This window comes from Heptranchias perlo, chromosome 34 (assembly GCF_035084215.1).
Source record: "Heptranchias perlo isolate sHepPer1 chromosome 34, sHepPer1.hap1, whole genome shotgun sequence".
In the NCBI taxonomy this organism is placed as follows: Eukaryota; Metazoa; Chordata; class Chondrichthyes; order Hexanchiformes; family Hexanchidae; genus Heptranchias; species Heptranchias perlo.
Window position 1 is genome coordinate 20,109,542 of NC_090358.1, and position 144,179 is coordinate 20,253,720.

The 144,179-nt window shown below is 41.5% G+C and overlaps 1 long non-coding RNA gene across 1 annotated transcript; it reads right to left on the minus strand.

Moving 5' to 3' along the window:
- Positions 1 to 124,158: 124,158 nt before the first annotated feature.
- On the minus strand, positions 124,159 to 125,989 carry LOC137301631 (uncharacterized). Its single transcript, XR_010958328.1, has 2 exons — positions 125,876 to 125,989; positions 124,159 to 125,465 (listed from the first exon to the last, which is right to left on the minus strand). It is a non-coding gene; the product is annotated as an uncharacterized lncRNA (long non-coding RNA).
- Between the last annotated feature and the right edge of the window lie 18,190 nt (positions 125,990 to 144,179).

The following is a 144,179-nucleotide window of genomic DNA, read 5'->3' on the forward strand; positions in this document are numbered from 1 at the left end:
TCTTGAGAGATAAGTGTGTGCCGTTTATTTTCTAGATGAAAACAGTCACTTATTCCGGAGGAAAGCTATGTGTTTCTTGTTCATTAAAATCTGTTCTGTAAGAAGGTGGTAATTATTGCAGCCACAATCTTCAGGTAAAGGTGTCACAATGATGTTTAGCCACGGTGCTAATGAGAGCATAAAGCAAGTACCAAGCACCTGCGATACACAAAACCACACTGTTAATTGATCACTTCAGTTCAACGAATACATTTTCTGTGGGTATCATTCACTGTTTTTTAATATATAAAAACATTATGGGCACTAAATAGAATACAACATTAGCAGCAATACATTACAATGGTGTTTCTTTTGGGAGAAGCGCCTCATAATAGATTTATTATATTGTCACCGATAAATATATGAAAGATTCACAATGTATGAAATAACTTCCATAATTTAAAGATCCCACTGGAATATTTACAGTGGAGTCACTACTCTGGGTTCCTAAGGATACATTGCTAACAGATTTTATGAATATCTTGTTTAACTCTTCACCCTCTGTACTGTGTAGCAAGCTGCCTTCAGGACGAACAGGATTCTAGTTCCAATGATAAGAGTGCTAGATTGCATTAGTGGAAACCTCAATTTGAATCCCTCGAGTTAAGTTCCAGATTATGCATACCTAGTGAGAAAATTGCACCAGTTCTTGTCTAGGCTGGTGCTTGTTTGGGGTTGGGGGGGGGGAAGGGTGGAGAGAGATACAGGGAGGAAAACATTGCAGGATGACCTTACCCATTTGAGAAAGTGCACCTTCTACCTTCTATCAGCCCAATGAGAATGCCACTGATGCTAGTCATTTACAAATCTCTTTAGCACCTTTGTGTTTGACATCAGCTTTATGCCAAGTAGAGAAAGCTTTTTTTTAAAAAGAGGTTACATTTTGAACTAAAACGTTGATATCCATGATAAATGCATCTTTTAGTACTTTGTTTCTGGGTTTTGGGAATAAAATCAGATGGGCAGATCATTAAATGTGCATTATTATGCTGCCTGTGTTAAGGAAGTCTAACTGCCTTTTTTTCTTCTGTCAGTTGTTAATCTCCCATAAAATGTTGCTGCAGGGCACAAGGTGGTATGAGCAAGTCAGACTAAGACATGCAGCAAAGTAGACAATGAGCAGCTGTTCCACTGTGCTAATTTAGACAGACTGTCATCAAAATATTAGCCTGTGCTAAGCAAAAACTCACAATATGAGAAGTGACCAGAGCAACTCGTTTATAATGAAATGTTTTGTATTGTGGACAAGTAAATAATACTTGAAGATAATAAGGGTAACAATCCTCCTATATGAATTGTAACTAATTAATCCTGTTGGCATTTTCTCCAGACCTCATGTTTTTTTACTATTTTCATGTTTTTTTACTATTGTCATGATGTTTTGTGCCCAGCATCTAACAGATCACAATTTGTCCCATAATCACAAAGATTGCCGTTTGAATGTATAATTCCATTCTCTTACAAGTGTATTAATTAGAGGGATTGGATGGTGCAGTGGACTAGGCCCTAGCCTTTCACCTCTCAGACCTAGGTACAAATCTCATCTAGGCTCTGGAATGAAAGTATCCTCTATCTGTTGGCTGTAAGGGCCTTGTGTAAAATAGGTTGGGGCAGTCTCAATTTAGCACCTAGGACACATGGGCCTACAGTATAAAACTGTTTCCAATTTGGCACTAATTGGCAATCTCAATCACAGGATGGCTGGTGTGGGAAGTATGCTGGTACAATAGGGGTGTGTTTCTGGGGTTGGAGCTGAGGCAAAGTAGAGAGAGTTTTTGTTTGCATCTGGCTATGGTCCACCTGACCTGGGAGAGCTTGATGCTGACACCAGGGTGCCTGAAATGGGAAGAATTCCATTCCCTAGCACTAACAACCCTCGCCTTGATTAGCACAAGAGAGACTGTATTAGATGTGCACTAATCTAGATTTACAAGATATAAAAACTTTGAGTTGATAAAGTACTAGTACAGTAATTTGTTTTCTGGAAAAGTTTAACCACTAGTATAAAAATATTAACATGTAAAAAGACAGGACAATAAATATGGTCTGATATCAAGGAGGCTATTTTGTAGTATGTTAGGCAACTAAAGTTTGGAAATGTAACTGTTAAGTCATTCACTAACCAGTTGTTATGTAAACACTCAGAGTATGACACTGTAGGGTGGATTGTCAAAGGTTTTGTGACATTACAAAATCACTTGCAACTCACCAATGTGTTGAACATCATCTCTGAGATGTTACCACATCTGTATCCTTTTTAAAGGTACAATCATAGAGACACAGTTGAGCAATGCGATTCAGAAAGTAGGATGGGGATGCATGAAAGTCTAGAATTTTAGAACCTTTACAAGTCTCCAGAACTGTCTATTCTGCAGCAAAATCCTAAAGACTGCCTAGGAGATTGAACAAAGGAAGAAAGAACTTGCATTTATATAGCGCCTTTCATGACCTCAGGGTGTCCGAAAGCACTTTACAGCAATTAAGTACTTTTGAAGGGTAGTCACTGTTGTAATGTAGGAAACGCGACAGCCAATTTGCACACAGCAAGATCTGACAAACAGCAATGAAACAAATGACCAGATCGTCTGTTTTAGGGTTGTTGGATGAGGGCTAAATATTGTCCAGGACACCAGGAGAAATCCCCTACTCTTCTTCAAATAGTGCCGTGGGATCTTTTACGTCCACCTGAGAGGGAAGACAAGGCCTCGGTTTAACGTCTCATTCAAAAATACGGCACCTCTGAAAGTGCAGCACTCCATCAGTACTGCACTGAAGTGTCAGCCTGGATTATGTGCTCAAGTCTCTGGAGTGGGCCTTGAAATCATGACCATCTGACTCACTGGGAAAAGTGCTACCTCTGAGCCACGGCTAACATCTGACAAGAAGGTAAACTTCTTTTTTAATCATTGTGTTTACCAATTTGTTGGGCGATCTCACTGGTGGTCTGTTCTGTTACATTATAGTCCCAATCTCGGAAGCAAGGTTTTTTCTAAGTAGTGCTTTGACATTCAATAAGACGCATCTTGCTGCCTTTCCATAACACCTTTCTTATGACTGTGGGAGAGTCTGAGGGGCTGAAATTGGTCTTGGGTGTAATAAACTGGATGGCCAAGTAATGAAGTATTGAACACAAGAGCCTGGTCTTCAGTTGCTTCCAAGCCTTTATTCACAGAGATCCACATTATCCACCCCACACTCTAGATAAGCTCTCATATAAATGGATACAAGAGAGTCCCTAATTGATACACACCACCTAAATATAATTGACACTAATTGATATAAATCATATGGATACAATTAACATTGGGCAGTAAAACAAAATAGGCGATGGTGCATCGGCAGCCCATTTTACACCTTGCCTAATTTTCTTTTTTATTGGCTTCAGTGTAAGAGAACATCGGGCGAGTGTAAAAGAGACTACCGATTAGCTATTGTCCAGTTTGCACTGCCTCCCAGGACCAATTTCACCCCCTGATACTTGCAAGGTTCCCAAGAGCTTCACACAATGCACTTTGTTTATATTCAAATTTTAACGTGCTGTATTTTCCTTTATTCTTTCTCCCCCTACCCTTTATCTCCTGATGGCAGGATTACCTGCTGGGGCTTGGCAGCACAGTGGTGGAGGCCCTCAAGTATAAATATGCTGTTTAAAATGGAAATAAGTCCCTTTGAGAAATAGTTAATAGAAGCTGATGTTTTGCATTAAAGGCAACTTGTAAGCAGTGTCAATCTCTGCAATACTCAAAAAATAAATAATTCCAACACAATCATCCATCAAAATCTTTAGATAGAGGCATGCTTTGAGCACAGCACACACTATGCAACAAATATTGGGTCATGAAATACATGTGGAATCATATATAAGAACTCTTTTCTCATGTGGTGCGAAACATTTTGATGTTACTTCACAGAACGGCTGAGTTAAGTAATAGATAAATACCGACACTTTCGCAAATTAAGTATTTTATGACTTGAACTGAAAGCTGAACTTGTTTCGATAACAATTGTGTCTTATTTTAAATTTAGTTCTTAAAAATATACATGTTTTAAAAGATATGAGCTGAGTTTGAGACTAATAAATAATATATATTTAATAATAATAAATTAATCAAAAATAAGGAAAAGCATATATATTGCATAGAACATAACAGCGAGTTGAAATATTGTCCTTTCTCTCGAGGGACTGGACTTTGAATTTAGTTTAGTTTATTGATAGTCTATTGTCTCTGTAAGGGTTGCTTCTAAGGATCTTACATGAAATGAGTTTGGACAGTCTCAACACGGTTAATAATGAGTGTTTGTCTACAGCACAAAAAGGCCTATAATTTGACACTAAATCAGTACTTATTCAGAGATACCACAAAGGTAACTGGAGTAGGAAACGGAACTGCCATGCTGATGCAGCTGGGAGCTTCTTTTCTTAGCCAGAGTCCAGGTGAGATGCTGGGGTAGAACGCAGGAAGCATTACCCTACATCTAACCTTGCTATATTTAATCCGCAGCGCTGCCAACCCTCATTATTCTCAAAGCGAGTCTAACACAGTATCGAGCCAGGAGTCTCAAGGTAGTGCGAAAGTAGACCCAAGGGGATACAGGAATCATAGAATCATAGAAGTTTACAACATGGAAACAGGCCCTTCGGCCCAACATGTCCATGTCGCCCAGTTTATACCACTAAGCTAGTCCCAGTTGCCTGCACTTGGCCCATATCCCTCTATACCCATCTTACCCATGTAACTGTCCAAATGCTTTTTAAAAGACAAAATTGTACCCGCCTCTACTACTGCCTCTGGCAGCTCGTTCCAGACACTCACCACCCTTTGAGTGAAAAAATTGCCCATCTGGACCCTTTTGTATCTCTCCCCTCTCACCTTAAATCTATGCCCCCTCGTTATAGACTCCTCTACCTTTGGGAAAAGATTTTGACTATCTACCTTATCTATGCCCCTCATTATTTTATAGACTTTTATAAGATCACCCCTAAACCTCCTACTCTCCAGGGAAAAAAGTCTCAGTCTATCAAACCTCTCCCTATAAGTCAAACCATCAAGTCCCGGTAGCATCCTAGTAAATCTTTTCTGCACTCTTTCTAGTTTAATAATATCCTTTCTATAATAGGGTGACCAGAACTGTACACAGAATGACCCCTCCGGGATTACCTTGAGACTCTTAGTTGGATGCTGCATCAGGACTTCTTTGAGAATCGTGAGTATTGGCAACACTGAATGGCTTGATATAGACACTGGGCAGAAAAGTTGAAATGTGTTGCATCCTACCTGATGAGCACACACAGTGTTCTTATGAAAAAAATGTTTTACATGGTGAAAGCAAGTTAAAAAGATACGGTGAAAACATGGCCAACAATTACCACAATGTTTACATTGATGCACTAGTCTTTGCATAGATTTTATTATTTGCAAAGCATTATGCGCATGGGTGTGTCTTGCAACTTTGTGCATACAGTGAAAAAATGGTCCAAGTACCTCTCACTTATTTAACACTTCATGTTCAACTCAATTTCTACAGGCTGGCTGGGTTTATTCACGTTATCTCACACAGTCAAATTGTAGCATTCCATATGTCAGCCAGAAATATAGTCAGGCAGTGAGAGTGAGACATTCAGAAAGAAAAGAAAGAAAGCCTTGCATTAATATAGCACCTTTCACGGCCTCAGGACATCCCAAAAACATTTTACAACTAATTAAGTACTTTTGAAATGTAGTCACTGTTGAAATGTAGGAAACGTGGCAGCCAATTTGTGCACAGCAAGCTCTCACAAACAGCAATGTGATAATGACCAGATAACCTGTTTTAGTGATGCTGGTTGAGGGATAAATATTGACCAGGACACCCGGGACAATTCCCTGCTCTTCTTCGAAATAGTGTGATGGGAACTTTTACGTCCATCCGAGAAGGCAGATGGGGCCTCCGTTTAACGTCTCATCCAAAAGACGGCACCTCCGACGGTGCAGCACTCCCTCAGTACTTCAATGGGTGTGTCAGCCAAGATTTTGAGCTCAAGTCTTGGGAGTGGGACTTAAATCCACAACCTTCTGTCTCAGAGGCAAGTTTGCTACCACTGAGCCATGGCTGAAACCACTGAGCCACAGCTTAGTGTGTGAATATGATTCTGTACTGAATTTGCATTTTCGTCTCAAAGAACATGCAATTGCAGCTGTAAATGCAATTTCAGATTCTGTGTCTGCCTTGGTACATATGTTGGATTTAAATTATACATAACAATAATGGCTTACATTTTATATGGCACCTTCCATATAACAAAGAAATCCCAGAGTGTTATACACAGTGAGTGGTGGACACCAAACAGCAAGGTGTTGCATTTCTAAGTACCGATATTTCAATATGTGGAGGTGACTGAAATCATAGTTGAAGAGGTAAGTTTTGAGGATGCTTTTGAATAAGAGAGAGAGATGGAAAGGCAAAGAAGCTCAAGGTGAGAGTATCCATGCACAGAACTCTTATCACTGATGGTATAGGATAAGGTAAACCACAAGACCAGAATTGGAATAGCAGAGATAAAAACAGAAAATGCTGGAAAACACTCAGCAGAATGGACAGCATGTGTGGAGAGAGAAACAAAGTTAATGTTTGAAGCCGATGATCTTTCATCAGAATAGCAGAGGTTGCATGTTGAGAATATTGCAGGTGGAAAAAGGCAATGGAAGGCATAGACACTGAGGACGAGAACTTTGAAGTTGTTTTGCTGAGGGAGACCAAGCCGGTGGAGACTGGCCAGGACATTGGAGATGGGTGGGTAGGATAGGAAAGGATGTGCTTGGCAGAGTTCTGAATGAGTTGGAATTTGTATTTCAGCGGAGCTGGGAAGGCAGGCTAGGAGAGTACTGGAGAAATCAATCTTTGAGGTCACGAAGGCATCCGTGAACATGGCCTTCAGTGCTGACCTCAAATCCACCATTTCTTCTGCAGCATCAGACAGAAATGACTGAGAACTATCCCAGTAAGTTAAAATGCCATTGCCCGCTCTTGTCTTTATGTTGTTTCATTACCTAACTTATTTGTCCTTCCATTGAACTGTGAATGAGGTCAAATGTGCATGGATACATAATTATGGATTAATGGTCTTGGGCATTGGGAACTGGTAAATGATTATCAAGAGACAATATAAATGAGGTGTGTGTGTGTCCTGATGTACAGTATGTTTTACAGCCATTGTCGGTGAAGATGAACAAATTGAACCCTTGATTAAAAAATTACCTTTTGTTTATTATCATACTATTACTAAGTATTCTTACAGGACACACTGCCCAGTTGAACTGGTCTTCTGATTTGGTTTATCATTTTTGGAATATTTTAGGAAATTAAAAATAGTAATACTGTTCCAAGAGCTACATTAACCTGAAAAATACAAAGCCATAGCAATTTTAAGATGTTGGCTTATTCGTATAAAAGTACACTTTTTAACTGATATTATTATCTATTTGACTTTATGGAAAGTTTGTTCTTTAGCAAGCAGATAAAAAGTCTGAGGCAGAAATTAGTATTATCTTAAAGGCTCAAGAAGACGTATCTGTCTGTGGTAGGTCCTGGTACAGACCCCCTTGTTAGCCCCTGAAAAACAGCCACAGTAAAATGATTAGAAAAATGGAAGCAAGGGTCTGTTCTATGTTAGGATATACAAGTGTGCAACCTTGGATGAACAGCCCAAACCCTTCCTTTTTAAATATGAGACCTTTTCTAATAGTTGGTGTACACTAACGCACTAAAAGTTACAAAAAAGGAAAATGGGGTCGCTGGAGTGACAGAGGAGATGAATGGGAAATCCCTGTTAACTGTGGCAGTTTTCCTGACATCTGTGATGTTTATAAGCAGCTGTCTCTGCTAATGACATACCGATAACTGACACTCCTCAGCACACTGAGGGAACTGGAGTCCCTCAAAGTTCTGCTAACTGTGTAAAGTTGGAATGTTTTGTTGGTTTGTGTGTGTTGTGATACCTTACAGCTTTCAAATTGGCCCTTCAGGAATTCTGCATGGGAAATGTATAGAGTATTTAATTCCTTGCAGTGTTCTGTAATTCTACGTGTAAAGAATCCTTTTCATTTTAGGGACCCACCAAAAGGTGAAAATGATCCAACGATTTTAACAAGCAAAGAAAGTCAACTTTAGAAAAGTGGAATTTATTAAGGAAACACTAAGGGCTGATGGGATTTTTCAGTTTCCATGGAATATTTTTTCCTCAATTGTTTGGATAACTAGGATATAACACATAGACACCTCTACAGCATACTCAAAAGTAAAAATGTAAATGTCTGGTGTTTTATTATTTCAAGATCATGCTTGAAAACACAAGAGTATAGCAATCAACAAAGGGTTGAAACACGAGACGAGGACTGGCAAAGCATTTATATCATTGATGCCAATTGGCATCACTACAGATCTTTGATAGTTAGTGCCATAGTTGCAAACTGTTGTCAAAGAGCATGCAAGTGGCACTAGTTCATCTCCAGGGCTACCAGAAAAAGTTATCCAGATGCTCCCTGAAGAAATCACATGGAATTCTTTTCAAAAGTTATACATAGTTTAATCTCCACAATGATGGACTTAAACCTCAAAATTTGATTAAAAAAGAACGAACGACTTATTAGCAGCTAAATAAATTTAGGATCAACTTGTTGCTTTGCACAGCATGGACTGGCAGTGGTCTAACAAAGCAGGTAAATACTACTGTCAAAAATATTTTACAGAATGTTTTGGCAAAATAGTCTTTCAATGTTTGATAGTTTAGATAGTTCTAAAATACAACCCTACCAAGACAAACACAGTGGCACTGCATCTTAAAGGTTACCTTTCTTAGCGCAGGCCTTTGAAACATCAGGAATTCATAGGGTAATCTTGGGCAAGTGGTGTTGTAATAGAGTGCTGGTATTATCGTTCAGAAGACTTAGTACGCTAAATTGGGCCATGTAGCGCCCATTGTTTCGGCGCTACACGGCCTCTCCAACATCCAAGATGGTGTCTTGGCTGCACACGCACGTTTCCAGCGTGACGTGCGCCAGACGTCGTCTTGGTATAGACGGTAGTGCATGCGCAAATACTGAATGCTGGAAGTGTGTAAAGCAGGGAGAAAATGCGTGCAATCAGTGTACAACGCTGATTTAAAGTGATAGACACCATTTTGGCACTTAACACTCAACTCAACGCACAGTCTTAACCCGACCACCTGAACGTGTCTTAGAGTGCCTGGAGGACCCCCCACCAGAGCTATTTAAAGGGACCATGCAGGTGTTGCAGGTCAGTTGCTTGATTATTGCTTCTGGCTGATGGTGGATTAGGAAGTGTTTTTTGAAGCTCCCTCTACTTGCTGAGAGTTCCGAGAGTACATTTGGGAGTGGTTTGGCAGGTCTGACTGCCATGGTGCCGCTGCCACTCTCCCAGGGCGGCGCCTCAGCAATCCTGGTGATCAGCTGGAGAACGGATTGCTGCAGTGCTGTGACACCCTGGAAACCCCGTTCCACAGTGGTCCCCACAGCCACGATAGCAGCAGACTAAGCTTCCATTGTAGCAGTCTGAGCTGTAACCATAGTTTGATGACATCGGTTTGTGCTACAATGGAAGCCCAGACATCGACCATCAGGTGCTGTGTCATGGTGGGTTCCACAGGTGTGCTGATGGAGGTGACCACCCGTTCCATGTTGGAATGGATGGGCTCGAAGCTCTGCGCAAAGCCCTGCGTCAAGTTGGAGCTGGACTCCTCCATGCCCCTTGTCATTGTGTACAGGCTTTCCGGCAGGAGTTCCAGTGCCCCAAGCATTTGGTGATGTACGTTCATCGGCTGTCTGCTGTAGCCTGGCCCATCGAAGTCCTCATCTAACTCCTCTGCAGCAGAACCAGTGAGTGACCTCACCCTCCTGCGAGCTGGCACATGTGGTATCCGTCCCCCCCCAGCCCCGGCTCCTACGCACTTGTGCTCAGTGTCTTACCACTTGCAGATCCCTCCTCTAACCTAACCTCTAAAGGACGCGCAGTGTCAGTCTCTGTGCTGGTGGAAGCAAGTGTCAGATCGAGTGGCGGTGTGGCTTCAGTGTCCCCCTCCTCCTCCTCGGACGGTGCCACCATGTGTTCTTGGGTATCTGCAATGACAAAAGAAAACAGATTGAGTTGTGGAGGGGGGAGAGGAGCAAGTAAGAGGTGCGTGACAACGGCATCTTGCAGCACGTGAGTCAAAAAAGATTATGGGAGGAGGGAGATGTGGGAAAGGAGAAGGAGCATTAGATATGCAGAGACCCCCTTCATCGGGACCTCTAGCATGGTATGTTGTCACGGCTGCAGCGATGGCCCGCCCAATGATCCAAAGCACTGTCTCCTCTAGGGGGGTGAGGATGTGTAAGCGTCCCGTCCACCCTCAGGTCCCTCCTGCTGCCGGCTGTTATGCGCCACCTTCTCCTGCAAGGCAGGGGACAGTGTGTCAGTGAGTATCTTGCAAGGTGTGTGGGTAATGTGCATGACATGGTCGAATAGCTGCCAGTGGTGGTTGTTTGGCCTGCAAGTGTAGTACTATGTGCGGTTGAGATGCAGCATGCCAAGTGCTGCATTGCGTATGGATGGGCAGTGTTTGTTGGTGGGTGGGTGATGGGGGGTGTGATGCATGGAGCAGTGGTGTTGTTGGTAGGATGTGCCACTTGACACTTGCATTCACTCACCTTGACCACTCGTGTCAAATGATTGAACTTCTTTCAGCACTGCACCGAAATGCGTGGTGCCATACTCCTGGCATTCACTTCCTGGGCCACAGCTTCCAAATGCCCGTGAAGCTGCATTCTGGAGGCTCTCCTGCGACCCTGAAGATACATGTTGGCCCTCCTTTCGTCCACCCCTTCCACCAGGGTCTCCAGTGCATTATCAGAGAAGCATGGGGCCCTCTCTCACGCCGGTCCTGTCACCCTTGCGGCCATCTTTCCCTCCTCTGACTGACCATGTGGCCCCATTTAAAATGTGCAACTGTACCTTTAAGAGGTGCAGGCTGCCAATGACGTGCGCTGAGCATGCCCCATTTCCGACTTCCTCATTCTCTGTGCAGCCTTTCATGGTAAGTAGCAGGCAGCTCGAAGTTCATGTGTTGCCTGCACAGGGGCCATCGGGCGCGGGGTAATAGCGGATCACGCTACCCAAGCCCGAAAACGGCCCTTATCGAATTTTGCCCCAAAGAGTTATAGTTCAGACAAGCAAGCTTCTCCCTGAAGTGTAAACAGCATGTGATGTGAAAAGTGCATGCCCAGAGTTTATATTAAAGTCTTCTGTTTCCAAAATGCTAAGGTACACATTTAATTGAATCTAGAAATTAATTAACTTGCTTTTCATTGATCAACATTAAAAAATATTGCAAGAAGATAAGCTATAATATTCCACACTTTTTTTTTACTAAAATGAACTTATTTCATAGTTAAATTGGAACTGTTGCTTTATTGGAGATTTGTTTTGGTTTGCATAGCAACAGCCTGTTTGACCATGTGGGTGTTAGGGTATGCCTTTGCTTTCCTCAGGTCTCAATGATGTACATTGTCTCTAAAAAAAATTCTAGCCTCTGAATGGAGGCCTCACCATGGAACTGAATGAAAAGCAGCTAAAAGCCATGGAAAACTAGGAGGATGATGGAACGCAGGAGCAGATCATCCACTGCTGGCTGGATAACGGGTGCACTGATCTCAGCGGAAAGTAAAATTGGGTAGGGTGTGAAACAAGCGGCCAATCCAATCCTGTCAGTTTCCCACCGGGTGGGTTAGGTTAAAGTTACCCCCAGTCTGTGTTGGTTGTGGATATGTCCTACAACTACATGCTTTCCTAGTTGAAGGAGTAGCACTGATGGATGGAATCATAACCAACCGTGGCACTCTAGGGGATGCAGAAGGCCCTAATGGACCAGCATCAGTGGACAGTGATTCAGTCATTGTGGGCAGTGCCTATTGTCACTTGTGCAGGGCTGCAATGATGGCACAGAACTGCCACGAATATGAGTGCCAACCGGCTGCTTTTCTACTACTCCACATATGCCACTCGTGGAGATCGTCTCCTTATGATCCACAATGATTGTGTGTGAGCATAGAATAGTGGGCACCATCAAACAAGAGGCCAAGTATTGGGCTGCTGACTCATGCCTGCACCTATCGGTTCCTTTCCCTTCATCCTGGCTTGCCACTTCTTAATCCTTTGTCCCTTCAGTCTTGTGCTTCCCTGTCATCAGTACCTTCTGCAGTATGTGTATTGGTGACTGTGCCTGTTTCAGTTCGGCGTAGTGATGTTTGATGCTTAGCTTTGTGGTGCTGTTTGAGTATGGGTGATGTTCCATAGGTTTCCCCTTACTCTGTGAAAAGTAAAAAATAGTTCTTTATAATGAACACAATTGAGTACAGGATTGTAGTGTGCACAGTCAGTACACATGGACACATTCATGTAAGATATTGTGCAAATCCTAGAATATTTGATGAACATGGTATGTATTCTAACCTTCACAGTCTTCCATGTGTCCTCCTAAATAATTCTACAAACTTCCATCATAAGAAATGAGTGCCTTCATGTTTCTGAGATCAGTACCTGTTAAGCAGTGTGCTCATCCATAATGTGCATTTTATTTCCCTTTAAACATAGAAGTGGGGATTGAGACATGGTGATTTTGCCAGTGGAAATATTTTCTGAACAACATTCACTGTTCTATCATGGCATGTGATTAATTTGTTATTGATTAACCCTGCAGTTTTCACTTCTAACATCTTACTTGCTATATTCTTGCTAACACTTCCCTGCACTGTTAGGTTTTCTGGGGTATCGCAGCCTGGAGTTTCCTCCGTGGGCGCAACCCAGAGGTTGCACCCAAAATTGTGCCCATTTTACCAATGTCGGAAAACATCCAAGTATACTCACAACCTCAATGGAATACTCCCGAACTCAAAATCGGCATGATTCAACAGAAACAATCGGGGCCCAAAGAAATGCTGAACTCATACCAGTATATTTCTTCTTTGAGTCTTAAAATTTAAGTTTCAACTCATGTAACTATCACTCATGCACTTAAGGCACAGCATGTTTAAGAACCTGCAATTGGGGTAGCTTTTCAATTTTTAATGTGACTTATACTTTGCCATAAAATCCATTCAAAAAAACAGATAATACAGAGTAGGTCTCAGTGAGGATAAATTTTAAAAAAACACTCAAAAAAAAGAATGCAATTAAAAGATCAGAAAAATTAATTTGTGCTCTGCTGCACTTGAAAATCTGGTCGCAATATGGAGAGACCCCCGAACAAGCGTAATTGGAGGATATGTCATGTTTGAGAGTTGGGGGCATGGCCAGTTTTGTGGGGGGGAGATTTGTTCAGATAGAGGGTTTGATGAATGGATGTAAACGATCGAGGGGACTTGGGCATATTGTAGTTACACGCGTAACTCACTTATGCCCAAAATTCCACAATCTTTTAGCAACATCATTTTTTTGCTCCCGGATTACTTGTGTATCTGGACCACAAATGCAGAGGAAATTCCAGGCCCTTATTTATTACGACAACCTTCCCTTATGTTTAGGTTACATTTGGGTGTTCAGTGTCATAAAAACATTGAAAATAGGAGCAAGAGTAGGCCATTCGCCCCTTCGGGCCTGCTCCGCCATTCAAAATGATCATAGCTGATCGTCTAACTCAGTACCCTGTTCCCGCTTTTTCCCCCATATCCCTTGATCCCTTTAGCATTAAGAATTATATCAATCTCCTTCTTGAATACATCTAATGACTTGGCCTCCACTGCCTTCTGTGGTAGAGAATTCCATAGGTTCACCACCCTCTGAATGTCCAGAGAATTATGATGTGGAGATGCCGGTGATGGACTGGGGTTGACAATTGTAAACACCAAGTTATAGTCCAACAAATTTATTTTAAATTCCACAAGCTTTCGGAGGCTTCCTCCTTCCTCACCGTTCACCTGAGGAAGGAGGAAGCCTCCGAAAGCTTGAGAATTTAAAATAAATTTGTTGGACTATAACTTCCAGAGAATTAGGCATCTATCAATACTGCCCAGTCACTGTTAATATATTCTATTTGGGTTCTTTGCCCACATTATTTACTCCTATTCATTCTGATGAGCTATATGCTAATGACGGCCTTTAGTAATACTGCCCAGTGATAATTCTGTCCATTAAAAGGGAATCTGCATAGGCAAGTCAAATTTAAAGGTACACGAGGGGCAGGAGTTTCTGCTTCAATTAGTGGTCAGAAAATCATGCTGCAGCTATGAAAATTCCTGATATGTTGCTCCCAGTGTGCCAAGGAATGCTGAATTGAAAAACCCAATTAGGCTTTTTCAGGTAAAATATTTTGGATGCTTTTTTCCTGAGTGGCAATTTTTTTATTGCCATTCAAAAATCATATTTGGGTGTAGGAATGATAGCCAGTGCCACTGTTTGTTAAAAGTGGTTGTAAATATGCTTTTCTCCTGGATTTTTTGTTCTTTATAGAGGAATCTCAGCACTCTAGACTCCAATGCAAAGGTACCAACACTATCTTTGCCCATGTGATGATCTGGAAATAGCTTTGCTAGATGTAATACTGTAAAGATCTGAGATACTTAAAATGCTGATATTAATAACCTGGTGTCAAGAGAAATCTCAGTGAAGGATGTTTATACCTGATCTCTTGGTTGTGGTGAGGAAAGCTGATATTGTGCTCCATAATCCCTAAACCTGTAATTTTAAACAAACAGAAGCAGCTTCCCAGACATTGGTAGTTAATGGGAAAGGTAATAGGTCCTAATTGGTAAGATTGCCAACCCATCCAGGAAAAGAGATGGTTGTGTAAAACATCTCCCTCCCTGAATCAAAAATGAAGAAGCTGTTGTTCCTCAGATCAGAACCATAATCCCCTAAAATGGAAGATAATCGTCCATTCTCATTTTGAACATTCCCTTTTCTTTTCTCAGTCCCACTCCAGAGACTTGAACACATAAACTAGGCTGACATTCGAGTGTAGTCCTGATGGAGTGCTGTATTGTCGGAGGTCCTGTCTTTTGGATCAGATGTTAAACTGATGTCCCCATTGCCCTCTCAGGTGGATGTAAAAAATCCCATGGGACAATGGGAAGAAGAGTAGACAAGTTCACCCGGTTTTCCTGACCAACACTTATCCCTCAACCAACATCATTGAAAAGCAGTTTACTTGTTCATTGCTGTTTGTGGGACCTTGCTGTGCGCAAATTTACTACCTCATTTCTCTACATTACAACAGTGACTACACTTCAAAAGCACTTCATTGGCTATGAAGCCCTTTGGATGTCCTGAGGTTATGAAAGGCGCTATATAAACACAAGTTCTTTTTATTCTCCCCTACCATTCCTCTCCATCGTCCTTCTCTTGTCTCTTCTTCAACTTTTATCTATGCTCAAATCCTCAGGCAGAATCCAAGCTTGAATATTCAAAGACGCTACCTGTTGTTGGCAAAACCAGCACATTCATGCCATGCCTGGTTTCACCGATAGAAAAGCACGCCCGCTGCTGCCAGCTTGTCTGCCTCCCACCGTCAGTGTGAGCAGTTTTAATGGCATTCGAATCAGTGTCACTTTCGTTTCATTGTATGGTGGAGTTGAAAAGAATGCACATCCACAAACATTAGCATAGCATGTAACACATCAGTGTACGGACATCTTGAGAAAAACCTTCAGTTGTTGTCAGTTCAATCTTATAGTAGGAAGAAGAGATTGATTCAAGGTATGTCCCATTAAAACTATGTATGGAGAGCAGGGGCAGCAATGGGAGGCTGGAGAAGGGTAGATTTTTTAATATGGCTGAGAACTGCACATTTAGAACATTCATGCAGAACAAATGAAACTCAAGGTGGGCTTCATTAATTCCAAATGGATTAAAATCACAATGGTTACAGTCATAAACATGAGCCGAAGTGTCCTCTTCCCCCCCCCACCCCATTCATCTCCGATTTCTAACTGCAAACATGATATGAACTGAATGTGATAATGTCAGGCCTAAGGGTTTGGGTGCAGGCTTGAGGATGTGAGTTGATGTGATCTGTGTAACTTCTGTAACAAAATAATATCTCTGCCAGGTAGTGTGGGATATATTGTGCGTGGAAAGGGAAATGGCTGCTAGATCATATTGCCGTGTGTAAAAATATATCAAAGTGAAATCTGATGAACGCGCCCTTTAAATGTGCTGTCATAAGGCTATGGGTGGCACTGTGAGTATGTGAATGGAGAGGAACAGAGTGATATGTGTGGTGTCAGCTGTGGCTTTGAGTCAGAAGGTTGTGGTTTCCAGTCTCACTCTGGACACTTGAACACAAAAATTTAGAAAGTGCTGAATATACCTCGAACCAAGCTTCTTACGTAAGATTGAACAGGAAACAAGTGAATGTTTTTTTCAAGATGTCCATACATTGGTATGAGTTTACTGAGGGAGTGCTGCACTGTCAGAGTTTCTGTCTTTCTGTCTTTCAGATGAGATGTTAAACCGAGGCCCCCTCTGCCCTCTCACGTGGATGTAAAAGATCTCATGGCACTATTTTGAACAAGAGCAGGGGAGTTCTCCCCGGTGTCCTGGCCAATATTTATCCCTCAATCAACATCACTAAAGCAGATTATCGGGTGATTATCACATTGCTGTTTGTGGGATCTTGCTGTGCAAAATTAGCTACTGCATTTCCTACATTGCAACAGTGACTACACTTCAAAAGTGCTTCATTGACAAGCACTTTGGGATGTCCTGAGGTCGAGAAAGGTGCTATATAAATGCAAGTCTTTCTTTTTTCTTTTATGGCTACAACTACAAACTAAAAACGTTTTTACATTATGCATCTACTGACATCCAGATCTTCTGCTGTCAACAGCACTCCAACAATAAATGTGTCCATCTCTCAAAGTACAGCAGCAGCAAAGACCCACGATTCTCGTGGTTTTCGCTTGTTCCGCCAGAACAGTTGAGCCCAAAATTGTGCTGTTAAATATGAGCCAGTGTATTTGTCTTTTAATGTAAAATTGTATCATTTGGGCAAACTCAACACCTGTTCACAGATCTGTGACCACAAACCCACAAAGTACCTTTCGCAGTGGTCTATGCTTCCAAATTTCTACAGGCCTGTTGGTGTCTGATTCCAAAAAATGAGGCTGGTCTCCAGGAGAGGAGAGGAAAGAAAGAAGGAATCTGCATTTATATAATGCCTTTCACATCCTTGGGATGTCCCAAAGCGCCAATTTATTTAACTTTGCAGTACATTCCCTCAGTGCTACACTGAAATATCAGCCTAGATTATGTGCTCAAGTTCGAGGAGATGAATTCCCTTGCCATTTTCAGCAGATTAACTGTATATAAATGGTGCAGGGAATTATATTTTGGTGGAAGTCGGTAAGATGTTTCAAGGTAGGGGATACCCCTTCCTCTGGCAGGTATTGTGCACCAATTTGTCCTGCAAGAGGTTAATGTAAACGATGGTAAGGCTAGCAGTTAAGGAGTGTGTGCCAACTGATATGGGCGAGCTAAAGTAACAGATGAGGAGGGTATCAACCTGTTAAAGTGGAGGATTTGGTTTTAGGGTTGTGCATGCAAGTAATTGCTGTTAGGGATGCTGAGTTAGAGCCGCCCTTAGTGCATTGTGAAGAATTAGTTTTGCAAGTGCTGCTTTAAGCAGGTGAAGAGTGTGCTGGTAACCAAGGAAGAAGAGGTAGAGTGACCAATGTGTTAACTTGCCTGTCCGGGTGAGACCGTTGAACTTTTTCCAGCATTGCTCTACAGTACTGGGAATGAAAGAGTTGGCACTCACTGGTAGTGCCAAAGAGCCTTGGGGCAACATGTAGGGCTGCGTTTTCCTTTTAAGGCAGCAGAATGGGACGTCTGCCCACACATCCAACTCTTCCCTGACCCCAACCCATTTTTCTGGGATGGGAGTCATTTGGGATTCACGGCAGGCTCCCAGTGGGATTCCAGCCACCAAAAGGGAACCCGCCACTGGCCCAGAGAGAAATGTCGGCAGTGCTGCACTGAAGGCCTTGGCCAAGTGCTGGGGGCAAAATGCAGAGGGATAGGAGGCCACTTCAAGAACCTCTCTCTCCGTCAGGAGGCTGCGGGGTCTTCCCGCTGCTACCCCAGGGATTACCTCCAGGCTTCACTTGGTGGTCCCAGGAAGCAGCAACAACAACGGCAGACAGCAGGAAAACCCACCAGGAATCTGGGCTCTGCCTTCCTGCCAGTATTTGCATATGGCAGGTGGGAAAGGAGTGGGCAGCAAAACATCTAGCGGGAGAGGGAAATTAAATTTAGGGCGGGCAGACAAAGGTAAGGCCTTGCCACCTGATTTTTGCTGCTATCTCCACCACTAGCCCCTCCGATTTGGGGTAGGATAAGGAAGGAAAATCCAGGCCATGTAGTTTAAAATCTATATTCCCATTAATTTCCATTGTTTCTTAGACTAACAGATCGTGGTGTTCTGATCTCAGATTTATCTGCCAATGAGGCAAAAGCACTAAGAAAAACTCTTTGCAAACCGCCAGGTCACAAAAGTCAAAAAGAACATTATCAGCCATTAAGAATTGGGTGCAAATACGACCATGTTGCCTGGGCTGGCAAGACCAAAATGTTGGGGGGGGCCGCAGTTTGGACACCCCAGCTTTAAGAGAGTCAATTATTAACCAGACGTATTTTTAAAATAAGATTTTATGGTTTTGTGTTAAAGGAAGACTGTCTGGCATATTTCCTATACATCACATCCTGTTGAAAATAAGACCATACTCTTTGTTCTTTATAAACCTACACCAGAGATAAGACAGTAATATCAAAAAATAAGTGCTAGTTGATGCCGGTTCAGTCTTGTTTATCACAACAGCAACAAGAAGCTTCCAACTGACATGAGTATGAGGAAATGGAGACTATTATGGTATAGTGCTATTCTGAACCTATCCTGTGCAGATTATGCAGTGACTGGACAGGGTGAGTAAACTATGCATGAACTGGCACAGCACAGCCATTCATCGAGTCACTCATTCACTTCTGATTCCACCTATGAAAACCTACAAAATACTTCTGCTGCAATCCGACAAGAGTAAACGACTCATTAATGTGCTGCTTTGCCATTGGGCTTTACAACGTCTGCCAGTTTCTCCCTGTGCTGGAATTCCATGTACAAATTGAACAGCCTCAGTTACAAACCAGACAGCTGTTCTAATCAGCTGTTAACCTTCAGGACACAAATTAAAGAGCGTTATGTAGAAATTGCTTTTGTTGCATTTCTGGGAATTTTTACCTAACAGTTGGGATTTTTTTTTTTAAGCACTGCGTTGCTGTTGTACACACTGCCTCCTGCACAGAAGTTGTATTTGCATTAACATTTGATTGAACTTTGGTGTAAAACATCTAATGCAAAGCCTCCTTTAGTAAAACTTCCACTCCAGCTGTTTCATCTTGGAGTGAATCCAAAGGCATTTCTTCTGAATTCACCTTTTGAAGTCCACAGCTTGCATCTGAGCAATAGGGATGGCACTTTGGTGGTGGCATTGCCACTGTGATGTGACTTGAGCACTACTGTTATGTATATATAAGGCTTTCAAGTAGCACATGCCCATTCTACTGTAAAAACAGTGTGCCAATGCAGAAGGTGCATCTCTAACCAAAATTAAATTAGGTGGTGTTGTTTTTTAATTCATTTTCTCTTATTTTATCATTTTAGGAATCTAGTTTATAAGGAGTCCAACAGCTCCATCACCAGTGTTGGGTTGGCGATCTGAAGGTGATTTACCTGGGGCGTTTCTGTGGCCCTCGGGCGCTGTTAAACTGCCATCAGGAAAAGGGAGGCACTTTTCGTAATGCAAGTTTACTCAGAGAGTGGTGAGAATGTGGAACTCGCTACCAGATGGAGTGGTTGAGGCGGTTAGCATAGATGCATTTATGAGGAAGCTATATAAGTACATGAGGGAGAAACAAATAGAAGGTTATGTTGATAGGGTGAGATGAAGTAAGGTGGTAGGAGGCTCGTATGGAGCATAAACACCGGCATAGAACTGTTGGGCCAAATGGCCTGTTTCTGTACTGTAAATTCTATACAATTCTATGTAAGTTCAGGGAGCTGACCCACGGACATCACTTTCCCATTATCTGAACATCAAAAGCACCATTCAGTCAAGAAATCAGCGTCCAACTTGCTAATAATCGAACGCTTCTCTCCTCGTATGAACGCAAGGTAGAAATGAGTAAAGATCCACTTACCCCTTTTAGTTCATTCAGATATTCAGATCTATGTACATTCAAGCATTTTTATCTCCTTTCGACATTGTCAAATCCATAATCCTCTTGCTTGTCGGTAAATCAGGAATCTGTCCATGGATGCTTCAATCTAGTGTATAGATTGTACCATGTGGCAGTCTATTCCATATGGTAACAAGACTTACGAGTGAAGTGTTTACTCCTGCAAATTGTGGTTCACTGTGGCCTCCTTATCTCGTAATCACAATGGCCCGTTCTCTTCTCGTTTAGCAAAAAGGAATATTCACATTGATTCCGATCATCATTTTCAGACCTTGGATCTTGACTCTCCTTTAGTCTTTTTTCCCCACTGAGCTCAATTTAACTCCCACTCTCTATAGCTCAGCAATTTAAGATCTTTCGTAATAAAACAAAATCCTGTTTTCAACAAGTTGGCTCAATTGTTTTCAGTTTGCTCATGAAATGGCACTTTTCTTTCAAAATGAATTGGTTAATACAAATATATCTCAGATATGAATGTAAAAAATAATTAAGACACACGCATCTGATTAAATGAGATTTCCTATATAAATGTAGTTGGCTTAATGTGAATATCTCTAATATTACAATGGCCAATTAAAAGGATTAGTTTTATTAATAATTTAGGAGGATTTTTAATGTAATAAAGGCCCAATAGACAGTCAAATGATGAACTTTGCACCTCCTTATACTTTTGTGCTGGATTTCACATGGCACTGTAGCTATTTCAAAGCTGAGCTGATATTAAATACATAAATTATATTTTACTTTGTTAGATAAGGCACTACTTGAGCAATCTTTCTTTTCATTCAGGTACTTGCAACAATCTACAGTATTTTCCCCACAGGAGGTGGGAGCCTTTCAGAAGTTACTTTGAGCTGAAGGCAGGGGAAGACAAAGCTAAATCGAGCCTTGTTAATGACCGTAAGAGTGGGAAGGAGCAGCCCCTTCCAACAGAGCAAGTAGTTGATGCCATCCGAAAAGGGCAGGGTCCAAAATTAAGCAGGCATGAAAACAGAAAATCACTTGCATATATAATGCTTGAGAGAAAACGATTCATGGGAAGCTTAAATCATCAGCACACCCCCAGGTGACATCAGCGATGTCAGGAATCATAAATAAAGATATGCAACACATTTTTGTCAGTTCTGACTTGTTCCTCTAGTTTTGCTTATTAAATACTTAATTCCAGTTCACTTTTCAAGAAGTCAGCTTAGCTGTGCAGGTTGTTTAAATTGCGGTCGATTTACAGCTGAGAGTGAACAGATTAAAGTTACAAATACAGCAATCCAACAATGGGGAAAAACAGAATGTAAAAATAATTCACAAAAATATATACATTTCCTCCTCACCTTTGAGGTGAATCTTCCTGCTATTAGCCCACAGTGAGTCAAGGCTCCAGCCATACTTGGCAGATGTTTAAAAACCTACCTTTTAAAAAAAACTCCATTATGGCGAGACTTCAGGACCTGTGGTTTGTATTATCATTCTTCTGATGTAAACGTGTGGAGGAATACTCAGCTCTGTGAAGTGAATCAGCCACGTAGCACCTTTAATGGACCGAGTGTAGTCTATGGCCCATACGTTATTTTCACACGTGCATAGTTATTTTCACTATCAATGTATCATAAATATATTGAGTGGGATTTCCTAGGTATTTATGACACTTGGGGAAGGAAGATTAACAGTTTTTCTGAGTCACCATTTCATCTTATTACAGGATGTTCTATTTAATTATGGCGCTGAGTTTTAATAATCAAGAACAATGATTTAGAGTGTGCTTGTGTAATGCTATAACATGACAATTATGACTAATACCTCAGACTACAGAACCCTCCCAACATAGTTAGATTGTTGGAAAAATTAAGAAGCGAGTTGCTAGGGTTGCTAAAGTCACTGTGGGTCTAATCTGATGTTTACACACTAAAGCTACTTTTGCCTTGAGATCACATTGAGGACAAAGGAATTTCATCTGGATGTGGTAATGTGTCCATTACAAATATTACACGGTGTGAGTTCAAGGCGTTTGACTGCTAACCTCTGTGATGGTTCTTTCTTTGTGGACGTCCTAAGAGAATCTGTGGCGTTCTTACCCCTTCCAAAGATGGCTCCTTGGCTGAGCCATGAAATTGCCTTTCAGCTAATACGCAGCACAATAGCAGACCTGCCATTTTTGCTTTGTAAATGCTGGTACTTTATTTTTGAAGTCTTTCAGCTATAGCTTTGCCACAGACTGAGAAGTTTCAGTGAGTTGTTACAGCATCATAAGCCCGTGGAAATTGGAGCTGGCAGATGTGCAGTGAGCCTAGCATTTATCCTAATTGTTGCAGTGCTCTCTCTATCTTGGAACCATCAGGCTGCACTTCACATTTTGAAAGCAGTATTTTCAGAATCTTTGACAGTGGTGGCAATGCTCAACTGGAGCAGAACTTGGATGCAAAGTTAGCCTTAGACATTGTTGTTCCAGTATAGAATATAATAGCTACTTGGGGCATGTATATTTACAAAGGATCCACAATTTACCATTGCCTTGTACCTCTACATGCAAGCTGCTGTTTATGCATCTGTCTCTGGATTTAAACTAAGGCTGGAAGTTTCCATGATTTGGTACAGGTTGAGCGGATCGTAGACATTGGCCTTCAGTCTGGACTTTTTGAGCGGTACCTTGTAAGTGTTTGACCACCACTTCTGGCGCTGGTGCCAACTAGGACTTCTAGTGGATGCAATATTATCCATTTAAGCTGGGTTGGATGTATTGGCTGCTCTGGTTCATTGAAAAGATGCAGTCAAAAGGTATGTGTTGCCATCATCTGAGTCATTGAGTTGGCCCTGATTTATAGAGTGCTGGATGGTCTTGTGCTTTTCTTTGGTTGGATGCCATTGTATCTTCAAACTTTTTCAGACTGGTTGACCTTCCAGCAATTCTGACAGAACGCACCCTTGGCGGGCATATAGAGGTGTGTGACTATTCACCAAGAAAGTTACAGTAAACGGTTTTAGACTTGGCAGTGGCAGTGAATCTGCACATCTGGTTTTGTTTTGATGTCTGTGGTTTATAGGACAGAGCAGGCTTCAACTGTGAAGCCAACAGTCCACAGCCTTGTATGAAACTCGCTTACACTTCCCTCAGTTTGTTGCCGCACCTGCCTGAATATATAGAATTCCATGTCAAAATTTTTCTTGGGGGAGTAAATGATTTGTAAATGCTGCTTTATTTTGGTTGTAGCTTAACCTTCCACTGCATCTGGATGTGTGTTAAAAGTATCCTGGTTTTGCTCACCTCTATAATGAAGTATCAAGGCCCGGTTTTCATCATTTCTTGCATCCATTATCCCTTAGTAGGTATTAAATCTCCTTATCCACCTTCCTCATCATGGTTTAAGTATGATGTATTAGAAAAGGAAAGAAGTGGATCAGAAAAAGGCACTGCAGCTTACCAGAGCAGACTGTCATGGATTAAGATCCATCTTCCTCTTATTTTTGTTTTCTATCTTTTCTTCATTCTCTGCTGGCTATATCTTATTGAAGGACCCCGAAGAGTTTGCGTTATTTCCCTTATGATGTTCTCTGAGCTGCTAAACTACAACATTTCAGGTTCCGATTCTCGTTGTCATCGCAATGTCCCTTCAGCTGCAGTTATACCACACTACCAGCCTATACAGGCATTTGTAGAGTGCGACAAGTTGTACTGTGGCCTGCAACTTACTCTTTGTTCACCAGGAGGCATCCACGTGTAGATGCTTAAATGCATTTTTTAAGGTGAGGAGAATGTGAGTGACAGCGTCTACTTTCTCATTCTATTAAAATACCTCATTACTAAGTTTATAAAACGCCCAGGAAATCCGATGGAGAGCATGATACAGTTTCAACCCGGTGCATACTGCACTGCAATGATAAGCATTTATAGAGTTTCCTTACTTTAGTAAGAATCCATATTTCACCTTAGTTTGAGTATATAAGTTGGAGACATTATATTAACAGTCAATATCTGGCAATGTTGCAATTAAGCAACCAATTTGAAGTAGTCTACATGAGGCAGAGTACAAGAAGATGAAGTTTGTTAACAGAGGCCGAGCTGCTGTTTATAATTTCTGCATTCGATGTTGGATTGCAAAGAGCTTTCAATAAAGTTGAAAATGAGGCTGTAGATATACTGGGCCAGGCGTGTCCAAACAGCGAGAAATGGCCTCCTGGAGGAGTTTCATTGCCTTTGGCTTTACCGTGCTCAGGAGCAAGTAACTTCCAAGTTATTTTGCTACTTTTGTGTCAATGCACACTCAAAACAGCCTTGCATCAATGCGAAGTTTTGTTGCAGTATAACTGCAGCCTTTGGGGTGCATATTCCGTACTAATAAAATAAATGACACAGACACTGCAGTTTGCATCCATCACTTCATGCTGCTGCACTAACATAGCTTCACTTCCCCCAAGCAACTATAAATGCCTGAACCAGGGGAGGAGTTCTCAACATTTCTAAGTAACAATATGCTCAACATTACACAAGAGAATCTATGGAGGTTTTTAAGTTCTACAGGAGATTTTGAATTCTACTGTGTATTCTTTTTCTCTAATCAAATGTTTCATGGTGAAAATGGGAACCAGAGAAGTTTACAGAACAGAAGGAGGCCATTCCTCCCATCATGTCTGTGCTGGCTCTTTGCTAAAGCAATCCAAAACTAAGTCCACTGCCCTACTCTTTCCACATAGCCTTGTATCATGCTCTGTTTCAAATATTAGCCTGATTTTCCTTTAAAAGATGCAATGGTCTCTGCCTTAACCACTCCCTGTTGCAAAGCTATAGTTATTTTGGTTTACGTTTGAACATTATTATGTTTCTTAATAGTTAGGTTGTTCATTTTTTTTAGGTTAATCTACGTATATCTGAGAATTTAAGGAGCTCTATTTAACATCTACTTTACAAACCGTATGTAAGAGGCCTCAGTTGGAGTGACTGTGCATTGGATTATTGGACTGATGTTTTAAAATCGGTTGTGTCTGATGTCCAGGAAATGTGTAGTGATTTGAGAGCCAAGGATATTTGTGCACCACATTTGTATGCTGGTCTAATCTGATGTATATCTTGCATTCTGTTTCCTCTATGTATATAGTTTGACAGCCGATACATAATGTTTTATATGCACAATTGCCTTTCAGTCTTTCATTGAATTTCTGATGGCTGATTATAATTTGTGTATGTGACCCAATTTTACAACTGTGTTCTCAATTTCCCCTTCGAGCCTTCGTTTTTCACTAGTTAGTTAATCCCTTGAATGAATAGAAAGATAAACATCAGGGATGAATAAAGTTCTGTATGTGATAATGTTAGCTTGATGCCTTTGAGGATCAAGAGAAAACCTGTAAAATTTCACCTCCCCTAGGAGATTAAATAAATTAGACAAGGCCAATTGTACATATTTTTTTGGAAGGTTGGCCTCGGTGATCTAAAAGAACTTTCTGAGCTTGGGATGCCGACAGGCAGTCTTGCCTGCTGGCCACGCATACTACAAAATTGTGGCTGAAAAATAGTGGGCAGTGTGCCAGTGATTTCTCGGTATGTGTGGTTGGCAGGCAAGGTTCTGTGCCAGCAATGTAAACTCAGAAAACGGTCCCTAATGTGCGAGTAGCCCGGAGAATACTGAAAGAGTTGCCTCTGCTTTGGGTGTTTCTTTTGCTATTTTTTTACAGGGGTGGGGATGGGTTGAAAACAAGGGTATATTTTTTGTCAGGAAATTGGATGTAATTTGTTTTATTGGACCAGATGTCAAGACGAACAAATTCAACAAGACTGCATACAATGCAAAAAAAAACCTTACTAGACTCCTTGGAGTTATAATTGTTTTTTTGTTTTACAGTATATTGATATTTCCATTCTCCTCATCACACACCAAAGGAAAGGAAGGTATCCACCTATTTCTTCCTCAGTTGTGAATTTTATTGTGAATCTGTCATCAGCGGTTCTGTGGAAGTGGCTAATATCATTAGGATGAATGACCAAATATGTGCCATCCTCATAGAACTTCCAGCTTTTTGCTTTAATCGGTTCAGTTTTCCTGATATTTTCAAAGTGCTGGAGACACAGTTGAGCTTGGCAAGCCCATCCATTAAGCATTACGTTTTTTCATAACTGTCATTGTTAAATGAGATGTGGTTAGTAGACAGGCGAAGGCATTACAGTGGCACTGAAAGGGAAGTGAACATTTGTTGTAAGTCCTGTGTCTGTTTTGCGTATTGCTTCTATCAATGGAATGGCTTCCTGCGCTGGATTGTTTACATACATGGATGTAATATCAAAAGAGATTATTGCTTCATCCTCTCCAATACTTAAGCTTGTGATGTGTTTAGCAAAGCGGGAGGAAACTGTGGCCATGCTTTTACTTCCTGACAATATGGTCTAAGAATCAATGCAAGACGCTTGGCAGTAATGCAGAAGGCTGTGCCAGCACATGAGATGATGGATCAAGCTGGAATAGTTTTTTTAAAATGCTACACTAACACAAAACTATCTGAAGCTAATATATATCTCAATTCTACTGCAATATAATTTACCCCTAAGACACACAAACTGCATCATGAAAAATACCAGTTTCAAACACTTGGAGCACAGCCAGGTAACAGCATGTGAGTGCATCCTTTTTATTTAGTGATAGCTCCAGACTTTAGAAAAGAGAACACAGTGGTCAGAAGTTGTAGCCATTTCTGCCAGTTCCAATTCCCATAGGTTGAGCGTGGTGCAACAATAACACTGAAAAGCCCCAGGGTTTGACAAAACTATTGTGTTTAATTGGAAAATAGAGTCTCAATAAGTTTTCAAATCTTGTTTGTTTTCCATTAACAACAACTGACATTTATGTACTGCTCCTTGCATGCAGAAGATGTCTCAGACCATTTGGCCACAAGGAGGAAAGGCACATATTGGACCCTGAGTATGAGGAAAGGAAAGGGAAAAGGAAATGTTAAGGTGGTGAATCGAAGGGATGATCTAAGATGAGGGTTCAAGGAGATTTATGAAAGCAGGGCTGTGACAAGGTGGAGCGAACTGGTAGAGAATTACAGGGAGCAGGAATGTAATGGCTGAATCCAGCAGTTGCTCTTAGTGGGGTGGAGGGAGCTAAGAATGAGGAGAAGTCCAGTGTTAGAGGAGCAGCAGAGATGAGCAAGGCTATGAGTAAGATAAGAAGAGATCACTAAGGTAGAGTGAAATAAGGCCAAAATGATTTGAAAATAAAAATGTTTGAAATTCAAAGACTAGGGCTTAGGGAGCCAATGGAGCTTGGAGAGGGCTCAAGTGAAGATGCAGACTGCATCATTTTGAATGAATTGAAGTTTGTGGAGGGTTAACATGAAGTAAGACAGGAGAGCACTGGACCCCAATATGAAATGAATGTGTGAGTAATATAAACTTTCCAAATATTGTGGTACCAATCTGACATCTTCCCACAAGGGCCTGGCATTTCATGCTAGTGTCCCCAGTGTAAATGTTTAGTTGGCAAAACCTCTACCAGTGTTTTGCTAGCCCGAGGATTCACTGATGTTATTGCACATTTGCTATATAACACACAATTAAACCATGGCTCCAGTCTCCAAAGATGTTTTTTTAAATAAATGCACCACCAAAATTCACAGAGTTCATGTGACAACAGAAGCACCACTTTGTTAATTATTCTGGTTCACTTATTGTATCTATGTTGCACTCACTGGGACCCTCCATAATATAGTCCATATGGAGCGTATTTCCAGTTAGTTAGATCAGCGCATGGAATATGAATATGAGGATTGGCAAATCAGGTAGGGGTTCCTTTTACCAGATCCCAGCAATGAACATTCAATCTTCTAGATTTAGGCCAGGCTAAAGTGCTCTGACACAAAGCGTGCAAGAGCTTCATTTAAATATAATGTATGGTAAAATATGTTAACGCTACCTAGTGTAATATCCCTTCTGTTCAGAACGAGATTGTGCTGAGCATTGCTTACCCATCTGGAGTGGCAGCAATGTGTAATGGATCTCTTAAAGGCACTTTTGTTTTTACTTTTTTTCCATTTTTCTAGTACCCTTTGGATCTTTTAAATTTTTTCTCAGTTTTTAACGTGTGAAATTTTTAAAATATAAATTTTATTATCAGAACATGTAAGGAATTTTTAAAGAGAAATGAAAATAGCTAAATACGGTCTGAAAAATGTCACTGGAAAGCCAATTATAATTGAAGCATTGACAAGAGTTCAAAGAAAGATGAAGGACACAAATAAGAGGGCACACACAATGCAAACTTTGACTGCAGGTCATGTGAGCAACAAGCCTTCTAATTGAAAGCCATTGACTCCTGTAGTTGTTCAGTGGTTAAAATTAATGGTAGGTGGAGTCTTCAAAGTGCCCCAAATAGGGATGGTTGAAGTGACACAAGATTTTATTTGTTCATGGGATGTGGGCGTCGCTGGCAAGGCCATCATTTATTGCCCATCTCTAATTGCCCTTGAGAAAGTGGTGGTGAGCCGCCTTCTTGAACCACTGCAATCCGTGTGGTGAAGGTTCTCCCACAGTGCTGTTAGGGAGGGAGTTCCAGGATTTTAACCCAGTGACGATGAAGGAACGGCGATATATTTCCAAGTCGGGATGGTGTGTATGAAAGAAGGATTACCAGGGAGAACTGCAGGCACCAGAAACAGACCACCTGCACTTATCATTATGCCACCAATCATATTTGCAGTCCCTAGCACATCAATCGGCTGATGACTGGGGACAAGTATTACCACAAGCTCCAGATCAGCATGGAGCCAGTTGCAGAACTCTACCCTCTTCTGCAAGGACACCTACAGCCAATCTGCACTATAGAGATAGAATTGACAATCGCATCGGTCGCCTGTGATACGCTCCGTCTGGTAATCAGGTCCACTGACTTCAATAAAACGGAATATCGGGTGAGTGATATTACGGGAGGCAAATACAATTCTGCCTGTTTTGCGTCTCTGCCTACCACTTCCCTTAACTTTTCTGCCCCTGCCTCTGGTTCCTTCCAGAAAGCATAGGATACATCTTCAGCACCAGTCGATGTGCTGTCCATGCTAGTATAAAACATTTAGTGTTTGGTATGATTGCATAGGTTCCTTACTGTCTGTTATAGGTTCCCAGGTCCTGTAGGTACTATAGACAAAATTAACCCTGGCTGCTACATCTGTCAGATATGCTACTTTGCTGTCTTCTCAGGAGGGTGCACTAGAGGGTGCACAGAACAACCATCTAGCGCTCACCTTCTGCAGCAGCCCTACTTCATCAGCCATCAAACAGGGGGTTCAAGTGCTGTGTTGCCCCATTACTTGCCCACAGACTGTATCCTGTCTTTACACTTATTTTGCCTTTGTCTGGCTTTTGTTCGCCTCTTCTTTTGCTTTACAGAGCCATTGGAAAGGCTTCCAAAATAGGTGGTACCTACATGCAACCACTTGCCTTTAAGTGGCCAGATCCCTTTAAATCTCAGCTGCAGCCCTGTAAGGGCTTCCAATGCTACCCACCCACTGCCGCATCCTTTAGCAGGCTCTCATTATGAGGCCCAGTCCATACCAGGAGCTCACCACGCTTATGAAATTAGGCCGAGCCAGAAGATTTGTCAGTAACTCTGTCTCTAATTTGCGTGAGTACAAAGCTAGCTGCACAATGGTCATGCAGCTCAAGTGCTAGGGACTGGAAAAGTCACCTTTAGAATTCATGGCACAGATCCCATGCATTGTCTCTTCCATAATTGCGCACAATCTCATCGGGAGAGAGGACTGCTCTGCTGCCAATGTAGCGTAAAAGCAGCTAAATTGATGGCCAGAGAGAAGTGAGCAATCTCACAGCAGCTACACAGTGTAGAAGAGATGAGTGTGACTTTCAGCCCCTTCCTAAGAGATAAAATAGGGTGCATCCCAAAACTTTAGCTCAAAGACACTTTTGCTTGTTCAATTAAATCGGGTTGAATAAAAAAATGACAACAGGTGACTGTCACTGTTATTTGCAAACTTGCAGAAAGTGCCTATGAATAATAAATTGACAGTTTTCGAGAAGAGATTTAAGAAAACTGTAGGAGGTTGAATCTAATGTTGTATAGATCTCATTGTAAATGTCATCTTGTTAAATATATTGCAAAAAGCTGACTTATCTGTTTAACAGTGGAGTTTGCAACTGAACAAGCTGTGTCTTGTCAACATGTCTACCTGTCAATGTTTCTTTAAACTGGCAGGAGTCCATATTGCTGTGTTCTCATCTTGTCCATTTTCTCTAGAGTTTGTAATTTAACAGCTGCGCTGTAATGAAAAAATAAACGAAAAAAAAGTTGAAAGTGGATAAATATGAGTTCAACTGCTGCATATGCCAACCTTCTCCCACTTGTACAATAAAACTTCAGAGTCCCAGGAGAGGGCTGAAGAGGTGGTGCAGAGGAAAGCCCAAGGCATGCACATCAGAGTGATGCAGAAAATTAGACAAATCTCCCAGCATGCCATGGGCCAGAGCCAGGACACAGTCTCCCAGATCTCCCCATTGTGACTCCAATAAACCTTTTGGACAAGATTTTAATGTATTCTCTATAGCAGAAGTACACTTGTTCTATATATATGTATATATATATGTATATATATATTCATTCTCAGGAAGTAGGTGAGGCTGGCAAGGCTGTTCGCATTGTTCTGAAAAGGTGGTGGTGGGTCCTCTTCTGCGCGATAACTGAGTGGTTTGATAGGTCACTTCAGGGAGCATTAAAAGGCAAGTACATAGTGTGGACTAAAGTCGTGTGTAGGCCAGACTGTGTAAGGGCAGCAAGACATTAGTGAACCAATTGGTGTTTTACAAAAGCAATCTTGGTTTTGATGACATTTCTGATGGCAGCATGGCTCTCGTTGTAGGCCACCTCTGGAACCGTGCTTGGGTTCCTGGCAGGAATCATGAGCCTTATCTAGCGGGGATACCCCTTATAACCCAGCAGCCAACCTGTGATCTGATGGCCTGGTTGGAATAACACCACAGAGGACTGGTTCAGGATGAATGAATTATGACTACTGCCAGGAAACTGGGCACAGACTTGCATGGTGTACTGCCTGTTGTCACCACCAAGCTGGTGTGTTCATTCAGGATGGTGATGGGGACCACACAAGGCAATGTGGGTGCAGCCTACGGCACCTTGTACCCTTGGGGAGCCTGCAAAGCATGCAAAGCCCAGTGGTCTCTCATCCAGCTTCGCTCTGTCCATTGGGAACGAGATTTAGGTGTTTCTCCTGGTGTAAAGTCCTGGTGGTGATCTCCCAGATACAACTGTGAACTGCAAACTGGGAGATGTCACTGATGTCACCTGCTGAATGGAGTCTATTGCACAAAAATTAAGGGCTATGGTGACATTGACAGCCAAAGGCAGTGCTGTCCATGCCCTGGTTCAAGACTTGAGTTATGTCTGCAGCAAATGACATAGCTCAGTGATGGCCTCCTTTGTGAAGCAAAGGCACCTGAGACATTGTTCCTCAGTGAAGTTGAGGTAGGAGAAGTGTTCCTTGATTACCCAATTGATTACCCCTGTTGTTGGTACGGCCACCTGCGCAGTGTCCTCCTCCTCCCTCTTTTCCCAGCTGCTTCTATTCTCTCCTGTCCTATTGGCTGCTCTTCCTCATCCTCCAGTCCCAAAGGCAGCCCTACATGACCACACATGACTGCAGTAAAACTATTTTGAAGGTAACCAGAAGCAGTCCAGAACCAACAAAAACTTCCTATCAGAAGTCCGAATTAAGTTGCAGAAATCCAAAATTAGGCCAAAAATGCCCAAGCAGTTAACCAGCAGCCTAAAAGGACAAACCAGCAACTAACCTGTATGTTGTGGAGGAGCCCTTTAAATAGCATTGCTGAAGGGTCCTTGCCACCTGTTGGCACCATGAGTTGCTGAGTCCGTTTATCATGTGTCGAGTCAGGCGCTGGGGCAGGCCAATTTCACAAAAGGATCCTACAACCAACATAGGACCCTTATTTAAATATGATAATGAGCTTCCTGAATATGGCCACCATATTGGTTGCTTTGGAGTCCATTTTACACCTGTAAAACGGGCGCAGCGCCAACAAATTTCTCGGCCAAGATGTTTTCAACTGTTGCTCTGGGCAATCACAATAAAGTTTAACAGAATCTGCCCAATTTTCCACATGACACTCATTGCTCTGTACTATGTGCCAAACGGCATTTATTTTGACAGTGTAACCCCATGTTTAACAATATATAATTTTCTTAACACAGAACTGGACAAAGATGCTTGAAAAATGAAAAAATTAAATTAAAAAAGGGGAGCAAGCAATTTTAATTCATTATTTTCTAATTGATGTCCTGCTTATTTTATTTTACATGTTTTGTTTGAACAGTGATGAATCCTGTCCACAAATACATGTAGCTATTTTCTTCTGTTTCTTGTCAAATATTTCATCAAATGTGTAAATTAGCACTGGAAGGGACATGCACTTTATGCCACACATGTTTTAAGAGCTTAATACAGTCTATACCCCGCCTGGATAGAAGCTATTTTATCTGATACAGGATCAGAAAGTTCCATACAAATAAAGTGTGAGGCCTTTGCATCATCAGTACCACTTCAATACTAGATAACAGACCATTAGAGTTCCTATATGATTGTTAGATCACAAAGCTGTTAGACAATATTGCAAGCTTGCAGCTGAAACATAATTGCGAACAAAATCCATTCACACTTACAATTATTAAAAGAGGTGTGAAATTATTCAAAATATTAGAAGAGATGTTTCAGCTTCCAGAGAATTATTTGTCCATTCTGACTAAATCGTGTGTGATATATTCCTAAACTGACTTAGAGAAAGATTTTCAAAAGTAGTCAGATGGCATCAGATTTGTCTAAATGTAACAAAGAAAACTGTTTGAAATTATCCCTAATAGGAAATGGAAAGTAGATGCAGATTGACTTGTTCTGTCTGTAGTAAAGTGATGGGACAACCCTTAGAATAACATTGCTGAACTAATTTTCTTCCATGCATGTAAGCGAGGGTAATTTTAACCTAATCCGACTGGTGGGAAATGAATGGGCTTGGGTCGGACACCCATTTTAACCCCGCTCAATTTTACTCTCAATTGACTTCAACGGATGTCCGACGGGTTAGGTTAAAATTACGCCCAATGATAATTTCGCTGCCCAGCTCATTAAGTCATTGAATGGTGAGCCTTATTTTGGAGTCTTTTAACATTTTACAAAAGGGAACAGGAAAGATCACACCATAATATCCTCCTCTCCACATCTCTCCTTCATGCCGTTGACCGCTGCCTTACTCTTTCTCCCGATGTCCCGTCTCATGCAATGTGACCTCATTGAGTAATTCCATTTGCTTTTGTTTTTCCAGCTGTCTGATGGCACTAACCTTCCATAAAACTAGAATCAATATACAAAAATGTCAAAAATCAAAGGCTATGGTGTAGTTAATGGTTTTGACACCTATACACAACAAATAGCGAACTGACGCCTCAGTCAATAGTTCAGTATTAAATCTTTCTCATAGACATTTATTATCATCTTCTTCTGAACTGCTTGCAAATACACAAGTGTTGGAATATAATAAATAGAAATTTCAACATTGTGTCACTGGTGCAACACCTTAGGTAAGATGTTATCCTTCCCATGAGACTACCAGAGAGCAACATGTTCACTGCTGTCACAAGGCCACATATCCTCAGTAGATTATTAGCGATTTTGCTTAGGGTAAATTTCAATAGTTTTCTTTCAATCAAGTCTCCTGCCAAGTGTAATAACGCATGGAGAGATATTTACATTTTCTTATAGCCAACATTCTGTGAGAAGTTATTCAATTCAGCTACTGAAGCAAAGATAGTAATGGTGATGCCACATTATCCAGAGTGCTTCAGAGAAGGGGAAGCAATGCTATCTCTCAGTGGCAAAGAAAAAACCCTTCATGTTACAAATCGAAATCCTTCACAGCACATGAATATGTCACAAGGTACTTTGTATGTTAATAATTGAAATGCATTTTTTAAAAATAGTATTGTGTCCCTATTAATTTTATATGATAAATGCTATATTTATTCTTTAGCTTTTGAATTAGAATTACGCTTTATGAACATACGAACATACGGAATTGATGGACAGGAAAAGACCAGTTGGTCCATCGAGCCTGCCCCACACCACGATGGCCAGACCATCATGGCTAAACACTTCTTCCCTCCTCCGACCTCCCCTCCTCAGACCCACCCCCGCGGCCATGCAATCTCCTGGGAGAGGCAAAAAATAGAAAAAACCCAGGGCCAATAAGGGAAAAAATACTCAGTAAAATTCCTCTCTGACTCCGTCAGGTGATCAAAACCAGTCCAGGAGATCACATGGAACAAATGTTATCAATGAAGACACTTACCTTCCATATGATGCGATCTCTGCCCCCAGTCAGGAACCGGTCCAGCTCCTCTTGAAGGCAGGCAGAGAGTCAGTACCCACTGCACCAGCCGACAATGTATTCCAGAGGCTCACAATTCTCTGGGAAAAGAAGAACCGCCTAACATCCAGTCTATTCCTACTCTTCCATTGTTTAAACTTGTGTCCCCTGGTCCTCCCCAATCTGTTAAACTGGAATAATCTATCAACGGGACACTATCCAGCCCTTTAATTATTTTATGGACCTTTATCAGGTCACCTCTAAGTCTACACTGCTCTAAAGCAAATAGACCAAGGTCCTTGAGCCAATCTGAGTAGCTGAGGTTATTTAAGCTAGGAATCATTCTTGTAGCTCTCCTCTGGACCTTTTCCAAGGCCGTTATATCACCCACCATGTGGGAGGACCAAAACTGGGCACAGTACTCTAGATGCAGTCTGACCAGCGACCTCCAGAGTGTCAAAATGGAGCCCTTTGATTTATACTGAATGGTTCTATTGATACAACCCAATACCTTGTTAGCTTTATCTACAGTTTCTCTACATTGTTCATAACCAAACATCATTCAATTCCCAGACTAAATATTGCTTCCCAACTAGAATCTGTAGTTCTTCTCCCTCTGGTTATCATTATCATGATTTTGTTCTCCTCCAATTTCATCCCTTTCTCTCCCGAAGACTCCTCACTGGGGTACAGTTCCATGGATGCCAACCACCATCTGGTACCTGGTCCGTGTGCCTATTATTCATGTGTGAGGCCTTGGCAGTAAGCATTGGCAGGCTCTTCTATTATAGGGATCATTGCCAAGCATGATCCTGTCTTTAACTGATCTCCACTTCAAGCAGGCTGGATAGCTATCAGGTGTGGAGCTCCTGCCAATCATTCCCCTCTCAGAGCCAATTGTAGTATCCTTACAGCTGCCTCAGCTGAGATCAACTAACTTAGTACTGAGCAGGTATTGAACCTGAGTTCCTTCCTGGTCTGTACAGCTCAGCTAATCATTGAGTTATTAGAGGAACGACCACGTACTGCTTTATAGTGTCAGCTTAATTGGTAAACGCCTGAAAATTGTAGGTTTAAGGCATAGAGCAAGCCTTGAGAGCATAATCTAGGCCGACACTTTGGTGTCGTACTGAGGAGTGCTGCATCATCAGAGGTGCCGTCCATCAGATGAAATGTTAAGCTGCGATCCCTTCGGCCTGTTCCAGTTGCTCAGGTAGGTGTTGCAGGATCACATGGCACTGCACAAGGAAGAGCAGGGCATTCCTCCCTCAATCTAGACCACCAGAAGCAGATTAGTCAGTCATCTCATTGCTTTTTGTGGGACATTGCTGGTGCACAAAGAAAGAAATAACTTGCATTTATATAGCGCCTTTTACAACCTCAGGACATCCCAAAGCGCTTTAGAGCCAATTAAGTACTTTTGAAATGCAGTCACTGTTGTAATGTATGCCATGTTTGCCCATATTACAACAGTCACTGTTGCTTTGGTGTAAGGAAAGTTCCCACTATGGTACCAACCTTTGAGAGACATTTTGGGGTCTAAGTTAATTTTTAGCTCAAGTAATTTACAGTAACAGCCATATTGGCTATGCAATGTTACTGTATCACACCATGCTACCCTGCTTAAAATACTATTAAAGTACTTGACAAGATATATTACCAAATGGCAATGCCCTTTTTAAGAGCTTGGATGATTGTTGCACTAATCAGATTTAACTATTAAGTGATTAACATTTGCAGTGTTGAAAATAGGACGAAGACCTGGAAATCATTGGGCACTCAAAAGAATGTTCACTACTTATAAATTGCATAATTGTGCAAAACAAAGGTTTCTTTTTTGGAAAACCACTTAAAAAGGTTCTGTGATGTTCTCAGAGAGTTTTGCTTGTAGGCTCAGTTCCTGAACAGTGAAGAAGAGTCTGCCTCACAAAGCTTTCATTTTACTCTGTGGAAGGAACCTCGCTGTAGCAGATGCTCCGTTTGTTCCAGCATAATCCTTTCCCAAGTGTTTTTTCTCCAAAATCTGTTTTCATCATAATTAGATTTTGAAAAATGATCCTCATTTGCACAGTTGGTGACACAATTACATCATTCCAGGCAGCCTGGCATGACCACGACATTTTAGCAAGATGACAGTGCCCCTTTAAGTCAACTGCAAGCTAAAAATAAACCAAATAAAAGTTTAATAACTCTCACGTAGTTATCGATAAAGTAGTCTGTTCTTTATACCTTCTACTTAGAAGCTTTTATCTCTTTATCGTTATTCTTAGTGATGACAACTAGTTAGTAAAATTAAGGTTCGTAATCATGATGGTGATGCTTTGAGGTCAGTCACATCTGTGCATTTCAGTCATCTTTATTCCTGGAACACAGCCTGATTAGTGTAATTACATTCTTTAGCTACTATTTTAACCACAAACAAGACTAAAGTTCATCCCTTCGCTGTTAACCAACGTGAAACTTTGCCAAAGCTTGAAGTAATCACTGAATTGGATTACTGATCGTGGGTGAAGAAAGCACCACATGTCAGGGCTAAAAGCTCCCAGCAGCCTGCAGCCCATACTGTTTGTGATGAACACTTAACAAATGATGTCACCCTGACTTCTTTCATCCAAAACCACAGGTTGAAAGAAAGCAATGAAGATTTCTGATTATGAAAAGGAACAGCACAGTCCGCAAATTGTCCAAAACAGAATATCATTTTCCGTGACTGCAACTAGTCACATTTGACTAATGTAGGCTTTAAGGTTTAATTAATATCCCAAAACTTCTTTGAATTACCTTTGGCATAAGAGCGTTTGCTGTTAGTTGTCTCCCTCCGAAGACAAGGAGATTGAGCAGAGATCATGACAGTTTAAACTGTATGTGGTCAATGGAACAGGCTTGCTAGGCAGAATAGTATTTTCTCTTTCCATACTTAGGCTTTTAGAGACCTCTTTTACATTTCAGTTCTGGATTTTGGAAATAAAACATTAAATGTGATACTTACTCCACAGCTAGTGGAGCATTCTATCTAAAATACTTTTCCACAACATACTGATTATTTCCCAGGCAGTAAGGGAATGGGACTATGTAGATAGCTCTTTAGAGTCTGTGCAGACATGATGGGTTGAAAGTCCTCCTTCTTGGCTGTAAAATTAAATGATTCTAGATTAAAATAAATGCTTCAGTAGTCCCTGAGTATTTGAAAATGTATTTTTATATTGTGAACATCAAACTGTGTGTTTACAATAGAAAGAGTCTATGAAGCCTGTAGAAAGGTATATATTATCAAATCTTAAAATGTGGACAATCTTAATCTGATTTTTAGCTGTATGATAATGTTAGTGCAATCTTCAAGGGTTTTCCTCTAACTGCACCATAGAGTTCTTCTTTGTAAGTGGCCATGTTTCTTCAACAATAGACAACCCAATTTTTCACAGGAGCTTTCACTAACTAATTAACTATTTGCTCATAAACACTTCCATGTTGAATCCTATTTTTAATAAAATATCGCTGAATTTTTTTACGTAAAGTATTTCTAGTCAATTTAATCACAGCTCAAACTTCTCCATAGATGGAAATAGTCATATTAAAAAGGAAAGTCTTCACTAAATAAATCTCCAGTTTTAACCTAATCAACAAATTAGGTCAATTTGGTGGACGAGTTTGTTTTACAACTAAGAATGATAACAATGACAACAATTTATATAGCAACTCTAACGTATAAAAATGCCCCATCGCGCTTCGTAGAGGCAAAGTCAAAAAATAATGCTTAGCCAAAGAAAGAGACATTGGGATGGGTGACCAAAAGCTTGGTCAAAGAGGTGGGGTTTTAGGCGGGTCTTAAAGGAGGAGAACGAGGAAGAGGGCGGAGGTGTTTAGGGAGGTAATTTCAGATTGTGGGACCTATGCGGCTGAAGCTGCCAGTTGTGCGGCAAATGGAAGGGAATGCAATAGAGGCCACAATCAGGCAATAGAAGCAAAGGAGAGTTTGTGAGGGAAGGGCATGTAGGGCTGGAGGAGGTTACAGACATGGAGAAGAGCGTGACCTTGAAGATATTTAAACATGAGGATGAGAATTTTCAATTTGAGGCATTGGGGGACGACAAGTCATTTCGGTCAGCGAGGACAGGGGTGGTGGGTGATTGGGACTTGGTGTGGGAAAAAGATTTGGGCAGCAGAGTTTTGGATGAGCTGAAGTTTACAGAGGGTAAAGGATGGGATGCTGGCCAGGAGACCACTGGAATAGTCGAATCTGGAGGTAACAAAGGCAGTTAATAAAAAAAATTAAGAAAAAAAATCACGGGGGTGAAATTGACTTTTGCCAATAACAAGAAATGGGCAATAGCGAATCGGCAGCCTGTTTTACAATTCGTCTGATATTCCTTTCCATTGAAGTTGATGGAAAAGAAATTTGGGCACGGTGTAAATGGGCTGCTGATTCGCTATTGCCTGTTTTGCACTACTGACGAAGGCCAGTTTCACCTCTCCTATCCTGGCCAGGGCAAGTAGCAGTGTGGGAGAATGGTGGAAAAACTTGATGATCGTGACAGTGTCAAAATGGCTGGGACATTTTCAGTGATTCAAAGCGGTACAGTTACTGAGGAATATTCAGACACATTGGGTTCTTGAAATAGCCAGGAAGAGACAGTCTGCGACCATGTCCAATAAACTGCAACATGATTTTTTTAATGTATGTTTCCCCTCTTTATTTTCAGCTGAAAGTCTTTTAGTTTGTTGGAACAAACATGTTTTTTGATATAATGACACCACATCATTCACTGCCCTTTACCAGACTTCAATGTCCCTTTAATTTTAATCTTTAAGGAGTTTTAAAAAAAACCCGCAACAGCTGCTCTGCTTGGACTACTGTAATAAAGCAATTAAGCCAGTCACCACACAAACATATCAACTTGCACTACTGTCATTAGTTTAAGGTATTTATACAGTACAGCCTTTTAAATCACACAGACTTATCTCCATTAGCGCTGTGCCACAGTTCTGGAAATGATGATGGAGAAACACTAACTCTGAGAAGAAGAATTTGGCTAAATAAAGGCCTTGGAAAGGAGTACTTTGGGACCGATTCCCTGCTGTCTCTGTTCATAGATCACACAGAGTAAGTTATGAATACCAGAAGAGGTGCGGGAAAGTCAATCTCTCACCACATGGATTCCTGCCAGCCTAATGTGCCATGTCTATAAGTAAGTTTAACTGTCATTGACTAATAGTTCAAGTGCAGATGTGAATATTGAGTGAAGCAACTCCCTCAATGTTACAAAGCTGTATCCTAGTTCAACAAAGACAACGGAATATCATTTTTGTTGATTTTTCCATTGTTTCTGGCAATGTCCCCTGATGTGATTGAGTTGACATCCTCTATGTCAGAAAGAACTGTCTGTTGCACATGGCCATTACGTGATTTGAACAGAACATCTCCTCCTCTCACTCTGCACCAGCCATGACTCATTCCCTTAAAGTGCAGATTTCCAATCCATACATCTGTATACTGAAGGCTGGCACTTCTCCAGAATAAGGTTGACCCAGCCGTTTCCAAAATATGACATCAATGACATTCAGTGCTTCCACACTCCTGGCAATGTCAGATACAGCAGATTAAGTGTATCCTTTATAGGAGTATTAGAATGTTAAACATAATATAAATAAAATTCTTTTCTAACTCTAGTGGCTGTTGCCTTATGCAATCAATTAATAGATTTATCAAATCAAGTTTTGCAATTTTAATCTCTATTCCTCCTGTGTACACTTAACTCTCTGAGTACCAAATTCTGTGATGTCGCTCCAAATGTTTCTCTGCTTTGGATTTTACACTTCAAAACATATATTGTAGTCTGTCACATTCACCTGACGAAGGAGGAAGCCTCCGAAAGCTTGTGATTTTCAAATAAAATTGTTGGACTATAACTTGGTGTTGTAAGATTGTTTACAGTAGTCTGTAAATATTGAATACAACAAGAGGCACGGGCTCGATGGGCCGAATGGCCTCCTTCTGTGCTGTAACCATTCTGTGATTCTAAGAATTTTTTTTTAAATGTTAGAACTGCAAGATATTTACTCTTTTACGAAGCAATATTGCTGAAGAGTGCAGGAAACTTGTAAACTGAGCAAGCTGTGAGTACAGTATGAACTGCACTGGAAAGAATCTGTTAAATATTTAGCACAGATCGTGTCACCATTACCAGTGTGAGAATATGGTCTAGAATGAAATGCAATATATTTTGAAGAGGATGTTGATTCATAGATCTTGATGGGAACCATGAGTTTTAAAAGCTTTAAAAAAATGTGTAAAGTTTTTTTTAATGTGGGTGCAAAAACATTACCTTAAACCTTAATAGTTCATAGTTTACAGATCTCTTTTGTTAGCTGACCTATGCTATATATATATTAAATGTTGGCTACAGGTAAGGGATGGATAAGTACCGACAGAATTTTCCACACAGCGCCAATTGATAAAGGTGCATTAACGGTATCAAAGCTATCTCCAAAACTGAGAAATAAGGGAGCAATTAAATCCACTAGATAAGAACTGCAGTGGGTTGCAACAACAACACCTTGTATTTATAGAGCGCCTTTAACTGTATAAGTGCAAGGCGCTTCACAGAATGGAAAAGAAAATCAGGTGGGGTGTAAAACATGCTGCCAATTCACTGCTGCCCAAGATGGATTTTGCCACCTGTGGATCTGCTATGCGTCAGCTGACGAAAGATGAATGCCAGGGATTTACCAAGTTCACCTCCTTGGTGAAGTAGCGGGGTTTATTTGCTCTTGTGCACAGCTGGGTCCTGAAAATCCTCAGGTCGCAATCCCGGCAGTACCTCTTGGATCGCACCCAACTCCTTCAGGAGTGACCCTTCCGGAGTTTGCAGAGTCAGTGGGATAGCACCTCATTTGCATGGGTCAGGTGAGCGCAGGCCCCACTTCCGATACACCTCTGGTGCCTTCCTGCCCATGGCTGCCGGAAACTGACACACGGGGCCTCCGCCCCAACCCTATAAATAGTCCTATTAGCCCCCAAGCAAGGAGACTTCAAAGGTCCTGGTCACTCGCCTCACTGGTGGGGCCTACATACGTCCTTGTGGAGATTTTTTTATTCGTTCATGGGATGTGGGCGTCGCTGGCAAGGCCAGCATTTATTGCCCATCCCTAATTGCCCGTGAGAAGGTGGTGGTGAGCCGCCTTCTTGAACTGCTGTAGTGCGTTTGGTGAAGGTTCTCCCACAGTGCTGTTAGGTAGGGAGTTCCAGGATTTTGACCCAGCGACGATGAAGGAACAGCGATGGATTTCCAAGTCGGGATGGTGTTTGACTTGGAGAGGAATGTGCAGGTGGTGTTGTTCCCATGTGCCTGCTGCCCTTGTCCTTCTAGGTGGTAGAGGTCGCGGGTTTGGGAGGTGCTGTTCAAGAAGCCTTGGCGAATTATTGCAGTGAATCCTGTGGATGGTACACACTGCAGCCACGGTGCGCCAGTGGTGAAGGGAGTGAATGTTTAGGGTGGTGGATGGTGTGCCAATCAAGCGGGCTGCTTTGTCCTGGATGGCGTCGAGCTTCTTGAGTATTGTTGGAGCTGCACTCATCCAGGCAAGTGGAGAATATTCCATCACACTCCTGACTCGTGCCTTGTAGATGGTGGAAAGGCTTTAGGTGGTCAGGAGGTGAGTCACTTGCCACAGAATACCCAGCCTCTGACCTGCTCTTGTAGCCACAGTATTTATGTGGCTGGTCCAGTTAAGTTTCTGGTCAATGGTGACCCCCAGGATGTTGTTGGTGGGGGATTCGGTGATGGTAATGCCGTCGAATGTCAAGGGGAGATGGTTAGACTCCCTCTTGTTGGAGATAGTCATCGCCCAACACTTGTCTGGCGCGAATGTTACTTGCCACTTATCAGCCCAAGCCTGGATATTGTCCAGGTCTTGCTGCTTATGGGCTCGGACTACTTCATTATCTGAGGGATTGCGAATGGGACTGAACACTGTGCAATCGTCAGCAAACATCCCCATTTCTGACCTTATGATGGAGGAAAGTTCATTGATGAAGCAGCTGAAGATGTTTGGGCCTAGGACACTGCCCTGAGGAACTCCTGCAGCAGTGTCCTGGGGCTGAGATGAATGACATCCAACAACCACTACCATCTTCCTTTGTGCTAGGTATGACTCGAGCCACTGGAGAGTTTTTCCTCTGATTCAAATTGACTTCAATTTTACTGGGGCTCCTTGGTGCCACATTCGGTCAAATACTGCCTTGATGTCAAGGGCAGTCACTCTCACCTCACCTCTGGAATTCAACTTTTTTGTCCTTGTTTGGACAAAGGCTATAATGAGGTCTGGGGCCGAGCGGCCCTAGCGGAACCCAAACTGAGCATCGGTGAGCTGGTTATTGGTCAGTAAGTGCCGCGAGATAGCAGTATCGACGACACTTTCCATCACTTTGCTGATGATTGAGAGTAGACTGATGGGGCGGTAATTGGCCGGATTGGATTTGTCCTGCTTTTTGTGGATAGGCCATATCTGGGCAATTTTCCAAATTGTTGGTTAGATGTCAGTTTTGTAGCTGTACTGGAACAGCTTGGCTAGAGGCGCTGCTTGTTCTGGAGCACAAGTCTTTAGCATTACAGCCGGGATGTTGTTGGGGCCCATAGCCTTTGCTGTATCCAGTGCACTCAGCCGTTTCTTGATATCACATGGAGCAAATCGAATTGGCTGAAGACTGGCTTCTGTGATGGTGGGGATATTGGGAGGTGGCTGAGATGGATCATCCACTCGGCACTTCTAGCTGAAGATGGTTGCAAACGCTTCAGCCTTGTCTTTTGCACTCACGTGCTTGACTCTGCCATCATTGAGGATGGGTATGTTCACTGAGCCTCCTCCTCCCATTAGTTGTTTAATTGTCCACCACCATTCACGACTGGATGTGGCAGGACTGCAGAGCTTTGATCTAATCCATTGGTTGTGGAATCGCTTAGTTCTGTCTATAGCATGTTGCTTCCGCTGTTTAGCATGCATGTAGTCCTGTGTTGTAGATTCACCAGGTTGGCACCTCATTTTTAGGTACGCCTGGTGCTGCTCCTGGCATGCTCTTCTACACTCCTCATTGTCTCCATGCACTCCGTGTACTGGTCACCACTGCTAGGTTGGGTCTCAACCAAGGCTCATGAATGTGAACTCCAGCTTAAGGAGTCTCCATCCCTCGTAAGGGGCTGGACAGAAGCTCTCCCCCTTGCAAGGAATCAAAGAAACTCCCATGAACAGTGGAGACTTGGTGCAACTAGATCTTTGCCATTTTCCTTGGGGTTCTGCCGGAATTATAGTAGGAGGCATTTCAGAGCCCAAGTGTTTAATTCCTTTCTGGTCTGAAAGAGGAGCCTTTCAGTTTTGCCCGACCTGTTTGTCTTGTGTTCATTCTCTGGATCTGTCTGTTTTTGGGGCATAGACAATTAATATTTCAAGCTACTTCCCTGTCTTACGCCCCTTTATCAGGATGGAGTGTCCATCTTCTGCTGGGATGGTGGTTTCCAGGTAAAGGGGAGATGTTTACTAATCATGATCACCACTCCTTTGCTCTTTCAGTGTAAGGCCACTAAGGTTTGACTCATGTGTCCCTCGTGTGTTGTGCAGGGATGAGGGGCATCTCTATCATAATTCATTGGCTTGTTAGATGAATCATACATGGGAGGCACACTGTGGTGCCACCTCATGGCACATCTCTCTGGCGCTGTAAGTGTGTGAGTTTTTTGGGCAGAGGCGGGATGCTTGTTCGTGCCTGAAGCATCTTTTTTTTTAATCCATTACTGTGTAATTACTGCAAAAATGTAACCAATTTCAGAGCAACAATTGTAAAAAAAAGCTGTTTTGTAGTATCTGACACATTCTTATCCTATAACTCAATCACCAAGTTACCTTAAACTTTTGGACATGTTGAGATATGTAAAGTGATTAATCGTTAGGTGTTAAACCCAGTCTACATACAGCAAAAAGTTCATTATTCCCAAAAATGGTGGAGACGATTTGGAGCTGAATACACTGAAAATTAAGTACAAGTAGGAACACAAATCATTTCTTCTTCGGTTTTTTTTCTTTGAGTTCACCAATTGCATTACTTTTATCAATAACGGTCTTTTCAGTGCTTTAATTTTCTATAATAGATATGCAACAGTAGAATGTTGGTATAATATTGCACTGTATCAAAAATAAACTAAAAAGCATTACAAAGCGGAAACAAAATGGATTTGCTTATGATCACACATTTTGATGTGGTAGATGTAGCTTCACAAGAGCTGACACCTTAAAAAAAAAGGCAGAGTTTTGTTTCAGAACAAATAGTAACCCAAAAGGAAACTAAAGTCAGTGAATTTAAACAGTGGGGGATGAGTCACACATGGGTTCTTTTAATCTGAACTAAAGGCAAATAATTCAAGTTTGTAACCTGGGAAAAATGTGTGTATTTCAAAGGGCCTTGCTCTCTATTGTTAGTGTCCTGAGCACTGAGACTAGCTTTTAACATCATAATGAAGGATGTTCCCTGATGGATTATCTGGAGATAGGATTAATTCCTTCACAGCTTCTCCGGAGGCCAGACATTTCAGTCCTGAGTACACAAGAAATGGCATTGCGAACACTTTATCTCATTTTCAAATGCTGGTCTGAATCAAATTCTTCTCCCCCCCTCAACCCCCGTATCTTCGTTTAGTTTTGAAATGAAATGCCATTCTAGCTACAAGCTGTAGCGATAAGTGAAGATCTCAGCCAGAAATCCAAATTGAGTCAATTTGGAGGATTTAAATTCAGGCCTAAACTGTGCTTTCCTCTTAAAAATGTCAAAGTTACAGAGGCTATACTTTTAAAGGGAAGCGGTGGTGGTTGGAGGGTGGGAGAGGGGAGAGGAGGGGGTAGTGTTATTGGGTCTGCCAAAGTCAAAATGTGCAAATTGTACTTCAATCAGGTAAGACCAGAGTCAGTGAACTGTATAACCTCATGCGATTGCCACAGGACTTTTACCCCCTGAAACGTTGTTTTTCATGTGCTTTGAGGATTGATGTATTACAATATATTTTATGGGAATTTCAGACATTTGTGTTACCAGATGACTTGTTGGCAAGTTTGATATCTCAATGACTCTGAGGCATGTTGTTTATTTTTGCAGTGATTCTAATAACATGCCAATTAGCTTAGCCCAACTCTCCCTTCATCTGCGAGTTAGGGCTTTTGGGTTATATTTTTCACCATTCAGCAATCTGTGCGATAAAGTGGGCAGGAGTAAAATAGGTTGCAATGCCAGTAGAAAGTGCTAACAGACCGTTCATCTATGTTTAGTGCTGATATTTTCCTGCCTAAAGATTGGATTTACAGAGACGTTAGCTAAAATATGATTAAAAAGGTAGTTTTTTTGGGGGGCAGTCGGGTCGCTAATGATGAATCTGTGCGCTATGTCTCCAGCTGCAAAATCAAATTGAAAAGTGGCTATTTTACTTTGGGTCAGATCCAGCCTTTAGTGAGTTTAATAAACGGAGTGAATATCGACATCGCTCTGTCAGCCAATGAGTTGGAGGTGGGGCAGGACTTGTGGTTTTAATTTCCAAAATGATTATTTCTCCTGGAAAATGCAGCGAGTGGAGGATAGTTACATAATACAAATTATATGCCTAAAATCAATTCCAGTTACTTACAGCACTGTGGGCTCCAGGCATGATTGACAGGGGAATTACCCAATCAATTCCATTCTGGCCGGGACTTGCGGTATCACCATATGTAGCATTCAATAAATAGGAAGATTTAGAAGGATAAAGTGAATAATATACAGAGATTTTTTTGCCTGATAGCAGGGCTACAGTGGCCATTGGTAGGTATATCGAAGTGGAGGAGGAGCGGAGAATGCCCAGGAGTGCAGAGAGCATAGAAGGTGCATAACTTGTAGCTGGTACTACAACAGGTAGGGAGTATGTTGCAACATAGGCAACTACCTGGGCATGGCAGAGAAGCAGGAAGTATATGCTCATCAAATCAGTTGTGACTGAGGTGTGCTGCCTGGCCCATGCAGGCCAGTAGTGATAGTAAACATGGCACTACCATTGACAGGAAAGGATATCTTTGTCCTGATGCTTTGGGGAAGGAAGGGCTCATTGGTCCTTTGAAAATGTAAATCTCCTTGTTTTCCCTTTCTTCAAGGTTTAAGGGGCAGAGTGGGGGGGGGGGGGTGGAATTCTCCTCCGTGATCATGCCCTAAAGATAATACCAACAATTCTTAAGAATACAATAAGCCGATTGAACATCCTTTACTTATGTCCAACACTTCTTCAGCCACTTGACTGTTGAAGATTCTCACAGTCTCAGAAATGTGCAGCAAGGAAAATCAAAATTCTTTCCCTATCTCTTCACTGCCAATTCTGCTCAGCTTGCCTTAAGTTGATTGTTCTGTCACAGGAACTGTGGAGTATCTTATTACTAGCGCAGTTGATACTAGACACTTCCAACCAAAGTACCATAACCACTACTATTGACTCCAGAATTGCCACCCCTGTAATTTTCACCAAGTTTCCAGTTAACCCTCGACACTACAGCAGTATCGGTTAGAATTGCCTGTCTATAGGGAATTCTCTGTATTGCAAAAAAACTAACAACCTCTCTTCTTTTAAAGCATGTTATTAGATATTCTGATGAAGAACTCAAAGCAATATTCATACATTTTAAACAAATTATTAGTCAAGCAGACACAAAGCTAATCCGTGAGCAAGTACACCAATATAACTCCTGAGACATTATTTGTCTGATTACACCTGGATTAATCAACTGTGCACTACAGAAAGGATAAAGACCTTTGAGCAGAGGGTCTGTTGAAAACTGACATTACTACCAGTGCTATCCTGAGTGAGATGATCTGGAGCCTGAAGGATGCAGAGGAGCCTCTTCGTTCTTAGTGTCAGGAGATGTTTTTAATAGTTTATTTTTGGTTTGTATCATAATATTTGCTACACAGAATGGTTTCAATGACACTAACGACCCTGGATAATTCCCCGATCCGGCACTCCCATAGGGGAAACTCACCCACAGGGAGCGCATCCTGGGAAATTGCGGGCATGCAGGACATGATAGCTCATCTATGAATTTCAATGGATGGAAACTCCTAAAGTGCACTCCCTGCAAATGCCTACTGTAGTGTCTAGTAGGAGATAGGGTCCATCACAATTAACCAAGTTCTACCACTCAAAGCTTGCTTGAACATCATACAATACCCATTGTACGATAAACTGCAAATATTGCAATACCTGTCGGCCAAGGACCTGCAGTCCTTCCTCTGCACTCATTTCTTGTACGATGCATCGCTTAACTATTTGGGGTTACTGAGGACATGTTCTGAAGACACGCCCCCGTCACTGCTTTTATTTAAACCTGATATGCTCCGTAACATTTTCTTTCAATCCAACCCATGCTTCGACTGTATTATCCTGAGTAAGTCTCACCAGTGACAAGGGCCTTGTCAATTATATACAAAGAGGCTGCAATTCTCTATAATCAGGGCCATTGGTTTGTGGTGATTGAATAGCTCATATTTGGTTTTTCTTTGTTACAGTCGATTCCAGGGGGAGTTTCTAGAGTTTTGGGGGAACCTATTCTGGAATTCCGTCCTTTTTTCCATGCCTATTGAAACCCAGTAGTTTTGCCAGTGATTATGGAGGATTCCATAATAGACATTGAGGTCAAAAAAAATCCCACGTGTAAACCACAGGATGCATGGTATAAATATTTATTACATAGGCATAAACAAAATGTACTGTACAGTCAGGAATGCAGGATAGTAGAGCCTTTTTTGATAAAAAAAATGTTTGACCTTTTTGTCCCGTGGTGCAATGAGTTAGTCCATTTAAATTGGGGTCAGCTAAGATAAGTGGCGAAAATATCACTGCATGCTTGTAATTTTACAAAACTGTTCTTTAAAACTGTTTGAGGCTGAGACTTGATTCTCTGTTTGTACACTATGTCCATTCAGAAAGGAAACAATGGATGCCTTCACCCATTCAAATACCGATTCTGAATCTGCCAATACTGCCAGAAGTTCTTAAGAACATAAGGACTTGATTTAACATTCTTAACTAATGCCTGTCACCTCTTCAGCCAATTCCACTGCTGAAGATTCTCACTGATTTCCAGATGTGTGCATTCTCAGACTGTTGCTCTTACAGCATATTTTCAACTCCACGAAAAAAGTAATAAGGCATATGTACCATAAAATGCAGTGCATATGTCACATCCTCATTTTTCTGTATACTGGTGTACATGTACATATCTTGTATCACTCCACCTGTGTCTGTCACAACTCACTTTGTAACGTGCACATTTCTGTGCCACATTCGATAGGGTGAAATTTCATATTCATAGAACAGTGACAAGTCACAACTAAACAAGTATGGAAATCACCAATCAACATTTAGCAACCAAAATGACCAAATCACAAATTCAAAAATTACCAATCCAGAATTGAGAGTTAACAAACAGCTGCCAATAACAAGAAGCAGAAGGGGACCAATAAAATTGCTCCCAAAATGTTTTGAAAATCGTTTGGCTGACATCTTTTTTGTTCAAAGGCGAGGGAAAGAACCTGCATTTATATTGTACCTTTCACATCCCCCGATTATCTCAAAGCAATTCACAGCCAATGATATACTTTTAAAGTATAGTCACTGTTGTTATGTAGGGAAACATAATTGGTAACTTGCACACAGCAAGGTCCAACAAACAGCAATTAAATAAATGACCAGATAATCTGTTTTGGTGATGTTGGTTGAGGGTTAAATGTTGGCCAGGATACTAGGAGAACTCATCTACTTGCCTTCAACTAGTGTCATGGGATCTTTTATGTCCACCTGGCAGACAGAACTTCAGTTTAACATCTCACCTGAAAGACAGCAACTCTGCCAGTGCAGCACTCCCTCAGCACTGCACTGAAAAACCTAGATTACGTGCTCAAGTCTCTGGAGTGGGGTTTGATCCCATGGTCTTCTGACTCACAAGTGAGAGTGGTCATCATTCATAGGGAAATGTGAGGAGTTAAATAAATAATCTATAGAGGTGGATTTGCAAAAACTGAATCTGGAGACAATCAGTCAGTTCCACCTGAGAGGACAAAATTCAGCCTCTCCCCCACTACTGTACATGCAAACTATGCTTTTGTGCATTTTAGATTTTGTTAATAATTGCAGTGTGGAATGGTTTTTATTTCCAGCACAAAAACAAAACCTTTTTTGACAGAGTCGAAAGAGCAATATAGGCCAGAAAGTACGGTGATAATAGCAAGCCAATGCTTAACACATTTCAATGCTATTTTAATGGAGGTCATTAGTCTATCTATTTTAAATAGGTTAACCCCACTGTTAAAATAATGGGCATTGGAATGTCATACAAGCATGTTAAGCATTCATCCACCACCATCACCACCAGTAATTTCCAGCCTCGTGTTAGAAAATGATTGAAATGCAGATTGAACTACATCTAAAAGAAGAAAAAACAGGTTACTGTCTGGTACGATCCTTCATCAGAACTTGGTGCTAAGGTTTTGTTTCAATGACACTGACTTATCTTTATTTCTCCTGAAGCTACTGAAAATTAAAAGTTGCCTATTTAAAATAGTTAAATTGGCATACTCTCAATTTGTGTAATCCCACCACCTGCCTCTGGGCTGCCAGTGGGGTCGAGGACAGGGACAGATGTGATAGTCAGCCAGTTTTGTTTTATGTGTGTAGAGTGCACTACTGCTGGGATTATTGTAGGCTTTCATTATAAAGTTTCCAGTTCCCAAATTAACACGATGGCCCCGAAAATCCACGCGGGTATGATCCTGGCAGTTACAGCGGGACCACGGCTGCTTCAGAACTCCTCCACCGACCCTGCTGAAGTTCACGGGGTCAGGAGGAGGGGTCTCCAGGAGAAGATTTTGTCAGCGTGGGGGCGTATATCTGTGACAGGCCCGTCAAAGACCCCGGAAACCCAGAAGGAAGCTCACTGGTTCGGGGGTCCCCCCCCCGCACTCTAGAAAGCGGAAGATCATGGTCTCAGATGCTCCCTGTGTCAGGAGAATTCTTTAACAATTTTGAGAAAAGCAACTTCCAAGCCTATCTTCAGGGGTCCAGACCCCAACGCTGGTCTGGATCCGCCCTTCAGGGGTCAATATGCTTCCATTCATGGACATACTGGCTTCCAAACTTATGCCGGTCCCACAGAGGTCAAGGGTGTAGGAACCCCCAGTGTGAGACACCCCCCAAAAAGTGGGGACCATGTTGAGGCAGATGGAGGTTCCATCCCAAGTAAGGCCCCCTGGAACTACCTGCCCAGGCTGCCACCAGATATATTGCAATCCCAACCTATTTCCCAAGCTTTCTGCTGTTCCCCTGCTGGAATTCCAGTGGGAGTGCACCAGAAGACTCAGCAAATTTTCATCACCAATGTACCTGGGGTCAGATTTGCTGGACCCTGTAGAGTTGTATTGAAGCACTTACAATCCCTTTTATTTTGATATTTAAAATAACTGTAACCATCCAGGAGAAATATTTTTTGGCTTGAAAGGCAGAATTATCAGTGGACTCCAAAGTGTTGCAAAATGAACTAAATAAAGTGTCAAAATCAAAATCTTCTGGGGATGTCCTCGGTCCCTATAGAAAATAAATCTCATGCCTTCAGCACTCAGATCTTCCTTCAGTCAGTTCTAAATCCACCACTGCTGCAAACTGCACTTCTATGTATTTTAGGTTTTTCTCTATCACAATTAAAGTGATGGAACGTTGGGTATACTTGTAGAGTAAGTTATGACAAGACTGTGTCCCGCTGCACTTTCAGTCTAACTCCTCATTTTTAAGTGTCAGTAGGCCTATATCCAGGACTGTTTATCTGTCAGCTTTTTAGTGCCGTGTCAGCTTTTTTGAAGCTGCCCATCAGCTTTGATCAGTTTTCTAGGTTGGCATGCATGGGTTTGACTCGCTGGATGGAAAACAGGATATTATTTGAATTACGCCCCCACACTAATTGTCTCATCGCCTGTGGAATTTTCTTGTGGGCACTGGAAAGCTTTGTCTGTCTTTTTGGCTTTTGGAACAAGAAGCATGTGGTGCTAACCATTTCCTTGTTCATATTTGATGTCTTGTGTAGGCTTTTGAATCATTTGAAATCGTTTGGCATTAATGACCGTTGCTTTGTTACCAGCTCTTACAGATTCTAAAGAAAAAAAATTAAAGAAAAATCTGTTGGCAGCATTAGCTAGACCATTTCTCAGTCCGCGGTGAGTTAAATATCCACTGTGCACCATGCACAACTTGTCACATGTCCATGAATCAGGGTGTTATGCTGTCCAATTCTGTCATGTGGACCTGTTCTCATCATAGTGTAAGACAGCTAACTTGCTAAAGACTCCGCTTACTTCTGCTCAGTTGCACAAATGGCCAAGTGTAACTGGAATTCCTCTTCTCCAGCAGAGATGTTTTGTCTCTTCAACTGTGCTTACAGTTCTCCAATCCCTTAATTTTCTTTCCCGTCTCCTGGTCAGCACATCTCCTCTGCCCTTTGCAAAACGCTCTGAGATGTTCTCTTACATTGACAGCTGGTGTATAAATGTAGGTTGTTGATTTTTTGGCACTACTCCCAATGGCAGTATGTTGAGATTATAAAATTACTCATGTGCATACTCAGTGTTGATCAATGGGTAAGGATCTTGCTTTGTCAGGATAAATGAAAAAAGCAACCCTGATTTGTTTCCCCAACATCCTTTTTTAAAATGTATATGTATGGGTTTGTTGGCATGGCTCTGCTTAAGGATTGAAGCAATTTATTTTGTCTTGATCCCTGACATTCAGCTGGGCGAGGGGAGAACAAAGAGACATGGAAAACTAGGTGTAGATATGAGTTCGTGAGGGTGGTGACATTAAGTGACCAATTAACTAGGGGAAGGTCCATCTAAGTGAATTTTGTTGCATTAAAGGTGGTGCTATATTGATTCTGGTTTTGAGGCAGGGATAAGTAACATCGGAATGGTATATGTGACTTTTGACAAGGTATTTATTAACTCCAAATGTGATTTCTTTCTACATGCCAGTTTATCCAAGTGGGAGCCTTTTCTTAATAAATTTCAATAAACACAATGCATCTATTTTTGAAGTGTCTGTAAATTATCCGCTCAACTTCTGCCAGATGGAAAATTGGAATTTTGGCAGAAAACTCTTTTGGCCAATTTTCTAACAGCTCGCAATTTCAATCTTTTTATTTTTCTGAGTGCGAAAAGTCCTCAGCATGGTGTCTAAAAGCAGACATTTGGCTTTAAACACAAGGGGGTTTAACTTACTCTTTGTGCACTGATTGGGGGTCATTTTAACTACCGGTGATGGTGTAAAACGGGCGATATCAGATCGGCCGCCCATTGTACATCCCATTCGATTTTCCTTATCATTGAAACTAATGGAAAGGAAAATCAAGGATGGTGGCCGATCCGATATCGACCATTTTGCACCATTGCTGAAATTTAAAATGACGCCCATTGTGTGTTAAATGAGAGTTCATTTTGTTCTCCCTCTTTCATGCACTCACAGAAACAAAGATGTTTCTTCAGCATGCTTGTTTGGAGGTTAGGTCCATTACAATGAGTGCACAACTGGCCAATGAATCGGTATGCATCTGTCCCTACCCGCCCCCCCCACCTCCATAGGCATGTGAATGCTATAAAGAATACCCATTGGATCAAGCCAGCTGTATAATGTGCAAACTTGGGTGCTCATGGAGGGAGCCAGGAGATCCCCAAAAGCCTGCTTCACAGATGAGGCCCTGCCATCAACTGTGGTCCATGTCAGGAAATAGCAAAATACCGTTTATGGTTCGAAGGAACTACATACTATTAAGCACAGAGTCCAGCAAGTTCAGCAGGCATTTGTGTAACGAGTAAATGTGGTATTCACAACCTGCCACACTTGGAAGGATGTGCAGAACAAGTTGTCCAATTTGAAGAAAAGGGGAGAAATCTGTTATCTCTGTGATGCAGTAGTGGAGATGGTATTTCTTAATCTAACTGCTGCTGTTTGGAAGGAGCAGTGGGATAGAATTTTATTGTGATAGTCACTCAGTGACAGTGCAGTCTAAATGTTGTTCTTTTGCTGCAGTTCTGGTTCCAGGAGCTGGCACAGTTCATAAATTGCATCTGTTTTCAAGGCGCCATCTTCTCATACACAGTTGCTTACTGAGGTTTAAGCAGGTAGCTTGTCGGTAGCATTTAGTGACGAGTCATGAGGTCCACATTCCATGCTTGTGGGTCTCCCAAGCCATCATCTCCTGGTCTTTGTGCTCTTCCTCCAAAGTTGCTGGCAAACCAAATTGTCATGTTACGCTCATGTTGTGGTGTTCCCCACATGACTCCTCTGGCTACTTCTCTTTTCAAATCTGCTACTTCTCTTTAGTGCTTTTACAACACCTCCAGCTGGGCAAAACTAACAACATATGCACGTCAAGTAAACCTGCACGTTTGCTGCTTAACAAGCACTTAACGGGCAAAGAATAAAAAATTACATTTGATTAGTTAATGCACATTATTGAGTAAATTCAGTGAGGCCACTCAGAGCCTCGTTTAATGGTAGTGTGGATGAGAGAAACGGCTGCAGAGGTCTAGGCACCCGATTTACAGTGCTTCATATTTTCTAGTGGTTAATTTATCTCTGATCTACACTCCTGTTGAGTGAGGCCGTGCAGGGAAGCATAACCTTGCTGAATTTACCCCTGCACCTGTTCATCCCCGGGGCAATGTTAGAAGTGTCTACAAATGTTGGTGCCCACTGTATTAATGCTAGCAAAATTGCTACACCTGAACCCGTAATTGGCACAAGTGTTAGCTGTAAGGCTCAGAGAAAATGAAACCCCCAGTAAGATCTTTGAATATGTCTACAGACTTGCGCCAGGTGCCAAATTAAAGCTCAATTAGACTGGGTCTGAAAATGCACAGTCTGTGAAACACTTTGAAAGTGAACGTTAGATTTATGATGCAAAACGCCAAATTATTTTTCCATTCTAAACAATCATAGTGAGAAACCAATCGCCCTTTCATACAATGCTGAGTGCTACAATTTCATAACATAAATCTTGTCAGTATAATTATATCACCACATTGGTTGGAATGAACATCAATGAAAAACAGGTACGTGGAAATTTACCAGTGGAATAAATAATTTATATTTGTGAAATGGTAAAACCCAGTTATGTTAATTGGGCTGCATATTGTGTTAATTCAGGCGGATAAAGGCAGGGGTAGAAATTAAACATAATTGTGTCCTTTTTACAGGCATAAAACATGCGCAACGAGGGCCAATTTCAGGCACCAACATCCTGCGCCCCATGGAGGCCTGAACGATGTCTGACTTGATATTGGGTCGGGCCATTTTACAGGTGTCCAGGAGACCACCTAAAACAGGCATTGGGCCCTATTGGCATATGCTAACGTATTTAAGATGATTAAAGGAAACGATAGGGTAAATAGAGAGAGACTATTTCCTCTGATGGGGGAGTCCTGAACCAGAGGACATAATCTTAAAATTAGAACTAGGCCATTCAGAGGTGATGTCAGGAAGCATTTCTTTACACAAAGGGTAATCTGGAACTCTCTCCCCAAAAAAGCTGTTGAGACTGGATCAATTGAAAATTTCAAAACTAAGATTGATAGATTTTTGATTGGTAAGGGTACTAAGGGATATGGAACCAAGGCAGCTAAATAGAGTTGTAATACAGATCAGCCATGATCTTATTGAATGGCGGAACAGGTTCAAGGGGCTGAATGGCATTCTCCTGTTCCTATGTTCCTAACGCCTGTTTTAGGATCTCTTGGGAAAATTGGGTTGCCCTGAGGGGAGGAGGCATCAGGCCTTCTCCACACAGGTTTTCCATGACGGGAATGCGGCCTAGCTCGCAGCTGCCACCAAAAAAGTTTCTTTTAGGTTTCACGTCAGGATGCACCTCCAGGCTCCACAGCACTCCCGAGGGCCTCTGCTGGCCCGTCATTGCCCCCAGGACTTACCTTCGAGCTGTTGCCGGCGATTCAAGTGCCTCCACACTGATCTTCATAAAAATGAGCGAGCTGCATATAGAGGCTTGACAGATGCTGCCAGCTTGCCCAAATAACGTTACTGAGGCCCAACTCCCAATTTTGGGACAACCTTGAACCTCCCAATTTGGTCTCACACTCCACGTGTGGCACCCATTTAAGGCCCGAAATAGAGCCTAAGGGAATTCCCACCCCGTAGTGTGGTTCAGAGAACCAGGTGCAGAGGATGACATGTACAGCAGGACAGTGGGACAGGTAATTTTAGAAACGGTACAATTCAAGGTACATTAAACCTTCATATAAAATGTAAAATAAATAAGCAAGATGATGTAAAAAAATACAAAGAAGTAATAGAAATGTCCCTTTTTATTTATGAAACATTATCAACAATATATAATTGCTAGAGGTGTCACGTTGAGATGGGGTGAAGTACAGAGTGGGGTACCCCAGGGATCAATGTTGGGTCCTGTAATGTTTCTAATTCAGATGAATGACTTGGCTTCAGAAATACAATGCAAACTGGCCAAATTTGCCAATGCTGCTAAATTAGGAGAGGCAGTAGATTTGGAGGAGGCAGCTCAGAAATCACCAAATGCGTTACAAAAATATGTAAGTGTATAACACAATTGTAGATGAAACTGTGCTATGGACAAGTGTAAAGTACTGCAGATAGGAAGATAAAATGGTCGCTGCATGAATGATGTTGAAACTGTTTCTCCTTATTTACTTTATCAAAACCCCTCATAATTTTGAACACCCCTATTAAATCTCCCCTTAACCTTCTCTGTTCTAAGGAAAACAATCCCAGCTTCTCTAGTCTCTTCACATATCTGAAGTCCCTCATCCCTGGTATCATTCTGGTGAATCTCCTTTGCACACTCTCCAAGGCCTTGATATCCTTCCTGAAGTGTGGTGCCCAGAATTGGACACAATACTCCAGCTGATGCCTAACCAGTAATTTATAAAGATTTAGCATAGCTTCCTTACTTTTGTGTTCTTTGCCTCTATTTATAAAGGGAGGGATCCCAATAGTTCTCAGTGGCAAATATTATTTCATACATTTTATTACTTTTGTTTCCAATCATTTTGTTGACTTATATTATAGAGATCTGGGTTGTTTTGTACCTGGAAAGGTATATTTTAATTTGTTGAATTGTTTCATCAATAATTTTAAATACTATACATTAAATACTATACATTAAATACTATACATTTTAGTTTCTATATATGTCTTGCTTCAGTTACATCTAATGTCTGTGTAGAATGTAAAAACTACCATTTGCAAAGGTTTATGTCCAGTGAGACTGTAAATTTGAATAAATACAAAAGAGTGCTGTGAGAATGTCTTATTTATCCTTCTTGCAGAATCTTCAATGTGATTTTCTGGGAAGAGTTATGAGATTTATTGTTCCTCACAGAGTATAAAATTGTTCAACTCAGCACCTCGAAAATAGTTTCCATCTTTATTCTATTATGTGACTACAGAGGCATCTGTACTTTGAAATGTTTGTGCATTCACCATTTTTCCTCTAACATAGTCTTCAGACTGAAACCAATGGCCCATTGAAACTCTTATCAGTCAAATGACTGAAAAATGTTCTCAATTATAACTAATTAAAAAAATAAACCTTTCTAGATAAGTGGGAATGAACTGGGCTGTTTTAATTACGATTTTTACCAACGCATGCAGCACGATTGTGTAACATTGTTGTCTCAAATATAATATTATACCATTGGTTGCAATTCAGCGGACTTCTACTTTGTTAAGATTAAATACTTTGTAGTCTACCCCAATTTTATGGAAACACTGGGCAGAGTCTATAGCTTCTTTAACTGATAATTGCCATTTTGAATTGATATTTCAGTAAAGATTTGATTAGTTATACATAATGAGATTACATGTTGCAGTGCTGTCCATTTTGTGTCAGTATTCCTTGCCCCCTTTCATGCCATCTCACCTTCTCTCTGAAGACAAATCATTCCCCTGATATGTTCCCCAGCATTCTTTCTGCGATGGTATTGCTGAATGTATATCTAAGTGGAAAGGGAAACCTTGGCTTCAAGGAACAGAGAATGACTCTGGAGCAGTTGTTAAACTGGGACAGAATGGTTTAATATGGTGTCCGGCCCTTAAAAAAACTTGATTCTCAATTAACCACCTCCCAAGTCCCAGCTCTGGTCACTCATCGTCATTGATTCTACTACTTCTGTATCATGGATTAAATGCAAGAACCATATCTAGTCATTGATCTCAAATTGTACTCCAAGGATTGGGTGACTACAGTGGGCATCAATCTACCAATTTTGTTTTTTTTTCTCAGGGCCTGTTAGCTCCTCTGCTGTTTGATTGATTATTGACCCTCTGGTGATAAAGATCTAGGCATTCATAGATTTGAAATTGCAATTGCTGACATGGAGTACAAGATCTCGCTGTATGCTGACAATACCCAACTGTACATTGCTGACTTGCTGAGCGCTCTTCCATAAGCGGTGCTAAGCATTCTACAACATGGTTTCTGTCAGGACACAGAATCATTTGGCTCGAGACAGAAGCTATGGCTTTGGGACCTTCCTGCTCTTCAAGAGCTACACCAGTACTTTTTCGTTTTAAGTGTGCAACTGAAAGCTTTTCCATCTATACTGTGAGCATTTTCTTTTGCTGAGGTGTCACTGTCAATGTTGGGTTTAATTAGCACGCTTCAACCAGCCCAGCTAACTGGACCACTAGTTAATGCAGCTAGAACCCTTTGTTTCTATATGTCTTGTCCCTACCAGCCAAGCCAAACTGCAGAGACCGAGACCAACTCTGACTGTACTTCTGTACATCTGCAGCTATGAAAACAAACCTAAAGTCCCCTTCTGAGACACCATGCAAAGCATACAATGCGAGAAAAATATGTATCTGTATGTAAACTCTTTAAAATTTAACTAAAAATAAATTCACGGCAAATAAAACAGAATCAGCGTACTTAAGTTGAATGCAACCTCACAGTTATTACATATATTTCAGATACTCTTAATTTATGTCATTTGAAGCACCTTCAAGGAAATTCGCCAATAGTTTGTCTGTTTTATGTGGAAGGATAGGATTTAAATATCTCCCTTTAATGCAGAGTTATTGAGCTCTACCATTCCTGTTGCTTAACCTTAATAAATCACCATTGAAAAACCTTGGAGTGGAAATCCTTATAATGCCACATGATGCCTCACAGCCTATGGAACAATCAAATGTTAGAAATCCACACTGGTTCATAGATGAAACCTTGAGCTGATGTACTGTTTCATTAAATACTGTAATTTTTAGGTTTTTTAGGCACACATATTTCATCCGAAATACACAACGGTTGCACTGCAAACTCAAATGTCTAAATAAGCTGCACCGACTGATTCAATCAACAATATTAACACATTTAATGAAGATTTGAATGCAGTTAATTTGATTTCTTTTGAAAACAAAGCTAGCACTTTTCTATCTGTTTTTGAAGAGTCTAGGATTTTATTCATACATTTTCCCTCTTAGAAGTCCTTTTGTGCAAAAAAGGATTGTTTGTTGTCTTATTCACTGTGATGTACACTCATTCAAAAATCCCCTCTCTGCTAAAGGAATTGGACAATGAACAAGAGAACAATATTCTTTAAGCCCTGTTTTGTCTGAAGGGATATGTTTGACATTTCTAGTGAGAGGTGTTTAGATTGGATTCATTAAGTCTCAGGGTCTCCTCTTTCCTGCCTTTTAAGTCTGTGTCAGTGTTATTGTGTGTACATTGGACAGAAGACAGTAAGATTCAGGGATGCCACTATTTGTAATTAGGTCCCCATATTCGCATGACAAAAGAGCAGTTGGGCGTTCAGTGGGCGGTGCTGGCATTCCTCTTCTCAGCAGGCCTAGCACGGGACCACAGGTTTGCCATGTCAGTCATCCTGGGCACACAAAGGAGGCAAAAAAAAAAGAGCCACAAAAGCAAAAGTACAAATCTATGTGGCAAATAACATCCCATTACCAGACATTGTACTTTATATCGGTCTTGTTTTGTTTATGTTGTAAACACTTCACTAATGATAATAAACACTAACACTAACTAGAACTTTCTCTTTTTTATTGATCTGGTAGCCAAACTCTGCCGAAGAAAGGTTAAGTTTTGATTTCCAGAAATGTTTGCAAATGGTATGATGATGAGTTTTCATTTCTTAATATACTGAAATTAGCATGCGACGATAATATGCTCCTTTTATTTGTTAATACAATGAAGTAAAATTACTAAGAGCATCCCAATAATACTTCGCTTTTTATAAGTGTTTCATGTGATGAGACAAAAGGCCATTTGACAGACGAGTCTTAATAAAACTTTTGATGAAAGCATCAAGATTCGTTAAATGTACTACTGCAGCCTTACGGTCTAGATGAAAATGATTTTGAGTTATTAGACACAAACATGATTTCTGTTGTTGCAGCTGTGATCCAGTTATTGTTGGGCAAACTGTACCATGTATATAGTTGAAGGTTCACTAACCAAAAATATATGCACATAAGTTAGCTACAATTACCAAGGCTTCTCGATGCTCAAACTTAACAAGCGGAAAATGACGTTGAATACCAGCTTAATGTAATGAGCGGTCCAGGCAATGAAAGACCACTTTACTTGATCTCAACACTTTTGTCCTCTGCTGATATCGTAACCAATTACCAAACTAGGGCAATTTTGAGGAAGTGAGGGATAGTCTGTAATGCTGTTAAAAAGCGCTCATTAATTTTTGACTAGCACAACCACTTTCAGTCCTCACTTAGCATAAATCTATACAGAGGAACAGGGAGTAGACCATTCATCCCCTCCAGCCTGTTCCACCATTCAATTCGATCATGGCTGATTTGTACCTTAACTCCATGTACCTGCCTTTGTTCCATATCACAAACAAGTAAATCACAAATGGTACAAATAAATACTGGAAATCTAAAGTTAAAACAGAAAATGCTTCAAATATGCAGCAGGTCAGCGAGCATCTGTAAAGAGAAAAGGCAGTTTAAATTTTTGAGTATATACAAATGTTAATCGGTCTTTTCTCTTTAGAGATGGTGGCTGACTTACAAATGGCTCGAGCCCTAGCCTTGATTGTCAGAAAGAAACAGCCTTGTTCCCTTTTTAGGGGGAAATTCAAAAATCTGATGTCTAAATTTATCTGAACACGCATCCCTGTCAGTTGGGAAAAATTACATTGACGTTCTTATACTGGAATTTTCTACGTGGGATATTTAAACTAATTGCTGGCCTATTTGCCATGCCTGCTCAAGTTGAATTAGAATGTGTTAAGCCTGCACCAATTTTTTTTTAGATTTTATTTGTACATAAAATTTAATATTTTTACCTCATAAAATTCGAGAAAATATGGCAGTCAGCCCTGGTTCTAACTGATATGTGTTCTCCCCTAGAAAGTGGTTATTTGGTGTATGTGTGTGCATATTTATATATATATATATATATATTTATAATTACATGTACGCACATATTAGAGATAGACTTCAATTGTATTTACCTCTTAATAATATTGAGGCAAATCCATCAGCTTAACAATTGCAAATGTATTAATGATGCCTTAATTAAGGCAACTGGAAAGAGTATCCAATTGCAAGACCCAATGAGCATTGGTACCGAGGAACCTTCCATTCCACTGGAGTCAGATTTTTAACAAAAGTGAAGCTGTTAGCGACTAATAAAGAACAGAAGAGGTGAGTTGTCAGCTCAACTTAGGCTTCAGGTATGGACCAGCCAAAATTCAGATTATCCAAATCTTAAGTCCAAAAACAAAATAATGATACAAAAGATCAATAGATCAACAGAAATGCCATAGCATACAAGGCTACGGACCAAATGCTGGAATACGGGATTAGATTAGACTGGGCTTGATGGCTGGCGCGGACACGATGGGCCGAAGGGCCTCTATCCGTGCTGTATAACTCTATGACTCTATGACTCTAAAAATCTCCATAAACTGCTCGAAAAAAATGGCTGAAACCCATAACCTCAATACCACAGACACAAAACACCTTAGATAGATAGTCAACATGACTGCCAGATTCTTTTTTTAGAGGAAATAGCCTTTCTACACTCCAGTTAATTTATTCATAGATTTGCTCAATCACCACAAATACATAAACAGATGCTTAAGACTGAGAGAGTCAAACTGGATCAGATGGATAAATCAGCACAAAATAAAATAACGAATCACTTGTTGACAGCCATTTCGTTCCAGCTTGTAAGACCAGGACCTACAAAACGGACCAGAGAAGCAGAATTGCAATTTTTTCAACTGCACAAGGATTTTCTTAAAGGGACAGGCGCATCTGATTAGTCTGAAATTCGGATTTTTCTTGAGAAATATTGGACTGGCTGAGTTCATATTGATCCCAATTCTGAATGTTACTTTTAGGTTATCCTAAATCGATACAATTTACTTGTAATATGCATTTGACATCAATGGAATGGTCACACTGAGTTAGCCAATATAATGCTAAGTTCAACTTGTGCCAATAAATATACTGAAAAAAACATGGCTTCCCTATTCAAATTCTGTCACAAGAAATTTTCTTTATGCTACGTAATAGTTAAACGGTCTTAATATGTTCAGAAAGATTAATGAATTTATTGTTTAAAAATTGGTCTTTTTGTTTTAATTTTGGAGGTGGCATCAAAAAATTACAAAATCTTGTCAGATATATTACCTTCTTTCTTATTTGGTTTGCTTACTTTCCTCCCTTCTATTTTAGGTTCCTCCGGTGAAATGTGGCAAACTCAGCTAAGAGGTCAGGGCTCTGCTAATGCCAGTCCTGAGCCTATCACTGGAAAGCATTGGAAAGTGCCCTGGGCTGAGTTACCTACGAACTCTGCCTTCCTCTCCGTGGGAACATGCCTAGCTCCACTCTGTTCCACATTACAGCCATTCATTACACTGTGAAAGGTCACTCCAGATGAGTCACTATTAACTATTAGCATGAAGCTAAGTGAGAACACATTAAAAACTCATCTGTCCTCTCTTTTCCTGATTCCAGATTTTTTTTCATTCATTCATGGGATTTGGGCGTCGCTGGCAAGGCCAGCATTTATTTCCCATCCCTAATTGCCCTTGAGAGGTGGTGGTGAGCCACCTCTTGAATCGCTGCAGTCCGTGTGGTGAAGGTTTGCCCACAGTGCTATCAGGTAGGGAGTTCCAGGATTTTGACCCAGCGACGATGAAGGAACGGCGATATATTTCCAAGTCGGGATGGTGTGTGACTTGGAGGGGAACGTGCAGGTGGTGTTGTTCCCATGTGCCTGCTGCCCTCGACCTTCTAGGTGGTAGAGGTCGTGGGTTTGGGAGGTGCTGTCGAAGAAGCCTTGGCAAGTTGCTGCAGTGCATCCCGTGGATGGTACACACTGCAGCCACAGTGCGGCGGTGGTGAAGGGAGTGAATGTTTAGGGTGGTGGATGAGGTGCCAATCAAGCGGGCTGCTTTGTCGTGGATGGTGTCGAGCTTCTTAAGTGTTGTTGGAGATGCACTCATCCAGGCAAGTGGAGAGTATTCCATCACACTCCTGACTTGTGCCTTGTAGATGGTGGAAAGGCTTTGGGGAGTCAGGAGGTGAGTCACTCACCGCAGAATACTCAGCCTCTGACCTGCTCTTGTAGCCACAATATTTAAGTGGCTGGTCCAGTTAAGTTTCTGGTCAATGGTGAGCCCCCAGGATGTTGATAGTGGGGGATTCAGTGATGGTAATGCCATTGAATGTCAAGGGGAGGTGGTTAGACACTCTCTTGCTGGAGATAGTCATTGCCTGGCACTTGTCTGGCGCAAATGTTACTTGCCACTTATCAGCCCAAGCCAGGATATTGTCCAGGTCTTGCTGCATTATCTGAGGGGTTGCGAATGGAACTGAACGCTGTGCAATCATCAGCGAACATCCCCATTTCTGACCTTATGATGGAGGGACGGTCATTGATGAAGCAGCTGAAGATGGTTGGGCCTAGGACACTGCCCTGAGGAACTCCTGCAGCAATGTCCTGGGGCTGAGATGATTGGCCTCCAACAACCACTACCATCTTCCTTTGCGCTATTTATGACTCGAGCCACTGGAGAGTTTTCCCCCTGATTCCCATTGACTTCAATTTTACTAGGGCTCCTTGGTGCCACACTTGGTCAAATGCTGCCTTGATGTCAAGGGCAGTCACTCTCACCTCACCTCTGGAATTCAAATCTTTTGTCCATGTTTGGACCAAGGCTGTAATGAGGTCTGGAGCCAAGTGGTCCTGGCAGAACCCAAACTGAGCATCAGTGAGCAGGTTATTGGTGAGTAAGTGCCGCTTGATAGCACTGTCAACAACACCTTCCATCACTTTGTTGATCATTGAGAGTAGACTGTTAGGGCGGTAATTGGCCGGATTGGATTTGTCCTGCTTTTTGTGGTCAGGGCATACCTATGCAATTTTCCACATTGTCGGGTAGATGCCAGTGTTGTAGCTGTACTGGAACAGCTTGGCTAGAGGCACGGCTAGTTCTGGAGCACAAGTCTTCAGCATTACAGCCGGGATGTTGTCGGGGCCCATTGCCTTTGCTGTATTCAGTGCACTCAGCCATTTCTTGATATCATGTGGAGTGAATCGAATTGGCTGAAGACTGGCTTCTGTGGTGGTGGGGATATCGGGATGAAGGCGAGATGGATCATCCACTTGACACTTCTGGCTGAAGATGGTTGCAAACGCTTCAGCCTTGTCTTTTGCACTCACATGCTGGACTCTGCCATCATTGAGGATGGGGATGTTCATGGAGCCTCCTCCTCCCGTTAGTTGTTTAATTGTCCACCACCATTCACGACTGGATGTGGCAGGACTGAGGGTAAGGAAATGAAAAGAAGGCATTCAAACACAGACAGATAGTAAACAAGCAATAGGGCCAGTATAACCTATAATTGTGTAAGCATTTTCCTACATCGATAATATTTTATTACCTAACAGTACATTCTGGCATTGATACTGCAGAATCAGCAGAACTAATTTTTCAACTCAAAACCCTTATTTTTGAGCTCAATCTTCCAATTCCTTTGAGTACCAAAAATAATAATAAAATGTTAAATATTTAATCTGCTTAAGTAATGATTCTATTTGATTCTGTACAACTTTGCCATTCATAAATGGTTTAAGATTGAAAGTATCTGTACGTTCTGAGAGTTTTAGTACTCAAAGAGTTAACCTATGTTTCACCGTCTCAGATGTTTAATGACATGAGCGATCAACATGGCTCATCTCAGTGAGCTGTTCCTGGTAAAACCTATTATAGATGCAATTAATTAAATATTGAATGTTGAATTACTGTTCTTCTATCTTTTTTATTAAAGCTGAACTCAGATGAAAGTCAGATTACATAAAAAAGAACCAGAACATGCTTTTCTGCAACTTCCAGATGTAGAAGTAAAGTAAAACAGCATGACTGAAATCTTATCGTGGCTGGATGACACTGTGCGATGATGTCACATATGTTGCTCTGTTTCTCAGATGCAGTTACTGCTGTGTGGTTTCACAGTGCACTGTTCTGCATTACAATACAATATATTCCCCTTTCTTCCAGTACTTGCATGGATTAAAATCTTTGTCAAAACTGATTAGTATTGCCTTCTACAACATCAACAAAGCTCCAGGACATAGCTTTATAAAATATATATACAAGGCACTTGATAACCCAGTGTCAAACTGTGAAATAAAACTTCAGTTTGAGTCATGCGGCATATCTGAGACTTGTAGTTTTCCCTGCCGATTCACTGTTGCCTCTTTTACATCCATTTGCCTCTCTCAAGTCATAAACGTATAAGGGACGATTTTGACCCTGCCCACAAGCCGTTAAAATGGCCGCTGCTACTTACCCACAATGATTCTGCTGCTTATCCCTGGCTTTCAATCTTAATCCGCTCTTCTGAGCAGGCAAGAGGGAAACCCACCGGAAACCAGCAGGGTCCTTCTTTAAATATACAGATCAGGCTCTGATGATGTCCTTAAGGCCCGACTGCAATATTAACCAGAGCCCTGCACGGGGAAGCCGTCTTGGCTACCCTGCCAGGCCAATCAAGCGGGAAGAGGAGCCGGGGCCAGAAACGGCTCAAAAATGTAAGTGAATTTTCTTTTTATTTACCTTCCTTGCAGGGGACAGGAGGAGCAAGAACGCTCTTCCAAGCCCCATGAAGAAAATTTAGGCCTCCGCTGCCCTGGTTCCCCCCACTCCGGCCACTTCCCCTCTCGAAACCCCTCTCAGCTACTTACCTTAGTTCCTTCGGGTCCGTAGTGACAATCTTCTGCTGCCCAACATTCCGCTTCCGCCTGCCTGCCAACGAGCAGCCCCTTCCCACCGCCTTCAGACAGGAGACTGACGGGGCCTATACAAATGAGACCTGGGAGTTAAAATCACCCAGGCCTCACGCTGTGGAGATCCAGGCGGTTTACAGTCCGCCTTCAGCGCCCACCCATACCACTCCTGCCCCGAGTTAAAATCGGGACTATAGTTTTAAAAGATTTTGCAGACTAGCATACAACGAATTGTCCTCAGCACTCTGGGCCTGAGAGAGAGAAAGATCTGTCAGGATTCCCACTCCTGGTTGTTATTGGGTGCTGAGAGGCCAATGGAGTAAGAAGGCAGCTAGTTTGGCATGAACTAACATTTGATACCAAAGTGTATTCGGCTTGAAACCGCTTTAAGTTTTTTGAGTTGCTGAGTCCATTTATTGTGGCAGGACATTGGAAACAAGTGATGTGCTGAAGGAACATGATGGAGGAATTTCTGGAAACTCTGGAGTAGATTTTCAACTTGCCATCCGCATGTGAAACTGACGTTGCAGATCGGTGACCCATTATAGAAACTGCCTAACTTTGAATATTGAAGTCAAGTGAAATGAAAACCGGATGGTTTCTATAACAGGCGGCCGATCACAAACCCCAGTTTTAACGCCTAAGTGGCAAGTTGAAATTCTACTCTGATGAACGTCCAGGACAACCACAAGTGTAAGAAATGTTTCAGGTGGACTTAGTTGAGCTCAATGCTACTGAGCTTGAGAAACAATAGGAGAAACTCTGCACTGTACACGAGGAGGAAGAGTTCTTAGAGTGTACATTGCAGGAGGTGGTGGCCGCACTGCTAAAAAGGAATAGTGTGGCACAGTAAAAGAGTTGAGTGACTGTCCCCCAGCAAGTGGCCACCCAAATGGCAAGAATTAAGTGCAGAATTGCTGTGGTAGTAGGAGTAGGCAGTCACTTCTATAACTGTAAACATGAGTCTCGAATGGTGTATTGTCTCTCAGGAGCCAGGGTAGGGGAGATAACAGAGCTGGTATAGAAGCTCCTACAAAGGGAGGGGATCAGTACTAACTGGATTAGGGAAGAGTAGGATTCAGGCCCTGCAGGAGTTAGGAAATAGCTTAAGAAGCAGGACCTTAAAGGACAATAAATATGGTAGTGCAAGTATATAAGGCCATAAAAAAGACAAACTGAATCCTTGGTTTCATATTTGGAGGTGCAGAATACAAAATCAAGGAGGTAACGATTAACTTCTACAAACCTTAGGTTGCAGTTGGAGTTTCACAAGTTTTGGGCACCCTAATTATAGATGGGCAATAAAAGCAATGGTAAAAAAAAAGAAAGACTTGCATTTATATAGCGCCTTTCATGACCTCAGGATGTCCCAAAGCTCTTCACAGCCAATGAAGTACTTTTGAAGTGTAATCACTGCTGTAATGTAGGGATGCAGCAGCCAATTTGTACACAGCAAGGTCCCACAAACACAATGTGATAATGACCAGATAATCTGGCCCCGATAATAGCGGGGAGGCGGGTTGGGAGCGGGGGGGCGATTGGGCGCATGGCAAACCCGCATGAGTCAAATTTACCGCTTCCGACATGATCGCATGTTGATTGCTGATGATTAACGTCCTCTCCGGGTTTCGCGCCCTGCAGCCAGCCTGACTGACAGGCTGGCTGCCGTCAGGAGCTGCAACGTGCTGGGGGGGGTGGGGGGGGCGGTGGGAAAAAGAGAGAGCCAGACGTCATCCAGCGCTGGACTTGAAGACCGGGTGGGTGAGGAGATTGGGGGAAGATCGGGGGGGGGAGATCGGGGGGAGGGGGGGAAGATCGAGGGGGGAGGGGAAGATCGGGGAGGAGGGGGAAGATCGGGGGGGGGGGAGGTCGGGGGGACATGGGGGGACATCGGGATGGTGAAGAGGGGGACATCGGAACTGGAGACATCGAACATCAGAGCAGGTTTCAAAGGTAGGTGCATTTAGTGTTTTAACATCATTACATGTTTTTTCATTTAATTTAATTAGTTTCTTGTTCCCTGATCTGGCCCTTCACACCTGGTTTCACCAAACGTGAATCAGAAGTGGTGGGCAAGCCGCCCAGGTAAGTTAAAAATCTTTCTAATCACTTCATCTGTCACAGGGTAAAGTGCCTTAAGTACCTCAATGAGGTACGTTTGGCTCTTTAACTGCTGGTGGGACTTCTGGGTCCGTGGGAAACTCGGAAGCCGACAGGTTGGAGCCGGCTTCCGAACCCGAATGGAATTTGCGCGATTTTCAGAACCCCCCCCCCTGCCCCCAACGCACCCGCACTTGCCTCCTAAAATCACCCGCCCTGTTTTTAGTTACGTTGCTTGAGGGTTAAATATTGGCCAGGACACCAGGGAGAACTCCTCTGCTCTTCTTTGAAATAGTGATATGGGATCTTGTACGTCCACCTGTGAGGGCAGACAGGGCCTCGGATTAACCTCTCATCTGAAAGATGGCGCCTCTGACAATGCCGCACTCCCTCAGTACGGCACTGAAGTGGCTGCCTAGTTTTTGTGCTCAAGTCTCTGGACCGGGACTTCAACCTTCTGACTCAGAGTGAGAGCGCTACTAACTGAGCCACAGCTGACACCACAAGGATGTCACCATGTATTAGGAGTTACAGTTTTGAAAAGAGACTTGAAAAGTTAGGGCTTTTCTCACTCGAGCTGAAAAGATTAAGAAGTAATCTAATAGATATTTTGTAGATTCTAAAGATTTTTTGATAGGGTAAGTAGTGATCAATTGTTTCCACTGGTCAGTGAGACAGTAATGCGATCGTGCAAATTTAAAGATAATCACAGAAAAAATGAATGGAGAGATTAAAAGAAAATTCTTCAGATCATAGGCTGATGAGAATGTGAAATTCTCTGCCACAAATCTTTGCTAAGGAAGAACCCTTATTTTTTTTCCAATGGAAATTAGTCAGTTGCTTGAAAAAGAGAACGAGTAAAAGGTACAGAAAGCAAGCAGGAGAGGAGGAGCAAACTTTGTGGCTAATATGGAGAAAAATACCAGCACAGACTTGATAGGGCAAATGACTTTGTTTTCAATGCTGTAATATTCTACTGTTATATCCAGTGGCCCGTACTGAGAATTCACATGCCTGTCAGGTGAGAAAAGGAATGTGCTTGCCTGTGATTTACAATAGCTTGCTGAAATTCAGTGGTCGAGTTTGCCCATAAAGAATGGCCCCTTGAGCAAGTTGCTGGAAGACTGCCAACTCCCATGGAATCATCGCCCGGCAAAAGTTAATGCAACCAGTAAAGGAATGGAAAAAAGAGAGAAATACAAAGATTGAGAGGCCCATAGGCCGTCTGCCAGTAGCAAGTGAAGGCTACCGGCTGCAAGCTAAGTCCGGGAGGTGGGTATTGCAAGGGTCCCACAGCTGTTCGCCCCTTTTACCACCGCTGCCTGGGACTGCCAAGAGAAGTCAAGCAGTAGTTACTGAGGCAGTGGCCGGAAGGCCCTGAAGTACCTTAATGGAGGGAGATGGTCTAGTGGCTGCTCCTCTCCTTCCATTTTGGCACAATCCCTTAACTTGCTGAAGGCCTCAGTCTCAGATGAGGCCTTTATTTAAAAAAAAATTGTCTTCTGATCCTTTAAGTGGTCACCTGCCTCATCTGGTGCTGCAGCAGCAGTCCCGCATCCATAACGATCCCTGAATCAGAAATATGGGTTGACCCATGATGGGGTCGGGGTGGCAGCTCGAAGTCCCACCTTGACCCTCTTTGGGTGAGAAGGGGAGAGTCCAGGCCTGAAAGTCATCGTGCTTTGATAATGGAATTCATTGACAGCTGACATCGGCAATAACAGTTGGTGCAAGCTGAACAACTGAAACCTTTCTCTCACAATATTTATAATATATATAAAATAAAATATAAGATATTTCAAAAATTAACATCATAGATTATAAAAAATAACAAATATCGAACAGTGACTACGTTCAGATTGTGGAATTCAGATGATTTTGTGACATTGTCTGAACCACTCAAATAAATCTTGCTGTCTTATAATCACTTCCAGACATCCATTATTCTCTGATAAGCACATTCCAAGGTCTCGATTAACTGCACGTAAAAAGTTGTGCAACAAAAAGTTCATGGAAATAGTTAACAGGTGTTCCTTCTTTGTATAAAGATTATATATTGCTCATTTTCATATTCCAGCTTTTAATCTCTGTCATACAATTCTAAAGAATAAGCCCAGTAACAAAGGGAGCTGTAATTGGAGAATTATTCATTTGTGTTTCAATTTTTTATTGAGTTATTAATAAACTCTGTCTTTTACTACGTGGAATAATCCTTTTTATTTCAACACAAATATTTACATGTTCATTCGACATCTCATTCTAAGATTTGCTTGCAAAACGTTGCCAGCCTTGGTTTTTGTGAAACAGTTTAATCAAATAAATATTCTACCAAACTGTCTAAATTGCATCAGCTTTGGGGTGGGCCTATATTTGAGACTATCCTTCTACAGTCGATTTGCTTGCCCCTCTAGAGCTACTTGTGGTTGAATTCGATTAACCAGTTTGCATAAACAAAACATTCCTCATGTAGTTTGGTGGGAAAAATACATTAAGGAAGGAATTTAGACAATGCATATGGTTTGAGCTGTTGTACGTGAAAAATAAGTGAAATCATGCAAATCTTGCATCATTTGCAAACACAATGGCCTTCATGACTATGTCATGATTCTGACATCAATATATTTAATGGGCCCTTTTTATCCTTTGCCATTTTTTTCCTTCTCCATCTCTCCTAAAGGTGCTGACTCCTTCCTGATCTACAATGTTATGGTGCCAGTACTTTGCCCAAGTGCATTATTCATTTGTGAGCCTTGACATTAGGTGTCAACCAACAATTTGATTGGAGTGGGGATGGGAGGGAGGGAAGGAGGGGGTGGGGGAAGGGATCCAAATCAAATTGAATCCAACTCTGTCCTCATCTGGCATCTACCAAGTGTACTTTCCAACAGGAGACACCAAATAGCAAACAGGAACCCTGGCTGATTTTCCTCTAGTCCAGGAGCACTATTGTCATTGCAGCTGAGGTCAACTAGTTCAGCCTAGTCTGGTGATTGAACAAAGAACTTCCCTAGTCTGTATGACTTATTTGTTCACAGGATAATTTTGGACGAGGAAGCTATTCAGCCCATCTTAATTCATCTATTACTGGATAATCTTGATGAGCCATTGGGGGAGTCACATAAATCATGGTTAGTTACATTTGTGAATATGTTGTACTTGTTCTCTACATACAGTAGTAATGATTCAGTTAAAATTGCCTAGTTTCAATTAACAAGCCTTATCACTTCATCATAATATGATACAATACATGTAAAAACTGTTGCAGTTTTACTTAATTTTCACTATTATGTGATCATTTCAGCACATGAAGGGTCAATGATAAGTTTTGTTTGAAGCCTTTTTCCTGCTTATCTTCACAAATGTTTACTTCTGAAACCTGCTGTCTGTTTTTGCCACCCAAATTGTACAAAGTTCAGCTGTTAGCTGTGAAATGTGTTTGGACTTTTTCACTCCGTTGAAGTCATGTCCCTAATTTGAACATCTGGTTGAACTGCAGAATGTCAGAAACTTTTACTGATATCAATTGGTAAAGGGGAGGACATTTAATAGCCATAGCAGCTAATGAATCAATATGGATTATGATCATCACAATAGGCAGTTCAGTCTTTGAGGCAGCACTGTGGCTGAGGATGTTACACAGTCCTTTATAGATATGTAACTACATAAATACTCATGATATGCAATGACTATTTTCCCATTATTTAAGCAGATTAAGGACGATGCACAGGATCACTGCATAAATGAGATAAAATTCACTTTTTGGACTAAAAATCGTCATTCAGGATAAGAACTCATTTGCTTAATCAAATGTTTTGAATGATATCAGAAATACCTTTGTATTTAATAACGGACTGCAACAACAACAGAATAAGTCACACTCTGCATATTTTAATGTGTTCTAAATGTAGAAAAGTAATGTATTGCTTTTTCCCATAGTCTCTAAGTATAAAATAAAGATCAGCTGATATTGGTTGATACTTAAGATAAAATTTGTCATTTGCACCACACATTAGTGTAGGTTTTAGAAAAGACAGCCTTTGTTTAGCTGTGCACCGACTTTAACACTTTGCTCACATTTTACATTGCTTCGCCCAGCTTTGTTTTGTACCATATGACAGCCCATGGTCATTTTACTATGCAGCATGGAAATGTGAACATTTCAACCTAGACCAATAGGTGCAAAGTCTCGTGCAAGTATGTGCCCCAGCATCAGATTGCTACTCTTATGCAGTCCTCCGATGCCCCACAAAGCACTGCAAACACTGCATGTACATTGTGTGTGAATGCAACTTATTTCACTCAGAAGAGGTCATTTTAACTTTGGGCGACAGTGCAAAACAGGCGCTATCAAATTAGCCGCCCATTATATATAATGCCTGATTTTCCTTTCTATTGAAATCAATGGTAGGAAAAATCAGATTGGGTGTATAATGGGCCGTCAATTCGATAGCGCCATTTTATACTATTGCCTAAAGTTAAAAGTGAAGATGAAAATATACCCAGGTGTATCAGTCTGTTTATTCCAATGCTTCGGGGCCAAAATAAACTTTAGTAGAGACAATATAAAACAGGTAGCCCAGGTATTACAGTATGGAAGGATGATTCTTTATTTAAGAAGTTCTGTGATCAGGACTCGTACTTGCCAAAACCTTGATTGAAGCCTAGACTGCTACACCTGGACTAGGAGTATATGCACTGAAAGTGGGTGCCATGAAGTACAGAAGTATTTCAATCTTCGGCATGGACTTACTTCGTCTTGATAGCCATTAAATATTAACTTCAAAGAAGCAGACAGTGACCCTTGTATTTACCATTTTTGCCGTTTATCCATGTCTACACATCCTTCCATACTGTAATACCTGGGCTACCTCTTTTATATTGCCTCCACTAAAGTTTATCTTGGTCCTGAAGCATTGAAAAAAACATACTGATACACCGGGGTACATTTTCACCTTCACTGCTTTGATGAAAATCAGGTAGAATGGATGGCCTACTTGTTATAGAACCCCCCCAATTTTCATTCCATTGATTTTGACGGAGTGAAAATCAGGCGGATTCTACAACGGGCAAGCGATCTGCTCCACCAGATTACCACCCAAGTGGTGAAGATGAAAATCTACCCCACCCTCTATTCTGGGGAGGAAAATCAAACTGCTGTTGAATGATGCTGATACAATGTTGATATTTCCATCTGTTCCAAACAAAAAAGAATAGAATATCACCAGAACAGGAGTAGAATTGGATCGAATGTATTTTTGTTGATGCAAATGATGAAAGAAGCAGATTTACACCTGCAAGAACTTGCACACACAAGGCAATGCTACAGCAAAAATGACAGATATCCACTAGAATCCTCTGTAGTTTAAACGATACAGGATACAGCACCAAGTGATGTTTCCCTTTGGTTTAGACTGAGGTTTGCTTAATTAAGATGACAAAGTGAGCAAAATAGAGACCTACCCTAGCTCAAATTGCCTGGTAAGATGAAGGCTAGACTATTGGACAGCAGCCACACGAAGGAGCTGAAAGCAGCAAGCATTTTTTTTTAAATAGGAAAAATGAATACCACCTTTAACTCATTTAGACAGAACACACTGCAGGAAATGTCATGAAGTGGCAATCTCATTAGTTGGCTTTATCCCACCTTCAGAATGTAAACAATGTTCCAGCCAGGGAGGTAACCTTGAGCTTTTTATCACAAAGTAGGACAAGCTCGCTGCAGCAAGGCGCCTCCCATATCGACTCCTAAGCCATGTAGTGATACCGAAATCAGTTTTACTTAGAGGGCTCACCAAGTTATATCTAAAATTAAGCTCAGTGTGCTTAAAGGCCTACGTGATTATTTAGTGTCTGACAAATGCGAGTCTTAGTCCATTATGTTGGTCTATTGAACACCAATGAAATATGATTGAATTGATGTGAACCATCATATTGACAGGCTTCAGCCTTTCTATATATCTCAAATTGCAGAATTTAATATATTTTATATCTCATTATCAGTGCCTCTGAAAACATTTGTTTTCATCACTAGGGGAGTACCATAAAGCATCTGAGATCTGTAGTTCATAAATAAAATAAATATGATCTTATGAACAAAAATTCAGATGGACATTTTAGCTCACACATATAAGCTGCCCACAGTCATGTCATCTCTCCCAGAATGCATTGCATGACAAAGCACCAATGGCATCACCTGGTGGTGAAAGATTTCAGCATTACAAGCTGTATTTTTCATTACATAGTAATATAAGATTCAGCTAGTTCCCTTTTAGCATAATGAGCAATGTAATTTGTTGCCGATTTTATTAAATTCTTTTCAGTATAGGGTAAAATGAACAATTAATCTGCTGAAAAGTGAAACAGATATTATTGATAATATCAATTGACAACTGACCTCCTTATTCTCTCTAAGGTCCTTGAATGTGTCATTACGGCACAGCTCTTGTCCATCTCTCCAGAAATTGCCTGTTTGAATCCCTTCAGTCCTTCCTCTGCCCTTCATACTGCATCAAAATGGTACCAGCCAAAGGCATGAAAGACATCCTCTGGGACTATGGTGCTTTATATCTCCTCATCTCCCTCAATCTCTCTGCCCTTACCTCAGCACCTCTGCCACTGAAACCCTTGTTCATGCCATTAGCACCTTCAGACTCAATTATTCCAATACTCTCCTTGCTGGTTCCCCATCCTCCACTCTTTAAAAATCCAAGTAGTCCAGAACTCTACATATCTGTCCCCACACTAAGTCCACTCATCCATCACCAGTGTCTTTACTGACCTAGAATGGCTCCCAATCACCCAATGTGTCACATTTAATATCCTTGTTTCCAAATCCTTCCACGAACTTGCCCCATCCTGTTCCTTCAATCGCCTCCAGCCTGATATCCCCTCCCTGCTCCCCGTTCCTTGGACTCTGGCCTTCTGGGCATCCCTTCCTCCCTGCTCTGCACCATTAGTCTCAGAGGGTTTATCCACCCTCAACCCTACTCTTTGGATGCCCCCCCCCACCTAAACCTATCTACTTCTTCACCTCTCTACCTTTAAAAACCTCCCCAAGATACTTCTCTTTGACCAAGCATTCAACCGCCCTCTTAATCTCTCCATTCCTGGCTTGGTCTCTGTTTTCTTTACATCTATTTGTCAACATCTTGGGATATTTTTAAGTCAGTCTTATTCCACTTCCTAATGAGTGTGGGCCCACAGCCACAAAACTGTCCCTAATTTGCATTAAATTGGCAATGTGACACAGCAAAACAGTAAGGATAGCTGATGTTGGAAATAGAAATATCACTCTGGTGGTTGAGGTTAAGGTACATTGATGGACATAGTCGGGGGGACTGTGCTGTACACAAGCCTGGAAAGCTAGATGTTGATTCTGGATAATTGGAATAGAACAATGACACCTTTGCCTTGATGAGCACAAAAGTTCATCCAAAAAAAAGGGAGGAACCTGATGTTATCATGATATCTATTCAGTACTGAATCTGTATTGCTTAATTTTCCCATACTTTTGTTTATTAATCTATTTTATTTCCTCCCTCTCTCTCTAAAGGTGCAGTTACACTGTAGCCATTGCTCTGAGACTGAGTTGTAGTTCAGATTCCAGCCAGAGAGAACACAGTTTTATTACTTGACTTCCACTGGCTGGAACTTTTAACTGTCCTGTTTAGGGAAGAACTCTGTACTTACCTGGGTGTGTGCAGTCACAGAGCTGTCTCTCAAGATGTAAACATTTAAATGCTTAGAGAATGAGGAGTGCAGAATTACTGCCCTCTGAATAATTAAATGAGGACCAGGTAGGTTTGAAAAATGTCCAAGGGTTTCATACTCCATGTGTGGTGAAACTGAAGTTGTGTGAAATTATTCTCCTGCAGAGAGTCTCACTCTGCTTTGCTCTGATGTCAAGTCAGGTCCTGACTTTTGATTTACACTGAACCAAAACTAAACCTGCAAAGTGAATGCACCCTAAGCCTTTATCTGGACATTATTTCCCAGCAAGAAAGGTGGGTAGGCAAATTGATCCATGCCTCTTTCAGTGCCTCATGGCACTATTCAAAGAGGAGCAGAATTTCCCCTGGTGATCTTGCCAACATTCTTGTCTCAACTAACCAAAAACAGATTAACTAGTCATTCATCTCATTGCTGCTTATGGGATCTTGCTGAATGCAAATTGACTGCCATTTTTGCCTACATAACAATAGTTACTGCACTTCAAAAGAAATTTGTGTGAAGCACTATGAAACTTTTCTCAGAAATGTGGTAAGGCACTATATATAGTCAAGTCTTTCTTTCAGCCTTGACGCATTGGCTGGCAAGGTGCATGGTGATTTACCTTTTGATTTTTACTTCCTATTGAAGCAGTGTCTGGTCACTACCATCCATTTCTCTCTGATAGTTGGAGGAACAGACTAGATTGAGAGCTCGTCAGTCATTATTGTGAACTCCATGTTCTACCAGGACATTAAAACACTAATTTACTGCACAGTGATACTGGGCCTAACCCTTAGCTTTAACACATTACAATGTGCCATGATCTCATATAGAACATGTACTATAAATGTATATTTCAGTATCAAAGATACTATGGGACTCTTATCTGTAGCATGGCCTATATTACAACATAATCTTTGTATCGCTCCCTAGGACGTTGTACCTTTTGTTCAATCTACACAATTTACAGTTCTTTTTAAAAAGAGTTTAAAGAAGTGAGCACATAAAATACAATTCAGTGAATAGATGTATCCCTCAGATCCATAAAAGGGCTGGCAGACCTGAGTAAGACGAGTTGAAATCCAGCTTGAGCTCATTATGTAATTTTTGCATACGATCCAGATGTGCGAGAACTTGCTATCAAACAAAGAGTTGCTTTCAGGTCTCACAGATACAGCGTTTCTTGGAAAACTAGAGATTTCCCAGCAAAAAAGAATTATGTGTATCGAACTCACTTAAGGACTTTAAAAGCAATTTAGTGAGAACATACAAAAGAAAATTTGGGTTTTAGACGTGTTTGTTGAATAAAATAATGATGATGGATTTGATGGATTTATGAGCTTAAATCTTTGGCTTGAGGAACATTGGCACATTCACAAAAATGTTTTAAAATCATATTAAATTTAATAATGAAAGATAGTGCTGTAGATTTAACAGATTATATATTCTAATTTATAGGCCTAAAGTGAAATTTTAAAAACACATGGAGGTAAAATTGGACATGGGCAGGGTACAAAATAGGCGGAATCGCATTTGCCGCCCGTTATACCACACACCATGATATTCAGTTCTATCGAAGTCAGTGGAACTGAATACCGGGCGGAGCCTATAACAGGCGACTGATGTGATACCACCTGTTTTGCGTCCCCACTCATGTCCAATCTCACCTCCATGGATCTTGAATTTATGTTGTGATTATATCAATGGACAAATGCTCAGTGTGTTTGTTTGAAATTCCTCTTCGCACTATTTTAGCAACGGCATTAACCTGTTTAAAATAATTGATCATTGCCTGTGCTAAAATAGCAAAGAGAAGAATTTCAGGTAAATGCATTAATCATTCATAATCCAGAATCCCATAATGATTATTCAAGGCCAATGTCTCAATTGCTTTTTCACCTCGATTGCCTGTCTTTAAAAATGTCCGTCTGATGCTCCTTCAATGTTTCAGGGACTTTATCCATTAAATATTTGAGCCAGACTGACCAGGATGATCTGAAGTTTGATTCCCGATCTGATCTGAGTTATCCAGTGATCCCAAAGAGTAGTAGAAGTCTGGAACTCTCTCCCACGAAAAGCTGTTGAGGCTAGGTCAATTGACAGTTTCAAAACTAAGATTGATAGATCTTTGTTTGGCAAGGGTATTAATGTATACGGAATCAAGGTGGGTAAATGGAGTTAAGATACAGATCAGCCATGATCTAATTGAATGGTGAAACAGGCCCGAGGGGCTGAATAGCCTACTTCGTATCCTATGTTCCTATGTTCCTATGTTCCTTGCTGGATCTGCGCTTATGTGGACATTGGAGGAGGACAGGATTAGGCTCATCTCATGGTCAAGTAGCCTGCTCGTACTCACTGTCAAAGTCGATGGGCGAGTTTGGATGAGGAACCAGAGAGGGGTTAAATTGAAGAATTGTACCCCAGGACGGCAGTAACCTTTTCAGGAGAGGAGCAAATTATTGGGAAAAACTGTGCAGAAATAGATTAAAAAATAACTTCCAAATTCAATGCTACAATAATTATATTTTTTGGCATCAGCCACAGGACGCAATGGGCGGAACTTTCCACTTTGCCAGGGGTGTAAAGCTGGCGGTATCAGATCGGCCGCCTGGGCTGTCTCTTATACAACCGCCCGGAAAGGAAAATTGGGCGGGATGTATAATGGACAGCCCATTCGACACCACCACACATTTACTCCCACTCCCCGCACCCCACCTTCACCGATGTTGAATGATTCAAAGTTAAAGAATGTGTAGTGCAGCAATAAACACAGAAGTGGCCCAAACTGCAAGTTAACTATTGCTGTAAAAAAAGGAAGCAAATTACTTGCCTCACCATATTTCTGCAATCGCCTCCAGCCTGATATCCCCTCCCCTACTCTCCGTTCCTTGGACTCTAGCCTTCTGGGCATCCCTTTCACCCTGCACCCCACCATTAGTCCCAGAGCGTTCATCAACCCTCAACCCTACTCTTTGGATCCCCCCACTTCATCTAAACCTATCTGTCCCTTCACCTCTCTGCCTTTAAAATCCTCCCCAAGATACTTCTCTTTGACCAAGTGTTCAATTGCCCTCCTAATCTCTCCCTTCCTGCTTTGGTCTCTGTTTTCCTTACACCTATTTGTCAGCCATCTTGGGATATGTCTAACATTAAAGGTGTTGTATAAATTCAAGTTGCCATTGTAATATGCATTATGAATCACCATTAATTCATTGTTCTTCTTTAATGCCAAGACTTCTTGCACCCTCTTCATTGTGTCTGCTGAAACCTTGCTGAGAATGTGCAGTGCAGCAATAAACACAGAAATAGCCCGAACTGCAAGTTAACTATTGCTATAAAAAAAAGAAAGCAAGTTACTTGGACAGAAAATGGAACTGTATTATATCACTCAGTTGCTGGTACTCAAATATGTAAGACTTTTTCAATTGTTATGACAACATGTGGCTGAGAGTCAATGAAGGATATTTGCAGTGAATATATTACACACAAAAGAGTCCCATTTACAGCACCTTCCTAGTTTCATTTCTTTTTTAAAAGGTGTTTGGTATGTGTAGGTTGTAGCTAGTACATTTTCCCTGATGGTGAGGAAATCATATTGTAATTTTCAATTAACAAGCTCACATTGTATGTCCTTTTGAACTAAACTAACTCCAGTATCTCTGCTGTAACAAAATGCTCTGTTGCAAAGTCTAATTGTGAGGTTCACAGAGGTCATTCCAGGGAATGTATATAAATACAGTTGAATAATACAGTGAATATGTAAAAATAGATACCATTCTAAATGAAGCACGTTTAAAAGTTGCCTGCAAGATTCTCTAATGGTAGAGATATGAATGACACAAGGTCAGAATAACCCAAACATAAAAAGGGCACAACAACTTTTTGTCAGATTCTTTTCTCCAAACAAAAGGCAAACAAGCAATTGACTTTTGACCTTCCCATGTTAGGCAACTGGTGTAAAACTGTTAAATGTTCGTCAGCATGCGCAGGTGAGGTCATCCAATCTAATTAGGCGGCATGGACTGTTTAGTGATGTTTATGACAGCCTGTTCTTGTCATCAACGACAATAAATAAATAACAATGGAAACACAGACCAGGAAACGAGGCAAGTCAAACAATTTTCTAGACGTTTCAGAACCCAAAGTTGTCTGGGAAAAGGTTAGCAATAGATGATGATATCTTTGCCTCTGTTTGGCACCAACCAAAGTTGCCTGCACTGGATTTCCAATCCCTAGAGTTTGGTCTCGAATTTCTAAATCTTTTCAGCTCCTAATTTTCATGCTTCCGTTAAATGTGATGGATTTGCAATTATAATGGACTTTTTTCCCTGAAAAGTTCTTCTTTAAATCATAGGCAAACATTATTTCCAACTTTTGCAACATTTTCCTTGTAAATCTGGTGTTTCTCTAATCTTCCTTTCCCCGCCTCCCTTCTGGCCTCTACCTCATGTGCTATATTTAAGCCGTTCCATCTTGCTGCAAGCCATAGAGGGAGGACAAAATGGGATAGATTTTGCTTCCTCCGCCAGCAGGAACATGCAGATGGGGGGGGGGGGGGTGGTCATGAAGTGTTCCCAATGCTTTTCCACCTTAACTTCACCTTAATTTACCTGAGAACAGGCACAGGAGGGTTGCCCACCCAGTCGTCCATCCCTGGCAAGCGGAAGCCTTCTTTACATTGGAAAGTTGCAGCCCAATGATGTCATTGGCGCTGCAACAGCATTTACCCACCTTAGCTCCATAAATAGAGTTGAAGTACAGATTAGCCATGATCAGATTGAATGCCAGAACGAGTTCAAGGGGTTGAATGGCCTCCCCCTGTCCTATGTTCCCTGAATAGTGTCAATTAATGCGATATTTTCCAACATTTTGTGGCAACATAGAGTGGCTGCTGTGGGAAATGAAATGTCATACTAGTACAGTAAAGAGGTCCTCTTCAGAAATTGGCTTAAAGTCACATTGTCATAGAAAACACAGAGAGCTTTATGCTGCATCTGAAGAGTCCAAAAAAGTTCAAAGGTATTGTGTTCCTGATCATTGACATTACTCACCTTGATGGTCAGTCCTCTCCTCCAGAGACAAAAAGAAAATGATAAGCACCATCACTGATTTCTAAAATGCCTAAGCTGTAATATCCTCTTGAAAGAAAGAACTTGCATTTATATAGTGCCTTTCATGTGCTAAGAATATTCCAAGGTCCTTCACAGCCAATGAATTACTTTTGAAATGCAGTGACTCTTGCTATGTAGGCAAACACAGCAGCCAATTTGCACACAGCAAGGTCCCACAGACAGCAGCGCGATGAATGAACAGTTAATCTATTTTGGTGGCGTTGGTTAAGTGAATGTTGGTGAGGAAAAGCTTCCTGCTATTCTTTGTAAAAGCACCACAGGATCTTAACGCCCACCTGAAAGAGCAGCTGGTGGCCTCGGTTTAACATCTTAGCCAAAAGACAGCACCATCGACAATGCAACTCCCTCAGCACTGCATTAAAGTGTCAGCCTAGCTTATGTGATTAGATTCTGAAGTGGGCCTTGAAGCCAGAACCTTTTGATTGAGAGGTAAGAAAGCTACCAACTGACCCAGCTAACACTTTGAGAACGTTGTTCCTATCTGTAGCGAAAATTAGGCCCATAATTTAATTTATATTAGATTTAACTTGAGGTGTAAAATAGCAATGTTTTATTTCTCAGTAAGACCTTCTCTTCCTGTCAGCTGACCCTTGCATACTACCTTACAATGTTGTAAAACAAGCTTTCCTCCAAGGAACATAGGAACAGGAGAAGGCCATTCAGCCCCTTGAGCCTGCTTCACATTCAATTAGATCATGGCTGATCTGTACCTCAACTCCATTTACCCTCCTTCGCCTTTGCTTCCTGACAAATGATATGCATTGGAAAAGACAATGGGGGAGATTTTTGTTTTAGCCATCTGGTGGTAATCTGGTATTTTCCAGGGAATAAAAATCAGACAGAGTCTTAGGTTACACAAGATTAGGGCTCATGGGATTGGGGGTAATATATTAGCATGGATTGAGGATTGGTTAACGGACAGAAAACAGAGAGTAGGAATAAACCGGTCATTTTCGGGTTGACAGGTTGTAACTAATGGGGTGCCGCAAGGATCGGTGCTTGGGCCTCAGCTATTTACAATATATATCAATGACTTAGATGAAGGGACCGGGTGTAATGTATCCAAGTTTGCTGACGATACAAAGCCTGATGGGGAAGTAAGCTGTGAGAAGGACAAAAAGAGTCTGCAAAGGGATATAGAGAAGTTAAGTGAGTGGGCAAGAAGGTGGCACATGGAGTATAATGTGAGGAAATGTGAAATTATCCACATTGGAAGGAAGAATAGAAAAGCAGGATATTTTTTAAAAGGTGAGAGACTAAGAAATGTTGGTGGGCAGAAGGATTTGGATGTCCTTATATATGAATCGCAGAAAGTTAACATGCAGGTACAGCAAGCAATTAGGAAGGTAAATGGTATGCGAGCCTTTATTTCAAGGGGGTTGGAGTATAAGAGTAAGGAGGTCTTGCTGCAATTGTATAGGGCACTGGTGAGGCCTCACCTGGAGTACTGTGTACAGTTTTGGTCTTTTTACCTAAGGAAGGAAATACTTGCCTTAAAGTCGGTGCAATGAAAGTTCACTAGATTGATTCCTGGGATGAAAGTGTTGTCCGATGAGGAGAGATTGAGTAGAATGGGCCTATATACTCTGGAGTTTCGAAGAATGAGAGGTGATCTCATTGAAACATATAAAATTCTTAGAGGGCTTGACAGGATAAATGCTGAGAGGCTGTTTCCCCTGGCTGGAGAGTCTAGAACTACGGGTCATAATCTCAAGATAAGGGGTCAGCCATTTAGGACCGAGATAACGAAAAAATTCTTCATTCAGAGGGTTATGAACCTTTGGATTCTCAGTTGTTGAGTATATTTAAGACTGAGATCAATAGATTTTTGGACACTAAGTGCTGTGAGGACAGGGCTGAAAAGTGGAGTTGAGGTAGAAGATCAGCCATGATCTTACTGAATGGCCTACTCCTGCTCCTATTTCTTATGTTCTTATGTTCTGTAAAGGGCACGCAATCCATCCTGTCAGATTGCTGCCCAGGTGGTGAAGATGAAAATCTACCCCAATGGGTATGATGGCAGCCATTAATGGCAATAAAAAAAGATTTAAATTTGGTGATTGTCCAAAAGGAAAAATCCAAAAAGACAAGCAGTACCAAGCTACATTACATTGAAAAAGAATGTTTTGGAAATGTGTTCAGGGTTAAAACTCTCCCAAGCTTCAGTTTCATTCTTGTACTTTCTCTTATCGGCAGAATCCTCAAAAGTGATCTATGGCCTTGTGACACACTCCCATCTATCTTTAATTCTGCAGATAATACAGAGTGGGCAATGGGCAGAGAATTTCAGGGCAATTAACGGCGGGTTTTTTCTCAAAATAAACTTGCAGTAATGGTATCACAGTTGTTAACCTTCTTCTGAGAACTTCAGTACAAATACAAAGCATGAATCACATTGACATTTGGCACTCACAGTAACCTCCATTGCTGCCATAAAAACTGTCCGGTACTTGACATTCACTAAGAAATTTAAAACAATATATACATATAAACATAATGATTTTTTTTTAAAATGGGGTAGATTATTCAATTGTGTAAAACAATTTGGCAGCCCGATTGACATCACTCCTGACTTTTTTTTCTGTTGATTTCAATGGAAATAAAAATCGGGATAGATATAAAACAAGCTGCCGACTCGCTATCACCTATTTTACACATTCTCACAAAGTCAAAGTCCACCCCAAGAGTTCAGGATGTGACCTCAAAACAGTCATCACGGGTTTCGAATGACTGTTAGGATGCATTTACACTGCAACTGTAGCTTTGGTGCAAAGTAGTGCAGTTACAGTGTTAATGCAGCATCAGGGCCCAACCAGATACCAGAACAAAGTGGAATAAGACTCCCTGGGGGAAAAGAGTCTCACTACTCTTCACTCCCGAGCCAGTTCATGCCTTAACACCCGATTTATACTTCGCAGTTTAATGTTGGCATGAAGCTGAAAGTGCTAAACTTGCAGACTCTGAGTTCCTGCAAGGGTTGTTCCAAACTCCTAGTGTCATTTCAGTGGGAGATTGGTAGAACCTCTGGAGAAAGAGGCATTTCCTGCTGATTGCACCATTTCTCCGGGGATTCTGCCTCACTCCCTTCGGAGAATCCCTGCAGAATTTCCAGGTGGCTGTGCAATTGCACCATTACATTCAACCTCAGCGCCAAATCTCATAGCCTTGTAGACACTTTCATGAATCCATCATTGACTATGTAATTTACATTGTGACCATTTTGATTGCGTCTCCCATTAGTTCTTGTTCCTGTTGAGAAGTCATTCTAGTTTGGAAGTTGACAGTGTTATAATTCTTGTCCTCACTGATGACCTTCCTCCTCAGAGTTACTGAGAAGATATGATAAATATGATAATCTTGAAGGTTTGGAAAGAGCTGGTTAAATCCTAAACCAGAATCTATTGGTATCAGTAACTTGAGATCTATGCATATTAATACGAATGACTGCTCAAACTTTATAGAGTAAATTCTCCCACTGCTCCCAATGGAGAGCGCAAGTCAAAGGTGGGGCTATAACACTGTAGTGTTAATTGTTGGAGATCACCACTTGTTTGGACTATGAGTCCCCACTGGAAGCACGAGACTGGTGAATTTACCTTTTTAAAATGGCCCTTGAAGTTCCATAATAATCATCTTTGTGGCCCACAAAGACAAAAAGGGTGGACATCCCTGGCATAAGAAAGCGAACTTTTGAAAATTGGGTACTTCCTCATCTCTGTTCTCTCCTCCTTTTTCTCCTTCTTCAAACACACAAACACAGCCTGTCAGACAGTGTAGATATAAGTGGCAATATTTTAAATCTTAGTTTTTAATCTTGGCATCTCTGCTAGATTTTTCTTTAAAAATAGCTGTCAGTGAAACAAACTTGTATGATATTAAATTAAAAGCTGCTTCTCTAAGGACCTAAATGGTGATATTGTAAATAGTGTTGCTAATAATATTACAACAATCCACAGATATATGAAAGGAACAGTAAACACTATTAATTCAGTTCCATTACAGCATTAATTCTAATGTGATAAAAACAATGTGATATATATCAGTAGTTTTAAATATTGGAATAAAACATTTGTCATTTGCATGAATTTTTAATTACCATTTAACTGGCATATTACAGCTTAAACCTTGTTGAGTGCAATGTTTCTGGGATCCTTTTTGTTAGAATAAGCTGTATTTCAAATGATTGAACATCTAATTGTTGCAGAATTTCTCTAAATACAATCGAAATCTCTTAAATCTAAGTTGCCTAATTCAAATTAAATGAAAGCTGAATTTTTTATCTCTAAATTTCCACTTTGTTGTGTTATATATGCTGCTTAATTCATATTATAGGATAATTCAATTTTTTATTCCAAAAAGTGACTTTGAGACTGCGATTTTCATTGGCTGGGGTAAAGTGCTTTGGGACGTCCTGAGGTCATGAAAGGCGCTATCTAAATGCAACTTCTCTCTGTAATGAGCTGATTAGTGTAAAAGTGGAAAAACCCTGACCTATGCATTAGTTTATTTAAGAATGTTCTTGGAAACTATAATTTTATACGTATCGATCTGAAGAATATAATTATGTAAAAATACAATATCCATGTGCATCGGAAAAGATTGCATCATCATGACCTCAAACTCATCAAAGTTGGGGGGGTTTTGTACAGTTTGCAGAGAGCTCTGCAAGGAGATTGACAGAACTATTCATTGAACAGAACTTCAGAAAGGTCATAGAATTCTTACTTTATTTTTAATACTGGCTTCTCAAGATGACTTATTACAGGGATTTTTTTTTCTTTCCATAAAATGTGAACAAAGCATGTTGGGATCAGGCTGCTCAAGCAGTTCAAAGTTTAATAAGAAACATTTTTGGCTGGACTTAAACATCCCAACACATGTTGTCATTTGCTGCCAAACTGTTCCTTAATTAAGAACAACACTAAATCTTAGCTGGCTGTGACCTCTACATCTCTTCAGTGCACTTTTTGATCAGATTTACATTAACTTGCATTTATCTTTTTGAATGTATTCATGCATCCTTTTTCCTGTCCCTGCTTCACATTTCCTTTGCTTTTTCCTAATCTATTTATCGCTTGTTTTTTTTGGCTGTCTATAACTTTCCATTTTTCATTCTTTTTTTTTAATGATTCTTTGTTTTCTCATCAGTCATGGCTGCCGTCCCACTAGCCCTCCTCTCAGCCGATGTTTCCCATTCTTGATGAAGCTGTAGTGCCCGGCCTCCCCTGAATTTATATCCAGCTGTTTCCTCTTTTACTGTAAACCCATTTTTACTCTGTTAGATTCCTACAAACGGCCTGTTTTCATATTGCGGATTATGTCCACAATAATCAATGACTTTCTGGTAAATTGTGAGGCACAAATCCAGCTGTGGCTCATCAACCAAGCTTCGTTGTACTTACTTCAGTTGCTAACCTTAACACCTTTTCCTTTTTTTTCAATCACCATGAAATACCTTGTGGTAGCTTTTTCTATCCTTCCACGCCCTAAAAAGGGTTTCACATTGCCAGGTCTGTGAGAGTGGATCATTCTGCTACCACCTTGAATCTCCATGACTTGTCAGTGAAAGCTTGCCAATACTAGGTGTTGCCTGCCAATTTAAGTCACTGTGTTACAAGCACAGAATGTGCAAGTAGGTCCTAATGCACATTTAATCATTAATGTGCCCTTGACATCATGGAAATGACTCATCGAGCTCCTGTCATCATTTTAAGGTTCCTTAACTGTTTAGTGATGGTTTCAGCACAAAGAAAACTTCCTGAGTTACTTTTTTGTGCTCCAGTTTCCGACATTTATTCCCATAATCCAGTAAGTACAGCATGTCCTATGTTCAACATCTGAGTAAAACATCCTAGACTGCTGCCAAAGTGCTATAAATTTTTGCACTCAAATGAAAGGTTTCCACTGGAACCTAAGAATTAGTTCCCAGAATGTCATTGTGTTTTTGTTTTATGTAGTTGTAGAATGGACAGCTCCTGAAGTGATGTGTGATGGATTTTGGAAGTACAATACATGAATTTTCAGTCTGCGGATCATTATAAAAATTAAGGTTAAAAGATTAATACAAGATTTGCACCCTCTTCTGCTGGCTCCTGCCAGTTCCGCTTTGATTACTGCTTTTCCTCTATCTTTCAGCCCTTCCATCAACATTGTCTGCTCTCACCATAATCTCTCCAATATATTTTTGTTTTGCCAGTCACTCAAATTATGCAACACACACTTGATCATTTCAAGCTCTTCACATAAGGATGAAGACCAGCTGCAATCTCTTGAATTCTTTTTTAATTTGTTCACAGGATGTGGATGACGCAGGCGAGACTCCAATTATTGCCCATCTCTATTTGCCCTGAGTAGAAGGTGGGCCTTCTACTGGAACTGCTGCAGTCCTTGTAGTGACCGAGCTCCCACAATGGTGTTAGTAGGGAATTCCAGGATTTTGATTGAGCGATGATGAACGAATAACGATATAGGTCCAAGCCAGGATGGTGTGTGACTTGGAGATGATCATGTTCCCCTGATATTGCTGCTCTTGTCCTTCTTGGCAGTTAAGTCGTGGGGCAGGGATGTGCTGCTGAAGTAAGCTTGATGTGTTACTGCATCCTGTAGGTTGTATATAAAGTAGCCTGGTAGAAGAAAGGTAGCATCGAGGGGAAAGATTCACTTCAAGGAGACTGGTAAACTAATCATTACATATATTTGATTTCAGGATTCCGAAAGAAAGGGAAAAACCACTTGGCAGTTGACTCATTTCCCCAGGGTCCCTACCCCAGTCCCTGCTCCTTGGTGGGATGAGGGGCGGTAATCATTGTCCCCTATGTCCCTCCTACAGTTCTCTACTCTTGCCCTGAGAAACCAAAACCACATGAGATTTTTGACATTCTGAGGAAATTAATCCTTAAAATTACAGCAAAAAATACTGGGTCCCTGGAAACGATATGTCGACTCAGGGTTTTATGAAGGTTTGTGCAATAACCGTTGAATCTAAAGAGCACTCTTCTGAGGCTGGGATAGAAGTAATTATCAGGAAAATGAAGATGGCACAGCTGCTGCCCTGTACCAAGCCTCATATCGTTGTATCAAGTATCGGCATTGGGTGCAAACTAAAAATGTTATCAACGTCATTCTAAAAAAAATTGTAGAGAATAATAAACAAGTATGTGGGAGATAGCACTAGATAGTAACACAATTGAAAGACTCCGATAACATTATAAATAAATACATGTCATTTGAATCCATAGATCACATTACTGTCTTAACTCGCTCCCCGTATCCAGAATAGAGGAATCCTCTTTACATCTGTTCGTGTTTACCATGGAATAAAGCTGATCTTAAAGAATTGTATTCTTTTTTAATTGACATAAGTGGTATAAAACTGGATCCTTATTTCTGTTTCAGAATTATCATTTGTTCATGGGTTTTATGCTTTAAAACTGCTGCACAGAGATAATTTGGGTACAGACCATGTGTAGAAAAATCCCTGGCAGTAACACCAGGAAATTGCACTCGAATTACATCATAAACGAGAATTGCTGCCAGAGCCCACTGTCTCCTGGGTGGCAGAAGAAAAAGCGATTGCAACATTTAGCATCAATCAAATAAATAAGGTCCTTTTTAAACAGCATTTGATCTTAATTGATCTTCTGAAGCTTTTGTAGCAAAACTGAATGAAAAGAGAAAAAAAAGCTGATTCCTGTATTCTCCCACTTAATGAAATTGATGGTATCTAAAGGGATGTGGACAAATTAAGCAGTTCGGCTAAGGATAGCAGATGGATATCAATCTGGATAAATGTAAGGTAATGCACATTGGTACTAGAAACATAAAACATGCGTACACAATGAATGGGTCATATTTTGTAGTAGGCTGGTAGAATGTGGAATTAGGCTAAACACAGCTCCATCTGGACACATCTCATGCCTTGGCTTACAGTAAAACCTCAGGTACATGTTGGTCCACCAAATTGGCTGGGTCCTATTTTGAAACTGGTGTGTGATTGTGGGATTAGCCCAACACCACTGGGATACATCGGGAAGGAGGGAGCCATGAAAAATTACGGCCATTAGCAAAAACGGAAACATCAAAAAATATACTTTATTCATAAAATTTGCAGCAGTACGTACAATGCAGTTGTCATATCACATTCCAAACGTACACAATACAGATTATGCAATTTGCAGGTTACATCAAGTACAGTTCAATGAAACACATTGGACATAATTACAGTTCATGACACTCTAGGGTGCCTCATTGCATCACAATCAATACAGGTGATTCATTACAGATACATTACAGATTTATTACAGTTACATTACATCAATTTGGATTTTACATTCTGCCCGAGGGGTTTTTTCCCTGTTTGCACCGGATTTAGGTGTGAATACATAGGAACAGGAGTTGGCCATTCAGACCCTCAAGCCTGTTCCGACATTCAGTTAGATGATGGCTGATCTGTACCTCAACCCTATTTACCCGCCTATGGTCTAGATTCCTTGATACCTTAACTAACCTCAGTCTTGAAAATTGCAATTGATCTAGCATCCGCAGCCTATTAGGGGGGAAACATTCTAGATTTCTCCTACCCTTTGTACTGAAAATTCCTTCCTGATTTGACTCCTGAATGATTATTAGTCATTCACAGAAAGTAGCTCGTGAATGTGAAGTTCTCAATAAGGCGAATCTAATGTTAAAATCCACCTTGAGCGCCATTTGATTATAAGTCAAAGCATTATTTCAACCATGTATAACTCATTGACAAAACCATTTTTCGAATATTGTGTGAAGTTCTGGACAGCCTACTTTCTAAAGGGCACTGGTGCCCTGAATTTACTAACAGGAAACAAAGAGGATTCCTGGAGGTAGAGCTCCAAGTGATAAAAAAATCACTTGCAGAAATCCAAAACAAATTAAGCAATGTGATTGCAATTTGTTTAAAAACCCACAGTGGGGAAAAAGAACTTTTGAATAGTGCCTCATAGGGGTATATTTTTCTCAATGGACTAAATGAGTATTTTATTTATTTCATTCATATTCCAAAAAATTGCCAACACTTATACCTTCATCTCCCATATGTATCAAGTCTCTCTGTGTTAAGAGTAATTCATTTGTCAGCTGTACATTCATTCAGTTTAATGTGTGAACTGCTGTTGGGAATTTGATTGGGTGATTGGATTGGGTGATTGGATTGGGTGAGGAGGAGTTGGCTTTGGTTATAAAGATTGACTTTTGCATTCATTTGAACTTTCAAAATTTTTGTTGTATCATGACTCATTATGCATCTGGATTTAAAGCATTTTTGATCAGATTTCCTGATTAAGTGCCAATTTAGGTGACTGAGATGTGTGGAAACAAGTCACAATTAGCTACTTTTCTGTTGTTACTGTTATTGAATTCATGTTTCACAAATTAGATACAAGGAAAATGTCTGCCAGCTGCTTTTTGGATTGGCAAGTATTAAAATATCAAAGTAATCACACATAAGAGGAAAATACATCCTAAAATCTTTAACACTTCCATTAATCTAAACAGTAGCAAAGAAGTAATTCACAATGAAATAAATACTTATGGTTCCAGAAAAGAAAAGTGTAAGAATTGAAGTGGGATTTACTCTTGCGAAATCAGTCTTTACCATGTTAAATTGTAGTACAGTGAACTGCAATATAGTTGTAATTGAATATTTCTGATGTTAAATTGGATTTACTGTTACTTTTCCATTTCCATTTTTGTAATGTACTGTGTGTACAGATTTCTGTTTATTTGTATTTGGAAATAAATTTCAGATGACTAAAGAACGGCCCCCAGTCCTTGCAGGATGTGAATGTGATGTAAAGAAGATAATATAAGGTGTCAGCCGTGGCTCAGTTGGTAGCAATCTTGCTACTGAGTTAGGAGGTTGTTGGTTCAAGTCCCACGTCAGGGGCTTAAGTACAAAATCTAGGTTAACACGTCAGGGGAGTGCTGCACTGTTAAGAGGTGCTGTCGCTCAGATGAGATGTTAACTCAAGGCCCTGCCTACCCTCTCAAGGTGGACATAAAAGATCCTGTAGCACTATTTCAAAGATAGAGCAGGGGAGTTTGCCCTGGTGTCCTGGCCAATATTCATCCCTCAACCAACACCTAAAAAAAAAGATTATCTCATTGCTCTTTGTGGGACCTTGCTGTGTGCAGATTGGCTTTTTTAAATTCATTCAATTGCCCTTGAGAAGGTGGTGGTGAGCCGCCTTCTTGAACTGCTGCAGTCCGTATGGTGAAGGTTCTCCCATAGTGCTGTTAGGTAGGGAGTTCCAGGATTTTGACCCAGCGACAATGAAGGAACGGCGATATATTTCCAAGTCAGGATGGTGTGTGACTTGGAGGGGAACGTGCAGGTGGTGTTTTTCCCATGTGCCCACTGCCCTTGTCCTTCTAGGTGGTAGAGGTCGCGGATTTGGGAAGTGCTGTCGAAGAAGCCTTGGCGAGTTGCTGCAGTGCATCCTGTAGATGGTACACACTGCAGCCACGGTGCGCCAGTGGTGAAGGGAGTGAATGTTTAGGGTGGTGGATGGGGTGCCAATCAAGCGGGCTGCTTTGTCGTGGATGGTGTCAAGCTTCTTGAATGTTGTTGGAGCTGCACTCATCCAGGCAAGTGGAGAGTATTCCATCACACTCCTGATTTGTGCCTTGTAGATCGTGGAAAGGCTTTGGGGAGTCAGGAGGTGAGTCACTCACCACAGAATATCCAGCCTCTGACCTGCTCTTGTAGCCACAGTATTTATGTGGCTGGTCCAGTTAAGTTTCTGGTCAATGGTGACCCCCAGGATGTTGATGGTGGGGGATTCAGCGATGGTAATGCCATTGAATGTCAAGGGGAGGTGGTTAGACTCTCTCTTGTTGGAGATGGTCATTGCCTGGCACTTGTCTGGCGTGAATGTTACTTGCCACTTCCCAGCCCAAGCCTGGATGTTGTCCAGGTCTTGCTGCTTGTGGGCTCGGACTGCTTCATTATCTGAGGGGTTGCGAATGGAACTGAACACTGTGCAATCATCAGCGAACATCCCCATTTCTGACCTTATGATAGAGGGAAGGTCATTGATGAAGCAGCTGAAGATGGTTGGGCCTAGGACACTGCCCTGAGGAACTCCTGCAGCAATGTCCTTGGGCTGAGATGATTGGCCTCCAACAACCACTACCATCTCCAGCCACTGTAGGGTTTTCCCCGATTCCCATTGACTTCAATTTTACTAGGACTCCTTAGTGCCACACTCGGTCAAATGCTGCCTTGATGTCAAGGGCAGTCGCTCTCAACTCACCTCTGGAATTCAGCTCTTTTGTCCATGTTTGGACTAAGGCTGTATTGAGGTCTGGAGCCGAGTGGTCCTGGTGAAACCGAAACTGAGCATCGGTGAGCAGGTTATTGGTGAGTAAGTGCTGCTTGATAGCACTGTTGATGACATCTTCCATCACTTTGCTGATGATTGAGAGTAGACTGATGGGGCAGTAAACTGCTGTGTTTCAAACATTACAACAGTGACTAAACTTCAAAAAGTACTTTGTTAGCTGTAAAGTGCTTTGGGATGTCCTGAGGTTGTGAAAGATTGCCACTTCCTTTCCCCATTCCCCTCATCACCCACTGTGACTTGAGAAAATAATGGCACGTCTGGGAAAGTGGCATCTCATTTTCAGGTACTCAAGAAATTAAATTGATTCCTTTTATGTCACAGAGGTCAAGGTTCAGTTCAACATTCTTCCCTAATAAACATTTAGGATTTATCCAACTGACTCTGAAACTTCTCTACTTTTCAGTGGCACTCAGTCTCACAATACCAGCTTTATTTTACAAACAAGCCACATAATTCCCTGAACAGTTTAAATGATTTTTTTCCTCCTAAAGATGCTGATAACAATGACATCACTAGGACTAAATGGAACTTATCTGCAGAGTAAACTTGTCATAGACAAAACTGCCATTGTGTAATCACTGAAAAAAATTGTGTTTTTTAAATGATGTTCAAGGTTCTTCCTTAATTGCTTGCCCCTGTTTGCATAGCTTACCTGTGAAAGATTAAACCGACCACTGGCAAACATGACTTGTTGTGAACTTTTTCTTTGGTCGGCTGGGTGTCTGACTTACAGAAACTCAACACCATGGCTGGGAATTTCCTTGGAACTGCTTCCACTCGCCGGGCCATAACTTGGTGAGAAGTGCCGCAGGTTCCCACCACACTTTCCAACAAAGTTACAGCAGCGGAGTGGGAGCAGCTTCGAGGGAATTCCCGACTCATGTTTAAGAATCTCCAAACCAAGCTACTAAAATCTCCACACAGTTGGATTTCTGGTTGCTCAATATGAAGTGCAAATTCTTTCCCCTTAGGAACGTACCCCACTTATTTAGGACCAGAGGACTTTGGTGCACATTGGTAGAGCTATGACTTAGTGACTTTCAAATGTGTTTATAGATAATGCTAAAAACAGGCTGCCCATTAGCACAGATAAGTTTCCTGCCACTTACCTAAACAGGACAACCCTACTCGTAAGGGCAGTGGCTTACGAGGTGATTAGGCGACAAGTTGAATGAAACCCAGCCCATGGCAGCGATGCTTCCTGGTTCCATTAGTAAGCCAGGCTGACTGGTCACTTAACAACTGTCACCTGGGAGATTGGATGATTCAGGTAGTGGATTACTGGGTCTGCCACAGAGCGTTGACTTGGGTCTATCGCTAGGAGTGTTATCTTGGAGCCACCTTGACCCAAAGAGATCCTGCTTACTTCTCCCCAAGGACAATAGTTATTAATTAGTCATTGGCAACTGAAAGAAATGGATGTGAGCCTTTGCTAGGTGGACATCCAGTACCAGGAGCTCCTCATGAGCAACATTGTCAGCAGCACAGCTCAACAAAAAATGGGTTAGTGCATTTACCACCATCCTCCTGACCATATCATGGACACACAACATTCACCAGCTGGAGATACAGAGCTCCATTAGCAGGTTGCTTGCCTCTCTGCAACCCAATCATAATCGACACTGAGCCCTGGTATATGTGACACCAGCCTCCAGATAACACTTTTCAGCAGCTGTTGTCCCTATTCTCAGTTTCTTTATCATCTGTCTTCAGAATGGTGGAAAAATCCATTCAAGGCAGTTTGGACATGCCAGTGCTTTGATGTTGATACATCCAAGTACCATCTACCAGCCTCACCCATCACCAACTATTTAATTCAAGTCCTCATCTGAGGGTCTTTGGCAAAAAGGCATGCCATCTGACTTCCCACCAGGATACTGAGTAATAAGTCAGTGAAGGCCAGAGTCCTCCCTTCCTGCAACTTTTTCTCTTTTTTTGCCCAAATCTACCTCATGAATGGGTTCTGGATCTCACAGATGGGTCAGAGGAAACCATCGCATTACATACCTAGGAGAACCATCAAAGAGAACTGTTTGAATATATCTTATATGTTACGAATTTAACTGACATTGGAACTTTGTTGTCATTGAAGAAAGAAGAGAAAGATGAAAGTGCCTTGTACACCTGCAGAGTGTTGTCCCAAAGAATTATGTCCAGACTGAAGTTGGTGTCCATTAGGACCCCCAGGTACTAAAATGAATCATTTTTTAGGAAAGATGGACCTTGTATCTTCCAATCAGTTCCTTTGAAATCCCCTCTTGAGATGTTCATAGCCCTAATTTTGTACTTGGGAACACTTGTCATCATATTCCACTGGTTAGCCCATTGTTCAGGACTGTGACTAATATGCATTAGATCTCCAGGTGATTCCACCTATGTTACAATGTCATCTGCTAAAAAAAAATACTTTTGGAAATATTTGAAACAACAATAACTTGCATTTATAAAGTGCCTTTAACGTAGTAAAACGTCCCAAGGTGGTCTGCAGGAGCGTTAACAAACAAAATTTGACACTGAGCCACATAAGGAGACATGAGAACAGGATCTAAGAGGTAGGTTTTAAGGAGCATCTTAAAGGAGGAGAGAGAGGTAAAGAGGCAAAGAGGTTTAAGAAGGGAATTCCATTGCTTCGGGCCTCGGCAGCTGAAGGCATGATGACATTTGGGGATGTGCAAGAGACCAGAATTGGAGGAGTGCAGAGATCTCGGAGGGTTGTAGGGCTGGAGGAGGTTACAGAGATAGGGAGGAGTGAGGCCATGGAAGGATTTGATAACAAGGATGTGAATTTTAAGATTGAGGCATTGCCGGACTGGGAGCCAATGTAGGTCAGCAAGCACAGGGGTGATGGGTGAACGGGACTTGGTGCGAGCTAGGATATGGGCAGCAGGGTTTTGGATGAACTCAAGTTTATGGTATGTAGGAAGCCGGCCAAGAGTGCATCGGAATAGTCAAGTCTAGAGATAACAAAGGCATGGATGAGGGTATCAGCAGCAGATGAGCTGAGGCAGGGGCGGAGACGGGCAATGTTACGGAGGTGGAAGTAGGCGGTCATGGCGATGGAGAGGATATTTAGGGTTCTCCGGACTCCAAAAGGAAATTTTGGTCTTCCCCTGCCCCGGATTTTCACCTCCCTTCTTGACCACAACCACTGCTAACTCCCCTTCCCTCCCCGGATCAACCTTCCTTAGTGTCAGGGACCATTCCTACAGGTCCGTGGCGGCGGTCACCTGCCCCATGTAATCCCGCTCCTGCCCACCCCCCAGATAGGGTTCAGGTGGGAGGTGGACAAACTCCATGTAAATGAGTCCCACCACTTAAAATCAGCCGGGCCTCAATTTGTTCCTGATTTCCAGGTGCACCCCCCCACTTTTGGCCCCTGCCCCTCACATTGATCCTGCCTCCCGTTAAAATCGACCCCATCGTGTTTTATAGAAGCTGGACGTAATCTGTAGCTGGGGACAGCCAGAGCAGACTCGAAGCACTGAATGGCTTACTCTTGTTCCCATAGCACTTTCTGGCTTCAATGGCACCTAATTTAAATGGACGACCACTGATTTTCTTTCTTGAGTACACTTACATTTCAGGGAGTGGAAGGACTGAATTGGATTGTACTAGGCAACGCGGATACTTCACCGCTGTGGAAAAAAAACAAAAGGAGAAAAACTGCAACCCTGTGTGCTGATAACGCAGGCGCATAATGGGCACTGGGAGAGGGCGGTGGTCAGAAACCTGGGCGCAGAAGACTTGCACCAGATATGAGCCATAAACAGGGTTTTCCATCTGGATAGCGCTCAGGGGTCGGGGGGGAAAGGCCTTAAATATATTCATCGGCGGTGCTTCCCAGACATGCAAATGCCACACATTCATGCCAACACCATGACATCACCACTGTGCACCTGTGCACAGCTCCCCACAGAAAGTTAAAAGCTGGCAGAAGGCACTTCCTGTTCTTAAAGCTGTGACGTTTTTGTATCGTTTTTCTAATTTCATTTTTTTTTGCCATTTTTGTGTTACTTGTGTGGCACGGTTTAAGTTGCATTGTTTTTTTTGTTTCTGTCTCTTTTTTATCACCTAAAATTCAAAGGAATTTTACTGAGATTGCCAACGCCCGCCCTCTGCGTAGTGGAGCATTCCGTTGGCAATTTCTCTTGCCCCCAAGGAGCTGGGGGTGAAGAGAAGCTCTACAGCCTTGAGCAGCTATAGGTTGGCCTTCATCGGAGGAGGGCTCTGCCAACCCCTGCTTACTGAAGGACACAGACCGTGCCACAGTTTTGGGCTCCACACTATAGGAAGGATACTAAGGGAATAGAGAGGGTACAGCACAGATTCACTTGGACTCTGCCTGGTATAAGGATATACAAAGGCAAAGAAAGACTTGAAATGTTGGGGATGTTTTCATTAGAACAGAGGAGTCAACCCTCCTTTATATCACCTCCCTGAGAATTACTTCCAGTGTCCCCTCCAAAAAGTGAGCTGTCTGGCCTTCTCTTTGGGTACTTGCAGGCTTCTGAGTCAGAAGGTTGTGGGTTCAAGTCCCACTCCGGAGATTTGAGCACAAAATCTAGGCTAACACCCCAGTGCAGTACTGAGGGAGTGCTGCACAGTCGGAGGTGCCATCTTTCAGATGAGATGTTAAACTGAGGCCCCGTCTGCCCTCTCAGCTGGACGTAAAAGATCCCACTATTTTGAAGAAAAGCAGGGGAGTTCTCCCGGTGTCCTGGCCAACATTTATCCCTCAACCAACACCTAAAAAAAACCAGATGATCTGGTCATTTATTTCATTACTATTTTTGGAACCTTGCTGTGCGTAAATTGGCTGCTGTGTTTCCTACTTGACAACAGTGACTACACATCAAAAGTACGTCATTGGCTGTAAACTGCTTTGGGATGTCCTGTGGTCGTGAAAGGCGCTATATAAATGCAAGTCTTTTTGCTTTCTTTCTGCTGATCCTCGAAAATATGCAACAACTAATAGAAGCAATAACACATTCTCCTCAAGAGGAAGGGCAGGCACCCCTTTAAGGAGCCAAACCTGCACTTATAAGTTAATGCACTCAACACTCACAGCAGGTGTCCCAAACTGTGCTTGGAGCATCCCTCCATTATGTAAATGAGGGGGTCCCAGAAAACATCGGAGGTCCACTCCCATGAACCCTTAACCTGAATGCACCTATGCACTATTGGCTGTGCCACTGCTGCAGCCCCAAGAGAATCTTTATCCTTCAAATCTTTCAATGCTTGACCCACTGGGTCATGGAGGAGTGAAATATCATGCAGAAGGACACCTGAACTGTCTTTAATGGAATAAAATCAGTTTGTGGTCACCGCATTAATCAGTATCCATCCCTTCATCAGCAGCATACTGACAGATGGAGAGGACGGGATAAATGCATCATGAAATGCAACACTGACAGCCTCAGAATAAATGCAATAAGTTCTTGCCCTTTGGGTTTTTTTTGCAATGCGATTACATTACAATATGTACACTTTATATATTCACTTTGTTCTGGCTATTGAACTGTTAAATATACTTCATATAACTTCAATTTGAATCATATGGTGTGCTACCACTACAGCCTAAGTCACCATGACATCCAGGAACTGATTTTCCTGACCTTTGCCCCTGGGGAAATGCCTACTTCCTAGGCAATAAGGTCAAGAAAAAGGAGGCGGAGACTTATCACACCAAGTCTCCACCCTCTTTACCCCTGACTACATTCTATCAATTGTAAACAATTTTACAACACCAAGTTATAGTCCAGCAATTTTATTTTAAATTCACAAGCTTTCGGAGGCTTCCTCCTTCCTCAGGTGAACGAAATGTTCACCTGAGGAAGGAGGAAGCCTCCGAAAGCTTGTGAATTTAAAATAAAATGGCTGGACTATAACTTGGTGTTGTAAAATTGTTTACAATTGTCAACCCCAGTCCATCACCGGCATCTCCACATACATTCTATCAGGATTTCCAGTGCTTCCCCCAGGGCAGATCAGGGAATGCAAATGAGGTGCCACAGAATGTTCCCAGTTTCTGGTCTCATTTTCCTTACCTTGCAGGCCAGGAGGCCACAGACACGAGCGCCAAGAAGTTGGTGGTAGTGGGATTTGTGGCAGGACCCTCTTCAAATCAAAGCGTCTGAGGGAGCTTGACAGCAAGATGAAGGGTAGCCTGCAGGTGCAGCTAATGACACTTTTAAGTGACCCTGCTGATCTTTGGGCCTCATGGCCTGCTGACTGCTGATCTCCAGCAACAGCCTGAAGGCCCTGAAACTGGCAACCAGGCAAGTTCCACTTTCCTACCCCATTTATCTGCACAAGTCCTGCTACTGTGGGGAGGAGGGGGGGAGGGGGAGGGAGGGGGAGAGGCCTGAGGCCTGAGGAGTCCAGGTGCACTGCACCAATCTAGTGCTGGGGCAGGAAGTGGGGGCCAAGAAAATTGGCCCAGTAGATTTTTTTCCCCAATCTATTACTGCTAAGCTCCATTACCTACTCTGTGTCCAAACTCCATCTCGGAAATCTTCAAATTATTTCCTATTGTGTGTATCATGAAGAATAAATGTAGGAATCTATTTCAGGACAGAGGTAAGATGACATGATAAACTGCTCAAGCTTTGCACTTATAATTTATATTATGGGAATCCCTCAATCTATTACTGCCTTGTAGCACACACTTATTTATTATCTTATATTTATAGACTAACTTCTAAACTGGGTACATTTCATAATATTGTCGTTTGCATTTATCAGTCAAATTTAAGCCAATATATTACAAATTGCTATCTTTGGAATATTAGTATTTTAATGCACACTATAGTATATTACTGGAGCCGTCTGCGCAACATAATCATTGGACATTTAAAAAAGGAAGATAAATATCAAAGAATTGAATCATTATCAATGTATGTATATCAATGTATGTATATCAATCTCGAGGGCAATTAGGGATGGGCAATAAATGCTGGCCTCGCCAGCGACGCCCACATCCCATGAATGAATAAAAAAAATATATATATTTATAAAATAATCAGTCAGTGGTTTCTTTTCTAGAGAATGCCCTTTTCTAAACTAACATGTTTCTGCCCAAATATCAGAATTAGGTTGTAACAAACTGCAGAAGCCATAAGGACAGCTAAATGAAAAGAATACAATGAGTTCATTTTCATCTTTAACCCAATGGAGCATTTTTCACGAAGTCATTCCTTTGCTAGTTTGTCTTTGCTGATAAATCCACATCAGTACCTTCCTGTGAGTGTCTCGTCTTTCCAGATGTCACATTCTGGACTCCACTCACGGCCGAGGATTGGCGACTGCTGGTCACGTGATTCAAGTAACAAATGAAACTGTCATTGGTCTGTTCTTCCTGTGCTTTGACCTCCTCGTGATGTTTTCCAGCTCCAGGCTGTTTAGAGAAATGATTGGGGGGAAAAGACACAGAGCTTTTTTTTTGGCAAGAGAAAAGATGACTTTCATGCTTTCTATTTTATATTTTATTTTCAATTTTTTGTTGCCATCCCTGTACTGGCACATTTGAGGGAATCTCACTATCAGCGTCCATCAGCTATAAAGATCACTTTTAAAGGTGTCACTTTGTTCTCTGTCAAAAAACTAGAGCTGGGATGCATTTATTAAAATCAAATACAATGATTATTTTCTATCTAACTACTTATTAAAGGAACAATATAACTCACAATGATTTGAATGAAATTATTCTATTAACCAATGTATTGTGTATGTCATGTGGTAGTGTAAAATTAGATAAAACTATTAACATTTATATTTGACATTTGTATTTCCGGAATGAATATCAACATGGTAGGTGGAGAGAATTAATATATGATTGTGTGCATGAACTTGAGGTGATTTGCAATGAAATGAATGCTTACTAAAAAAAAGAACTGGTAATAAGACAAAAAGGGTTCCGTTATATTTTTTGAACAAAATGTTCAATATCAAACATAGATACCAATTTCAAAATCTAACAGGAATTTTGGTAAAGGATGTGCTAGGAAATATGAATGTGTCTGAGATACAGAGAGACAGAGAGAGAGAGGATGAGAGGTTGGTCAAAAAGTAGTACATCACCAAAAATAGACCATATTGCTATTTACAGTTTTTGACAGATGCTCCAAATGAAAGAAAATTGGTCTCCTACATTCGCCCATAACAACCTTTGGCTTTATACGTGCGTGTCTCAGTGTGAGACCAGCAGTTATTTATCACTGGAGTTTCGTCGTATTTGACAATCGGTGGATGCAGTGACATTGTAATTGAGTCTAGTTGTCTTTTCTAGGACACAGAAAGATCTAACTAAGTCAAGACATCTCACTTCTACCCGAGATCTCTATAAATGATCTATCACTGAAAGGAGCAGAGCAAGTAATCAATCAATGCAGAAATACTGAAGCCCCTGTTTGTATCATCTAGGGCACCATACTTTTCAGTTCCTACTTTCTTTCAGATAGGCAGTTCAGATAGCAATAGAGCATTGATAAAAATGTTGACTTTTATGGGATGCCAGACTGGTACATGAGGGCCATCAGTCAGTAAACTGATATTAATGGTTAGCCGGATAACCGATAGATAAACAGGCCAGGTTAAAAATTAACTGAAACGTATAGTGTAAAGATACATATTACAAGATTTCAGCCTCTGTAAGGCTTTACTATGAGTGAGCACCTATTGGGAAATAAAAGAAAGATCAATTTGAATTGAGTTACAGAAACTAGATTTTGAAAACATTGTTCAGATCACTTATCCTGCACATACACATTCACTTTCAGTTAGATCTGGCTGAATTTCCCAGCGCTAGAACCTACATTCAGCAGTCTGATCTTCGATAAGCAGAAACTAGAATGCTTGGGTTCTCATGCAGCACATTGTGTTCAGCTGAGTTAACACTTCTGATATAGATCAATTCAGCTTTACTTAAAAAGAAAGTAGATTTTAAGAGAAATTGATATGAGGGATTGAATGCTTAGTATCAAAAACAGAATGGGAGATCTATACAGTCGGGCTCATTTCTAGTGGGAAGACGAGGCATTTCTAACTGCAATCTGTTACAGGCACAAACAGTGACGATCTTTTCCTTGTGTACTGTAGATGTGGTTTCTGATAAAAAAAGGTGTGAGAAACCTGTAAAGACTGGTAATGTGAGCTGAGGCCTTCCCTTCAGTGATAAACAGTAAGGATGTTTTAATTTTCCAAATTATCTGACAGTCTAATGACTTTCCTCTGCACTGGAATAACTTCAAACTCAGTCAAAGAGGCGGATGTAAAACATTTATTTAGCTAACGTTGTTGCTGAAGCTACATTCAGATTAGATCCAACTGCCATGTTGGAGCCAACAATACAAAGCAATTTTCACAGGAGGTAAATTGTCATTGTTAGTGTTTCTGATTTTGTTTTGTATTTTGATCTGGGACTATTGTACTTTCACGGATACAAGTTCATTTGTAATTGTTTACCTCCTTGGGAATTTATTAATGATTTAATATCTTAATAACGTGAGCTACACCATGAAGGTCTTGGTTTAAACTGTGTCAGCAAAAAAAAATCCCCTAGCATTCATGCAATAAATCTGAGAATAGCTATCTTGAGGACTAATTACAATGAGCTGCCCCCTTGAAAGGTACTAACTGCGTTAGTGTCCTAGTGTGTTTGCAGGCACTGACCTTGAACCTCAACGGTGCCTCTGCCAGGCATAAATAACCCCATGCTCAGGTGTTCTTGCTATGTGAAGAATTTGGGCCGAGATCCTAAGAATACACTCTGCAGATTCAACAGCAAGCCCTGCAGGCTCATTTGTACTGATACTGCAAAATTATGGCATTGTTTAGAAATGATGAGCTATGTCACTGCCTCAGGATAATCAACAGAAAAGGTGACAGTCAAGCCAACTAGACTTAAGTACATTTGATGTTTACACATATTAGCACCGCAATTACTCTATTGACTTCACTGAAACAGAAAGCAATGGAAGTGTTACTGAATCTTCTGTTTTATCTTCTGATCTTTCTGTTTCCTTTTTCATTGCATTATCCTCTTTCTGCCAAGAGGAAGGAGGAAGCCTCCGAAAGCTTGTGAATTTAAAATAAAATTGCTGGACTATAACTTGGTGTTGTAAAATTGTTTACAATTGTCAACCCCAGTCCATCACCGGCATCTCCACATCATGCCAAGAGGATGAGATAGTTTAGGGTATAGAGCTTGATTAGGTGAGAAAAGTCACCATGCTCATTTTCCTCTGCCCCATCCTGTTACCATCGCTATATGAGGCTCTTTGCTTCCAAGGGAACCATACGTTCCTCTGACTCTGGTTTACTTCTTGTTCCCCACTTCACTTTGGGAAACAATCCTTTAGTTGCTTCACCCCTGTTCATAGAATCGTAGAATCTTACAGCACAGAAGGACGCCATTTGAACAGTCCTGCCTGTGCCTGCTCTTTAAAAGAGCTATCAAATTAGTCCCACTCCCCTGCTCTTTCCTTGTGGCGCTGCAATTATTTTCCTTTTCAAGTATTTATCCAATTCCCTTTTGAAAGTTACTGTTGAATCTGCTTCCACCACCCTTTCAGGCAGTGCATTCCAGATCATAACAACTCACTGCGTAAAAAAATTCTCCTCATCTCCCCCCTGGTTCTTCTGCCAATTATCTTAAATCTGTGTCCTCTGGCCAGTGGAAACAGTTTCTCCCTATCTACTCTATCAAAACCGTTCATAATTTTGAACAACTCTATTAAATCTCCCCTTAACCTCCTCTGCTCTAAGGAGAACAATCCCAGCTTATCTAGTCTCTCCACATAACTGAAGTCCCTCCACATAACTGTTCTCTGGCATTCTCTGCCAGAACTACTTGATCAGCTGCTTTCCTTCCTGGCTTCATAATTTCTCTAACAAACCACCTCTTCCACCTTGCCTTCACTCCCCTCTCCCATGTCCTTTGCTGCTCAGTATGCATCTCTCCGTTTGTAAACTGCTCTGAGATATTTCTTGTTCATGAGCAGTGCTATAAAAATTCTAGCAGTAGTAGTTGTTATTCACCCATTAAGGGTAGACATTAAATTACATAGAATTTACAGCACAGAAACAGGCCACTAGGCCCAATTGGTCTATGCTGGTGTTTACGCTCCATACGAGCCTCCTCCCACCCTACTTTATCTAACCATATCAGCATAACTTTCTATTCCTTTCTCCCTCACGTACTGATCTATCTTCCCCTTAAATGCATCTATGCTATTCGCCTCAACTGCTCCTAGTGGTAGCAAGTTCCACATTCTAACCAATCTTTGGGTAATGAAGTTTCTTCTGAATTCCTTGTTGGATTTACTAGTGACTATGTAAAGATTGTACTTTGAATATCCTACCTTTATAGTGTACATTCCCAATGCTATGTGCGGGATGCTTCCCTCCATTAAAAAGGGGTGATTCCAAGATCCAGCACTCCCAGCACAGCTCGCATGGAGTGCATCACTGGAAGTTGTGGACACACAGCCGTGATCTTGTATCCTTTAAAATGAATGGATGAAAAACTACAGGCTGCCCACCTGTGATTTTCCGCAACATGAACATTGGTCCCTACAAGATCGTGGAATCACACCTTAAAATATTGTCATCTCAAAGACCACTATTTCAACTGTTGAGTGGTAGATATGTGAACTAGACCCCGTCAAAGGTAACTGTTGCTAGGCTGATTAACTCCCTTAGAAAGCAGCTGGATTGATATCTGATTAAGAGGTACTGAAGGCTGTGCGAGTAAGTACAGAAACAGATGATCAAAAACATTCTGATGGTCTATGGAATCTGCGTTATTCAGAACATAGAAGCCCTGTGGAATGGAATTGGTCAGGGCTGAATAAACATATTAAATCGATATCTTGCAGTTTCATTCAATGACCTTGGGAGCTGAAGAGAAATTTCACACAGCTTTATCATCGTGGAAGTTTTACCTGTGGTTAGTTACTTGCCTCAGGAGATCAAATAAGTAGGATGGAATCCAAACTGTACATAGTCTGTGGAAGGAACAAGTATGATGAGCCAATTAACCTTTTCTTGTTCCGTACCTGCCTATGTTCTTTCAATGGAACACCTCATTTTCCTTGGTGCGACATCTAGATGCCCAGCTGGGAACTGATAAAACTCAGCCAAATTAGGTAGGTGGATCCTAATGACAGGTACTTCAGTTCCTCGAAACCACAGCCTTCTTGTCAGGAGAGAAGCATTTGCTATTAGCAGAGCAAAGCCACCCACACCCTTTGTTAATATTTCTCTTTAAATATATTCATGGTATTTTTCATTTTCCTGGATACAGCACTGCTTTTGCTGGATCAGAGCTACTTCGCAAAGTTTGCATAAATTTTCGTTTTTTTGACATTTAAACTGACTTTATTTCCTTTAAAATGGTGTACAAAATCATCCTAAAGCAGCACGAGAATTTCTATAAAAGTAGCATTTTGTCTAGGTACATGGCAATGGATGGGAATGATAAACAGAGTGAGGTACATAGTAAGGAGTGGCTTTCTAACCTGACCTTTCTGCTATTAAGAAAAGACATCATGCGCTAGGCGTGACGTTATCCGTGTTCAATTTACATGAAGGTTTCACAGGTTCCAGGTCTGTGACATTTTAGGCTGGGTGTTTGGCAGTCCGGCAAACATTTACAAACCTTCAATGTTAACAGGTAAAACTATTAAATGGTTAAGGCTGAAGGCTCATGCTTGAGCAGCTGTGCTGATAAGTGATTAAAAAGGAGTAAAGGATTGCCAACTGGTTTTCATTAGGGTGATAAAATGGTTCTCTTTTCACTTGAAACGGTTTACTAGCCAGTTCATTACTGGGGTGCCTGCATGCTTTACTCCATCACAGGCAATTTGACCTAACATAAAAGGCTGAAAGGACCACGGATGGGTCTTAATCAAATGCTAATTGTAAGATATACTGGGGAGTGTTAACACCCTGAGTAGAGGGTTGTGCCTATTATGGATCATATCTATTATGGCATAAACCAGACATGAACATTAAATACAACACTGAGCCGATAGGGAAAGCTCTGTTGGGCTGTAGAGGGGAACTGTGGTTAAAACAATACTGCCTTTTCTACCACATGATATCGTTGGAGGTATTGCATTACACAAGCAAATATGTGACAATGTATCAATGGCACCTAACTTCACAGTATGTCAACTTCAGTGTTATCTTTATGATGCCACAGTCTGTTTCATTTCTTCAATAAAACTGCATCAAATCAAATTTTTTTCTGTAGATAATATGAAAGCAAATATTTTAAAAATATTTTCGAGAGGGTGGAATGGAAGTCCAGCTGCTCACAACATTAATGGTTTGGTCAAAGCAAGTCGAGCACTTTGCTGTTCTGATTCTATCAACTAAATAAGACTGGCTCTGCTGGAGGAGGGATAACAGGCATCATAAACTGATCAACAACAACAACAACTTGCATTTATATAGCACCTTTAACATAGTAAAATGGTCCAAGGCGCTTCACAGGAGCGATTATCAAACAAAATTTGACACCGGGCTGCATAAGGAGATATTAGGACAGCTAACCAAAAGCTTGGTCAAAGAGGTAGGTTTTAAGGAGCGTCTGTAAAGGAAGAGAGAGAGGTAGAGAGGCCAAGAGGTTTAGGGAGAGAATTCCAGAGCTTAGGGCCTGGGCAGCTGAAGGCTATACTTAGTGAGACACAAAGCCTATTTGTGTCGGGGAACTAGATTTGAGGTGGAATTAGTGGCCCAGCAATGGGTTAGTGTTGAGGCTTTTTAATATAGTTTAATTGCTTCAATATTTATCAGTAAGAAACTGTATGATTTCAGATTATTTTAGGTGATGCTGCAAGTGGGGAAGGTTTTTCAAGCCCTGTTCCAGCAATGAGTTTGTTTGGATCTATCTATAAACACGTGTGCCTAGTGTAATGCCTCTTTTATTTCTCTTGTATATTAGAACAAGGAAAGTTGCTCATGAAATGAAAGCAAGTTCCACCACAATTACTGCATCACTCTATCAGTTTATAATGCTCTGATTAAGGACAGTGGACACATGAAGTTATATGATGTCCCCACCTATTGCAGCCATTAAAACATCAGTTTCTGTTTTCCTGATGTGTCATAAAGCAGAGATTTTCCAACCTTGTATAGCAGTTCTGCACTGATCTAGACATTCCCCTGCTACACCATTTGTATTAGGATCACACAGCGCTGGTAGCTACAAGGCTGGACCCCTCAACCAGGGACCCAAGTTCAGATTCCAGTCTCGACTGACATTTGCACTTCGGCTTCCCATAGAGGGCGAGTTTGGCAGTTTCAGACAGTTGCGTGGGGGATGGAGGGATTCATTCCTGCACCACTCAACTGCACCTCCTGGCATCCCTAGAGATGTCAGTGGGCTGAACTGTCCCACCCTCTAGACTGTGGAGGTTATTGTGGATGAAGGGAATTAAGCAGGGGGGAGGGGAGAGAAGAGGGAAGAAATTAAGCTAACAGAATTGCAGCAACTGCTGATAGGCATCATTCTCTTAACTCTTAATTCCCAAGGAATCAGTAACCATCAGAATATCTGATTATTACCACAGACGAGACGGATCTCTTTTAAGTTTGCGCAGCCATATTAAATAACTATTAAGTTAAGATCCATAAATGTTTCTGCACAGAAAATCTTTCTGGCAAAACTTATTTTCTAAAGTTAAGCCAAAAGGACAGATATTGAAATATTATACTTGGATAGCAGACATTTTTGGAGCTGGCGAGAAGAAAAAAAATCTGTGTGTCTGGAAAACAATAAGTAGATGGGATTTTGATACAGCCAAATATAGCCTAAGAACTAAACACAATGATCTTTAAGTTTTAATGTTTAAAAGTCACCATGACTTTCATGACAGTAACATTGCACGTTATGGTACTGTTTGATAGCTGTAATGGATTTTAATGGATTATAGCCCTCTAACAAAAGCCTACTGAATAGCTGTTACATTTCTAATTGAAAGTTCCAGTCACTTTCATATAGTCTCTTGCCTACATGGAAAAGTTTTCTGTAGTGTTTAAAGCTGGTTGTTTCTTTGCACCCACATGTCTTGTCAGCAGTCTCTTTCATTGAGCTCGGCATCTGTGACAGTGAAATCATCTCACCCTCAAGTCTTTCATGCGTGTAATCACTTTGACTTGTGAAGCACAGTTTTTTTCTCAAAGAGAAGTTACTGGGTGGTTTCCGCTACAGACAGCTCCAACATTTTCTTTTCCTTTTGCCTGTGAAGATTTCCGCATTGGAAATATTTTTTAAACCCTCCACCTGGATGTCACCCTGAGCAACTAGGAAGTTGATGACTTAGCTGTGCGTCCTTTTAAATGTATGTTTTCGACACACATTGTGCAGGCTTTCACTAACCAGCTAAAAATCTGCAACTCTACTCCCAAGACAAAAGACACTGTATATTCCGACTGCGCACTCAGCACTCCTTTGACCATGTCTTACTTTGAATAATTATGAAGGGATTTATTTAAATTAAGACATACCAACTATTCAGGTTCAAACCTTGGCACAGGATGAGATAATCATGTCCATGAGTGTTGGATTAGCAGTATGAAGGCAAAGGGCTCCTATTCCTTGGGCACAAGAGCAATAGAGTCCCTGCCCCTCCTTTTTAAAGGCTTTATTTTAAGACCCATAATTGCCTCAAGTGTTCTCAAGAGTCCCTTAAGCCAGACACCAGTGTAAAAAAAGTCACGACAGAAAATTTTACTGTTGTATTAAGACAGATAGGGCCAGAGATCATCCCTTCCTCATTACTCAACTTTGCAGCAGACACTGTTTTAAATAATCAGAGATTTAATTAAACTAATTGATTCCCTTGCATTTTATTAGTCATTGTCATAACGAAAATTTGACCCTGTGGTTACTCACTTAGATTAGAGTCTATGAGGGATGTTCTCTGTGAAACAATGATGAAAATTGGGGTGGGGCTTATGTGTTCGTTCAGTGTTAAGGACCTTGTATTGTTCCACAGGTTGGCTTTGAAGTAGGAACAACCTATCCCTTTCGTTTGCTGATGGCAGCCGTACAATGAACAATAGTAAAAAGAATCTGCTATAATCTTTAAAATAAAGCTTTTTTTTAAGACTTCCAAAAGTGCAATCTTCATATAAAACCCTTTGAAGATACATTGTAAGGTAGTGCTCTTCTAACATGCCAAGACTTGCAAAGAACGCCAAGACACCAAGACCGCCTACTTCCACTTCCGTAACATCGCCTGTCTCCGCCCCTGCCTCAGCTCATCTGCTGCTGAAACCCTCATCCATGCCTTTTTACCTCCAGACTGGACTGTTCCAATGGTCTCCTGGCTGACCTTCCACCATCCGTAACTCTGCTGCCCGTATCCTAACTCGTACCAAGTCCCGTTCCCCTATCGCCCCAGTGCTTGCTGACCTACAGTGGCTCCCGGTCCAGGAACATCTCGATTTTAATATTCTCATCCTTGTTTTCAAATCCCTCCATGGCCTTGCCTCTCCCTATCTCTGTAACCTCCTCCAGCCCTTCAATCCTCCAAGATCTTTGCGCTCCTCCATTTCTTGCCTCTTGCGCATCCCCGATTTTAATCGCTCCACCTTTGGCGGTCGTGCCTTCAGCTGCCTAGGCCCTAAGCTCTGGAATTCCTTTCCTAAACCTCTCTGCCTCTCTACCTCTCTCTCCTTTTTTAAGATGCTCCTTAAAACCTACCTCTTTGACCAAGCTTTTGGTCATCTATCCTTATGTGGCTCAGTGTGAAATTTTGTTTGGTAACTCTCCTGTGAAGCACCTTTGGACTTTTTACAATATTAAAGGTGCTATATGCATGTTGTTGTCAAAAATGCAAATACTAGAAAAATTCTGAGAGAGATTTTTATCTCTGCCTTTTACAATTAACAGATGTAATTTCCAGATTTAGGACAGGCACCAGGAAATGCTTCTTTCCACAAAGGGTGATCAAGGACCGGAACAGGTTGCCAGGAATGGGAGTTATGGCCAGGACATTGGACTCATTTAAGAAAGAACTAGATGGTATAATGATAAGATGTAGGGTTGGTATAATTTCCACTTTTTGGTTCTGAGTGATTACAAACAGATATTTCTCCTGGGTGAAAAAGTTTGCCCTCTTTGGAGAAAATCGTTAATGCTAGAAATCAGGCCAATCCCAATTGACCTGCAATTGTGCCAGTCTTCCATTTCTGTTAAGCCACTTGATTAGGAAAGCTAATGCCAAAGGGCCAGCTTGGATCAGGGAACAGATAATTTGCAGTTAGCACTTTGGCTGGCTGAAAAGAATGTAAAGCCTAGGCGTGGCAACATTTGGATGTTCATGGGAGTCCATTGTTTAAAAGTCAGATGACTGGCATGTCTGAAAGTATGCCAGGGCATCAGGACAAAAGGGCAAGGTTCAAGATTGTAGAGGGCAGATTTAGGACAGGCATCAGGAAATGCTTCTTTCCACAGAGGGTGATCAAGGACTGGAACAGGTTGCCAGGAAGGGTAGTTGAGACCAGGACACTGGGGTCATTTAAGAAAGAACTAAATGCTATAATGATGAGATGCAGGACTGGTATTCTAGACGGAGGAAACGAAATGGGCTTAAGGGCTTTCTTCATCTGAAGCTAACTTGTGATCTTGTGAATAGCCTGCCAATAATCGTTGTCAAGGGTCACACATGAATAATAGCCAACTGGACAAGAGTACTCATGGAACGATACTCTACCCAGCAGCCACCATCTTTAGGAGAGGAAAAAGGGAAGAAAATAGATGGATAAAAGAGAGGGTAAAAGGTGACCAAATTGGGTTTGAACTAATGGGTTCAGTTGGCCCAAGTGATCCAAACTGATTTTATTATCAATGTACAATGCAGTACAAGATAAATATAAAGAATATTGCAGCTGGAAATGTTTATCCTTATCCCATCAAGGGGGCATCACAGCTGAGCTCAATCCTGTTCTCACTCAACATCCACACTTCTTGTAGGATCACTAAATAGAGATTAGGAGTGGCTGATTTTCCCCTTCCTAACTGAGTAAAGCTGAATGAAACTTGTAGTCCTACTGACTGAGATCAGCTAATGCAACATAGACTGCAGAGCTAGTCTGGGACTTCCTAAACTGTATAGCTTTAACTAACTGAGTCAATGGGGCAGCCACTGGTGCTAGTCCCAGAACTTGACCATATCTTCTTATCACAAAAGGTGTTCAAACTGATTGATTTCAATTAACAATAATGTTAACAATAATGGAAACCTCCCCCACTCCCTGCCAGTGCATAATGGAAGCAAACAGATCATTATTTAGATGTTACACGTACAGTATACCAAAGCCTAAGCATGAAAATGAAGAGCAGTACAACACACATAACATTAATTGAGTTTAACACTTTTTAGGCTGTGAGTTTGATTTCTTTTCATCCATGAGAATTTTGATGTTAGTGGACTGTGGAATGAGTCACCATCTTGTGCAATACTTTGTCCAGTGGAAATCCTGGCGAATAATTGAGAAGGTGGATAATGCAGAATACAATAAAGCAAGTTCCACTGTATAATTCATTTCATTATTCTAGTGATTTTATAACAAATTCCAACTTGGTTGTAAAATGGATTTTTTTATTATTACTTGCCTGTTGTTTTAGTTTACTTACTGCAGTTGTTATACAGTTTCTCAATTAAACTCAAGTAGCCTTTTGTCTCAGGGTGATAACTAATAATGTCGGGGGAAAACTCACTGTACCTTTTAAGTTGTAATTTACTGTTGATTTATCATGATTCCTCCAGTTATTGTGATAGCACAATAATGGTTATCACCATTATCAGGATCTATTGTTATATTGAAATACAGCAACCCAATGCCCGAATTTCTCTTAGAAGGCTTGAATTGAGCATTTAGACTGAGAATGATCCTCGCACTGCTCAGAATGCAGCAGTCTAGGGAAGAGACACGTGTTACTACATATTTAATGCAATAATATGAATATTTCATGGCCCATAGAAGATGAGCCTAATCCATATTCGTATTTCCCGATTATGTTATTTCTGATACACCCATTGCTTCATACAATATTGGTGAGCACATATTTTGCATTCCCTGCAGTATTAAGTCACTTTGCTGACCTGAGCACTTGACTTTAATATTTATGCCAGTTTTCACTGTAATAAAGCTGAATATATGTGGATCTCTATTTAACACTCCAGATTAAAATCCTCTTATGACAAGGTGACCTGGTAACCCGAGCAGTAAAGCACTGGACTCTGATTCTGAAGCCTTAGGCCTTAGCTCACATTTGAACTTTGTTATTACAGAAGAGTTTTTTTTTCAGATCTTGGCCAGGATCCTAGATTAGATCCCTTAGGAGGAGCAGAAATTGCCAAGAAGATCAAACCTACCAAACAAAGCCTAGCTCCTAGCAGCTGATATGAGGATATCCACAGCTCATGCCACCTCACCCTCTTCTTAAGTTTTGGCTGATGAAGACAATGGTGAAGGCAGGAAAGCAAAGAATGAAGATAAAAAATTGTTGTAATAACAGTAACATATTGTAGCAATTATTTTATTCTTTTTAAAGTCCATATACTTCATAGTCTATGTGTTATATTGAGTGTCTACCAGAAATCCTCTAATTAGATCACCTAACTACAAATTGATTAGATCGGCCATTTTCAATTCACAGTTATTTATAATGAAGCGTATAGACAGATAATTGTTTAATATTTACAGACCTTATTTCGGAAAATAATCTTCCTTCGGAATTTCAAAATTAAAATTTTCCTTAAACATCATAGTCTTCCATTCAGGGAACTGGCTTTAAAGTCCGACCTCTACTGCTACTTAAACTCAGATATGGAGGGTCTTGGGTTTGGCCAGTGTCATTTTTTTTAGAATAGAGTTCCACGAATCTTCTTGAAAGCTGCTAAAGATGTTTAAGAGAGGTATCTTTCTATTTTGATTTGTTTTCAAATATAGACTGTCAGTTAGATCAAAAGGAAAACCTGCCACTTTAACTCTGCAGAATAGCAGCTCTCTCTTGCAGCTTTATTACCAGTTGTAACTAATAACTGAAGGCAGTTATCTCAGCTGTTAAAAAGGGTGTGTACATCTGTTGGCTACAGTTTAGTACGTTAATAAAAAGGTCACAAAGTAAAAACCTAATGGTTGTCTTTTTTTTTCCCTTTTCAGATTATGGCTCTCATCATGCTGTTCTTACATAGATGCTGTTTCATATAACCTTGGGTGATTAAATACAGAATAAAACTAGACCTCAGAGGGAGCTATTACAGCCCTCTACAGGCGTGATGTAAGCCCGGCCACCTGCAACTTTAAGCATCCCCTTCTAGCCATAAAAAGGGGCATCTGTTTGAGAGATGTGTTATCACTTTATCCTTGCTGCTATCTGTGCGCTCTATTCAACAGCCCCACTTGATGTGAATTACTGTCAAATATTTTACAAACAGCTCATACAGGAAGTTCATGGTTATCAGCCTCTGTACAAAGGGCAGAGCAGAGAGTTTCAGCAAACCTTTGACACTGTGAAAGACACGTTGCTGGGCTCTAGTTGACCTCCGAGTTAATGAGAAGTTGAGTAAGTTTTTCCCTTTGCAGTTAGCCCATTTAGTGTGGGGATTATTTTGGCCCTTTTAGGTCATTGCGATTTTCTGTGTCTATTTGTGGTGCTGCATTTTAAAATATTTTTGTAATAAACATACAAACATCAGTAGTCACATACCTCCCATCCATCATCAGCTAATTTGGATTTTGCTAAATAGTATTCAGTCCAAATCCAGAAGGCATGATAAAACGTGTCTTGTAAAAATACAGCTTGTTTCTGACCAGCATTATTAAAGTCACAGGATCTTTCTTCCTGGCCTATTTAAAGTTCTATATTAACATTTATATAACAAAGTGCTGGAAGTATGGTCAGTTGAACAAGTTTTACTCTCTGGTGGGTTTGTGTTGTTAAGCAGTTTTCATGTATTTCATGATACATGTATTTAATATCAAACCTGAAATCTTTAGTGTCGGCCTTGGCTCAGTGGTAGCAGTCTTGCTGCTGAGTTAGAAGGTTGTGAGTTCAAGCACCACTCCAGAGATTTGAGCCCATAATCTAGGCTGATACTTCAGTGCAGTACTGAGAGAGGGCTGCACTATTGGAGGTACTGTTTTTTGGATGAGACATAAAAACATAAGAAATAGTAGCAGGAATAGGCCACATGGCCCCTCGAGCCTGCTCGGCCATTCAATAAGATCATGGCTGATCTTTGGCCTCAACTCCACTTTCCCGCCGGAATCCCATATCCCTTGATTCCCCTTGAGTCCAAAAATCTATCTATCTCAGCCTTGAACATATTCAACGACTCAGCATCCACAGCCCTCTGGGGTAGAGAATTCCAAAGATTCACAACCCTCTGAGTGAAGTAATTCCTCCTCATCTCAGTCGTAAATGGCTGACTATGCCCCCTAGATCTAGGCTCGCCAGCCAGGGGAAACAACCTCTCAGTATCTACTCTGTCAAAACCCCTCAGAATCTTATATGTTTCAAGGAGATCACCTCTCATTCTTCTAAACTCCAGAGAGTATAGGCCCATTCTACTCAACTTCTCCTCATAGGACAACCCTCTCATCCCAGGAATTAATCTAGTGAACCTTTGTTGCACCGCCTCCAAGGCAAGTAAATCCTTCCTTAGATAAGGAGACCAAAACTGTACACAGTACTCCAGGTGTGGTCTCACCAAAGCACTGTACAATTGTAGCAAGACTTCCTTACTTTTGTACTCCAACCCCCTTGCAATAAAGGCCAACATGCCATTTGCCTTCCTAATTGCTTGCTGTACCTGCATGTTAACTTTCTGTGTTTCTTGAGGACACCCAGATCTCTCTGAACACCAACATTTAATAGTTTCTCACCATTTAAAAAATATTCTGCTTTTCTATTCTTCCTACCAAAGTGAATAACCTCACATTTCCCCACATTATGTTCCATCTGCCACCTTCTTGCCCATGCACTTAAACTGCAGCTCTGTCTGCCCTCTCAGGTAGATGTAAAAGATCCCATGGCCTCATTTGAAGAAAAGCAGGGGAGTACTCATGGTGTCCTGGCCAATATTTATATTTCAGCCACCATTACTAACACAAATTATCTGGGCATTAATCGCATTGCTGTTTGTGGGATTTAAACTTCAAAAGTACTTAATTGGCTGTGAAATGCTTTGTGATGTTCTGAGTTCATGAAAGGTGCTATATCAATGCAATTCTTTGTTTTAGAGTAAACCCCTTAAAGCTCTAAGACTCCTGCATCCAGAAAGGTTAATAGCAGCCACTACATATTTTTTGAACACATTGCATACAGCAGTTAGCAGCAAGCTTTTTTTTTCCAATTTTGATAAACATTTATATTGCAGTTTCAACTATGTTGCTGGAAAATACATTACAGTTATTAATTAAAAGGAAGGCATTTTGGGATCCCTATTAGCTGTTGACATTGATGTAGGACTGCATTGGTCTCAACTGCGTTATGAGAATCAGCAAAAGCCATTTTGGCAAAACTCTAGTTAGGAAGATTAAAGCTATTGTGGTAAACCTTGTTTATGTTGAGTCTTGGTGCCTTAATCTAGGCTCAGTGTGTGACTCTGTAGTGGAGGATTCAGTGCAGCTGACCCATTTACACTGCTGCTTCTTCATGGGGCATCTCCACAGGTGTAATTGTTCTTTATCATGTTCATACATGCATCATGCTGGGTACATGTACACATCAGGAACCGCCTGAACACGTCAAATGCTGTATGTGCGCAAATGTATCTCTGTCCCTCTTTACTATACATGATAAGCAGAATGAATAGACCAGATGTTACAGGCAGATCCTGTGGGCACAGATGTAGACACAAATCCCGCAAACCTCAGTAGTAATCTGCCTCAGAATGGGCCTTACACTAGAGGAGGATTAACTTCATTGCTGAGATTGATTTGGAGTACAGAATTCGATGAAGTTACAGCCAGGTTGTTGGAGTCAGGCAGATGCTCAGTCTTCTTCAATGCCTGATTCTCTGTGTAAATGGAATGTGAAATTACATTAATATATCACGCTCATCTTTCTTTCATTGAAGCTCATTACGGATACAGTTCAAATGTCTGTATTAGTGAAAGAGTAAACCTGAACAGTTAAGTACTTGGGTGGATTTTGAATTTGTGCGATTGTGTAAAACAGGTGATAGTGAATTGGCAGCCCCTTTTACATCTCTCCCAATTTTTATTTCCATTGGATTCCATTGCTATCAACCATTTTACACTACTGTACAAAGTCAAAGTCCTACCCCCTTATGTGCTGCCACTGGTATGTTAATGGAAAAGGAATAGAGACAAATGGCTGTGTATGTAAGTTAAGGAGCCGTTCTCCTGCTATTGATACCAGACTAATTACTTAGAACAATTTAATAAATGAAAGAAATATCTTCTGGACTCCTTTTTTGGGAACTGGAGTCCTTGCATTGGTTGTTTTTCCTGGTATTATAAGTGGAATTTGATGAATGAGTCTATTATGCTACCATCATGATGGTCTTACCACAACTGGTGCAAAGATACAGCTCACTGGAGTTCCAACAAACTGTGGCGTAGAATGATAGAGCTGGGTTTCTCCCTTACTCTTTATGCAATGACGTCTTGATCTAAACAAGCGCAAACTAAATGCTTCTTGGCAAGAAAGGTAAATTAAAGGGTGAGTCCCTCTTAACTTCATTTACAGGTCTTTTTGCAGCTGGTTATACAGCTCCATTGGTGGAGGCCTGAGAGCAGAGTGCCTATTCTCGATTTGTATAATCTGAAAGAGGGAGAGGGGAGACAAAGAAAAATAACTTAGAAAATGGCTGAGTTGCAACTCATACAATGTTAATGGACAATGTTGGGGCAAATTAACATGTCACAAAATCATGGTTTCTCTGTCCACAACCCTCCACAGGGAAAACAAATCAACTGCTAACTGAATGGGGCAGGAGAAACAGAATCTCATTCTGGTAGAAGTTTGGAACTATCTTCCGCAAATAGCTGTTGATGATAATTCAATTGTTAATTTTAAATCTGAGTTTGATAGATTTTTGTTAACCAAAGGTATTAAGGGATATGGGGCTAAGGCGGGTATTTGGAGTTAGGTCACAGATCAGCCATGACCTCATTGAATGGCGGAACAGGTTTGAGGGGCTAAATGGCTTACTCCTGTTCCTATGTTCCTATTTTCCTATTCTTGCCACTATTCGTTCCATAACCTCCCCTTTCTATTTGTCACCTCCACTATGAAGAATCATAAACCAAAGCAGAAGGACTAGGTTTTGTTGAAGCTTACCTTTGCCTATATGGTTTTGCAAGAAGTGTAAAGGTCCTTTCATCTTCAACTTGCTCCTGGCTGAGTACCAAAACTCTCTCTTCCTTGCCAGGACTCGGATACATGACAGCGATCTCCTTTGGGTTTCTACCAACTGACTTTTTTTGCAGGGTAAAATTCCCTTATCCCAGCATTTTAGATAATTCCACCACTTCCAATGCACTTTCTGTTTTTGCTTCAAACATGAGTTGGTGTTTATTTGTTCAACAGCATTTTGGAAGATATATAATAACATGTGAGAGGAGTCATACCTTCTGAATAATAAATTTGACCTCTAGGTCACTGAAAGTCTCTTTTGTGGACTTCCCAGTTACAGAACTTTCTGTTAATGTCATAGTTTTTGTCATAGTTTCATGGCATAGATATAACTCCACCATTTATAGAGTATGCATCATTTAGTTTAATTATACATTCAGTTTATGTTTATTAACAAGATGCATGTGATTGGCTAGTGCACCAATGTGCCAGATGTAAAATAGAATACCAACGATTGCTGTGATGCCACTCCAATTGGCACCTGTGCTCAAATATTTGCCATCCACCATCGTTGCATTGGCATAAATTGTGAAAATTGGAATTAGCTTTAGAGGCTCTGTTTCATTGTATGGTAATGTTCGCACTGAGTTTGGCACAATATCAAGTGACTCTACATGCCATTTGCACCCTGCAGCAAAGATTAGTATTTTGCTTCGTTCCGGGCACTAATAGTAGCAATACAACAGCACAGGCCGATGAGCAAACATGCAAAAATTTAATGATAGTCATAATGTAAGCTGTCTCTAATTGGTAGTCTTAATCAGAGAGGCCATGAGGATGGCTGGTGGAGCAAGTATGAACATTACATCAGTGCAGTAGGGAGCAGATTATTGGGGCAGAGTAGATGGAGCTTTACTTTGCACATTATGCCAAACATCTTACATTAAATATAACAAATATACAAATAAGGCACAAGTGTCAATATTTGTCAAGCTCAAAATGCTTGCTACTTCAATGGATAGCAGGCAACCAAAGCCAAAGGCACCTGTAACATTTGACAGTGGGCACCAGGGCCTAGAAATTGTTTCTCATCGGCAGGCCAGCACGAACTGGCCACAGGAAAAAAATCACTGCGCCGGAACGGGTAGGAATGAGGCCCATCCGACAATGGGCCTTGAGCCTCAATTGCATGAGGCCAGCAAGCTACAGATGCATCTCCAGGCAGCTTGCCAGGGAAGACGATTTACATTTTGGGCCAGAGTGAAGCCGGCAGCAGCCCTTAGGTAGAAAGATGGGGGGGAAGCAATAGGGAGGGAGGAAGGGGGTGATTGTGAGATGGGGGGGGGGAAGTGATTGGTAGGGAGTGGGGGAGACCTGGGGAGGACTGTACTGTAATACACCCCTGGTTCAGAACGTGCACTTGAAGCATTATTTGTGCATGCCCTGATATGCTCCATCAGAATCCTTGTCATAGCATGAGGTTTATTGTACCTGTGCTCTGCTTCTGTCCATGGTTGGTACAAAGCTGGCATAAGCCAGGGCTGTAAGGGGTAGCCCTGGTCTCCGAGCCACAACCTTCCACTTTCCCTTGCCCACAAACAGCAAAATGAGATGAATGATCAATTAATCTCATGTCGTGTTAACATTGGAACTTCAGCCCAGATACCAGGAGAAACCCTCTGCTCTTCTTCAAGAAGTGCCAGGGGATTTTTTACATCCAACTGAACAAGCAGAGGGAATCTCACTTTAATATCTTTAATAATGCAGCACTCGGTACTTCAGTGAAGTGTACAGTCTGGATTATGCGATTAAATCCCAAAGTGAGATTTTGAACCCACAACTCCCTGACTCAGAGGAAGAGTGCTACCATCTAAGTTAAGCTGATACCTACAGAACCAATCCCTTTCCCAGCTATAGAAGTTTAGGGCCGTAGTGACTTCCACAACCACTGGAGGTGCAGTACAGATGATAAACGTGGTCTGCAGGTGTTAATTGAGCAAGTAGTGCTTCCTAGCTTAAGCTCATTCTCATAAAACAATGTTTAACTGACATCCAATACCTGGGACAGTATATCAACTTTGCTTAGGACGACACTACATGCCCTTATGCACTATGCCATCACAGGCTGCTCTTTCCTGTTCTTCTTCTTCCTCCTCTACAAAGAGCAGGACAACATTTTTAACAAAAATGAAAGCACATGGAATTGGAGGCAACCTACTGGCTTGAATAGGGAATTGGTTAGAAGGTAGGAAACAGAGTAGATAATGGATATGTACTCAAATTAGCAGAATGTGACTAGTGGTGCCCCCAATTGATCTGTACTCGGGCCGTAGCTTTTCATTATATTTATAAATGACTTGGATGAAGGAATAGATAACCATGTATCTAAATTTGCTGATGACACTAAGTTGGGTGGCACAGTAAATAATGCAGATGGAAGCAGAAAGGTGCAAAGGGGCATTAATAGATTAAGTGAGTGGGCAAAACTGTGGTAGATGGAGTTCAATGCGGGAATGTGTAAGGTCATCCACTTTGGACCTAAGATAGATTTTCTAAATGGCGAGAAGCTAGGAACTGTGGATGAGCAGAGAGGCTTCGGGGTCCAAGTACAGACATCACTAAAAGCAAGTGAATAGGTAAAAAAAAAATTTGAAAAAGCTAATGGAATGTTGGCCTTTATCTTAAGAGGGCTGGAATACAAAGGGATGGAAGTTACGTTACAGCTGTACAGAGCTCTGATTCAACCCCATCTGGAGTACTGTAATTAGTTCTTGGCACCGTACCTCAGGAAGGATATATTGACCTTGGAGGGTGTGCTCTCGTGAGAGGGTCCAGAACAAGGGGGCATAACCTTAAAATTTGAGCTAGGCCATTCAGAGATGATGACAGAAAGCACTTCTTCACACAAAGGGTAGTGGAAATCTGGAACTCTCTCCCAAAAAAACCTGTTGAGACTAGGCCAATTGAAAATTTCAAAACTGAGATTGATAGGTTTTTGTTAGGCAAGGGTATGTAGGGTTACGGAACCAAGGTGGGTAGATGGAGTTAAAGTACAAAGCAGCCATAATGTAATTAAATGGCAGAACAGGCTCGAGGGGCTGAGTGGCCTACTCCTGTTCCTATGTACCTATTCCTATATTCCTAAGACAAACCCATTTCATATTCTCAATATTTTGTGAGTTCAAACTATCTTGAACCTCACTTTGCAGCTGATCACCTAGCACTGAAGCTAAGTAGTCTGCATGGATTACCCAGCATCCATTTCAAATAGGAGTTATCCATGTAGTTCACATACAAAATGGGATTCTGGATAATGTGGAACTGGTGCTTCAACAAGCAATTAGCCCTCCTTCGACTGCTTTAATTGACGTAGTGCCTGATTTTTGCTGTAACACAGCAGTTATGTGCTCCTACCTGCAGTTTTGATGTAGTCCCAAAGAAGTAACCAATCATGCACTATGGCACTCAGCGAAAATTACTGGCCATTAGCTCACAAATAGAAAGTGTCTTAACACTAAAGTGCACAGTCATTTAAACCCTACAGGGTTCTGATCGGGGGCAGTGGTAATGCAGACGCTCATCAGGCAAGAATGAGGGATCAGAAAGATTCGGTGAGTAGGCCAGACACCTGCTTCTCGCCCAATTTGTAAGGTGCATGACTTCCCATTGGTAGAAGAAGCATGGAAGAACCTCATTAAGGCCCCAAATTGAATTCAAATTTATGTAAAAAACTGTCAGTCGCAATTTCTTGTGCTATTCGCTACGAATGCACTGATTGCTTTGCAAGCCCATAGGAAATGGAAGTTGAAAGGAAGACATGTTCTGGCCTTTAAGAATTAAATTTTTAAAGGTGTACTCTAGTGTTTACTGTTGGAGTTGAAATTTGTTTATTAGGGATTTTTGGATTCCTTTCACTCAATTTTTATTGTGGCATTACTTGTGTGTTTTTGGTTAACTGTTCTTATTAGCATTTAAAAAGAAAAATTTCCTGGTATTCCACCATAATATTGCTGCCAGCACCAATTTTAGTTGCAGCAACTAAATATCTGAGGGATGAAATTCCTCAGGATATTCCTCTTTCACTCAGAGATTTGGAGGAAGAACAGGAGTTTCTGGAGAGGGATAAGAGGCAGGAGGGATCACACCATAAACATTCTGCCTGCATCCCGCTTCGATCAAGAAATGAGTCTATAGACCTATTGTAAACAATTTTACAACACCAAGTTATAGTCCAACAATTTTATTTGAAATTCACAAGCTTTCGGAGGCTTCCTCCTTCCTCAGGTGAATGTTGTGGAAATGAAATCCTCGAACCCTTCGCATTTATAAATCACAGAACAATACTTGGTGATTATGAAAGTCTTTCCAACTGCCCGTTGTCAAGGCAATCACAGTGTGCAGACAGAGAGGTGTTACCTACAAGGCCACCGAATATACAAACCACCAAAAAAAAAGAGAGAGAGAGGCAGAAACATAGAAAAGACAGCAAATGACCTGTTATATTAAAAACAGATAACATTTGTTCGCTGGTGGGGTTACGTGTAGCGTGACATGAATCCAAGATCCCGGTTGAGGCCGTCCTCATGGGTGCGGAACTTGGCTATCAATTTCTGCTCGACGATTTTGCATTGTCATGTGTCTCGAAGGCCGCCTTGGAGTACGCTTACCCAAAGGTTGGTGGCTGAATGTCCTTGACTGCTGAAGTGTTCCCCGACTGGGAGGGAACCCTCCTGTCTGGCGATTGTTGCGCGGTGTCCGTTCATCTGTTGTCACAGCGTCTGCATGGTCTCGCCAATGTACCATGCTCTGGGGCATCCTTTCCTGCAACGTATGAGGTAGACAACGTTGGCCGAGTCACAGGAGTATGAACCATGCACCTGGTGGGTGGTGTCCTCTCGTGTGATGGTGGTATCTGTGTCGATGATCTGGCATGTCTTGCAGAGGTTACCGTGGCAGGGTTGTGTGGTGTCGTGGACGCTGTTCTCCTGAAAGCTGGGTAATTTGCTGCGAACGATGGTCTGTTTGAGGTTGGGTGGCTGTTTAAAGGCGAGTAGTGGAGGTGTGGGGATGGCCATAGCGAGGTGTTCGTCGTCATTGATGACATGTTGAAGACTGCGGAGAACATGGCGTAGTTTCTCCGCTCCGGGGAAGTACTGGACGACGAAGGGTACTCTGTTGGTTGCGTCCCGTGTTAGTCTTCTGAGGAGGTCTATGCGATTTTTCGCTGTGGCCCGTCGGAACTGTCGATCGATGAGTCGAGCGTCATATCCCGTTCTTACTAGGGCGTCTTTCAGCGTCTGTAGGTGTCCATCGCGTTCCTCCTCGTCTGAGCAGACCCTGTGTATTCGCAGGGCCTGTCCATAGGGGATGGCCTCTTTGACGTGGTTAGGGTGGAAGCTGGAAAAGTGGAGCATCGTGAGGTTGTCCGTGGGCTTGCGGTGCTGAGGTGCCCATCTTTGATGGAGATTCGTGTGTCCAAGAAAGAAACTGATTCTGAGGAGTAGTCCATGGTGAGCTTGATGGTGGGATGGAACTTATTGATGTTATCGTGTAGTCTCTTTAGGGATTCCTCGCCGTGGGTCCATAGAAAGAAAATGTCGTCGATGTATCTGGTGTATAGTGTTGGTTGGAGGTCCTGTGCAGTGAAGAAGTCCTGCTCGAACTTGTGCATGAAAATGTTGGCGTATTGGGGTGCGAATTTGGTCCCCATGGCTGTTCCGTGTGTTTGGGTAAAGAACTGGTTATCGAAGGTGAAGACATTGTGATCCAGGATGAAGCGGATGAGTTGTAGGATGGCGTCTGGAGATTGGCTGTTGTTGGTGTTGAGTATTGATGCTGTCGCAGCGATGCCGTCATTGTGGGGGATACTGGTGTAGAGTGCCGAGACGTCCATCGTGGTGAGAAGTGTTCCTGGTTCAACTGGTCCGTGGGTACTGAGTTAGACCTAAGCAGAGCTACATTTATTTGTCAGAAGAGACCTACATTCAGCATCTATTCATCACGAGGGAGGCAGTGACTGAGTTATGTCATATCCTGGAGTCCAGAGCTTCACACAACATCTACCACAGGGATGGCTCTGCTGGTGGCCGTGAAGATGGTGACATCACTTAATTTCTGCATTACCAGATGTTCGTAGTAACCCCCACTGATATCTGTCAAATAAGTCAGTCTTTCCATGGCCTCCAACCCCATGGTTTGGAGGACAGTCTCCTCGAATCAAGTCAGGCTGATAGTTGGTACCCCAGTACAACTTCACCCCATCTGTCATGTGCAGTCTTTTCTGGGACGTTTAACAGGTGGCCGATCCGATACCCCCCGTTTTACGCTCCTGTCCGAGACGAATTTCACCCCCAGTGACACTCAAGTGCACAGCCTACATACACTTGGTGCGAGTCCATGAAAATACAGCGTGCCATCAGGTTGTGTTTTGGTGGTGGACTTGCAAGATTTATGTGTGACATTAGAGGCATATTTCACTACTATCAAAAAAGTTGATGCTGCATCAATATGGGCATGGACATACATTGGTGAAAAAGCTGAAAGGTTGCCTGGGTGCTTTGTATCTTACTTCAGTGACACTGAAAGTAAACATATTTTGGCATACATCCTATGGCCATATACTTTGAGTAAGCACATTCAGGGTAATGTGACCATGGCAACCTACCTGAGCGCTCAGGACATTTGGCTTATGGATGTGAGATGCCATGTTCATTGACTCAGCCAGCTCCGCCCAGGCATTTTGAATATTGGGCTTGATAGGATGGTACCCTTTCAGCTTTGAAGGACAACTTCCACTGCTCATTAGACAAATTTCGAATTTGCTACCATTTACTGCAGCTCCCATTTAAATGCGAGCAGCAGCCCTTTAAGAGCTGGTGCTGTGTTGGCTAACCCACCCTCCCAAATCAGCCAGCTCCTTGCAATTGGGGTAATCTCAAATTATGCTAATGAGACCACTTTACAAAATCATGTAAGATCAGCTCTCCAGGTAAAAAGCGTTCACTGATCCAATCCTAGCAGCACTGTGTTTGGTCTGAAAAAGGGTACTCTGTCAAGCAGAGTCCTGAATTGTACAGCGGTCTATAATTGTAACACTCAATTTTGTAGCAAGCTAACTTGTTCATTCAAGTAAAATTATTTTGTGCTGGTATATGATTTATTGCCTGGATCGACATTATAGGCTAATTTGGGGAAGGGAATGAGTTGAAAGTTTATGTGTTTTTGATTTTCATTTTTTTAAATGATAGGAAAAAGTACATATTACTTTTGAATTAATATTTTTACAAAGATGGCCTCTTCTTCTACACAGCAAAGTCATGTCCTCAACAGGATGTTTTTTTAATCAAAGCCAGCTTGCTGTTTTCTACTGAACCAGATGTTTCTTCCACCCCTATCTACCATAGAGCAAAATAGCTGCCTTGACAACATGTGCATTGAACACACACAATGGAACACTATGGCTTACCTTTAATGTTTAACAATTCATATTGTTTACAACGACACAGTAATATCACACAGCACACTTGTAAAGTGGATTATTGTGGTTTGAAAGTTAAGCCGTTAACTCTGCAGATAGGCCCTGAGTTTCCATGGGGTTTTCCCAATCTCCAGCCATAACATAGGTGGAAGATCAGGGGAATTCCTGGAATGATGACGGAGAAGCAGATTTTAGCCACCTACGATGTTTCCCTGGAGGTTTCACTGGTCTCCCGCTGGTGACTCCCTCTCTCCCCCTCCCCCCACCCCTCGCAGAAATTCGAGGCGAGTGTTTTCAAAAGACGCCGTATGAAAAAAGTTAGGTAAACGCTTTTCCTGTGTTTCCCAAACATTATAATTTAAATACAAATCACATTGAAAGACATCATGATGTCACTTAAATGCCAAACATGACATGCGATATCACTGCAAAGAAAATGATGTACAGCTGTTCCATTCTTCCCTCTCCTCAATGAACCATAGTTCACTGTTCAAAATTTGAGTCAGGACACAATAAGGTTTCTGTATAGGATGAAGGCGCAGGCATCATTCTTTTCTATGTTCATGGAAGATGGCGGAGGGTCTACGTCACCACAAGGCTCAAACCATCTCCTCACCCAGAAACCGCATTAAGTACAACTGATGCTCCCAACATCGCAAAGAATTTGAGAGACGCCTCTGCCAATAGTCATGGGGTCTTTTTGTGCCTTCAGCAACAGAAAAATCCCCACCTTCAGAATCAGATGAGTAGTGTTCTGCATCTCTCCTACCTTTCTATTTTCCCTAAACTTCCAAAGGAATAGCGCTATTGTCTACGTAGGAATAAGTGCCTTTGACATCAGGAAGCTCAGCCTAATGATCCCTTTGCGCATCATTTTCTTGGAGCTTCGGATCCTGAAGGTTTGACAGGACTTGTACCCATCTGGAGAGTTTAGGCAATAAGGTGGATGAACTGTCCCAGCATGCATCTGCCTTGGTGTAGAACCGCTGCGACAGATCCATTCCACCTTGGCTTCTAATTCCCTTGTTGGCCACACAAATGTTGCCTGTCAAGCCTTCTCCTGATGATATTCTGAGTTCCACTGTATAAGAGGGATCATCAGCTCAGGCTCTCTCTGCTCCTCTGCTGCCCCGGTGCCTCCCAGTGATATTCTGTCATGGTCTGTCTGTCTGCCAGCCAGCAGAAACTCCAGCACAAGAGAATTCTTCCTCAGGCAGGCTGACAGCAGAGACTGGTGGACGTCCTTGCCAGAGGAAGTGGGGCTGATGCAGCTGCCCCCCTCCCAAATCATCAAGAGAAAGGAAAAGAACCGTAAGATAAAAAACAATAAAGCAGGCATACAACTATTTCAAGCATAAATATATATTTGTGTTTTTTTTATTGTTGTGGGAGTTGAATAATTGCAAGATTACAAGGGTAAAATCAGGAAAGAAAGAAATCAGAGGAATTCTAATGGAACCAAGTCACGTGATATTAAACCAGGGAAATTAAAGATTAACTTTCCTTCTAAAAAATGCAACAAATAATATTTGCCAGTAAACAACATACCTCACTAACTCCGCGCTGGCCTGAACTGGTACAACCAACATTAACATTTTTGACTTTGGTTTAATTAAATAAAGGTGGTATCGATTTCAAACCCTAAAATAATAGGTTTCATGTAAGACGATTAATATTATTCACACTTACATGTCTGAGTGTGCTGCTCGATGATCCTGACCCTTATAACCTTGGCCTTTTCAGAGGCTTGCCCTGCTCCTGCCTGCATGTCTGTCCATGGCATGTTATTGACATAAACAGAATTTAATCTGTCTCCGGCAAGTGTGAGCCATACACCACGTCAGGTGACAAGGCTGTGCGCCACATAACAAGCCACAGAACAATGCCAAGTGCCTTTCGAACTATCTCTGCAGTCAGAAATATAAAAAAACAGCAATTGAAATACAAGCCGAGCATGTACCTCACTGTATTTCTAATCGCCAGAAGTGATTGGATTTAAATGAGATTCAATTACTCGGATATCTGACCACAAATAGTGTCAGCTAAAAAATAAAAAACACGGAAAGCAAGAGAGTCGGGAATGAAATAAATATCAATGCAAGACACATGAATAACACACTGGTCTTTGAAACTGTGCCAATGATAATGAAACAGAGGCTTAGGCCTGGATTTTAACTGCCAGCATGTTTCCAGTGGGAAATCATGCCGGAGAGATAATTTCTCGCCCTCCCACGGCAGAATGAGATCAGGCCGATTTTAAATGCCGCGCCTCATTTAAATCCCGTTCTGGGTGGGAAGCGGTGAAAATCGTGCAGCCTCCAGTCCGCTTGCCGACAGCTGTTAAGTAGTGGGATCGACTGCCGGGCCGTTCCGCGGGAGCCTGCAATCGGGGTTGTGGCAGGGGGGTGAGATTGCAGCAGGGGAAGGCTAAGTTTCCTTGTGGGGCCCTGGTTTGAACTCCTGCTCCTCCAGACCCCACAAGGAAAGTAAAAGAAAATGAAAAACCTACCCCTTTTGGGCCTCACCCGGCGCCCGATCCACTTCCAAGCTGGGTTGGCCGAGCAGGAAACACACTGATGATTCCCGATCAGACCACATTGTAAAAATTGCAGTCAGTGTCCCGATGATATCATTGGGACGCAACATTCATATGTAAAAAAAGGGCCCCGCCAGCTTTGGATCGGGCAGTTCCCGGGGACTTCTGGACAGGCAAGTAACTAGGACGATTTTAACTGCCCACCTGCACAGTTTCCACCAGGTGGGTAGGGTTAAAATAACCCCATTTGTTATTACCTCTAGAAATTTTTATATTGTTGTCATATTCAACTTTAATCGGTATTATTTTAAGGTGTGAGATAGTTTTAAGACCATTTCAATGTTTTAAAATATAATCAATGTTATAACGTTGGCCCAAATTTTCATGGGGACTTACAATGGTGCATCTGCAGCATAAAGACTTAGAATGGCACAAAAGAAAGAGGAAATTATGGAGTAAGTGACTTATGCCATTAATTATGCCATTCTATATTTTCCTAGGACTTTTATGTCGCCCCCATTGAAAACAGTTAGAAGCTAATTATCAAGCTCCGCCCCCAATTAAATGAATAGCAATCGGGATTTTCCTGTTCAGCCAGTTTTGACTCGACTGCCACTTAATCTGAAAAATAATGGTAAGCGGTGTGATTTATTGATTTTATAATGCTTTCACTGATTGCTTTTAGACAATGCGCTAAATGCATTTGCCGATTGGGACTAGTTATTACTGACCAGTTACAGGAGATATTTTACACCTACAGGCAGCCCTAACTTGCCTTCATTAATAATTCAAAGTCTTGATTTATCAATGAGAAAGTTGTTCCCAGCGACAAAACTTGAGTATGACTTTTATGGCTTACTTACATTTGATTTTATAGCAGAATTGGAAGATCCCCATCCTTTCCTCATCCTGATGGACTGGAAAATAATGATGCTGGTGGCCTAGCAGCGGTGTGATTTATTGATCGGTGTCAATTTTTGTCTGATGACACTCCTGTGAAGCGCTTTGGGACGTTTTGCTGTGTTAAAGGCGCTATATAAATGTAAGTTGTTGTTGTTTTAGCAAACATTATCGAAGGTTTCACAAAATGGGGCAAAAGACAACTGAATATACTTCCGAACACTAATGATTATTACCAAGATTGAACTTTCATCTAATTCTAGTTCTCGAGCAGCTGGTGTGAAAGAACCCTTTATCGCGTCTGATTGCCTGGTTTGGATGCAAACCCTCTTTAGCGAGGCAATTTAATAGGATGTCGAAATTGGGAAAGAAGTCTAAATTTGGGCAAATGGCAGCTGATGCACCTGGGAATTTTAGTGTTGGCACCGAGGAACTTGCAATTGAGAAAGATCTGGCAACTGAGCCACTAATTGGGAAGGATCTACTCACCGGGCCACTAACCAAGAAGGATTCACTCGCTGAGCCACTAACCAGGAAGGATCCACTCATTGAGCCACTAACTGCGAAGCATCCACACACTGAGCCACTAACTGGGAAAGATCCACGCATTGAGCCACTAACCAGAAAGGATCCACACATTGAGCCACTAACCAGAAAGGATCCACTTGCTGAGCTACTAACTGGGAAGGATCCACTCAATGAGCCACTAACTGGGAAGGATCCACTCACTGAGCCACTTACTGGGAAGGATCTACTTGCTGAGCCACTAACTGGGAAGCATCCACTCATTGAGCCACTAACTGGGAAGGATCCACTCATTGAGCCACTAAGTGGGAAGGATCTACTTGCTGAGCCACTAACTGGGAAGCATCCACTCATTGAGCCACTAACTGGGAAGGATCCACTCATTGAGCCACTAACTGGGAAGGATCTACTTGCTGAGCCACTAACTGGGAAGCATCCACTCATTGAGCCACTAACTGGGAAGCATCCACTCATTGAGCCACTAACTGTGAAGGATCCACTCATTGAGCCACTAACTGGGAAGGATCTACTTGCTGAGCCACTAACTGGGAAGCATCCACTCATTGAGCCACTAACTGGGAAGCATCCACTCACTGAGTCACTAGCTGGGAAGGATCCACTCACTGAGCCACTAGCTGGGAAGGATCTACTCACTGAGTCACCAACTGGGAAAGATCTACTTGATGAGCTACTAACTGGGAAGGATCCACTCATTGAGTCACTAACTGGGAAGGATCCACTCATTGAGCCACTAACTAGAAAGGATCTACTTGCTGAGCCACTAACTGGGAAGGATCCACTCATTCAGCCACTAACTGGGAAGGATCCACTCATTGAGTCACTAACTGGGAAAGATCTACCTGCTGAGCTACTAACTGGGAAGGATTCATTCATTGAGTCACTAACTAGGAAGTATCCACTCATTGAGCCACTAACTGGGAAGGATCTACTTGCTGAGCCACTAGCCGGGAAGGAACTACTCGCTAAGCCACTGACCAAGCAGGATCCACTGACAAAGTTAATTTACAATTACACGTGTGGAAATGTAGTTTACATCAGCATCTAGGTTACAAGGAGGCAGTGGTAATGCTGTATTGCTGTTCAACTCAGTGCTTCAAGTACCAGCATAACAAAAGAATCACACCATCAGTGGCAGGATCATTACATTGGCCATTGGCTGTGCCATTTCTGATTGGCTGCTATGCCCGTTGCAACGCATCCTAATTAGCAATGCAGAAAAATATAGCGTAAGTTATCGACGGTGAGATTGGCATGCTGGATGGCAAAAGTTATGGTGCACTTCACCGATCTCACCATTGCGGAAAGCTCTGGCCCATTATTGTAATGCAGAATGATAAATTTACCTTTAAAATCACTGGCTTCATGAGTGTGTACTTGGCAAAACCTTTTGTTCATTTGTTTACAAAAAAGTAAGGGACAGCCACATGAGTACCGTGCACAGGAAGCTCAGAGAGAGAAAGAGAGAGAGTGGAGATGAGATCACAGGAAGTGATGTTCCAGGGTCATATTGAAACCCATCATTGCTTAACTTGATGGTAAAATTGTTGTGATTGAAATAATACACAACTCTTTTCTGACCTGCTTGCTCCCCAAAAAAAGAGGTTTGCCAAGCAATTTTACATGAAATCAGTGCCCCTTTAAGACTATAGAGCCCTGGAACATTGTTTCCTGGGACATAAGAACATAAGAACGTAAGAAATAGGAGCAGGAGTAGGCCGTACGGCCCCTCAAGCCTGCTCCACCATTCAATCAGATCATGACTGATCTTCAACCTCAACTTCACTTTCCTGCCCAATCCCCATATCTGTTGATTCCCCTAGAGTCCAAAAACTATCTAGCTCAGCCTTGAATATACTCAATGACTCAGCATCCACAGCCCTCTGGGGTAGAGAATTCCAAAGATTCACAACCCTCTGAGTGAAGAAATTCCTCCTCATCTCAGTCTTAAATGGCCAAACCCTTATCCTGCGACTACACCCCCTAGTCCTAGACTCTCCAGCCATGGGAAGCAACCTCTCAGCTTCTACCCTGTCAAACACCCTCAGAATCTTATATGTTTCAATGAGATGTTTCAATGGGACCTCACTGCTTCTCTTTTTCTGAGCTTGTTGTGTATGCTGTTGTCGTATTTCTCTCTCTTGATGTGTAACCTACAGAGAGGAGGCAGAATATGGAATTGGATCATAGTTCTGAATTCTGAATGTTTAGTTTCCTACTTATGAAAATTCATTGAAGAAATAAGTAATGAGAGATGCTTCAATGAGGAAGCAAAGCAGAGAAATAATGGATGTCTGATTTATACTTTACAAATTTTTGATCAGCCCACTTAAACAAAGGACTGTCCAGTTCAATCTGTTTGGAAATAGCTTCAGCTGTAACCTTCTTCTTCCGAGGCGATGAGAGAGAAGGAAATACTATTATCAAAGTTATTAATTTTGCCATTTACTTTGTTACATTAATGTAGCGCACGGTAACTCTGTTGTGTCCATATATGTCTTTATACCTTCTCAAAACTCAGTTTTACTGCAGCTGCTAGCATATGATTGAGTCTGTCCTGCTGCACATTCCAAAGCATGAGCATTAGAGTCTTGACTGTACCTAACCTGACCTCGTGATGCTTAGTAGCATCATCAAATGCCTACTGCAGAGCTGAAGTGTTGTGGGAGTATAGCAGCACTAATGAGTCACACCTCCAGCTGACAAAATGTGGCAGTGCAACATCTGAATCTCTGAAATGAATCGAGATATAAAAGGAATGATTCCGGTGAAGATGATTGCTTGATGTGCTGTGAATTTTAACCATTCATTACAACATTTGGAATAGAGAAAAAAAAAGCTTAAGTACAATTTGGCAAGTGTTCACGCAGAAAATGTTTGCTGGGGTCTCTTTGAGAGAATTCAATACTCGGTGATTTAATTTAGACCAGCATTTGAACATGCAAGTGTTTCTGTAGGCTGCAGTAATGGTAAATTTTAATATCCATGTTCAAAGGGGACTGTATTAGGCAAATCACAATGATCAGGCATTGATTTAACCAGCTGGGACTTAGGAATGCTTATCAGGCACTTAGTTAGATACCTATGATGTTATTATAAAAGCCATGGGGCCTTGTTTGAAGTTGGTATACATATTTGAGAGGCACTTAAAGGAATGATTAAGAACAATGACAATGTTGAAATATCAGAACACGACACTGCACCATTATTCCTGTTTTTGTAAATCTGTCTCTCGCTAAAATGTATTGGACCCTGATCGCTTTTCAGCTCCAGGGTGCCTTTTATGACAATTCTTTGGTTTAATAAATATCTGGTGATCACAGCGAGAAGAACATTAATTGAACTATTATTAAGGAGGGCTTGAGCGAAATGAATTGACATTAGAACTGCATGATGTTGGAACAGTTGATCTCCTGCACTATTATTTGCATCAGAACAGAATATCGGCAAAGCAAATTTGATGCATTTCAGGATTCTTTGACCATTTTCCCACAGGAAGGATTTGGGGGGGGGGGGGGAAAGAGCTATATTTAAGAGATGTGTTTTAAAGCAATGTGTATTAGCACAAATTTTAAAAAGGTGGTTAAAATGCTAATGGGCAAACCTTTGAAGTTGTTTCCTCAAAGACTGTAAAAAAATAAGCCAATTGTTAGCCTGTCTCAGTAATCAATAAATACCTCGCACCCATGGTATTGGTAGGTTCCTGGTTCAGAGTGCTTGGCTGGGATTGCCTCGTATAGGCCTTCCCCTTAGGTTGTAAATACAGACAAAAACACTTGCAATCAGTCAGGTTTTTCAACAGAAAGCTGTGAGGATGTGCTTTCCCCAGACTCAGAATGTTAAAACGCAGGATAGTAATGAGAATTTATTTTGTTTAAGTCAAGCAAGGTGACCCACTAATGTGGGGGAAGTGTAGCATACTCATTATTTTATATTATTATGCAAAGATAAGTTGCACTGATTGAATTAAGTGAATCAAATAACAACCCTCCGAGATCTCTGTGCTCCTCCAATTCCAACCTCTTGCACATCCCTGGTTTTAATTACTCCAATATTGGAAGCCATGCCTTCAGCTGCCTAGATCCTAAGCTCTGGAATTCCCTCCCTAAACCTTTCCGGCTCGCTACCTCTCTCTGCTCCTTTAAGACGCTCGTTAAAACCTACCTCTTTGGCCAAGCTTTTGATCACCTGTCCTAATATCTCCTTATGTGGTTCGATGTCAAATTTTGTTTGATAACACTCCTGTGAAGCGGCTTGGGTTGTTTCACTACGTTATAGGTGCTATACAAATGCAAGTTGTTGTTGTTGTATGTTAATTTGCTGTCTGTGAGATAAAGCAGCTTCACAATTCGTATCTGGTCTCATCTTATCAATCGTTTTCTCAGTCCACCTTCAAAGGATTGAAGAAGCACATGTGAGGAGATGTGCAAAAGACATGATATCCAATTCATCTGTTAGGAAGGTCGCAGTCTTACAACCCCTGAGTTACGCTAATGTGTACATAGCTATTGGTCAGCGTGAGTCAACTCCAGCACGTAAAGGACATGTGATCCACTTACCAGAGTGATTGACACCACTGATCCACAAATACTGAAAAGTTAGTTTTCACATATATAATGATGAATTTTACTGAGGACATCAGTCAGCTTCCATACCTCTAAGGTCTGGAGTTTACAGATGAGATCTGTGCTAGTTTCCTTGGATGTTGTCAAAAAAGAGTTTGTTTCAATTACATACCACCAGTCAGTTCTATACTTATTCTCACAGAGAGGAATCATATTATGTGGGGCAGAGAAGCACATCTGGGTGGCAAATGGCTGATATGTACTGCTGATCTGTATAATGCTGTTGTCTGCATTTCTATGTGACAACTTACCACCAGTAACAAGCCCTTCAATGGTATGGTAAATGAAATTATGCTAATTTGCCACCTTAATGACCACTAATGAGCCACTTAACCTTTGTTAATGATGTGGCTTAAAGCACTCAGGCATTAATGTGCAGAAAATAGCATCTAAACTTACAAGAATGCCACACTTCACAGAGAAAGAACTGCACTTAAAGGCCCATGAATGTCATAAAAAGAAATGACAGTATGGATTCATCCTGCAAAATGTCAAGAACTTCTGGGCATTGGAATGGCCGAATTAAGAAAGCCCAAAAACAAACAGAAGCTTCCACATTGACAGGGATGCTGTGGAATATATACCGGCTGAATGACCTTAAAAGGGTAGCACGTAATAAAGTGCCAGGTGGTGATGTGCACTGAAGAGAAAAGTTGACCACCATTGATTAAAGAATGGTAATAACATTTAACATTAGGAAGATGAAACCTGCAAATTGTACAATCTGTATTGTGTACGTTTGGAATGTGTTATGACAACTGTAGTGTATGTATTTTTGCAAATTTTATGAATAAAGTATATTTTTTGATGGGAAAAAAAAATTAACATTCGGAAGACGGTAGAACATTGATAACTCCTTCCTTTTATTGATTGATTTTTCTGACTGCTCCTATTTGATGTGTCATTTTCACATAGTAGTTCATGACTGGTGGTTTTTCAACCCATTTTCTTCGTGTAAAGTTTGTACGTTCCCTATCTGTTCAGTTGTGATTTGTTGCTGTTTTATGAATGCAAAGTTTGAGCCAATCAATTATTAGAAATAAATTCCTACAGCTGCGTAAGTAAATCTTTTCCATGAACAATCATTTTTGAATTCTCAGTATGGACAAAAAACGCAGCTGCTATAACCATTTTGAAAAAAAATCATAAATTTGAAATTTGGCATTGTTTTGATAACCCTTGAATACAGTAACCTAATTTTTTTCTCAGCAAAATTAGTTCCAAAAAAGTTGAAAAGTCCATTCTTTACCTTAGGGAGATTTACTAGAGAGAGGAACAGTAAATAGACACATGGCTACTTTGATAAACATAAATTGCATTGATATATATACCCTCATACCTACTTTGCTTTCCTTGTCAAAAGCTCGCTCACAAAAATGTTCATGCTTCACACTGCTTTCTAAAATCTAAAAATAGTTTTACCTTCAAATCCCCAAAATGGTTTCTTGTTTTTGACCTGCCCGCAAATTTCTATCATCTTGAAAAGTAAGAAAGGAAGGCTTAAAAACACAAAGACATGGCATGCTCTGGGAGTGGTGAGTCTTGCTCTTAATCATAACAATTTCTAGAACTAATCTCAGATAAACATGAGTTACTTCAAATAAAGTGTGAAAGTTCATGGTTTATGCTGTTTTGAGGTTTTTAATACAAACAAATCAGTTATTTCAGATTTTTTTTCATCTCTGCACTGCAAGGGGGCAGGACTTAGAAACAGCAAATACTGGAACACTGTCAGTTTGACTCAGAAAGAATGAATTCTTAAGTGCACACCAGAGCCAAAATGAAGAGGGGAAGGGCTTACTATGACTGACATGTAGAGCAGAAAAAAGAAAGCACCAAGGTGTAATCAGAACATAAAGATTAAGAAAGCCCAACTCAATAATTTAAGCTCCAGCCAAGTACTCGAAATTGAGCCTCAGGCTCACAACACAGGAATGGGCCTCCCTGAGGAACCTTTTACAGCTCAGCACAGGTAACTCTGAGTATGAATAAGCATTTTCTGCAGATTGGTTGATTGTTTTTATGGCTTTCTCATGTTATAAATGTTATTTTTACTTTTAAATTATAAGCTGGGGAAAACAACAACATAGCATCTCAGACCAACTTCACTTCATTTTTAGTTGCCCTTACATGTCCAGTGTTAAGTAAGGATAGAGCAAAGTGGTGGGTGCATAGGGCAGTGGCTGGAGTGGTGTTGTGTTTTCACAGAGGACAGGCAATCAAATCTAAGGGAAGGGCCAGCAGTGCACAAGCGTGGAGTAACTAAGGAGGGAAAGTGGCAACTGGGGAGAAAGCAAAGAAAAATGACTGGGATAGCAATTTGGGGTGAAATAAAGAGCGAGGCTTCTCAGCAACCAATAATTCTCTGAGCAAAAATGTTAATAAAGAAAGCAAAAGATAAAAATGAGAATTTGGCAGGTAAGTTTAATCACATTGTTGTGACTTTTTTCTGTTTATGACATCAGGAAGGTTATATTTAGGAATGTATATTTCAGTTACTGAGAAATCAAATATTGCAATGAAAAGATTTTCAAAACACATTTTGAGTGATTGGTTCAGTTTCTGTGTTTTTTTTATTGATACATTTTCTTTAGTGAGATAGTTAGAGAATGCTGACTTTTAAGTTCAAACAGTTAAAAAGTGTGATGGCATTTTTATAACACATAAAGATGAATTATGCACTGCTCCATTGCTGAGTGTTCTTGAATTCCTGCAGCTGCAGTGTTTAGATCTATCTATTTAGATATAATTCTTACATCTAACATATGCGGCTGGGCCATGTGAATGGGCAGGTATTGCATTACCTGTGGTTGCATGGGAAGTGTCAAAGGAAAGACAGTTTGGGGAGGTGAGCGAGTGAACTGTCCCTCTGGAAAGCAGAGAGGGGTGGGGAGGGACAGATGTGTTTGGTGGTGGGATTGTATTGTAGGCGGTGAACATAGTAGAAGGTACCGTGGGGGATGTGAAGGCTACTGGGTCATTTTGTCATTCTCATAAGAGGAGAGGGAATGATAGCTGGAGATTCAGCAAGTGGCAGATTTTTTTTAAATTTGTTCATGGGATGTGGGCGTCGCTGGCAAAGCCAGCATTTATTGCCCATCCCTAATTGCCCTTGAGAAGATGGCGGTTCAGCTGCAGTCCATGTGGTGAAGGTTCTCCCACAGTGCTGTGAGGTCGGGAGTTCCAGGATTTTGACCCAGCGACGATGAAGGAACGGCGATATATTTCCAAGTCGGGATGGTGTGTGACTTGGAGGGGAACGTGCAGGTGGTGTTGTTCCCATGTGCCTGCTGCCCTTGTCCTTCTAGGTAGTAGAGGTCGCTGGTTTGGGAGGTGCTGTCGAAGAAGCCTTGGCAAGTTGCTGCAATGCATCCTGTAGATGGTACACACTGAAGCCACGGTGCGCCGGTGGTGAAGGGAGTGAATGTTTAGGGTGGTGGATGGGGTGCCAATCAAGCGGGCTGCTTTGTCCTGGATGGTGTTGAGCTTCTTGAGTGTTGTTGGAGCTGCACTCATCCAGGCAAGTGGAGAGTATTCCATCACACTCCTGACTTGTGCCTTGTAGATGGCGGAAAGGCTTTTGGGAGTCAGGAGATGAGTCACTCACTGCAGAATACCCAACCTCTGACCTGCTCTTGTAGCCACAGTATTTATGTGGCTGGTCCAGTTAAGTTTCTGGTCAATGGTGACCCCCAGGATATTGATGGTGGGGGATTCGGCGATGGTAATGCCGTTGAATGTCAAGGGAAAGTGGTTAGACTCTCTCTTATTGGAAATGGTAATTGCCTGGCATTTGTCTGGTGCCAATGTTACTTGCCACTTATCAGCCCAAGCCTGGATGTTGTCCAGGTCTTGCTGCATGCGGGCACGGACTGCTTCATTATCTGAGGGGTTGCGAATGGAACTGAACACTGTGCAATCGTCAGCAAGCATCCCCATTTCTGACCTTGTGATGGAGGGAAGGTCATTGATGAAGGAGCTGAAGATGGTTGGGCCTAGGACACTGCCCTGAGGAACTCCTGCAGCAATGTCCTGGGGCTGAGATGATTGGCCTCCAACAACCACTACCATCTTCCTTTGTGATAGGTATGACTCCAGCCACTGGAGAATTTTCCCCCTGATTCCCATTGACTTCAATTTTACGAGGGCTCCTTGGTGCCACACTCGGTCAGATGCTGCCTTGATGTCAAGGGCAATCACTCTCACCTCACCGCTGAAATTCAGCTCTGTTGTCCATGTTTGGACCAAGGCTGTAATGAGGTCTGGAGCCAAGTGGCCCTGGCGGAAGCCAAACTGAGCATCGGTGAGCAGGTTATTGGTGAGTAAGTGCCACTTGATAGCACTGTCAATGACACCTTCCATCACTTTGCTGATGATTGTAAACAATTTTACAACACCAAGTTATAGTCCAGCAATTTTATTTTAAATTCACAAGCTTTCGGAGGCTTCCCCCTTCGTCAGGTGAACGATGTGAGATTACAATGAGCTCAAGTCCTACAACCTCAAATGGAAAAGGTTGATATCGTTTAAGCACATGAAAGGCTGCTGTGTTTTATGATTCATGATTTTTTTGTGAATTTTGAAATGTCTTATGACTTTGTTACGTTACAAATCTTATTTCCAATACTAGGTTCCTCAGCCTATTGAGAATCCAACAGAGTGGCCAAAAGGATTTTCAAAAAATACTTGAGTGATTTCATTGGTTCCCTTTATCTTCATTGATGCTTTTGCTGACTGCCGATTATTGATTGGATATATCCTCAGATTTTTATTGGAAGTTTATGTTCCTTCTTTGCCTGTTTTTGATTGGTACATTCCTTACCTATACAGTTGCGAATTGTTACTGAGTTAGAAGGATGAGATTTCAGCCGATCAGGGGAGGGGTGACACATGCTTTGCAAGTGTGATGCCTTCGTTATGATGCCTGAAGTGTAACAAACACTGTGCTTTACCAGCATTTTCTGTTTTAATTTCAAATCTGAACTGCGGGCTTTCCGTGTTTTTAATGTATCTAATTTTCATGCCTTTTCCTTGGGTGTTTTGGTCACTGGCTTAGCTGCTCATACATCCTTTGTTTCCCTAATGTCTTCAATTTCTTTCTTGTTTCTTTTAATTGCCTGACTGAGATGATCTTTTACATCTTTTAGGAATCAGTCCACCAATTATTCCTCTCTTCCATTTCCCTTATAGTTCTATTAAAATACTCATTCATCTCTCACTTTTGCAGCCCAAAATGTTGATCTGTATCTGTCCAGCATTTTCTGTTGTATTGGAAGGTTGAGGATGTGTACTTGTGTACACATACTCTTGGCCACCTCCCTGCCCAGTGTACTTGTGTACACATACTCTTGGCCACCTCCCTGCCCAGAGGAACCAGGAGATGTGCCTGTCAATGTCACAAAATTTGCTGAGCTGGGATTCGGAGAAGGCAAGGGGGCATGTTCATCTTTAGTGTGGCCTCTTTTCCTAGCAGTGAGACTGACAGGCTGTTCCGTCGGATTAAGTCTGTGTCTACATTGGAAAGAGTAACTTTTTTTGTAAAAGACTGGGAGTTTGGGCATCACTGTTACTCCTAGGTAGTTGAAACTGATCTCTGTCTATGCAAAGGGGTTGATCTCACTGATTTGTTATTACTTGAGCTGTGGCCATTGCTTCCATTTTGGAGTTGAGTTTATAGCACAAGAGGCATAAGTAGCCTTTGATAGACTGGAAGATGCTGGGGCAGGACAAGGTGGAGTCGGTGATGTCCTTCAAATAGTGATTTTTTTTTTACTCCATGCCACCAGCCTGTATGGACGAGAAAGTTTGCCAAATAGTCATAACTAGGGGTTGTTTGGGCAAGGAAAAGAGGAGGAGAGATAGTGGACAACCCTGCCTGACCCCTCATAGGAGGGAGAGAGAATATGGAAACAGGGTTAGCCATGTGTGCACTGCAGACATAGAGCTACAGTCGAGGATTTTGACCTATTGTCTAAAAGTAAGCAACAGCTAGTCACTTGAGCATGAGGAGGAAGAAGCTGCAATCTATCTCTTTTTTGTCCAAAGAACGCTCATGCTAAGTTAGAGGATGTGTTGTTTTATAAGGATAGGAGCATTATGCCACAGTACACAATATTTATTCAGCTGCTGAAATGCAGATGTATGTCTCTTTAAGGTGCAAAGGCATATTTGCAGCACATTGAATGGTTGTGTAATGTTGTCCATGAAGAAGCCTCTTAGTATGAAACCAATTTAGTCTAAATGGACCAGACTATTGACTTCCAAGTCTAGCCTAATGGCCGGTATTCTATAGCAATAGTTAAAGAGTGATATGGGTCTGCAGGTTGCATACACATTGGGGTCCTTTCTATAATTAAGGGTGATTATGATAGCCTGAATGGAAGACAACCTTAATTGAACTGGGCTTGTTAAAGACTCATTTATTTAAAGATGTTTTAATCTATCAAGACTGTTGTTTCTCATTCTCATTTTTTGGTTAATTTTTGATTGTATTAATAAGGCAATTTTCCAGTGACTTTGTTTTTATAAAATGTTTTTTTTTAACAAAGTGATTGTCTAGAAGATATTACAGGAGAAAAGTTATGTCGAAATGCTGCAAACAAAATGTCAGCTCTCAGAGAGTTAATGTGTGGAGTCACACGGAACACATTTCTTGCATTCTAAACAGAAAGGGTAAATCCCGTCAATGCTGATTGCATGGAGAATTCTAGAAACCCATGTCGATTGGTAATTCAGACCATGGCAAAATCTGGTTGATTATTACATATATGACATGCATTACATGCCGTTTCATCTGAGTATTTGTGAGTATTCTACTGTCACAAATGCATATTTTTGTTTTGGTGTCGTCTGGTTAGCAATAACTTGACTTTGAGCTTGCACTGCTTTTTCCATTTGTGTAGCAGGATAAAGTTTCCTGTGCGTTGTCTTCTGGGTACAAACTGGTACATATAAAATAGATCCATTTTATATTCTCACCAATCACACCTGAGGTGCTATTTTTCAGCAGAATGATAAAGTTGGGATTTTTTTTGTAGATCTGGTGTTCTTGCTGACTTCTTACCAGTTGTACCTTTGTGACTATGTGATATGGTAATATTAACAATATGAATAAACAGCTATCAAGTCATTGTGCACAGCGGTTGGAAAATATGTTGGTGGGCTGCAATTTTCTCAGAGGTACCAAATCAATAGCTGTAAGTAAATAATGTGCCAGTACTGTATTAAGCTCACTAAGATTACTTTAAAAATGATGTGAAAACAGTTATATAGCCCTTTTTTCCTTTAGAAAAAAAACAAATTTTATTCCACACAGGCACTGAACTAAGCAAATTTCTGCAGCATTTCCTTAATTGACAGTAGCCTTCTACCTATCACTTCTTCATTTTCAGTTCTAGATCTGAAAGTTATGGAAACAAAACCCAACTGGAAGACTTGAAGCTCTCTTTAATACTGACAGAATTCACTGCACTGTTGGAGATCCAGTCATTCAGATAAGACGTTGAACTTAGGTCCTGTCTACCTATTCTGATGGACAATAAAGATTCCAAAGCAGAAACCATAAAGTGTGTGTGCGGTTTAAGGTTTCAGCGTTGCAGCCTGGTTTAATATTCCCCACTATCCTTCAAGAAATCATCTAGTAACCTATTTCTCCTAGGTCTCGAACACAAATGAAAATAGCCCCTCGCTCTGCCGTGTTGCTTCAAACACGTTTATAACTAATTTATACAATTAAGGAGCATCATTGGAAAATCCAGAAATGCTGTATTGCTTTTTTATTTTCAGGATTAGTAGAAAAGTATGTAAACCTGCATAAATTTATTTAAAAGATTTGAAAAGGGGAGTTTTTATAGTTTAACCCTTAAAGTGCTATGCCAGCAATGTTTCTGTTTACTACAGCCCATGTAAACAATAGAATGAGGTCTTAGCCCCTTACTAGATAATATACCAAAAGCATTTAGCTCACCAGTCATTTGATGTGATTGTGAAGCAAAGATTAAATCCTGTCATTTTCCTCTATAAGACTTTCTTTGCTGCCAGTGACCCAATAGTTGTAACATTTGCCACATCCGTCTCTATTTTAGGCAGTGGCTTAAGAATCATAGAATTATACATTGGTTACGGCACAGAATGAGGCCATTTGGTCCATCGAGCCCGAGCCGGCCCTTTGTGAGAGCAATCACGTTAGTCCCATTCTCCCGCTTTTTCCCCGTAGCCCTGCAAATGTTTTCCCTTCAAGTATTTATCCAATTCCTTTTCGAAAGCCATGATTGAATCTGCATCCACCATCCGTTCAAGCAGCGCACTCCAGATCATAACTACTCGCTGCGTAAAAATGTTTCTCCTCATTTCGCCCTTGGTCCTTTTGCCAATCACCTTAAATCTATATCCTCTGGTTCTCGAACCTTCCGCAAATGGGAACAGTTTCTCTTTATTTACTTTATCTAAACCCATCATGATCTTGAACACTTCTATCAAATCTCCTCTTAACCTTCTCTGCTCTAAGAAGAATACCCCAGCTTCTCCAGTCTATCCATGCAACTGAAGTCCCTCTTCCCAGGAACCATTCTAGTAAATCTTTTCTGCACCCTCTCTAAGGCCTTCACATCATCCCTAAAGTGCGGTGCCCAGAACTGGACACAATACTCCAGTTGTGGCCGAACCAATGTTTTATAAAGGTTCAACATAACTTCCTTGCTTTTGCATTCTATGCCTCTATTTATAAAGCCCAGAATCCCATATGCTTTTTAAACCGCTTTCTCAACCTGTCCTGCCACCTTCAAAGATTTGTGCACATATACCCCCAGGTCTTTCTGTTCCTGCACCCCTTTTAGAATTGTACCATTTAGTTTATATTGCCTCTCCTCATTTTTCCTGCCAAAATGTATCACGTCACACATCTCTACCTTAAATTTCATCTGCCATGTGTCCACCCATTCCACCAACCTGTCTATGTCCTCTTGAAGTCTATTACTATCCTCCTCACTGTTCACTACACTTCCAAGATTTGTATCATCTGCAAATTTTGAAATTGTGTCCTGTACACCCAAGTCCAAGTCATTAATAACCAAAAAAAGCAGTGGTCCTAGTACCGATCTCGGGGGAACACCACTGTATACCTTCTTCCAGTGCAAAAAACAACTGTTCCTCACTACTTTCTGTTTCCTGTCACTTAGCCAATTTTGTATCCATGCTGCCACTGCCCCTTTTATTCCATGGGCTTCAATTTTGCTGACCCGCCTATTATGTGGCATTTTATTAAACACCTTTTGAAAGTCGATATACACAACAACCGCATTGTCCTCATCAACCCTCTCTGTTACCTCATCAAAAAACTCAATCAAGTTAGTTAAACATGATTTGCCTTTAACAAACCTGAGCTGGCTTTCCTTTGTTAATCCACACTTGTCCAAGTGACCCTTTTTTGAACAAGGGTGTAACATTTTCAATTCTCCAGTCCTCTGGCACCACCCACATATCTAAGGATGTTTGGAAGATTATGGCCAGTACCTCTGCAATTTTCACTCTTACTTCCCTCAGCAACCTAGGATGTATCCCATCCGGACCAGGTGACTTATCTACTTTAAGTACAGCCAGCCTTTCTAGTACCTCCTCTTTATCAATTTTTAGCCCATCCAATATCTCAACTACCTCCTCTTTTACTGTGACTTTGGCAGTATCTTCTTCCTTGGTAAAGACAGATGCAAAGTACTCATTTAGTACCTCAGCCATGCCCTCTGTCTCTATGCATAGATCTCCTTTTTGATCCCCAATCAACCCCACCCTCTCTCTTATTAACCTTTTATTATTTATATGTCTATAGAAGACTTTTGGAATCCCTTTTATGTTAGCCGTCAATCTATTCTCATACGCTTTGTCCTGCTTATTTCCTTTTTCACTTCTCCTATGCACATTCTATATTCAGCCTGGTTCTCACTTGTATTATCAACCTGACATCTGTCATAAGCCCCCTTTTTCTGCTTCATCTTACTTTCGATCTCTTTCATCATCCAGGGAGCTCTGGCTTTGTTTGTCCTACCTTTCCCCCTTGAGGGAATGTACCTTGACTGTACCCGAACCATCTCCTCTTTAAAGGCCACCTATTTTCCGTTTACAGTTTTGCTTGCCAATCTCTGATTCCAATTTACCCGGGCCAGATCCGTTCTCAACCCGCTGGAATTGGCCCTCCTCCAAATAAGTATTTTTACTCTAGATTTCTCATTGTCCTTTTCCATAACTAAACCTTATGATACCATGATGGCTGTTCCCTAAATGTTCCCCCACTGACACTTGCTCCACTTGACCCACTTTGTTCCCCAGAACTAAATCCAACAATGCCTCCTTCCTCATTGGACTGGAAACATACTGATCAAGAAAGTTCTCCTGAACTCACTTCAGAAATTCCTCCCCCTCTTTGCCCTTTACACTATTACTATCCCAGTCTATATTAGGATAGTTTAAGTCCCCTATTATCACTGCTCTATAGTTCTTGCACCTCTCTGTAATTTCTCCTGCAAAATTGCTCCTCTATATCCTTCCCACTAGTTGGTGGCCTATAGAATACACCCAGTAGTGTAATGGCATCTCTATTGTTTCTTAACTCTAACCAAATAGATTCTGTCTTTGACTCCTCAAGGACATCCTCTCTCTCCAGCACTGCGATATTCTCCTTAATAAATACCACCCCCCTCCCCTTGTTTTTCCTTCCCTATTTTTCCTGAACACCTTGTATCCAGGAACATTTAGTACCCAATCCTGCCCTTTTTTGAGCCAAGTCTCTGTTATCGCCACTACATCATATTCCCATGTGGCTATTTGTGCCTGCAGCTCACCAACCTTATTTACCACACTTCGTGCATTTGCACACGTGCACTCTAAACCTATCTTAGACCTTCTTATATTCTCTCTTCGTCTGATCCCGCCTAATACTGTACTATTTCTTACTCTGGTGCTATCTGTCTCTCCCAATCCTTTGTGCACCTTGTTTGTCCTTTCTAATGCTACATCCTGGTGCCCAACCCCCTGACAAATAAGTTTAAACCCTCCCTCATACCACGAGCGAACCTCCCCGCGAGGTCATTGGTCCCAGCTCTGTTGAAGTGCAACCTGTCCATCTTGAACAGGTCTCTCTTGCCGCAGAACTGGGCCCAATGCTCCGAGAATCTGAAGCCCTCCCTCTTGCACCATGTCTCTCGCCACGCATTAACCTGCCTTACCTTCCTACTTCTGTACTTACTAGCGCATGGTACTGGGAGTAATCCAGAGATTACTACCTTTGAGGTCCTGCTTTTTAACTTCATCCCTAGCTCCTGAAACTCTGACCGCAGGACCTCTTCGCTTTCCTTTCCTATGTCATTGGTACCCACATGGAGCATGACTTCTGATTGTT